Source organism: Ambystoma mexicanum, chromosome 1q (assembly GCF_040938575.1).
Source record: "Ambystoma mexicanum isolate Mex_15411 chromosome 1q, UKY_AmexF1_1, whole genome shotgun sequence".
Taxonomy (NCBI): domain Eukaryota; kingdom Metazoa; phylum Chordata; class Amphibia; order Caudata; family Ambystomatidae; genus Ambystoma; species Ambystoma mexicanum.
This window is the reverse complement of record NC_090922.1, coordinates 220,043,707-220,165,602: the sequence shown is the minus strand read 5'-3', so window position 1 is coordinate 220,165,602 and position 121,896 is coordinate 220,043,707. Positions and strand designations below refer to the sequence as shown.

General features: G+C 45.6%; 1 protein-coding gene and 1 pseudogene across 1 annotated transcript; both read right to left on the bottom strand.

Moving 5' to 3' along the window:
* Positions 1 to 20,275: 20,275 nt before the first annotated feature.
* Positions 20,276 to 72,909, bottom strand: LOC138526803 (thiosulfate:glutathione sulfurtransferase-like). Its single transcript, XM_069637502.1, has 4 exons — positions 72,773 to 72,909; positions 30,545 to 30,667; positions 21,347 to 21,506; positions 20,276 to 20,561 (listed from the first exon to the last, which is right to left on the bottom strand). Exons 1-4 carry the CDS (start codon positions 72,900 to 72,902, stop codon positions 20,507 to 20,509), a joined length of 468 nt encoding a protein of 155 aa, XP_069493603.1. The 5' UTR covers positions 72,903 to 72,909; the 3' UTR covers positions 20,276 to 20,506.
* LOC138521177 (large ribosomal subunit protein eL33-like) lies at positions 68,551 to 69,102 on the bottom strand (annotated as a pseudogene).
* Positions 72,910 to 121,896: the final 48,987 nt, after the last annotated feature.

Below are 121,896 nucleotides of genomic sequence, written 5' to 3'. Positions count from 1 at the left end.
TATTGTTTTGGACTAGCGATGGGCTCTGTGTGTAGGGTGCATGCCCAGTCTTCCACCAAAAACACTAAGATAGCCACCACCATGGGAAAGAGAAACTGGACTAAGTCGCTTTTTAGTTTGGGCTATAAGGTGGCGCTGAAAGCGCTACCTTTAAAAGCCGAAAGTCTTGTCATTAACATAAGAGCTTCAAATATGGGCTTTGAATTAGGGTCTGTATTGCTTTTCCATTGGAGACATTTGAGGTAGCGTACACAGTTGTAATCCCTCCCATTCCCTGCCCCTTGCCAATGTAATCCCTATCGCTAATCCCAGCACTTCCTGCCCATCTTGGAACTCTTTGATTTGGTGTGAGCGCTTACATGAAGGCAGCCATCTTGGATGACTGTCTCTATGAAAGCTCTCTGGAAACAAGCCTGGCATCTTTGAATGGGGAAAGATACCATGCATTGTCCAACTAAAATGATACATTGTTTACAATAGCTAAAGTAATTTGAAGCATAACAGAATATTGTACTTATTAGCATATTACCATATAATGCTCTGCATACAGACTGAAAAAACATATACCAATCATTATTTCTCATAATTAATTGATTTACTACATTCGTAGTATACTTACTCAAGCATCTGTTGTTTTTTTGCATTCCAATTAGAAATACTCTTTTATGCCGAACAAGGGATGGTTTACGGCCAGAGAGGTCAGAGATGAAAGCTCTCAGTCCTTTGTCTTTCATCAGCGGCTATATGTCTACTTAACAACATCGTAGGGGACTTTCCGGAAGTAGTAGGGCTTGGCAATTAATGGCCTCGAGGCGAGACTCGAACAACATCACAGTACTGCGTTTCCTCCGTGAGATGCATATCTACCACACAATGAATCCACAGTATGGGAGTAGTGGATTTCTGCACTGAGCTCCCCCAGCCTCACCACGTTCCTTTGCTGTCAATAGGGTTAATGTTTGGTTGTTTCACTCGTTCCTACAATGGCTACCAATGCCTCCTCCGCTCCTGCCACCCTGCTTTTCTGCCATCATCTGCTGCTCTGCAGCTGTTACTCACCACTCCGAAGTAGGCCGAAGATGCGAAGGAGTGACCTTGGAGATGATGGTGGTACAAGAATCGATATTCAGCCTTCCATCCCAGCTCCCCTGAGTACAAGACTCAGGCTTCCTCAAAGAGGGGCTCCTTTCTACAATGTACCTCTCTGCTGTTTCAGTTAGGACAGACAGAGGTGTCAATTGAATAAAAGAGCGGGGAGAACACACACCGCCAATACCAATGCTGCAAAGGAATACAAATATATTAGACAGTGTTGAAGTTAAGGCAAGTAATCAGAACAGTTGAATTTAATGGGAAACTACCTAGATAAGTATTGGAGTGGAGCTTCCCCGGGGTGGTTCTACAAGAAATAACACAAAATGAGTGGGAATGTTCTAAAGAGCCTTTTAAAGTATCAGTCCCAACTTATATATCGGATTGGTAACAACTAACCTGAATAAGGATATTTTGAGGAAAGGAATCCAGGAAACAGAAGACAACGAAAGGAGAAAATAACAAACAGGAATGTTACTATAGGGAAGTAACCCCGGACGGCACGAGGGTTGCACTAGTGCCGGGTTGGTGCAGTTTCAGCAGAGCGTTTATATGCACTTGAAGACAAATTCACAGGATAGTCACTCAATGTCCCAGAATCCAACAGGAGACAAATATCAAACAAGTCATGGAGAGAAAATAGTAGCAGAGACGGGATTTGCCAATTAAGTATGTACATGAGCACACATGCATCCAGAGTAGGTGTAGAAAAGTTCCGGATAGTTGACAGCTAGTCCTCTGCTTTGGTTTTGTGTGCAGAAGCGGCAACCTGGAATGAAGTACCGCAGGAGACAGAAGGGAGCCGGATCCAGTAACGTTCCGAGTCAAAAAACCAGACGAGCGCAACAGGAATAAGGGAGGAGGCAAGCCAAACCAGTAGTCAGGCAAGGGTCAAAACCAGGAGTTCAGATGAGGAATCGTGTGGAGAAGACACGAAGTAGTAACAGACGTAACCGCGTGTAGCTTGTAACGCTAATTAGCAGCAACAAGCCCCTTGAAAGACGGCGGTTTTATAGTCGTAAAGGGGCGTGTCTTGCCGTACATCTTCCACGTACAAGATGTGTCAGCTGACCCAGAGACGGTCGTAGTTTGTACAGGCGCCATGGCAGCCTGTATCTGGCCCACAGAGGAGCTTGTAAAGAAGTCGTATTCTGCAAGGAGGCCCGCGGGGAAGCCCGAAGTGTAACAGCAGCCTCACTGGAAATGTGTGGTTGGCTGGTCAGGTCTGGTGCGATCACAGAACTGATTGTGGTGTTCGGTGGTTGCAACAAAGGCATTGTGGACGAGTTGCATGTATACAATACAGGTAAGTGCAGTGTTTTTGATGCGGGGTAAGCATACCTGATTGTCAGATGGTTTTAAGGATTTAAGTTGTGGTATCTGAATGTTTGTGCTGGGTGTGTGTGCTCTGTTTGAGGGGGGGTAAGGGATGACAATCAGAATAACGCAGTGATGTAACTGTCAGTGCCATAGCTCATAATGTTACTGTCTGTCATGTATCGGAGGAAGTTGCATGTGCTCTGTTTGAGTGTTTCTGCATGCATTGTGCAGGTCCGGGATCTGGGCAGGCTTCTCCCAGCACGTGTGCGAGTGATGTGTACCATGCATTAGCGAGGTGAGATGTTCAGACTGGGTGGGAGAGATGTTACTCTATGCCGAGTTAGAACTGTGGTGTTCGTCTTTGAGGTGGGCAGCTGTTTGGTGAGAAGAGGGCACATTGCTACCTTCTTACATGTGCGTGCTGTGTGCGCGGTTGCTGTGCTGGGGGCAGCATTCATTTTGACATGTTTACAGCTATGCTACTTGTGTGCATGTTGTGCGGCACTTAGCCCTGCTGTGTTGATAGATGTGCTACGTGTGTGTTGGGGTGGGGGCAGCACTCAGCCACACCATGCTACAAGGATGTGCTGCTTTTGTGAGTGGTGGGGCCGCATAGTCTGTTCATGTTACTAGGGTGTGTTGCTTGTGTGAGTGTTGGTGGTGCCCACAACAATTGGTCTTGGCATTGTTACCAGGTGTGCATGCTTCTTGTGTGAGTACTGTGAAGGGGCGCCTAGTCCGTTCATGTAAGGTGTGCTGCTTGTGTGATTGTTAGGGTGGTGGGCACCAATCAATCCTGTTACCACGTGTGCTTCTTGTGTTAGTGTTGGGAGTTTTGTCATGTTAATAGTTAAGCTGCTTGTGTGAGTTTTGGGGATGAGGCCAACACACTGTCCTGCTAGACTAGTAGGTGTATATTGTAGGGAGGGGCTTTCAGTCTTGCCACATTACATGGGTGTGCTACTTGTGTGAGCATGTTGGGCGGTCCTTCATGTTATAATGGAGTGGTGCTTCTGAATGTGTTGGTGGGAGGCACATATGGGCAAATCATGGGTTGTACAGCACGTTTTAACGCCAGCCACAGGATTGTAGTCCCTGCCAAGATTAAGTTGTGTAGACGTGACCTGTCAATGTGTGTAGCCCGTATTGAACATATATTGGTCGGGGTTCCTCTGAGTATTCTTGCTACAGGTGAAGGCGCAATACAGATGTTCAACATTTGGAAAGTGGACTGTTTGGGAAGTGGTGCTCTTTACTTGTAAAGTAATGGATGCGCAATTGTCTTACCAGGAGAAGGGAGCCACGTGTATAACGTTCTGGAGGAGGGATGTCCTTTCTTCCGAGGACTCAGCAGGAATGTCTTCCAGGTGAAGTCCTAGCACCCCCTCACTCACTTCTGACTTGCTTCCGGCCCTTTTATCCTCTGAGCAGGCAAACTCTAACACCTCTCAGCCCCTCGTGTCTCCACACAGCATCATGAAAGAAAGGTCCATGGCAGGCAGGCTCAGGGCATTATGGTGTACCATCATTCCAGCAGGCAAGAGCAAGTAACAAACAGCATGCATGTAGGGCTGGAAGAATGCAGGCAAAAGAAAAACGGGGGTTCCTCAGTAGTCGGGCCAGAATTCCAAATGCTGACGGCCCGCCTCATCTACCAATCTCACTACCATTGCACCTTGGGTGCTCCCTTTAACTTGGAGTTGACACTTAATCGGCTCCTGCTGCTCTCGCCTATCTGCATATATGTGCCAGTTGATGCAGGACACTTGTCTAGGAACTGCAGCCAGCAGCAACATGTACAATTCTTGGAGCCACGCTGGGAGTGCACAACACAAACCGAATCTGGCAGCCTCAGAGATGAGTGGGCCAGAAATGTTCAACATTGCTACACTGAACATTTCCATGTTTCCTGGAGGTTATTCCCATCCAGTTCTTGCCTTCAAGGCCCAAAAACCCATCCACCTGTGATCTCTTTGAGCAAGCTTTATCAAGTCTTACCATCAAAAAGTTGCACTCCAAGCGTCTGCCAGTGTTTTTTCAAAGCAGTCTTCTGAGAGTTAATGACTTAATTGGAGTTGTCAACCCCCTACTTGAATAATAAAAATGTCTTAAATGTCTGCCTTCAGCCACTCAGTTTATAAGCACCTTGCCTGCCCTTTATTGAAGTTCTGTTAAAACAAGCATTGTCAAAGCCAACAGTTTTTCTGTGTGTATAAGTATTGGGCATTTTCCAGGCACTGCTAGTAGATGCCCAGGTACTCCTACTATTTTGCACCTTCTATCATAAATGGCCAGTAAATACCACTACGGCTGTGCCTAGCAAGTGCCTTTCCTATGCCTACAAAAAAGCCCAAACTGTTGGCATTGCCAATGCTTGTTATCAGGGCCAGTCTTACACCAGATTGCACCGCAGGTGGGAAGCATCGTTTGGCACCCTACCTCACACCCAAAAATGACAACTGAAACAGTGGTATGTTGCAAGTGTTGTAAATAGGGCACTCAAACAACTAGATGGAAATACAAATGCAAAAAAAATGCATACATTAGATACTAGGTGACAGTCTTAGTCTGTAGTATGTGTTCAAAAAGTAACGTAGAGTGCAGATATATGGACAGGCCAATAGACGATTCCAATGACCTCTAATTCCCAGAGGAGTAGGTGGAGAAAGAGCCTGTATGGGCAGATTGCTGCAGGGTCTCTCACAGGTGAAAATAAACCTTCGTTATTCCCATTGTGCAGTGAAGACCAAAGTACCACGCAGTAATACACAGGGCAGCTATCCAGGGTAAATGAACCAATAGCAGAAGGAGGTCTTCCTAGAGACCCTAGAAGTGAAAAGGAGAGGTCCTCATACCCCATTTTCAAAATGTGCACTTGCCACTAGTTCTAGGCCATTGACTCTCGAGGAGTAAGCAATGGGGTGCTGTGTGAAATAATAGTGCTCTGATAGATGTGCGGTTGAGCCCTTTTGTCCTGATAGGGTTTTACAAAAAAAGGCTTCCTCTCGACTCACAGACCTAAACCTTTTGGCTGTGCCAATGCATTTTTCCTGAGACGTCCCGCCTGTTGCCCTTTATATGCACAAGACGATATAATTACTCTGAAGCAATTAATTCAAATATGTTTTGATGTATTTTATGTATTAATATTGAGGTTTCATTGTTATGTTAACAGTGATATACGCGGGTACATATTTTTGGTATCACTTCACATTGAGATGTACTAACAATGCATTCATGAAGGTACAATTGCTATGCAAGAAAAGTGTAACATTTGGTCACGAGTAGAAAAGTACCAATTACTTTGTACCATTGCACATTAACTACTGGCCTTGAGATCCTTCTGTACAAGGAGTGATTCACCAGGGATTCTCCAGTGTAAAAGAGGGAACCCCCACATGGTTTGCACGAGGCCATATTAGAACCCCACTGATCCTTTGTGTGAGGATAATACATGGCTGTGTTTGGCACACACATGGTGCCTCTGTCACTTTTCACAGTTGGGAAACGATGTGAGGCTCACCTATGCCATAATGAGCTGCCTTTAGACCTTGGCAGAGATTTGCCCCTCCAGCATGCGGCGGCCAGGGGCAGGGGGGGGGCAGCAGCGCACTCACTCTGAAAGCTACATCGGTGCAGCGCATGAGGTCTCGCTGTGATGCAGAGCCTTGCTAACACTGCCCCTCCCCGCACAAGTCTGCCTCTTTGATAACCACTTCAGATGTGAACTGGCAGCAGACTGCTCTTCTCCCTGCTACACCCCCTACCACGCTGTTACCAGGCTGAGAGCCGGACATCCGGCCTCCTCGCCCACCTCGGAAATCGCTTTGCATTAGGGGACAGAGTCCTCAGCAACTCCCCGGTGAACGGGGCTGCAGGTGCAAGGTGGACTGGGCCTAGAAGGTTACATGTCCAGGGGTGAAAGGTCTCGAAGGGGCAGCTCTAGCACGGAGAGGACTGCAGAGGATAAGCCTTGAAGTGAAAGGCTTGACGAATGCGGGCCAGAAGGAGACACGCCTGTGTAAGAGGAGGAGAGTGGGGAGTGTGTGCTGCTATGTTTTTTGGGTAGAATACCCTAATTGGAGGGGGGCTAAGTGCAAGGTGATAAGGCCTACTAGCTGGCTGGCCAGTGCTTCCACTTCATGTGTGATAGATTTAGCCAGCCCTATTGTTTCGCTTTGGACTCTGGAACTTGTAGTTGAGTGCTTCAGGCTATACGCAAGGGCCTGCAAGTCTCAGCAGGCAATGTGGCAGCCTGGACGGATGCTAGATGTCACGCCTGGCCCGGGCCACATGCCAACTGCCTGGTTAGGTCAAAAGTGATGTGGCCCAGTGGCTTAGATGGAGGCGATATAGTCTAATGTACTGTGGAACCTGAGACCAAATTCTGATCTCTGCTTCCTCGCTGCCGGATCGTTTTCTTGTGATCCTTGGCAACTTAATTTATATCCAGGAACCACAGGGCTATCTGCTGACACTAGAACCTCTAAGAAACAGGATAAACTCATATGGTGCCCTAATTAAAGCACCGGGGGTTTGAATTACCTGGAAATGTACAAGATTTAACAGACACACAGAAAGGGGATCTTTGGGGGTCTCTGCAGTTTTCCTAGATGTAAATAGGTCAGATTCCCTCTTTAATACCAATGACCATTCCTTTAGTATGGAATGGCCCCAGAGCCAGTCGTGGTGCGTGTGTTACACAATAATTACCAATTCATTTGCATGACTAAAGTGTTGCTACACCTGTGTTTAATTAATTGCTCACTGGTAAACGGTTATGACACTAGAGTTGCACATTAATTATACATTCATGAAGGCAATGTGTGGCTCGGTTTCTTGAGCAGCATGGAGAATAATAAGTATGTGTTCTAATTCTGGCAATATGCTTTTTAGTGGGCGTGCGCAAGAAGCATATGGGAAAGACTGAACGACAGATTTATCTATCAGAAGCTGGCTCAGAGTGCCAAGCTATGACGTTTCACTCTGCATGGACCAAGTGCTTGCACACCTTTGGGACAATCGCCTCATTGTGAGAGCAGTCTGCTTCACAAACCCCAGACTACAGGATCAAACTCCTTTACACCCGCTTTGCTTGGAGCACTTTACGGTTTGTGCACATGTGAATTGCCACGCGGAGAGCATGCCTCTACAGTGCGATGTATTACAAATAATTTAGTTAATTTCACATGTATTAGGAAGCTACATAATCTCTTCTTTTAAATATATGAAGTAAAATTAATTAAGTCAAATTGTCTTACATTTTTATAAAAGCCATACTACCGTGCCATAAATTCAAGACATGACACCCCAAAACGGGCCTAACCAAGGAAAAGTCTCTTTGCCTTGGATAGATGGAACTTTTCCACATGAGGAAGGATATGGTCTTTACAGTGAGTTACTTACCAATTATAATAAAGGACCAGTTAACACTGTTTTGCTAATCTTGGCAGTAGCCGCCGGTCAGTGCAGCGCATGCGCTGAAGGAGGGCACGTGCACCCGGGCCTGGGGCCTGGGCTGGCTGGCTGGCGCCACCCGGGGAAGTGAAAGCAACAAATGGTGCCATTTGCTGCCCTGGGCATTAGGCTGCTTAGTGCTAGCTAGCTAGCAATGCATCATAAATCAACGTGGTACGGTGCACTGTGCTTTGTTTTGCAGGAGGCAAGAGCATCAAGCACGACAATATTGGAATGTAGAGACTGTCTGCATGCGCTCGGTCAGAGTGACCCGGGTCTGACTGGCGCAGTGTGCGTCAAATAATAAAACGTACACAACCACACGTGAAAGAAACAGTATTCATTTATTTTTTCACTCTAAGAGATACTGAACGGATTCTCTGAGCTCCTCCTAGAGGCTGACATGTCAGGCGGCCACCTGCACTGCCTGACACACAGACCGTCCCTGTGCACCGTCAGCCCACTTTCTCTGCCCATTCCCCATCCTACTAGCCCCCTTTCCCTCTCCCTTTGCCACACCACCATCCTCAATCCCCCCACCCAGAGTGCCATCAGCACCCTTTCTCTCTGCGCTACCCCGTCACCATCCAAAAAATACTGGTGCAACCACAGCCCCTTTTCTCACCCCAGCCTCTTTGACTCATTTTCTAGCCCCCTGTCCCTTTTAGTCACTGTTCTATTCCCCCCAGTCCCTACCAGCCTCTGTTCCTGCTCCAGTCACATTTCAACCCTTTCCACAGCCCCTTTTAGCCCATTTTCTTGGTCACAGCCCCTTTTAGGGCTTTTTAATTTTTAATTTTTATTGATATGATTGAATATTTCAAACTTTTAACATGTAGTGTATTCAAGTGTTAATTCAATGCAAGTAACTAAGATAAAAATAAATATGCTGTTACAAGATATACATTTATCACAAATAATATTATAAGAAAAATAGAGGAAAAGTGTAACAAAAATAAAATATCTCAAGCAATTAAAATACATAGAAATTGATAGTACAGGCTCAAATATTCGGAAGTGAACGGCCTTTAAGGGTGTCAAGTACTTATTTCCAATTGTAGTGAATCCAAAAAGTTCATTGCAGCAATGGTGACTGATCAACGTGTCCCTTGAAAAACACTATGGGCCTCATTACGGCTTTGGCGGTAGCCATGCCGCTACAGGCGGCATGGCTGTCCCCAAAACCGGGTCCGGGTTCCCTGAATGGGGAATTACCGGGCCATTCCGAGTTAGGAGGGCGCGCTAATTCCTCCCTCAGGGAACCCGGGCCCGGACCTTCCCCATTCCCATTCATGCCCCCATAGGGCTCAATGGGAATGGGTGCAGGGAGCTAACAACGGGCCAATTACGACCGGCCCGTTAGCTCCCTGGTTCCCTCACGGGACCCGGTAAGGATGCCTGGTTTTACCAGGCGTCGTTATCGGGTCCCGCGAGGGGACCTCGTAATCAGGCGGAATGGGAATAACCACTAACCGCATCCATTAGCGGACCCCGTTAACCCATTCCGCCTGACTCGTAATGAGGCCCTATGCCATAACATGTTGCAAGTGAGAAACTGACTGTTTTGGAACAAATGCTGTAAAAAGTATTTCCTCTTAGGTAGTAAATTCGGGCATGCAGTAAGGAGACGCTTTAATGTCTCTGGTTCTAAGATTTTTTACTGAATCTACACATTTGAAGCCTTTGTTCTTCTGCCAACCTCCTCACGCATCGGCCACAAAATAAACCTGAAACGTAGGAACATAGACCTATATTTCGGATCAGGAAACTTGATTAAATATAGCTCAGGATTGTTGATGCATTGATTTTGAAATTGCCACTTTTAAATATTTGGTACTGCGTGCATTGTAGGGTGGTCAAAATCCAATCATATAGCCACAATTTCCTTTTCGCACGATCAGGGTTGACTATCAACAAGGCTAAAGAGACATTTGCTGCACACAGAATATCAAGAATATGTTTCTTCAAACTTTGAGTCACAACGTCTGCAGAAGAGTTGAAATGAATGGCCATAGTCGATAATAGGGAACCCTGTTCAGGATTGCAAATTGATGTCCTATACAAGGGCATTTTCCAAGTGCAAACAGATGCAAGAGAAACCAAACCAAGTTGAGAAAGTGGCAGAGCTAGAACTCTTTTCCAAAATCAGGTTTGCAAAGGTAGCGGGCGCCCCTCTCTCGATAGAACAAGGCTTGATAACCTGTTCAGTGGTTATTAACCACTTGAGAGTTCGCAGCCACTGCTTTTTCTCACTGTGCCTTTCACAGATGGGAAATATCCATTTGCATATCATTCTTTGTCCTGCCCAGGGGCAGTCCAGCACCGAAATGCAATGGCAATTCCAACCTGAACGAGAGTACCACCAGCAACCCCATACACGTATTTCAACCTTGTTGGGGATCATCAGTGAGGTGAAGCTGATGCCTCTCTAAGCACAGTGAGAGGGAGACCATGTCTGGTTGCCCCCAGGAGACCTAGGGTTACCAATCCCAGGTTCCTTGAAATTTGGTTTGCAAAGGTAGCGGGCGCCCCTCTCTCGATAGAACAAGGCTTGATAACCTGTTCAGTGGTTATTAACCACTTGAGAGTTCGCACCCACTGCTTTTTCTCACTGTGCCTTTCACAGATGGGAAATATCCATTTGCAAATCAGTCTTTGTCCCGCCCAGGGGCAGTCCAGCACCGAAATGCAATGGCAATTCTAACCTGAACGAGAGTACCACCAGCAACCCCATACACGTATTTCACCCTTGTTGGGGATCATCAGTTAGGTGAAGCTGATGCCTCTCTAAGCACAGTTCTTTTCCAAAATCAGCCTTCAAGTCTAGTCCAATATACCATTTCTTTAAGAGCTCTGGTTTCAACTCCATACATAATTACTGGTACCACTTTTTGTTTATAAAATTGTATAACAGGATCCATAGTACATTTTCCATATTTTTATGGATAACCGTGGCTTGAGCAGCTGCTGTTTGGCGTTTTTCTCCTCTCTTCTTGATGATATGGTTCATCGGATGGATGGGTGTTGGTATTTAGTCTTATTACTTCTAAGCACGAGCCAGAGATTTGCCATGGGGTTTTGAGTTTTTTTTAATTTGATGTTTTGTTGCCCAGATAAGGATCTTAGTTTTATCTAGGTTCAAAACCAATTGATCATTTGTAGCATACAATTCCAAAGTTGATAACAGATTTTTTAAGCCTCTTCGTGTCTTGGAGAAAAGGACGAGATCATCCGCGTACAAAAGCCACGGTAGTCGAATGTTGCCAAATTTTGGAGATGCAGAAAGTACTGATTTAAAGTAGGACCCCATATCTGATATATAGAAGTTAAATAGCGAGGACGCAAAAATGCAGCCCTGCTTTAGGCCTTTGCAAGTAGATCTAGACTCTGATAAAGTTCCATCTACAGATAGACAGATTTGAGCAGATGTTTCCGTATGAAATTGAGAAACCTGTGCTCGTATATATGGTGGGCAATTTGTTTTTTTCAATTTATCAAATAGCAGTTCACCTGATATAGAGTCGAAGGCTGCCTTAAAATCTATAAATGCCATGTAAATCGGTTGCTTGGTTTGCAGCCCATGACTTTTGATGGCTGCGATAATATATAAGTTAATTGCTGTTACCAGACCTGGTACAAAATCTGTCTGGAAGAGATCGAAGACTTTGGCCTCTTTAACCCATGCAGAAAAATCTCTAAGTAAGAAGTAAGAGTTGTGCAAACATAATGCCAGGTATATCAAGGAGGGCAATTGGTTGATAATTCTTAGGGTGTTGTCAGTCTCCTTTTTTAAATATGGGTATTATAATAGATTTTCTCCATCAAGGTGGGATACGCCTGTGGTTGATTACTCTTGTAAAGATAACAAAAAGCACTGCTGCCCATTCTTCTGGATGGGCTCTAAGCATGAGATTTATTTCTGAGACATCTGGTCCTGGCGCTCTAGAATTTCTCAACCTTGTTATTTGATGTTGTATATCATCTTTATCAAATACCAGATTATCAGTCGTAGACCAGATCCTAGGAACATCAGTAAAGGTGTCTGTGTCACAGGCATTCAAATCGCTAAAATGCCGAACCCATGTTTCCTCCGACACCGAGTTGGCTTGCTATGGGATTTGTGTAAAATGATTAGCTGTATTTAAGAGACCCCAGAATTGAACCCTATTTTTAGAGGCTATGACCGTAATTATTGTGGTCTTTTTGATAGAGAATAGAACGATGGGTTTGAATCCAGTTTTTATAGTGCATTTTCAGAGTTCTGGTTGCACTAATTCTAAGTGTCATGGGTGAGTAAGACAAAGCTCATATCTTTCTGTAGCTTAGCTTTTCTGGCAACTACTTGCTAATCAGAGACATGCCGGCCTTTTGGTTCAGCAACGGCTGTAGCTTAAATAAATTAATGGCAGCTACATAGTGGCCATCTAAGTGTAGCAAGGCGGGATCAAGATTTCGATAATCGTCACCTAGAGAATGTTTTGACTTCAGCAATAACTCTGCTGACCATCGTAATCTATTGCGTCCCCCCCGTAAGCGGACTTGGGTTTTATAACGACTATGCTTTACGGGAGGGGCAACCCAATGCCATGTGAGGGCTAATATTGCATGGTCGCTATGTTGTTGCGGCAAAACGTTCATGAGATCAACCATATTTCTCTAAGCAAAGATGTAATCAATAATGGCTACTGAGTCGCCTCTCCTCCAAGTAGGTTTTGGTGGTACGTCTCCTTTAATTGCTCCATTGAGCATAAAATACTGCCCGTCATGCATTTATGTAAACCTTTTTCGGGCTATGTTGGACAGCCCACCAGCATTGTCCGATAGGCAGTGAATATTTAGATCCCCTGCTAAGATGAAAAAGGTAATAGTGGAGTCATGAAGGATTAGGTCAAACATTTGCTCCAAATGATAGAACAACTTTGACTCGGATTCCCGTGTGGTTGCAATATATGCTTAGTACTGCTAATCTATTAAATAGAGGTTTTCATCTTGACGAGTTGTATGAATCTGTTAGGAGTCACCCAGCGTTCCAAAATGAGCCCTGAATTGGCCTTTACTGCCACCATGATCCCTGCAGTGGGTCTGACCCGGTCTGAGGTTTTAGCCGGGAGGAGAGCCAATATATATCCAGGCGATATTGGGGACTCCGTACACCATGTCTCCTGCAACAATATCATACTGAATGCAACCAGAGGATTATGCTCAATCTGGAGCAAATGCTTGAACCCTTTTGTGTTCCAATTAGCCATCTTACAACAACTTTGATGTATAGATGTGTTTTTTATGTGTCCCATTTACAATCAGTGGGTTGGGAGTGTCCTGGTGTCCATGGTCGCTTTGGTCAGTGAAATGACGCAGATTCAACTTGTCTTGATGATCCAAAGGAACTGTGAGAACATGTGATCTTCAAGGCAGGTTTGGAATGAATCCAACTCCGTACGGGGGCATCCCTAGCTGCATTGTCAGTGACAGCATCTCGCACATGGTTAACATCTTGTTTCAGAATGAAACCCATCTGGAACCGTTCATGTTTGGCTTGCCATTTGATGTTTACAACAATGCCTGATGGAATCCATAATCTAACTTGGGTAAGATCCTGATCATTAACGAATTCCACTTGTGAGATGTCTGAGGAGGACTCTAAAGCCGGAACATCACTAAAAATGGCCAATATACTTGACCTACTTAGGGTATAAATTGGATACGGACTACTTCTGCAGTGTAACAATCAAGTGTGATTAGAGAGCACAAGACTGCGGAATGAGTTCTTTGTATAACATTTGGTTTCAATGCCGATGCATTGCCTCTGATGTCGATCTTGTTAATATCTTGTCCATTAGAAAATTGCTCGACTCTGTCCTTAGTTTTTTTTTTTTTAAAGGGCTTTTAATTTTGTGGCAACTCTCTGCAGAGTGCAATTGATTTAGGAATTTCATTCCTTCTCTATTCTAGCGTAAGTAATGAAAGGTCAATTAACAGGGGCTGCGTATTCTCACTATTTTCAGTATAGTTTCCAGTGCCATTTTTCTCAACGGTGGTTATTCCGTCATAGGCAAATTCTCCTGTTTATCAGCATGACAGGTTTGTGACTGTACTGCTTGAATTAAGTCATCAAGAGCTGGATAGTCCATGGGCGAGTCCGTTTGTACGGTGGATAATGGACTCATGTCAACCTTCTTAGTCTCTTTTTTCCCCCTGAAGCAATTTTGGCAAACCTTTTGGTTATCTGTTGTTTTTGTTCGGACACTGTTTGGTGGGTTATGTTATTGATTGCATGGAATTTCGCAATCTTGTTTGAGAACATTTAGGTGGAGGTTTGTGATTCTTTTTTATTTGGTTTTAGGCATGAATAGTCTTGTGCATTTTGAATGCCCATTTTTTGTAAGATGGCCAAATCATTATTGTTTTCTGTAGGTATATGTGAGCACTTCACATGAAACCCTTGCAAACGTAAGTTCTTATTGTCTTCATTTGACTATTGCCTCATATTTGTAGTATCATCATTTGACTGTTGCCTCATGTTTGTACTATTCATATTAAACACAACTGGAGCCATGTCAGCTCTGGCTCCCTCCTTTCTCCAAACCCCTTTGAGCAATAGATCTGCAAATAGTCATGGTTTCTTTGAATTTTGGCATCCATCACTTCGTAGAGTTTTGCTGGAGTTACAAGTGCTGTATTCATGGCTCATAAAGTTGCCTCGAGGAGTGGTGGAGCAGCTTATGGTGGAAGGGACACTCTTCTTGGAGTAGGGTTAGCATGAAACATAGATAATGGTGCGGAAGTCAACGTAGTGTAGTAGGGCAATTGTTGACCAAAGAGCATGTGCCCCCCTGCCTTCCTCAGAAGAAACGGAATTATAAAATCAGAAAGGACACATTTGAAACTGCAAATATAAGGGAAAGTATATGATTCAGGGGGATGGGTTGATGGAAATAATGGGATGCAAAGCAGAGGCAATAAGGACTCCACAGAGAGAAGTGATAAAAATGCAGACAGAGTGTGCAGTGAGTGCAACATTTTTAACATTGGTGGAAGATGAAGCAGGACCACTACCGATAACCAAACTACAAGCACCAACATTAGGCTTTAGAAATAATGGTTCAGTAAAGCTTGGTGACAATGAAGGGTGCAAACGCATTATGGATTTACCAGGTATGAAAGTTGGCACAGCTGTACTAATGGACCATTACTGGGCGGGCATGTGTTACAAGAGCTTATATGCAGCTTCCACCCAACTGGGTTGGCATATGTACAATAATGCTACTAAATGCACCAGCATTAGTAATACCACAAAGTGAGGTTGACATTGGGACGTTTCGCTTCAATGACACACAACAGGAAAAAAGATCCCTAGGCCTAAAAACGCACAAAAAAGAACTAACTATTTTTCCAAAGAAGCCAATGTTGCATTTCATGAAATCCCAGAGAGTCATAGGTTTTTTTGGTAAAACAACAACATTATTTACATTCTTCCTAATGCCTGGCCTGCAAGCCGCAGAAAATGCAGATAACTAGGTGGGAACTGTTCCAAACTAGTAATGCCACAATAAAAGACTTTAATGCCATCAAGGAGGAGTTAAGAGCGGTCAGACTGATGACCTTACAGAACAGGTGTTCTGGACCTCCTCACAGCCATGTGGGAAGGAGTGTGTTGTAAAGATAGGGCCAAGTTGCAGTATATATGTATCCGCACATGAGGAGAATGGGACCTTGACAGAGGCCACATACTCCCTGAAAGAGCTGCATGATAAAATGGAAGAGGAAGTGGATGACATGGTGGACGATAACTGGTTCAGGTATCTATTCTCCTAGATGCCTACCTGACTGACAGATGCATTCAAAGTTCTGTTGGCACAATTTTGGTACTGGTCCAAATGGCTTTTTGGATCTTGATAATAGCAATAAGCCAATGTAAAAAGACGGCAAGAAGGCACTCCAACTGACAGTAATGGTTAATGTGGCTGACACTGTACATCAGTACACTCAAACTGATGAAGTTTGTGGTCCCATGTACCCATTGCGGTGGCCAGCATTTTTTACATTACCAAAACATACCCATAACTACAGTGAGCACTGGATGAAATGTGACGACAGTGGAGAGTGCTGGCTCATGACATGCAGTCCAGCAGAATACATAGCACAAGGAGGTAGCGTGAGGGGGGGGTCACCAGAGTGTGGCTGCTCAAGGATAGCTATAACATAATGAGATTAAATGAAGGTGTGGTCGATGACTCAACCAGAGGGGGTATCCACAATAATAGAACCTAGTTTGCGGATCTGGAGCTCAAATCTTCCCTCGTATTGTATCACAGTTTGATTTGAATCAATTCTATTCAGGTATTACTTCTATTCGGCTTTTATGTGACCTGATTGGCAAAATTACGGATCAGAGATATCCCCGATTCAGGCCACACTAATCCCAACACCAAAAGGGATTGTGCATTTGAAACCCTAGGAACGGAGCTTACACGAAGGAATATATCTCCGAACCACACAAAAAATAGGAGTAGTCTTCGACTATCTTTGGTCCAACACTCCAAATAACACTTTTTAACAAATACTACTTGTGAAATAAACTCATGAGTTCTGCCTCTCGACTCATATAATCCTATTTTCAGCTGAGAGACATTAGATCAACACCTCTATTTTTAAAGGGTTGCATTCCAAAAAACAAAATAAATATTAATGTTTATTTGGGAAACAACATACAATGTGTGAAATCTTGAAGGATAAAACAAATCAGGAATTCAACGGTGTGGATTTAATCCTCAAAATAAGAAGTAATACCTGAATAGAATCGACTCAATCAAATCAACCGGAGGGGGGCAATGTTGACTAGAGAGCATGTGCTCCCTGCCTTCCTCAGAAGAAACTGAATTATAAATCAGAAAGGACACATTTGAAACTGCACTTATTGTCCTGGAAATGCAGCTGGCACAAAGAATAGTTAGTCTCGTCACACAAGTAGGGGACAGATAAGGCATTAGTTTGCACAATTAATGCGTTTTTAAAATCGACTACACTAGGTGATAGAGAGGCATGTACCCAAGATAGTGGCTCACTACACAAGTAGGGCAGCATGGCTATAGGTAGGATGGGGTTGCAGCTTACCCATCGGTAGTGATATCATGTGCCAGGCATGCACCAAAACTCGGGAGATAGAAAAATAAATGCAGAGCAAATGTGTCCTGCAGAGCAACATAACGTGACAAGCAGCTGTCATTTTAAAATTGCACCAGCAAGCAGGGAATTGTTTTTGCAGCTTTAAGAAAAAGCCCCAGTTAACCACGCTTGAACAAATACATTTAATTCAGGAAAATGCTGTAGCCAGCGAGATGGTAGCTGCCTCCAAAAGAATGTCAAACCCCAAGGCTTCATTGGGGAGTGTTACATGGAAGAACAAGATCCCATTGTGTGCATCTAGCGGTCAAGGTAAATTAAGTTACGATAACACGGCAGACCATTTCAAGTCTATGGGACATACTGAACACCCCAGTAAGCCATAGGTTGTTGGCAGATTAAGGCCTCTGCGATCATCTAGGCGTGACAGCAGATGAATGCGATGCAAATAAAAGACAACTAATTGCCGCAATGAAATCTTAACAGGGTGGAAGTAGCATGACTCACAAAATAGTTATTCATAAATGTGTCAAGAACAGGATGGTGTGGTCACTGTTGAGAGAATAGGTCGTTGAGACTCTGAGACGTCATGGCAGAAGATAACATGAGCCGTTTAATTTAATTAAAAATCAAAAGGCGATACTCTTCTCCTCTCGCTCCTCCCATCTACATAAAACATGTCAACATGCAGCCAGTTCATGGAGTGTACGACGGCCTGTTAACCAATGAGCACATGTCTTCTTCACCACAGAAGTAATTTAGGGCCTACCAATAATATTCAAGTATGAGGAGTAGCAATTTCTTATATGGGTGGGATCTTAGATAAGGATTGTCCAATCACTAGTTGTAGAATTATAAATGTAGCTTAGTAGAGGGAGCCAATGACCAGGAGCAATAGGTTTTTATAACTGACATCACAAAGCCTATAAAACATGCGGTTTCCTGTCAATATGTGGAGAATTCTTGAGTGTTAGCTTGGCATTTAATCTTGCTTTTCTCCCCAGACTATATTGTCATAAAGCTGGGTTACCTTGCATTTGGCATACCACAGTCACTCAGTGTTGGCTCTTGTTTTGGCAAATAACAGAGGGCTATTTGGCTTTTGACTTCTTATTTTTCAGCAGAGTAGGTAAACATGATGGGGGATTGGGATAAATTGGAGAGTGGTTGAAGTAGAGGTGGAGAATGAATGCAAGCAGACACCACTCAGGTGTTGATAGTATCTTTGATTGTCTTCGACACAAGCCTGACAGGTGGAGCAGAAGCAGGAGGAGTTGTAAGGGTACAACTTGCAGAGGGCAAGTTGTCTATGCAGATCACGCTATTGCATGTGGAAGGGGGAGGGGGAAGACTCTCTGCCTTGTCATTTCCCAATGCAATGAGATCTTGTGTCAGACGTCCTAGGATTAGTCGTTTGCTTGATGGTGTTCACGCTATTGCATGTGGGGAGGGCAGGGAAATGACCTACCTTTTCATATCCCAAGGCGAGATGGGAAGGATCGTCCGTTTGGTAGAGACTGAGTTTGTTGCGATTGCCAAGGGTTGTATAAACAGTGTGGCACAACTTGGTAAATGTGCTGTGAAGTTACCAAGTTCACTATGGGCAGATGCCAGATCTGCAGACTTTTGTTTTTGTAGATGTCGAGTCTCTAATGTCAGAGGTGAGGGATTGCGCTCTTTTGCGAGAGTGTGAACATAATGGACGATGAACCAACCTGTGGGGCTCCTCTCCCCAGTCATTGTCAGATGCTGGTACTGCTATCATGACTAAGATATATGTGTGAGGCATAGCTGTTTTTGAAGTCTAACCGCAACTCATTTGTAAGTTAACAAGGAGACACCAGAATACACTTTTCCACAATCCCAAACTAAGAGGAGAAATCTTTTAAGCACATTTAGCAAATGTCACCGCTCTCCAACATACACTGCTTGTGCGCAGTAAAAGAAAGACCCGTTAATCAAGTTCACCTCTCCTGTCCCTTGCCCAAGTGTGAAACTGTGCTTTGCAAATCTCAATGAAGTTACACGTCCCGTTGTTTGTAAAGTCACTCGGACTTAATGCAAAGCAGGACTGTCAAGCATTGTTTTCAACAGTGTTTACAAAGTGTTAGTCCAAAAGGCAGTGCACACCGCACTCAAGAGTCCACTGGGGTGCAGAGTACAGCGAGTTCAAGAAGGCTGTAGGCCAACAGTCACTCGTCCCAATTTACAGCTATCTGTAGCAAGTTCAAAGGCTCTAGTCCCGCAGTCATTCGCCCCGATTTGCAGCGATCCACTGCGAGTTCAAAGGCTCTAGGCCCGCAGTCATTCGCCCGAATCTATACACAAAAAAATGACTCTGTAGAAGATTGAAATGTGGAAACCAAACTATTTCAGAAATGAACTAAGGAGCCAGACGGGGAGATCAAAGGACAAGACAGCTCAACAGTCTCTTACCCGCCACCAGTCCAGTGCTACACCATTCCTTATTCTTAGTCGAGCATGGCAGTGTCAATATTAAATGTACACACTGAGTGGACGAAGGCGAATCAAGGCTCCCTGATCCACATATGTGAGAGACTCCGAATTATAAAGGGTGATGACGAGTCCACGGGCCTACAGTTGCGACTTGAGAAAGGAGGTGTCCAGATGACACTCCACACTCCCACTAAACACAAAACACTCCGACGCACTCTCCGCCATGCTCTGCTGGGTCAGGTGGTTTTAAAAGAGGGGCAGAGAGAGAGTGTAGACAGACTTTCCCGGCGAGTGTCCCCCTGTAGAGGAAATCACAACATGCAGCAGTAGTTTGTCAGGCAAACACACAAAAAACACTCTGACATTGGCCGTTTCTTGGACCCTGTTCCCTTTTATCACCTCTTGCCCACCAGCTCCTTTCAATCCCGTTTCTTGGCCCCTTTGGCCCCCTTTTCTTGCCTCACAGCATCCGTTAGCCCGTATCCCCCTTTAGCCTCTTTCCTTTCCCTAACCCCTTTTCTTGCTCCAGACCACTTTAGAACAAGAGAATTAGAAAGGGGGCAAAAAAGGGGGCTACTTTCTCAACCGCAATGCTCCCCAGCCCCTAAAACGGACCTGCTGTTTTGTGCGGCCATTCTCCTGGCTTGGCTAACATTTGGCTCTAAGAGACAGACCAGACCTCCTGGGACGACCTCCGTGGCTCTACCAACTCTACAGTTTATGCTAATGAGCTCTAGCCAGAGATCACCTGACCGATGGGTTTTCCGTCTCAGCAGAGGTGAGCAAGGGTCGACTTTGTCCCACCAAAGAAATAAAAGTTTTACAATTTGCGAATTACGTCATTTTTATTTACAGTACACGTGTAGTTTGAAACAAAAACGTTTAAAAAAATACTGCATCATGAATCTTCACTTCTAGTTCTCAATAAAAACACAATATTCATGTGGTCCTATGACGTGACTGCATAATGTACGGGACACATCCAGCCAGCTAGAGAGACCATAGCACGCTTCTATAGACGACGATTAGAAGGTTGCCAGCAAAGACTCATCCCAGGTCAATGCCCTCCTTTGTCCGACCATTCCTTGTAGCCACCGGCATAGTTCTGGACCCTGTGTATAAAAATAAAATTCAATAAATAGCGAGACTGCTTAGAATTACATACAATGAAGTTAGTACGCTGGGGATGAATTAAAATAGGAGGTTTAAATAGGAGAAAAAAACAAAACAAAAAAGAGAACCAAGATAAAAGGAGGGGGGGTCTGAAACACTGGGCAGAGACAAGAAGATAAGAGTTTTGATGCTACCCTGCAGTGTGGCAGGAGTGTGGCAGGGGAAGGAGATGGCAGAAGAAGAGGGGAGCACAGAATGGTAGAGCAAGAATATATATATGGTACCGGCCTGATAAACTGGACTAATACTTTGTACTAATACTTTCTTACGACATCTTTGCATGCATGTCGTAAACTGCTCCAGAAGGCTATTTCACTTTACCTACTGCTTTGCAATGGAGCGTACTGAAAACATTCCGTCCCTTTTGAGTGACCCTAACTCTGGGTGCATATGGAGCGTGGTGTGCAATTCGGGGTGGGATACAAGATGTATAATTACCTCGGGGTCACTGATGGTTACAGATCGGAGTGTGAGGAGGGAATATATAAAGGATGGAGAGGACCTGCAGAAGGGGGTATACCTGGGCAGATGAGGATTGGTTGGTAAATGTTCTCCTCTCACAGGCATGTAAGAGCCGAACGAGATTCCGAAGAATGGGAGTGTAGACCAACTATGCCTGTCTTCTAGGTGTCCGAAGACTTGGGTGTTCTCCATAAGTGAAGAGAAGCCATCAAACCTATGCATGGGAACGACAGCAGATGGTGCGGGATCCCCTAGGACTTACTTGGAATAGCCCTGACCCATCGCAATCTCTGCAGCCCGAGCGCCCCTTCTTCCCATCTGGCAGTGAACGATGAGGTTGTGCTCTGGCTTAGGTTTGTCTACTGAAAACTTCTTCTTAAAGTCTTCAGGGTTCATTTTCAGAGCTTGATCAAACTCATCAACTAGGAGAGAGGACACAGACAGTCATGATATGAGAGCAATGCAACAGTCTTTGTATTGCTATAGGTGGGAAATGTCTTTCTGGTGTAAACATTTGTGACTCCACGCAATCCCACCACAACACCAGTAATGGCCCCTATGAAAGTTCTGCCAGCCAATAAGTGAAGCGGGCATCCCTTCTTTTGATTACGTTTTCTTCTGGTTCAAAATACTAAAAGATATGCATTCATCCCAACATTCACTGTCACTCACCCTTAGGTTTCATTTCCCTACATGTTGTGAGTTACGTCTGCAAGTTTGCCTCTCCGACTTTCCCCACTCTCCTTGACCCCGTTTTCACCCCACAGACCCTGGCCTGGCTCCCAACCCGGGTGGGGTAAGAATTCACATCTACATTGAAAAGGCTCGGTGCTTCAAGACCTCTACAGTGGTGATGGGTGCACTATAACGCAGAAATAATGGTATTGGGGCAATAGACTTTTAAACGAATAAAAAACTTTACAAAGAAATCAAACTGTCAGCCCCTGTGATTCACACGAGTGCGGCACAGGCGCCTACAGCCACGGCAGGATCCAGAAGCAGTTGCGACGGAGAACGGGTAAGTTTGTGTGTGTGGTTGATATTTGTGTGTGTGTTTATTTTCAGGGATTGTGGGGGGATGGAGGGGATGCTGAGGGAGTAAGGTTTGGGGGATGAAGCCTCCTGATTTTGAACAGATCCCGTCGGGCAGTGTGGGGGCGAGGTAGGCAATATGAGTTTTTTTGCTTTTCGTAGGCTGCCCAAAAATCGGCAGGAACAAAAAAAAATCTGTCTTTTTGTTGGGCGACCTACAAAAAGCGAAATCACCACATAGATCCAAATCACATAACATCACATGCATCTCCAAGATATTTTCCAGAGCAGTTCAGTATTTGAGGGCACGGTGTCTGACGGAAACAATTCCAAGTGAAACCAAGGCTAATGTGACTGATCTGGCTGGCTGTATGACGCCCCCTGCAGAGTCCTACAGGGACTAGCAGGGTTTTGTGAATACAGCAGGATTGCATTCGGTTGCTAAACGTCCTTTTGGAGAAACATCTCTGTGCTGCAGGGTGTTCTCTAGTCATTTTGAATGGACCGATCAGATAATGAACAATGGGTAAGAGCATGGAATTAGCGAAAAATGGGTTGAAGGGTATCCAGGCAGATGACCATGCAAAGGAGCATGCTTGGCCATGTCACTGCCAGGGCTACTAAAGGCTTTACAAGACTTAGGAGGAAGGGAACTAATGTTGTACAAAACATTTGGCCATTTTATTGCAGGTGCAGATGCCAAATTAGTACTCAGAATCCTATCCCACACTTGTGGCGGAGCCAGCACGTTTGCATCTGCCCAGAGGAATAACTGCACTACATCACCAACCACATTCACTAGAGGTTTGCTGGAGTACAAAAACAGCTGCTGACTAGGCCATCATAACCATGCAACTATCAGAGGCTGTGCACATGAAGAATGTGTCTAAATACCTGCACATATATTAAACCATTGATGAAACAAACGACTCGCCTTCATACACGAGCACGAAACAACCTGAAGAAATAACTTTTATTTTTCTCTTCTGGGTGACTTTATGAAAGGGGTAAAGGGACCCGCATATTTTATGATGTGCCTGCAAGGCTTAGTACTCTGAATTGTGAAAAGGGCAATTCTCTTTCAAGTTAATAAACATTAAAAAAAGTACATTCAGCGTTCTATAATGCCCCTTTCCAGTAGAACATTCCCATTCACAGAATGTAGGAAATGACATGCACGTTTTAAATGAAAACACAGGAACATACATACAATAGCATTGCATATTTATGTATTATTAGCTGGGGTACCCAGTGTTGCCCGTGTCCTGATCAAGTGAGGTTTCATGTGGCCTGCAGGATGTTGCACTTGTCCGAATGTCAGCAGTCTTGCTTCAGTTTGCTCTGGCATCTCATTTGCCCTGGAGAAAGTTGATCTCGGCAAGTCGTGCTGCTGTTTTTTGTCATGTTTCAGAAGCTTTTGATATCGATTTGCATCAAGTGGAGCTTTTCCAAGTGATGTTTGTTTTTTGTGCGGCATGTTTCAGTCACTCAATGGCTTCAGCACATTTGAGAAAGTGTCCAGGAAAGATTGATTGATTGTGCTCTCTTCTCGTGAATGAATTTAAGTAAACTGTAACCTTGCCATTTCTCATTTTTGGAGCGGCGTGATAATTTTTCTTTTTTTATTCCCTTTAAAAATGCTTTAAACATTTTCAAACTGTATACAGTAGTAATACATTTCATAGGAATAACCAACACACGACCATTTTGCTTCAGACACTATTCCAAAGGTTTGCCTCCTTCTAGTACCTACTGTAGTGAATCGGGTGAGCATCAGTAAATGAGGGTGTCTACGGAGTACATTTTTTGCATCCAAGCAGACTAAAATCTTGCTCCAGACAAATGAGGAATCCATGCAGAATTTGGTAGAAGTGGGTTCAACAGTGTGAATTGTATAGCTGGACACACATTTTCTTTTCGTATATAAGATTTTTGCATCCAAAAGACTACGATCTTGCCCCAGACAAAAGAGGAATCCATGCAAAATTTGGTAGCAGTGGGTTCAATGGTGTGGATTTGTATAGCCAGACAAACATACACACACATACATTCTGCACTATATATATATATAAAGATAGAAGGCACAATCTAATCTTTTTGCAAGGCTATCAGGACCTGTACTGAGGAGTATTGTGTGACAATCTTGAAACAAGATATCAGGCTTGCAGACTAATGCATGAAGTGTTTATGTCATTTTGAATGGAACCATCATTAACTTTATTTTCCATAGGACATGCACAATTCATGAAAATCACTTGCAGCCAAAAGTCAAAACTACAGATGGTCAACATTTGCGGACCTGGGTCTATGATAAAACTTTGTGCAGGGTTAGCCAACTTGTGACACTGCAGATGTTTTGGTTTACAACTCCCATGATCCATGTAACAACAGTAGCCTGCCCAGTCCTGGAGGTGCCACATGATGTGGCCCTAAGAGCTGTACCGCCAGCCATGGCGTGATGCTGAGTGCAGAGGCAGTATATGGGGGAGCCCATGACAACCCCCCCATATCCCATCTCCATGGTAGGGAACTTTCACTGTGTGGACCCACCATGCATAGCACGTCCCTTTATGGGATGCCCCAGGAGGCATTGGGCAGCACTGTTCGGATGCCTGGCATGTTACTGTTAAGTATCCTGATCTACCTGGTGGAAGGAGGGAGAGCACAACACTTACTATGGCTTTGCAATTTGTTTGAGAGTTTGCCGAGCTGTATGGATGCCACCGGTGGCAAAGAACTGCACTAAAGATGTAAATTCCAAAACGACGGACAAGTGTTTTGAAGGTTCGTCAGTGATAAGCTGGGGCCCTGCATGCCAGTGCTTTCAGACCTGCACACAACCAAGTCCCACTAGTAAACCAGTAGCATCACACAATCATTACCACTCACAGGTGCATAGGTGCATCTGGTTAGAAGACACGCAGAGGGAGGACCAAAAGCACCATAAAAAATGCAATCCGCTTGGTCAGCGTGTAAAGCACGATTTGGTGAGAAAGGCATGGGTATCCAGAAGAGATAAACCGATGGCAAAAAGGCGGCAAAGGGCAGCAGGAGACTGGTGGTTGAAGGCTTGTTGAGGAAAGGACAAGAGGAAGGAGAGAGTCCCAGGAGGAAGGTTGACAGAGGCTGTGAGAACCAGGGTTTGGTGAAGGTGGTGAGAAGGAGGCGGGCAGAAGCTTTGAAGAGAAGGTCAGCAAGAGTCACAAGGAGGGTGATGGGAAAGGTAGAAGAGGCGAGGGGGAACGTTATATGGAGTGTTGAGGAGGAAACCAGAGAGCACGGCCGTCTTACTCCAGATTGCACCCAAGGCGGGACGCATCATTGGTGCCCCCAAACCCAAAAATGACAACTGAAACAATGGTATGTTACAAGTGTTGTAACTAGGGCACTCGATAAAGAACTAGATGAAAATACAAATGCAATAGAAAATGGATATATGAGATACTAGGTGACAGTCTTAGAATGTTACCTGTAGCATGTGTTCAAAAAGTAACAGAGTGCAGATATATAGACAGGCCAATAGACGATTCCAATGAACTCTAACTCCCAGAGGAGTAGGTGGAGAAAGAGCCTGTATGGGCAGATTGCTGCCGGGACTCTCGCAGGTGAAAATTAACCTTCGTTATTTCCATTGTGCAGTGAAGACCAATGTACCACGCAGTAATACACAGGGCAGCTAGCCAGGGTAAATGAACCACCAATAGCAGAAGGAGGTCTTGCTAGATACCCTAGAAGTCGAAAAGGAGAGGTCCTCATACCCCATTCTCAAAATGTGCACTTGCCACTATTTCTAGGCCATTGACTCTCGAGGAGTAAGCAATGGGGTGCTGTGTGAAATAATAGTGCTATGATACATGTGCGGTTGAGCTCTTTTGTCCTGATAGGGTTTTACAAAAAAAAATAAAAAGGCTTCCTCTATACACCCACAGACCTAGACCTTTTGGCTGTGCCAATGCATGTTTACTGAGACGTCCAGTCTGTTCCCCTTTATATGAACAAGATGATTCCCGAGGGCGTTCAACCTACCAGCGCCTTCAGACCATACCAAGGCGCTATATAAATGCAAAGTAACATAATTACTCTGAAGTAATTCATTCAAATATGTTTTGATGTCTTTCATGTATCAATATTGAGGTTTCATTGTTATGATAACAGGGATATACGTGGGTACATATTTTTGGTATCACTTCACATTGAGATGTGCTAACAATGCATTCATGAAGGTACAATTGCTATGCAAGAAAAATGTAAGATTTGGCCACGAGTAGCAAAGTACCAATCACTTTGTACCATGCACATAACTACTGGCCTTGGGTACTTCTGTACAAGGAGTGATTCACTGGGGATTCTCCAGTGTGAAAGAGGGAACCCCCCCACATGGTTTGCACGGAGGCCAAATTGGAGCCCCACTGATCCCCTTTGTGTGAGGATAATACATGGCTCTGTTTAGGTCACACATATGGTGCCTCTGTCACTTTTCACAGTTGGGAAATGGTGCAAGGCTCACCTATGCCACAATGAGCTGCCTTTAGACCTCTGCAGAGATTCGCACCCTCCAGCATGCGGCAGGGTGGGGGTGGGGCAGCAGCACACTCACACTCTGAAAGCTACATCCTGCGATGCAGACCCTTGCTAACACTGCCCCTCCCCGCACAAGTCTGCCTCTTTGATAACCACTTCAGATGTGAACAGGCAGCAGACTGCTCTCCTCGCTGCTATACCCCCTACCCCTACCACGCTGTTACCAGGCTGAGAGCAGGACATCCGGCCTCCTCGCCCACCTCGGAAATCGCTTTGCATTAGGGGACAGAGGCGTTAGCAACTCCCCGGTGAACGGGGCTGCAGGTGCAAGGTGGGCTGGGCCTAGAAGGTGACATATCCATGTCCAGGGATGAAATGTCTCGAAGGGGCAGCTCTAGCGCGGAGAGGACTGCAGAGGATAAACCTTGAAATGAAAGGCTTGATGAATGCAGGTCAGGAGGAGACAGGCCTGCGGAGGAGAGTGGGGAGGGGGTGGTGCCATGTTCACTGGGTAAAATACCCATAATTGGAGGGGGGCTAAGTGCAAGGTGATGTGGCCTAGTAGCTGGCTGGCCAGTGCTTCCACTTCATGTGTGATCGATTTAGCCAGCCCTATTGTTTCGCTTTGGACTCTGGAACTTGTAGTTGAGTGCTTCAGACTATACACAAGGGCCTGGAAGTCTCAGCATGCAATGTGGCAGCCAGGACGGATGTTAGATGTCACGCCTGGGTAGGGCTACATGCCAACTGATGTGGTCCAGTGGCTTAGATGGAGGAGATATAGTCTAATGTACTGTGGAACCTGAGACCAAATTCTGATCTCGGCTTCCCCACTACCGGATCATATTCTTGTGATCCTCGGCACCTCAGTTTATATCTAGGAACCGCAGGGCTATCTGCCGACACTAGAACCTCTAAGAAACAGGATAACCTCATATGGTGCCCTAATTAAAGCACCGGGGGTTTGAATTACCCAGAAATGTACACGATTTAAAAGACACACAGAAAGGGGATCCTTGGAGGTCTCTGCAGTTTCCCTAGACGTCAGTAATGTGTGTCAATTACATTTAAGAGGTCCACGATGTTAGTCCCCATTTCATAGGACTCCATGAGGGATTTCGGCAGAATTACTACAGTGGTAATTACACCGGAATTTGGCGGAAGAGTGACAGATTTACCTCCTGCTCAAGGCTGGAGATGAATCCTCCAACATTCTACTAAACTCATAGCTAGACGGTACGGTAATGAGGCAGTAATGGTATTACCACTGCATTTTTACTGCACCATACAACTCTTAATGAGGCCAAGCAGGTACCTGCAACTTCGAGACTGTCCCTCACACAAAGTTGTAATGATGGCCAAAGTTATCCTATTAGTTCCACCAAGACAGAGCAAAAATAATTGGAACCAAGATGGCACATGCTACATCGTCAGGCAGGCCCGTTCTTTCTTTTGTGAGGTACTTTTATACCAGCAAATCGGGACTTCTTGTGAAGAAAAGCACTTAGGGAGGAAACGCTCTGTTGCAGGTCCAGCATATAATATTTTTTGATAATGAACTATTATTGAAACAGATTTGTGAATTAGCGAAGGTGGCTTGTTATGTTTTATTAGTACTCTCTTACCTGGCTGCCCCTCCTTCCTCAATGAATGCAGCACCTCAGTGAAAATGGGTATGCTCAATGCACCCACCCTGAAAATAGGGGTCCTCCAATGATGCACCCTCCCTCCACAACCCCTTTGGCTCTTTAAATGTTACATTCAACCACTAGCTTGCTCGCTGTACACATTCTCGGCATTATTCCAAATAAACACGGGCCGATACATAAATGGCTTTCAATTTTACTAAAAAGAGAGAGCGGCAAACACATCCAATTGTCTCAGTGCTGTACTGGAGTGGATGTCCAGCAACCTGTGCCCGACTCAACCCGAATAAGTGTGACATTTTGTATATGAATGCACAACCACCTGCAGTCCACCCTTTCCAGTGGCCAGAGTCTTTAGGTTCTGGCCCTCCTCCGACTAACATGTATAGATAGGAACCCAGACATTACCATTAGTTAATCAATGCTCTTCACTTCTCAGATGGAGGAGGGGCCAGAAAAACACATTTGTAAATCCAAGAAAATTGTGCTAATATCTAGAAATTACACTACGCATGCACCTAGCAACTTTCTAACAGACCATTGTAAAAGTTTCCATGTAGGTTATCAACTTTGCCTGGAACAAATACATACAGCAAGACTGATTCAAGGCCTTAGTACACACAATCCCATCATGCCTGGCGCGGTGCACATTGCATACGCCATCCCTCCGAAAAGCCTCTAGGTGACTCATCGGCTCCTCTCCAGTACAGGGACATAGTACATTTCTTCCCTCCTGTCACTATAACCCACCACCGGAACCTTTAGATCGGTTACGGAGTACGTTCTCATACTACCAAAAGAGTGGAAACGGGAGAGGGGTAAAACCTTGGCGGTCAACACCACTAAAGCTTTATTCCCAGAAGATTACCTCACATTTACATAATCTCTTAAAACCCACTTCTTCACAAAAAGATTCCCCCAAAACCTCCTTGCCTTTCGCTTTACCTTCAGGGACATCGAGAGTATGATACTCCATGCTCTGTTCCCTCCTTATGTAACGGGGTACTAAATGCACGCTTACTCTCTTTCCCTGTTCTTATTCTGGTCTCCAGAATGAGCATTTTGCCCTTTACTTGTCCTCAGTCTTGGTCTCATATGCATGTAGCCCTTGAACGTGTTTGGCATTCCGTTGTAGGTGTTCGTTAGAGTCTAAGCCTGCACTTGATCATCTGTCCCCCTTGCCCTTTTTGCGGACTGCTTAACTGGGTACTACTGGCTGTGCTTAGCCTCAAACATTATGCAAGTGCACTCTGCGGTAAAGGGATCAAATCAGCCCTCATCTCACCCTCTCCACGCTTATGGTCTTTGACATAACTTCTTGTACTTGTGGGCGTCGCAAAACACTAATGAAATAAACAAAAAAGCGGTCCAACTCCAAGACAAAGATGTGTCAATCAAGAATAAAGGCCATTCAATGGACTCAACCGTCCCCAGGAAGGGTTGGCATTCCCCACTTTGCTAAGTCAACCATTTTGTCGAATTACATTTTGCCGCATTTTCTTTTTTTTTTTAAATCACAAAACAGATAGATGGTGGGTTTGGGTTAGGTGTATAGAAAGGGGAGGGGCTAAGGGAGTACATGAGGTAGGGTATCGCCACATTTTGCAGACAAACAATGCAGCAAAATGTAATGCAGCCAAACGAAAATTCATAGATCTGGAAAATTGATGACAGAAGTAAGGAAGGGGTGCTTTCAAAGAAGGAGGAACAGCCTAGGCACCACTTTAGATTGAGAATGCCATACTGGGTCGAGGGAAAGCTCAAACAGCCAGGCGTTTACATAGAGGCGTAGACAGGATACGGCCTGCGCGGACAAGGCCCACCTAAAATCTGTAATTGCCCAGTCAGCAGCACTGCGTGCGCATTTACTGATGTTAATGTGACTGTGGTGGGCCCAAATAAGTTAGCTTCAGGCCTCACTTGTTTGACAATCCTGGCTACGTCTCTGCGTTTACAGGTTATGCAGCGGGTGATTAGAGTCAGTGGATCCTTTCCTTCAGACAGTTCATGAGCTGCAAGGTTGTCTTACGCATAATATTCTAGAACACATTATCATCCATTGGTCGCTGTATTAGTCGTTTTATCAGACATATGGCAAGACTATATAACCCCCGCCCACACCGCTTATGACTGCTTGAAGTCCTGGCCGAATGCACTTCCAACAGCAAATCCTTGGAAATCATTGGCATTCCCTAGAAAGGAACGGAGGTTGGCAGAGATGGTCTATGCAGCCGGCAGCCAGCAGCGGGTTAAATCTTTACCTGGAATGTTGACAGAGGCGGGAATTTTCCCATTGGAGACTTCCTCTGGCGATCGTACATCCACAATGAGAACATCTCCAGTGGTTGTGACTTTCTTCAGATTGTCGTAAGAAATTTCTTTTACTGAAAGAAAAAGATTCACAAGTCAGTCTGTAGACGCACCTCAGACAGGTCTACAACGGATTCTGTCACAAAGAGCATCTGCAACGTTTGGATCACCAGATCTTATGGACTGCAGCTACCCTGCGCACTAGCAAGCACAGTCAATGTTGAATGACCATGGGAGTTATAGTACAAAACATATGGAGAGTAATTAGGAAGTAGAAATGGGATAACAAATATCCTACTGTGTGGTGCCTACATTAGTTTTGCACAATCCGTGTTATTATAACGTTTTTCCACTTTAAAATGCCTTTATTTATTGCACAGGAGAAAGGGGCAAAGATAAGGTGTTGGGCAGAGGTGCGCTACTCAGCCTAAAGCATTTCTGCCATTCAGGAAATTGTCCCACCCTAGAAACAGTGAGTGCACGGCAGACAAACAATGTTGCCAGGTCACTGCCTGACAGTGTTATCTGAACAAACTGGGAATAACTCCCCTCAATTATCCAGTACAAATTACAATTTTCAAATAATGCACCAAGAGCTAGAATTAGACCAGTTCCATACACTGTGCCAGGAGGTATAATTTCCCCCCCCCCACCCTTCCCCCATCGTTGATCTAGGGCTAGTTAATGCTCACCTAGTGAACCTCTCTTGGGGTTACCATCGACTGCAACCTTTCATTCTAAACACACACCACCAAGAGGGCCTAAGCAGCATGGTTCCAGCTCACGCTCCTCCACAAATTCACACCTTTAATTCCTGCAGGTTTCAGAACAGCGGCTTGCCCGAGCCCTGGTTATCCTACCGCAGGATGGTGGTAACAGTCTATTTGATGGAGTCCCAAATGCCAACACACCAGAGGAATCCACAAAATCACCAGACTGGAAATATAGAACTGCAAGAGGGAATTACTTGTAAACATGAATTGTCCGGCTATAAATCATGTGGATCAACATGTACCATTGTAGATCAGATGACCCCTCCCCCACCCCCCCCCCGCCCCATCCTACTCTTCCAAAAGGACCTGAAAGACCCTACTCTTTAAAACAATTTCACCAATCGGGTTTGCGCCCCTCCTTCTACCACACCCCCCCCCCCCACTCCGGCACCATATCTGTAAATCCCTAGGTGCGTTTTCCATGTACACAGCATTCGGTTTATTCACACCCATGTTGGCTCTCATCGAGATTCCATGGGTCCACTCTTGGCTTTGTAGCCAATAGCACTTTGCACGCTGGCACTTGCAATCATGCCTGCTTTTATTATGAATATGAGCAGACAAGTCCAAGTATGCAAAGTGTCGATTAGCATGCCCGAGTCAACCCAGGGATTGAAGGGCCACTGGAGCCCCACATGCCTCACACCAGTTCTGGTTGATGAAAAGGGGCCCGGCTGGCGTTCAATGTCCCGTAGAGGAAAGTAGGACAACCCCCTTCTAACTCACCTGGTCACAGACAGTGAGGCTGTATAGCCAGGTGAACTGGATGGTCCAATGGTACTCAAATGAGGGTAGTCTTTCGGGTTTCGAAATTGAATGCCTGGAAGTTACTGGGCACCCTACACGCCTTATGTGTATGGCTGGGGTGCTGGGGGAGACTAGTATCTTTTGGTTCTTCTTGCAGTCATAGTTCAGGATGTTCTGCCTTCCTCTCCCTGGATCAAAAGCAGCTGCTAAAGAAGTGCTCTTGGCGGTGGGAGGGGGAGCTAAGGGTGTGGATTATGTCAGATCATCCAGACATCTATTCTTTGCTGTAACGCTGGACAGTAAGCGTATGCCACTTTGAATATATGGGCTGGATGCAAGAACAAAGACATTTTGGGGCGCCCGATTTAAATGGAAGAGGGAAACGGCACAATAACACCGGGCCCCTGGTTACCCACCTGCATCACTCCTAAGACATACCCATTTAAACTGAGAACAGCTTTGGCGGCGAGCTGCGTCTTGGACTGAATCCTTCTACCTCATGAATGGGGAAGCTGAAATCAATTCGGCACCACTCACTGGTAGCAAAGGAAGATTCTGGCATGCAGGGGCGTGTTCTGCAATTTAACATGTGGCACTGTCAGGTGGACTAGGGGGACTGGTGGTGATCCTGGATAATCGGAGACAAGCCAAGTCCACTGGGGCCCCTGAGCACAGCCATCATCAACCAATAGTGCCGCAAGCATTCAGGATCTGGGTAGGTAGCCAATGAAATTGCTTTCTACCTAAAAAGCAATGCCATTTGCATGGGCTGGTAAAGGCCTGCAGAGGGTTGCAGGCATACTCTATGAGGAACGTTATAAACCTGTTGCACCCTCTCCTTGTGCTGCCACCTGGGTATCTGGTGGCAATGGCGCGGTACCTTTCCACTGTAAAGACTTTACTGGCAGCAGATGGGTATATTGAAGGCGTTAAATCACAGAAGACTCTAGCCACTTTACGTGAATGAGTCAGTGTCAAAACGTCAGCTGGCAGAATTAGATCCCAGTTACTTATTTACAGGTTCTTTCAGGTTCAGATGTTCAAGCATTTTGAAGTCTTAGAGTTCATTCCACTTATATGTACGTGTGAGTTTTTATATGGCTCGAACTTACATGGGAGGCAACCGAGCGCAGTGCAACAAGGGGATACCAAAGCGGATACTTACTTTATTTCGACAATATAGTCATAAAAGAAGTTCACAAAAAACCAATAAAACCACAACAGTTACAGCATCACAAACGCTTGGCTCATGATCACTTCCACTAAAATTACACAATCACCCCTTTTCCTTAAAAAAACAAATAAAAATAAAGTCAACATTATGCAAACAATGACAGCTCCTGCAGAAAGTTATCTTTACCCCGTAACACTGTTTAGCAACATAGCCTTCTTCATGTACATTTTTCTTGCCCAACTCAAATAACTTGTAGTGGCAAGCAGGAAAGTTGCCATAGCAACAACTAGGGACCTGCATCCACGGCTTAGTAACAGAGGCTTCAGAAAACACTTCCTCAAAGACATGGTGGCCGGGTAGACTAACAAATGTTGTTGTACCGTCTCCTCAGACTCACCACAGAGGATGCATGACACAGACACAACATTGCTCCATCTGTGCCGAAATACAGCAGTCGCGAAGATTCCAATACAGAACTTTAAGTATAGAGCTCTTTCCCACCTGGGTGAGACATAATCCAAGTATTCTTCGCAGCCCGCTTGCATCTTAATTAGAAGATATCAGGCCACCTGCTGAGAAGCCGTTGATCTTCCCAGGAAGTCCTCCTGAGCCTTTAGCCCTACTGCGCTCTTGATGGCTTCCAATAGTCCTCCAATGCCAGCAAGCCCAAATATCTTTTCACATGGGCAGCCCACTTTAAAGGAGCTCCTCGCCTGCTGGGTCAAAACATCTGTAACTCATATTTACAAAGATGAGAATTAGACCAGAGGCGAGCCCAGTAAAAAAAAAAAAAAAAAGGGCGTAATTTACAGATCAACTCAAGTCCCTCTAATCCGGTTTCCAAAGGTAATGGGATGGGGCTGCAGTGGGCAACCCAAGGATGTTCTTCAGAAATATTGTTTCAACCACTGCAAGGTGCTTGGTCTCCACATGACCCCAAAGTTCCACCCCATACAATGCTGCCTGGCATGCTTGTGCTCTGTAGGCCTCCAGTTAGACCCTCATTGCCCCATTCCCCCATGTTCATTGGTGAATCTAGTGAGGGCCCCACTATATCTCGCCAAGGTGAAATTAGCCTTCTTGACCTGCATTTTCCAACTGCATGATGCTGTAACTCTCAGACCTAAATAATCATAGGACTGGACCTGCTCAATTTGCAACCCCCTCCCCTCTACAAAGAGAGATGGGGGGGCTTCTGCTTCTTCTTAGGGTTAACACTGAAGATCATAGACTTGGTTTTTGTAATATTGAAAGAGCCCATTCCTCTTTGAAAAAGACACACATCTCCAATTGTTTGCGCACACCGGACGGTGTGAGAGCGGTGCACAGCATCATCTGCAAACAATGCAGGAAACATGTCGCCTGCTAACAAAGGAACGTCAGTCTGAGCAGCCAAAAGCCTCTTCAGACATGAAAATGCAGAACAGCATAGGGGCCAACACACATCCCTGCTGTACTCCCTTCTGTATAACAATAGTATGAGAAGTGCTTCCCTCTGGGCTCCAGCGGACTACTGCCGAGTTCTCTGTATAAAGTCTCTGAACTGCTAAAAGCAGAGCTGCAGAGATGCCGAGCTCCTCCAGGACCTTCCACAGATGTGCCCGTGGGACTGTATCGAAGGCCATGCAAAGGTCCACAAATACAGCATAGATTTTGACCTTTCTCAGGACAGAGTATTTTTCGCAGCTCAAACACATTCGGAGGCTTTGGCCCATCGTACCCAGGCCGTCACAAAACCCACTTGTCCGAGTGGAATAAGAGTGTCCTGGAAAACGTCTTCCCCACCCAGCATCCAACAATGAAATAGGTCTAAAATTAGCTGGGTCATCGTGCATTCCCTTTTCATGCAATGGGACAATTTTGGCCCCAGTCCAAGACCCCGACACATTGGTACTTGCCAGCACAGCATTGAATAACTTGGTCAAATAGGGCACCCATATTGAAGACTCATTCCTGTAAAGGTCTATCGGGACTCTGCCTGGGCCCAGAGCTTTCTCCAGCTTCTGGCATGCCAGCGCGCGCTCCACCTGTGCCCCACTGAGCGTCATGGGACAAAGGGGTGTTGCCAGAGCCCGTGCAGAGCAATCACCAACCATGCATAATTTCACCAAAGTCCTGTGGCCCTCCCGGTAGAGGGCACGTTAGTGGTCTGCCCATTATGTTTCTGAAATTAAACCGTGCAACTGGGTTTGGGTCCCCTGGTGTGCACCCTCCCACCCCCATCTTGGACCAAAAACCCCAGGAACCCCCAAGGGTAATTGCTTCCAGGAGATACACCCCCCCCCCATAACTCCTCATGCTAGCCCCTTTTCTTCTCGCTCAACATCGTGCAGTAATCAGATCTTGCCTGTCTGACCACAATGGATCTCAGGGGCCCTTTGCACTTGGAAGCAGCCACAAGCCGCCCCTTAGCTTCCCGACACTCCAATCAGGTGTGGATTTCTCCCGAGGTTTATGTGGATTCGTCGCAGGTTTAGAGCAATAGGCTCCTACTATCCCCAAGATTTCCACATGGAAATTAATCAAGGCCGCAGCATTTCTGGGATCCGACCTTTCAAAGGCCTCGAGAACAGGGCAGATTACCCCTTCCATGTTAGAGGATACAATAATAGGGACACAATTGGAGGAGAGAATATGAAGGGTCCAGTTAGAAGGGTATGCAGGGAGGTGATGCAAAGGGTTACAGGTGGGGGTAATGTTAAGTGAGGGGACGTCCAGGCATACCTGGAAATCCAAGGGTCTGCCGAGGTGCTCTCGTTGGAGGAAGATTTCTGAAAGTTTCTCCATGATCTTCATAATTGTAATGTTGAGCCTCCCCCCACCCCGATACCTAATGTTGAGTACCCTCCTCCCCCAAGAGTGTACATCAGCAATTCCCTACACCCCCAACCTCTTCTGCTATGATAGGTGTTCAGTTTTAATCCTCCAGAAGATCCAAATCATTAAGCAACTTATCCACATCTGTCGCAGCTTTTCCCATGGCAAACTTTTCCAGCCTTTCTAAAGCAATTCTGGATTCATCTTTCAGGATTCCTCTGCCCCCCCCCCCTCCCGAGGATTGCACACTTCTATTTATAGGCACTTACTTCCAATACACGTAAACGGGGTATGATATCCACTGAACACAGAAAAGCTGCACAACGACATTTAGAACCTGAGCAACAGCAGGGTGTTATTCGTGGTTTACGCCACTGCTCTCCCATGGTATTTTTAGTGTTATTTGGATGTTGGTGTAACTTGCAAGCTAGTTTGCATAGGGTTCCTGGAGCCCCATGCTTACGGGCACCGCACCGCAAAAGTTAGCCTCATTGCTATTACATTTTTCTCAGTGCTATTATGCGGCGACTCGACTGTCACAGGTAATCCACGGGAGGGGCCCCATGAGGCGTAAGCTCTTCTTCCCAATGCAGGGATCTTTGTCCTGAAACATATGGGTTCCGGGGACCCAGATATTAGTATACGGTTGGACCAAGAGGCTGAAGACAATGAGGACACTAGGGCATACGACACATACCCACCTCGGAGGCCTGAACCACGTTGAGCGTTGGTCTCCAGCCCCTATGGTCGCCCCACTCATCCTCCAGCCTCCTACATGGGACTCGTCAACTGCCTCTGTTGGAAATCATTAATACCTCAGGCCTCACAGGTTTCAACTAAATAGACGAATCCCAAATCATCTACAAGCTCACAAACAACTTTTCTTCATTTAAACCCGAGGTTAGTCATGGTTGCACGCAGATGACCATGGATTGAAAGACAACTCCATTAAAATGAAATTAATGATTTGCGGGACTACAGACTCGAACCTCCCACCAATCCCTGTGCCCCAAGAAATGGGAACCTGCCCAGATCCAAACGCAATAGTGAAAACCCTTGGCCGCCACACAGGTAACACATGCACACATGCACACATTAAAGCCATTGTAAAAAGTTACTTCTTTGAACTTAGACCAAAAAGAAGTCCCAGGAAACAACCCCAAGGTTCTGGTTGCACCCCTCTTGAACAAGAAACAGAAATTTAACTCCGTGGTTGTGGAACCTTTGTTTAGGAATTTACAATCTACACAGCAACCGGTTCTCAGATGTTGTGGCTAGCAAGAAGTACATATTATGTACACAGGAAGATGAACTATTTTCCGGTGCGTCTATAACATGTTTCGTGTGTAATTTGTACATTGCATTGCATAGACTGAAGATAGTTATGGAGAAGTCTACTGTATTAAACTTTGTATATACGCGACTGTCCCATGTTATGTTTGTTTTGAGATTTTACACCGGTTTCACGGCCGTTTGGTACTATGACATAATCATATCCCATACACGATATCACCACGTTACTACGTGCACACAAGTCCCAGCATTTTAGTAGGCAGAACTCCATTCCGCGTGCGAGACTGCTCGTATCTACATGGCTACTGGGAGCAACACAGTTGTTGGGTACGGATTACTTTGAGGTGAGAATTATAACTGTCTACACCATCAGTAACACTTAGTATTGTGATGTTAACACTAATTGTGAGGTTTCTTGTTATACACTTTATGACTTGACTCTATTGGTATTGCAGGAGGTCCGAACTCAACTGTACATGTTACACTTATTGTAGTTTGACGCCCTAAAGATGGACTTTTTGTCCAAAATGCATTGGCCAAGCACTGCGAGTCCCACTAATCATTTAAGTGATGTGAAGACATCAATAAAATAATGACATGGAAGGCGTGAAGCGTGCTTTTTGCCTTTGAGAGAAAAATACATATGAGGAGGAGTAGAACTTGTTCTCCGTGGGCACAACCAGAACCTTCAGGGGGAGTGGGGGTTCCGTGCGTCTTCTTTTGGTTGAGTGCTTTCCACTAACATGCATGGTGGATCTGGGGTGTGCCAAATTTCATTACTGTACACTGATAAAGGTAATAAAAGTTACATACTGGGGTGGTGCCCACCTTGCACCCCCCCTACAACCCCCCCCTTCATTCTCCCCATCCCATTTCGGTTCTTCCAACTTTGAACCATCCAGCACATCATGCTTTATTTGACCTACATGCACAGAAACATGGCAGTCACTGCCCTCCTAATTTTACGACCAGACTACACCACCAGCCTATGTTTAGGGCTCCTTGATTACTTGGTGAATAGACTAGAAACACTCCAATGTGGAGGCCAGACTCCTAAGACTTCAAAGACACAAACCCATCACCCGAGCTCTGCCAATTCTACATTCACTTCAGATCATGGAGAAAGTCATCAATTACAAAAACACCAGAATGGTACCGTCATAACCAGCCCTACAAATAAGGGGTGCATCAGACACTTTTACTCCCGGAAATAGGCAAATACTCCCAAAAGAAAAACTGGGAGTAAAAATACTCTGAACAAAAAAAAATAGGAAACAGGCACATAGGAGGCTGTCCCCTGCTTTCACCCACATTACCCCATGGGTAGGTTTGGACCAGCTGAGTATGCATAACCACAAGAATAATCTACTAACAATACTCCCATTGGGAATTGGGCTTCTGTTTTTACTCCCCAACAAAAAAAAACATTTTACTCCCAACTTTAAAAAAATAGGCAATAAAATACTCCCACTTCAACACTGTGGGCCTCATCACGAGTCTGGCGGTAACCCTTAAATCCGGCAGTAGCGCTGTTACCGCTTGATTTAAGGGTCCGCCAAATCAGGGCTTTGGCGGATTTCTCCCCAGCTCTGAGCTGGGGGGGGAAAATCCCCCGAAAATTTACGCTCATACCGCTGGCGGGAAATCCGCTGGCGGTATGAGCGTGAAATTTCCCCATTGAGCCCAACGGGGAATGGAGCATTCCCGAATGGGCTCAATGGGGAATGGGGATTTCCAATCCGCCAAACCCGTGATCCGGCGCGAATAGCGCTGGTGGGTTTGGCTGTAGGGCAGATAGCGCCAGCGTTACCGCCCAACTCATGATGAGGCCCAGTATCTGGAGCACTGCTAGTCATGCAGGTTTAGTAACTGTGCCAAGATTAATAACGCCATGGACCATCTTATTTTCTCCCACCCAAGCACTGGAGCTCCATCACAAAATGGCTCCACATATAGGAAAACTACCAAGACATCAGTAAATCTCTGAAAACCATTTATTCAAATGAGACTAGCATATACCACCATTAACGGAGCTACCAACCCGAAGCACAGCTCAGGCCAACTCCAGCAAACAGACCTCCGATTGCCAAAGACTTCATCCAGAGGGAAACGTTTTCTGTGACAAATACCACCGCTGAAGACCCAATGGGCCAGACAACGCTTCGGCCAAGGAATCAGGGAGACTGGACCTTCAGGACGGTCTCCCTTTACCCCTTAAAGTGAGCCAGAACAATACGAACTATTCACCCAGAGAAAAATAATGTAGATATTTCAAATGCAACTTGAAGAATTTAGAGCCACTAGCTTGATTTTCACAAACACAATCCCCAGTTCCCCCCCCACCCCACTTACCCGATTACATATTACTGTATTTAACTCCTCACAATAAACTCTCATAGATGGCAGCTAGTTGCCTACAAACATACCATACTAATGGAGAAAGACCATTATTCACTCCGCTAGTCCTGTCACTCACCATCACGAGAGCTATAAGTGTGTTGGGTCCAGCAAGAGTGGAGCCCCGCTAGTCTTCAACAACTAAGCAGGCCCCACCACTTTTCCCCCCCCCAAGCACACGTCAAGGGCCTCAAAGCACGCAACAGAGACTCATGCTGGCTTGTAATAGAACAGACTGTGAAGCACCCCCCTGCCCCCCCCCACCCCAAGAAAGGAATACATGCAGGAAAACTAGGACAGCCAACGCCTCACGCTCTACTATTATTTTATATATGTTTTACATTTATTTCAGTGCAGAAAGCCCTCAGACATCTAGATGCTAGTTACAGAAAGTGCCTGATACATAAACATATGCTTACAGACATACAGTGGTATGAATACATGGACTGGCAAACCCTCACCTCATGTTATGGGGGGCTACAACAGGCAGCATGAGAGCCGAGATGGGTAATGTTACATGGTCTGGCAAAGCCTCACCTCATGTTATGGGGGCTACATCAGGCAGCATGAGAGTTGGGTAGGTAGGATTACACTGTCTGGCAAAGCTTAACCTGGCGTTACAGGGGGCTAGGATCAGGCAGCATGAGAGTCGAGATAGGTATGATTACTCGGTCTGGCAAAGTCTCACCTCATTTTACGGTGGACTATAAGAGGTTGTGTGGGTGGAGGGTCTCAGCCCCCTGAATGGCAGTTAGGGGCACTCTAAGCAAAAGCAAAAGGCTTACAAAGATCACAGAACACCCATATTCAATTTTCTCACACAAGGCACTCTAAGCAAAAAAACAGAAGGGGAGAACACAGGCAACAGTAATAACAATAGAGATAGTGTCCAGACAAGGAGGATGGAACCTTGTGCATTAATGTTGGTTACCAGTGAGGATGAAACATCTAGTGAAGTCACGAATTTCGGGTGTCTCGTAAAAGATTTTGAGAGGAGCTCCTTCATGCTCAGACAGGGGCCTTGTGTGGGCCGGCACTCCTAATTGGCTCTAAAATGGGAGAGAGGGACAATCAAAGCGGGGGAAGGCAAGTAGAGGACAGGCACTCATGTGCCAGTTCACAGGGCAGCAATGTTGAAAGTGTGCTGGATAGCATCGTGGGTGCATGAGAGTGAGTGCCTCCAAGTTATGGAGGGCGCACCGAGTGCAGAGCAGGGAAGAACATGCTGCCCCAACGAAACAGCAAATTAGGTGGCAAATATGAGGCATCAAACGCGCTCGCCGCTCGGATGAGTGAAAAAGTGAAGCATGGCATCTGGGAATCACAGGGACATCTGGGCCTACCTCATGATAGCAGTGTGCTACTCCTGCAGTTCCGCTGACTCCGAGGTGGAAAGCGTGGCCGTGATGGACTCCTTGAGGAGCAAATGTAAAGAGCAGCATGGGAAGTGTGCCATATGCCCTCAGAAGGGTTGCAGGTTTTAATCAGGATCAGATAGATTTGTCAAATAGAAAAATTAGTTGTCATCCCAAAAAGTGCATTTTGATGCAAAGCAGCCAGTGGTTTATATTGGTCCCTCTCCCTTCTCATCAGCGATTTCAGGGCCGGCTGAAGATGCATAGAGGTCCATTTCAAAATGATGGTTGGTGCCGTAAACCCACCGCGAGTCAGATGTGAGGTGCAGAGATTATAATGTACAGGTTTCCTATGGCAAACTTCCATATTTTCCCTGGTTTTATCATAAGCCGCGCCTTGAACCTCCTCAATCTCCAAACATATTCACTGCTCCTCACCAAAGAGCTTTCAGGGTAAACATGTCTGATGAATTAACACTTTCTATAGGAGGTCTGTTTGTTGCCAGCAAATGCACATTTAAAAAGTGGCACAGCCTTTAGAGAATGTGTGCAGAACATCAGCCACGCTGTGGCTCCCACCAGAGACCCGGTCGCCTTCTCCTGTCCTGTTGCTGCAGCTATTGAAGTGGTGCCCTTCTGACATTGAGCCATTGGCCCAGATCACCCCATCTTCCTGGATACCTTGTCCTGGCTCTGGTACTCCTGGAGACGCTATTTGTATGGATAGCAGACCCAAAACTCAGATATCCATACCCAGTCCCCGAAGATATAAATAGCTATCAACCAGTGCTCTGTGGTCTACTTCCATTGCAGCCAGCTCCTTGAGAAGATACCCCAAGATCCTTAGGCCTCAATCAGTGGTCCTGTTGACCGGAGTCCCGTAGCTTGAGATGCAGGGTGGTTTCTCAGCCCTGCCTCAGGCGAGGTGTGTATTACACTAGTGACTGCAAGTCACACACTCCGTGACCATCGTTCTCCTCCCCTCCAGGTCCTGCACTGTGATCTGTGGGGTTCCACAAGACTCCCCAGCTGGGTGGTTGCCTTTTCCTCTGCATATAAAAGCCTATTGGGCATAAGCACAAATCACCCAACTTTATCCGATAACAGCTGGAGGCCTATTGGCTTGAGCCTGTCGATTGGAGGGCTCGATGAAGGTTACTTGGCCATACCTGAAAAATGTAACTGCCATTTTTCTGCCCAGTCCCCATTGGGGCCCCAAGAGTTTTCAGAACAATCTGTATTTGTAGAGGGTACTCACCATTTTCTATTACACTACATGCCACTTGCAATGTATCTACTACTGTAACTAAATGATGTGCAACTGTATCCAACTACTGAGTATGTGAGTGAAACGGGTCCTTCATGGACCTAGTATATTGTACAGGGGAGAAACCACTCTGGAAATATTGGGCGTGGGAGGACACCAATGTTGCCAGATGTACTTTTAGGACTGCAGCCTTCAAGTGGTGTAGCAGCATTATTATGCAAAACTACTGTGAAGTCATTGTTGCACTTACATTCTAGTTGTGTACATTGACAACATGGTTGCAGCCTGCCAGAAGGAACAAAGGGCTCAGTCTCCTACAGGAAGGATGGATTCAGTGACGAGTGCCTTTCACTGTCCAACTCAGCCCTTAACCAGTTTGAGGTCTAAAAATAAATACCATTAGCTTGGCTGAGAATAACACCCATTATCACAGGATTTCGAGGTGGGAGGAAACGGGCAGGACTTGCTACACAAAAACAGTGTTTCAAGTAGCAGAACCCCTCAAACAGTATAGGCCTCTGGAATTAACACACAGGTACTTAACCTCCAATCTCCCAGGCAGGAAGGTCCACAGTTCTGTCACAGGGATACAAATGCTCCCCCTCCAAGACAGGATGGGATGGGAAAGTTGTTAGCCCAGCTACAGAGACTTTCACTTGCAGTGCTGGATGGTCTCAATGGATCAGAGCAGGTATACACAGTTGTTAATCTCAAGTAGTGGATAGGTCCAATAAGGGTGGAAAGGGCCAAATGATTTAACACAGAAACAGAACTTCCTCTTGATGGATTCAAAACTGTGTCAAGGAAGATAGTTTGGGAAATTAGCACAGGAACCAAAATCCACATTAACATCACCCTAATTAAAACTGGATGCATTCATCAGAAAAGCATGGGGTGCCTCACACCCCGCCAGTTGCAAGGCTAATGAAAGAAAGGACTAGTCAATTGCTGCTTAGGCTCTTTTTTTTGAGACATGCCATTTAGTTTGCTGAGTTTACCTGATCATCCATTCTTTGACCTCTGTCTAAAAGCATGCACGTAGAGTAATTTTGCATGTTAGGCCAATGCAGAGTCAGACATCTTACTGCAAACACTCCCCTAGACAGGAGGAGTGGAGTATACCTGCACATTCATTCCTTGTTCGGTCACTGGAGACCTTTCATCCAAAGGTGAGTTGCACACTAGATGTCTTGATAAACTTGCACTTTTATCAAACCATGCCCATCAGGGGGACACTTGCCTCTGCCCCTTTTCCAACATCCTGTCTGCCTACTGCCTGCCCCTTCTCATGACCCCCTTCCTTTATAAAACACAGGGTTTCGAAATTGGTGAGAGCTATTTAACTCAAGCTTCTAGCTTAGGAGAGCCTGGTTAGCTTAAACCAACAGTTACCAGCATCTGAGTCCCCAGGGCAACTGGTGCCATACAAACATGCAATTTGTTATTGAGTCTATTAATAAAGGTGATTAAAGGACACATTTAAAGCAAACATGGAACATACATCATGGACACAAATTTAGAGTTCACATCTCATGCAAATGTTAGATTTGTGGCGCGCTGTGTACTAGCTCCTGGCTCTCACGAGACAGTTCCTACCTACCGAGCGAAGCCCAATACCCAGAACCTGCTTTTAGCTCCTGCTTGTCAAATCTCAATTTCGACCCCTGCTTCAGCATCACGTTCCATGTACTTCCCTCTGGGCTGTGACCATTTTATGAGCTATGGTTTGGTGTAATCCTGGGAAACAAATGTGAAATGAAAACAAATAAAAACCATACTATCGAAAGGAACATGGTCTCGCAAGAATCCCCACAGCATTTGTCTGTCACATCATTTCCTGGACACTTTCAGTGAGGGGCTGCTAGGCTCGGCGGTGTGGTGAAGGGTTCAGAATTTGGAACGATTTCCTTTCACCTCGAGGATGACTGGATGTTGGGCGGGCTGTGGCTTGGCCATCTTCTGCCTCACTCAATTTCACGCGGACACAGTCTCTCTGGCTTAGTGGACGAGACTGTGCTAGAAGACAGCATTTTGCACCCGCATGTCAGCAGACAGTGCTGGGCAATGCTGCATGGGCATCCCACAAGCGAGGCAGGGTAACTGCTGTTACCATCGGCAGCTGGGAGAGGGGCAGCCTCAACCTCCCCTTGCCTGCTCCTCTCCTCCCCCCAGCTACAGAGACACGCAGTCTCAGCAGCACAAAGCCACGGAAGGGTAAGGTGCGAACAGTCATCTCCCCCTTCCTCCAAACAGCAAGGTGCTAAGCACCATAAGGAAAATAACCGTCAGGCAGGGCCCAGGTTCAAAAGATCTGCCCCCACCAGGGGGTCAGACAGTCGGCTATCCGGCCGGGGGCTGCGACAACAGCAGCCCCCATCACATAAACAAAGACCCAGGGCCTCCCTGGGTCCTATAAATGAGAGCAGCATGCTCAGAGTAAACACAATCTGTTTGTGGACCCTGAATGGGGACCCAAGCAAACAGGAGGTTCACTGTTTACTCAGTGTCTTCCAAATCTTCTTGCTTCTTTAGCAAATCTTGAAGTTCTCTGTACATCGCAGCGTCCCTTTTCTTTCCTGAACATTGTACTGTTCAAAGTAATTGCATTGCAGCCTTAACGAAGGAAGAAGGAGCCGAACAGCCAGCACGCACGGCATCAATTTCAACGTATCGGCATAAAGGAAAAGCGAGCGTGTCCAGAACAAAACAAACAAAGATGCGTGCTGCGGGAATCGTCCTAATCCTGTGCGAACGAAGGAGAGAGAGGCACCCGAACAGCCCAGTGCAGACGGCGTCCGATTCAACAACTTACAGGTGAGCCACCGCGCTGGGACTATGAGGGAGGAAAAATAGACACTGGTGTCTGGGAAGAGATACAATTTGTTACAGTGGACCGGAGCCCCGGCATTACAAGGCACGCGGTGCAAGATAATGCTCGGGCAGAGTCACACCCAGCCTGGTAGCACAGCGAGCCGGGAGCTCGTTTTTCTTGACATCCACGCAGAGCCTGCGAACGCAATTTCAAGCTCGGCGGGCCCAAATACTGCAGACTAAAAAATATTTTGCACGGGCGCCCTCACAGCAAAATCAATTATTTAGATACCAGTAAAACAAGTCTGGGGGTTGCCCATTCATTAAAATAAACACAGCACAAGGTGGACACCAGGAGACAATTTTTTCTTTGAACCCTACATAGACTAACAAAAGGAGATCTATCTTTTAGCAAAAAGCTAACAGAAAACACAGGTCGCAACATGAAGTCACCAGCCAGCAGTTACCCAGCACGGGCAACAAATAGAACAGACTCAAAGAGCTCGCCGATAGCAACAGCTTTAACTCCTTGATAAAACATTTTTCCTTTTCCTATAACAGGCATTAAAAATTATGGGGCCCCAAACGGAAAGCACGGGCACCCGCAACACTGGTGCAAAAGCCCAAATCACCACAATTGTTAGCCATTGAAGCGGCAGAGCACTACGGATGGGCATGGGTTAGAGAAAAACATGTACGGCCTACCCAGGGTAGGAATTACCAGCCCGCTCAGCCAAGATGAGGGTTTTCTGCGCCACCAAAAAGGAGAAAAGTATCTGAAGCCGCCAAAAAAAAGGTAACAAAAATTGTCAAAACTATGCGAGAATGTAGCAGAATTACAGCAATTAATGGTAGAAGTAAGGGGGAAACAGACACCGCCCACAAGGGAACCAGGGGCCTCAAACCCTACCATTGCAGTAGAACCTACAATAACGGTTGTCAACCCACCCGCAACACTACCGACAGCAATCCCGCCACAACAAGTACGGCAGTTGCCAGCAGCACCCACATCTATAAATACAACAGCCCCCACAACTCCACCAACAGACTCAGCAGGTGCGCGAAAGGGTTTATAGTCATTTTTTCGAATGCAAAAATGTCGTCATTTTTTCGAAGAAAATAATGTCGAAAAAAAAATGTCAAATTTTTTTTTATACTTTTTTATTCGAAATGGGGGGGGGGGTTCCCCCAACCCTTCCTTTTTTAAAAAAAAATTTTTGTTTTACCCATTTTTTTTTTTACTCCCGGACCCCAAAATAAATATATAATTAAAAAACCAAAATTTGTTTTCGAAAAAATGACCCGACCACCGCGCTAAAGCATGGCCAACCCCCAGCGCAGACAACACGGGCATGACAGGGACACCCGGCAGCAATACAACTGATATTGTAACAATCTGTAATGCAGTTAGACCAAAAAATGAAATCTTTCCAAACAGAGATAGTAAATAGATACAAAAGATGCCTGGCATGGAACATTGATACCACAATCAAAGAAGCTATACGGGCCAAGGAATTTATAGAAATCTTTTCCTTAATAGAACGCAAAGGGAAAGACGCTTTCAGAGACCCCAAAAAGATAGAAGAAAAAGCTATTGCCAGAAACGCCCAGGTCAAACAAAACTGGGACAACTGGTTACAAGCCTTTGCCATTTTAGCAACAATATATGAAGAAAAATTCCCCATGGATGGTAGGAAGATCTGGGCATACGTGATAAAATAAGGGAAGTAAAAGTAACAGAGGGGGGAAGACATGGCTAGCATATGACATCAGATTTAGGAGGAGCATGTCAGAAAGGCCGGCCATTGAGTGGGATGAAGTCCAGAACGATTTATACACCCTCAACGCCGAACCTCCTCAGGAAGATGCCATGCATTCTTCTTTAAAAAAAAAGTAGCAAAAATTCACAAGGAAACAAATCCAATGACAATGAAATCCCAAAAACAAAAAAAAACAAAAAAAAACTAAACAAAAAAGGGGGGGGGGGGAGGGAGCACCCCTTTCGGAAGAACCAGCCTTGGGCGGCTAAAAATAATGCCCACAGACAGAACAAACAGCAGGCTGCCAAATCCAACATCCCATGCAGAAATTTTGGGAAAACCAGTGTCCATGGAGCAAAGAATGCTGGTACAAACACGCCTGCACAAACTGCAAACGGCGACCATGCAGCAAGCAACTGCACCAGGCTACCAGCAGGATACCATGGCAGGGTTTCACCAAAGGGTTTTTCCATCCCTTTTAAGGGCTCTGGGTCACACCATCCCGATGAACCTGAAGTCAGCCAGGGATAACCCTCAGATAGTATAAACCAAAATCAAGAAAGAACTGCAACAAGGCAGGATAGCATGTCCCTGGGACGGCATGCCTTTAAATAACTATTTAATATCTCCACTAGGCCTGGTCCCCAAAAATAGAACCCTGGAAAATGAGGCTTATACATCACCTCTCCTACCCCGAAGGCCAGTCTTTAAATGACGGCATCCCACACACAGAATCCGCTGCATCTTAGACACATTTCCAAGAGGCGGTAAGGCTCATACAAGAATGCGGCAGAAAACGAACTGATGGCCAAGCTGGACATCGAATCTGCTTTCAGACTTTTGCCAGTCCACCCAGATTCACAGCAGTGGCTAGGTTTCACTTTTAACAACACATTCTATGTAGATAGATGCCTCCCCATGGGGTGCGCAGTATCCTGTGCACTATTTGAGCAATTCAGTTCCTTTTTCAAATGGGCTTTCCTAAAAGCAGAGACCAGGGACAAAAATAGTGCATTACCGAGACGATTTCATGGTCATGGGGCCACCAAACTCCGGGGAATGCGGCAGGGCTACTTGAGCACATGGCCGCTCACTGGGGAATTCCTCTAGCGAAGGAAAAAACCCACCAAACCAGACAAACATAATTTCCCTGGACATCGAAATAGACACAGCAAAGGGGCTCTGCAGAATCCCCAAAATAAAAATAGCAGAACTTCTGTTTAAAATACAAAACCTGATAACGAAAGAAAAAGGGACAGTAAAGGAAATACAATCCTTAGCAGGCAGCCTCAATTTCGCATCCAGAATAATACCTCAAGGGAGGATATTTTCCAGAAACCCAGAGTTCAAAATCAAATCATTCACCAAACTACACTTGCATATCCGGCTAGGCAGAGAGGTGAAACAAGACCTGGAAACATGGGGAAAATTCTTCAGAGATTTTAACGGTTTTTTACTTTGGCGAACGCCTTTAAAAACCTGGCCAAACCGGGTCCTATACACCTACGCAGCCGGGAGCAAGGGGTTTGGAGCCATACTAGACTCCGAATGGGTGGCAGGATACTGGCCCAATTCATGGCAAACAGCAGGGTGGACAAAAAAACATCACCCTACTAGAAATATTTCCCATCTGGCTAACATTACACATCTGGGGCAGGCGACTAGCGAACACAGAACTTTTGATCTGGTGCGATAACATGGCTGTAGTGGGCTCCATAAACAGAAGGTCTACGAAATGCCTTTTAGTACTGAAAGTATTACGAGCCATTACAACATTCACACTACAAGAAAACGTTGTAGTCAAAGCGAAGCACATTTCAGGGGCAGATAATATTGCTGATGCCTTATCTCGCTTCCAGTGGACAATATTCCGAGAACTAGCGCCACACGCCCAAGAACAGATGACGCCAATACCAGCAGAATGCTGGGCAATAATGGGAAGACAAGAATAACGGCATCAACGCCAGAGAGCCCAGGCCGGGATGCCCAACAAGAATCAGGCACATCAACAACGGGTGCCAACAACATCACGTGCTTCCTAACGGAGATGGCAGAGAGGGCAGTGGCAAGCACTACTGCAACACAGTACAGTAAGTGTTTGCAAACAGTATTTAAGGCCACAGGTGTAAACCACGTAGAATTAATAACGATTAAAGATATAGAAGTATTTTTAAAATGGGCTTGGGAACAAGGTTTCAAAAGGGATTGGGCTAAAAGACACCTGGCGGCAATTTCATCTCTTATGCAATGAAGGGATGGGGCAGAATAGAGGGTGCCCAAGTGGACAACCGCCGACCCCTTGATTTCAGCAAACTGGCGCAGATAGCAAGCCTGCTGGAAGCCATATGTTGGCACCCATACGAGATAATGTTATTTAAACAGCCTTTTTCCCAGCCTACTCCGGGACTTTCTGGGTAGGAGAACTCATCGCTTCCAACACCAAGGCCACAAACGGCCTGGGTGTCATGGAAATCAGGGTGAGACAGGAGAGTGTTAACATAGAAATGCAACAGTCGAAAACGGGTGCAAAAAGAACCATCAACATTTGTTGCATTGAGGAAGCAACAAACTGCCCGGTTTGCATCACCAACCTCTATTACGCACAACGACCCAAAGTGGGGGGGAGTTTTTTAATCCACAAGGATGCATCGGCCCTAAGCCGCTACCAATTTAAAGGAGTGCTGATGAAAGAAATCAGCTAAGCAGGGTGGGATCCCAAACAGTTTGGCACTCATTCCTTCAGGATAGGTGCCGCCACTGCAGCATGGCAGGGAGGCTTAGCACCGCAACAACTAAAAAACATAGGGGGATGGAAGTCTATTCAGACCACAATTGATATAGCCATCCTCCCTAAAATGTTCTCTCTTTTCCCTCCCAACATCACAGAAACAACAGGGAATCGAGGACCACACTCCGATCAGCATGGATAGTTGGCCACTCATTCGTTTTCAGGACAGGCAGATGGGCAGAAGGGCCACCTTTCAGAAACACCATTACTTCATGGTGAGGATACAGAGGCCTACGTAGGGCCAACGTCCACGAATCACTAGCAGAATTGCTGGCATACAGGGACCCCCCCACAATTCCTGATCATTCATCTAGGGGGCAACATCCTAGTCAACACAGCTAGACGCATCCTATGCGAAGAAATCTGCTCCTCCCTAGCAGGCATTTCACACAACTGGAGGGGTACTGAAATATACTTCTCAGCCATCTTACCAAGAAAGAAATGGCTAGAGGCCAACTGCTACAAATCTATAGACATATCCAGAAGAAAATTGAATAGGACGATAGAGAGATCCTGTATGACAACAGGACTGGGTTTCATAAAACACCCAGCCATTACACTAGGCAACCAAGACCTCTTTCGCCACGACGGCACCCATTTGTCTAGCCAGGGCATGGAGTATTTCTTTCAGGAAATCAATGCAACACTTGCTCACAGGGGCTGTCTCTAGGGCATACTCTTGGGGGAACACGGTCAGCCGGCAACCTGCCCGTGTGTGGCGGCACAGGTCCGAGGGGGTAACCTCAGGACCCGGTGCCCAAAAGTATGATACCATCATGATATGTGATATTGTTATTGCCATAACTCATCTGTACAATAAAATCCTACAGCCTTTTATTGCCAACACTTGATACAAGTTGTGAGCCTATCATTACGGGAGAGGGTTTGGGGTTCGGCCAATACTAATGCATGCATATGGGTTCAGCAGTTATGGACAAGTCAGCCCAGCTCACAAACATTCACATCAATTTTACACAGGCCGAGTCCCTGCGCAGCATGCTGGGAGTTGTGTAAAGCAGCAGTGAGCTGCGGCAATCGAAACCCAAGTAGTACAACACAGACATTTGATGATTGTAACACAAAATCTGTGGTGGGGCTATAAGTCTTGCCGAGGGGTCCCCATGCTCCTTTAAGAAGTGGATGCTGCACCATAGCCAGCCTTTGATATCATGAATGCATAGTCCTGCTTCCACAGGGGCATGCCATGCACTAAAGTATACGTTTGTTTTTTAATCAGATGTTACATATTTTACCTAGCGTAGAAAAAGGGGGGGCTGCACCTGACGCTCAGCCTCGAAACATTCCAGGCACCAGTTTACACAGCCAGTAACTTTATTACGTGTCAGAAGCCGCTTTTGTGGCAGGGAGTGGGGGATGGGTTCACCTGAAGCGGCTTTGACATTGTAAAGGATTTAAGTTCAATGGCGCCAAGTGAATATTCTAGGAGCATTAACATTTCCCAAGAGTTAGCTGACTGAGCGTAGTGAGGAAGCACCGAGTAATGCAGGGAGATTACCCAGAGAAAGATTTTAAAATAATGTGCCGAAAGGGTGCATTCAACATTGACGGAAAGGGGGTAAAAAGCCGTACATACACACAACCTACAGTTGGTTCTCTCTGGCAACACATGTAAAAATCAAACAGATGTGAAGGTGAGGGGGCTCCACCAAGGGGTGTGGTCTAAAGGAAGATGGGTGCTGCTGCCTAAAAGGAGGTCTGCATCCTCCGAAGCAATAATTTATGAGACCCTGCAAGCATGTATTTTGGGTCACTCTGCATCGTCTCAGGTGGTCTACTGTGCATCCAGACTGAATACTGGCCCAATATGTAAATAAATCGCTGCTGTAAAATAACGATCAGTCCGGCCCGTTTTGCTAAATGAGGTAATTGCATTCAAGTAACTACAAAATGTTATGTGCTGTTGGGTCACCTACATACAATTTTCCATTTAAAAGAAATGCATTGCAAAAAGAGTAAAGGAAAAATCCCTGTCACTCTGTCATTTCATTTCCCATTGTGTACAATGGCACTTGCAGATTATATGTACAATAGATTCTTATTGGATCCACCGGCTTCTAGCGGGTGTTAAAACAGACAGATTCCATAGGAATCCATTAGTTATACGCCTGCATGAAAAAATGTTATGATGGCTTAGAACTAGGGGTTTTTGCGGGTGGGTCCCCAAGTGTAAAGAAAAGCATATGCTTTTTAAAGTCTTAGTTTGACACTTTTTACGGTCCCCACAGCTTTTAAAAAGGAGCCCAGGCAAGTCAATTACCATAATTATGTAAATAAATCATGCATGAGAAAGGGGAGAGGAACAAATAGAACTGGCGCTTTTACATTCAATGTGCATTTTGGGATTATCAGTAAGACCTCATGTTTTGTATATTTGTCAAACAGGTTGTGACAGTGGAGCACAAAATGGACAAAGTGTTGGAGCACACTTTATCACAAAACTTGTCCCACCAATAAATTGCAAACTATGGGACATATATATTCTTTTGGACAGGCTTTGTTCTAGTTCAAATATTTGGGCTGTCCTGATTAAGCCACAGACAGCATTCCCTCTCCTGCAAGCACCCGAACATAGTGTGGAACTAAGGGCAAATGGTACAACGTAAAGGGGTTGAGCGGTGGAGGGGTGGGGAGAGGCTCGATGGAGGCGGGGGGACTGTGGAGAATCCTGATCCCCCACTAGAAACCTGCCTAAAGTCTCCTCCCAGGTGGCCAGGAGAGGGCAGACGCTTCCTGATCCAAACCTGGGGGTGGTGTACTGCGGGTGGAGACCAGACCCAGGGAAGTGGGAAGATTTCGAAGGGTGAGATTCAGTACTTTTCTTGGGTGAAGAATACTTGTAACCCAGACTTAGAGTAGGAATTGGCTTATTGCCATTTTGATACATCTCAAGTCTAAAAGGGTACAATCTAGAGAGATACTTCAATCTAGTGTCAAGCCTAAAGAACCTGATGTTTATACCCCTACAAATCCGTATCCTACACAACTCCAAAAGTATGCCAACAGGAACAGCAAGCAAATCTGTGACTTTTTCTGCCCTATCTCTCTAAAACACTGATTATAATAATATCAAGGGAGGAAAATCTCTACTTAACCTTTTCAAAGATGTAGAGAAATTGAAACTTTCTACAATGGACTGTATGTCCCAGAATCCCTCAGGTACTGTGTAGGGCTAAAGAGACATTCAGGAGCTCAGGCCAGGCAACCCTAATTGCTTTTGGCAGGGTCAGGTAATTAATTCTAAGGACCTGTACCTGAAACCAATTAACCCACCTGAGGGTCATAAAAGGCAGCTGGAGGAAGGGGCAGTACAAAGAAGCTGACGCAGGACCTGGAAGGTCAGCAGTAGCACAAGTAGAGCACGAGGCTGGCAGTTCAGAAGGAAGTATGTCCAAAGAAGGGACAAAAGCAGAAGAGCAGATTTCACTTGCAAGCTCCGAGTTGGTCCTGTGCTCACAAACCCAGAGGGGTGACAAAGGTTATCCAAAGCTGAATGAGTGGCACTGCAGCTTTGAGATAACCACTGGCGAAACAGTGTCATTGAAGTTGGGGGAGGGAGCCGAGTACTTGTAAAACCCATAGAGGTCGAAGAAATCTTGTTGAAGTTGCCTAATATTGTTGAAGTTGTAGTAGTAGCAGCATAACTGTGGTTGGTAGCTACAAGGCAGAAGGAAAAGGCGAAGAGGCTGCCCTCCCTTGCCAAACAAGAGAAGAGTGCCTTGCCAACCTGTAGAGGTTGAAGAAGTCTTGTGGAAGTTGCCCAAGCCTATATGTTGCAGTAGCAGCAGCGGTACTGTGGTCCCCAATACAATTGTCCGAACTGTAGTAGTTGAATGTAGCAGAAGTAGATGTCAACTGTGGGGCAATGCAGCCTGCACACAGTTTCATTAGTAGAAGGAGTTGCTGGATAGAGCAAATCCCGATTAGAAGCATCCTGACAAGACTGTACATAAAACACACTGCAGGAGTTGCAAGTAGAAGCGTTAAGCAGAAGTGGTACTTTTGTCTTCAACTTTGTTCATTCTTTTCCTGGAAGGAGGCTGTCCGGGAATCGTGTTGGTGCCGTTATTTTCTTTGTGGAACTGGAAAGGGGAATCTTTTCATCAAGTGAAGAAGAACTGTTACCAGTGGATTTTTATTTCTTTGAACTTTTGAAGACTTCTTTTCCTTGGGCAAGCCCAAAACAATTAGAAGTCAAAGACACTGGTTGTTTGGTAACCTTATTTATGTTTTGTTCATGTTTATTTAAATGTTTATGTTGTTTAGCATTGTGAATGCTAGGAGCGTTTCGCGAATACTATCTAATAGTGTCAAGAACCTTGACTTCTTGGCCATTACAGAATCCTGGCTTCATGCCGCTGCAGGACCTGCCATCATGTTAGCAATCCCTAATGGTTACACCATCCTAAGGTCAGACAGAAGCGAAGCTTGTGGAGGCGGTATAGCCCTTATTGCCAAATCTAACTTATCTGCCAGGCTAGCCCCATCTAACGGCACTAAATCCTGTGAACAGCTAAACTAGTTAACAAATCACAAACCCTCACCATCCACTTGATTTATAGACCTCCAGGCCCTATTGGAACCTTTGAGGAGGACATTTCTTCCATGCTATCCCATAACCTAAAAAACTCATCACAGGTTATCCTTTTAGGGGACGTTAACCTGGGTTTCAATGACCAAAACGATTCACTTGCAAGCAGAGTGGCTAACATACTTTCTGAACTAGGCTTCTCACAAAGAGTACTTCACCCTACCCACAACAAAGGTAGAATACTCGATTGGGTGCCAGACCATAAATGTAACGCCTCTATCCTATCGATCTCCCCCCAAATTTGGACAGACTAACACCTTATAACATTTGCTCTAAAAACTGATAGACCCACTCCCACCTTAGCACAGCCAGCCCCGTCCATCCCGACAAGGAATAAGAAAAACATCACCCCAGATAACCTACTCTCTCTCATCCTCCCTACACTTAATTCACTACCAGATAACCTGGACCCTGAAACTCTAGTGAATGAGTATAATAAAATCATGTCCTCTGCATTGGACTCAATTGCTCCGCTTAAAATGAGACAAAGCAAACTCAAATCCCACCTCAACTCCTGGTACACCCCCTACCTGAAAAACACTTTTGCACCCAAAAAAAAAAAAAAACAAAAAAAAAAACAAAAAAAGACGTGAGGTTGCATGGAAACTACAACCCTCTGAAGAAAAGCGCTCCGAGGGATATATCTGCCCTTTACAAAAAGGAAATACTGTCAGCTCATCATCCTAAAGGAAATAGAATCTCCCATCCCAGTACCAGACAACTGTGTCAAAGACAAACTATGGTGCACCAATATTCAGCAAGCCCTAGCTAACAAAGTGGCAACTCTCTAAACCAAAATTGCCAAGAAAAAAATCCTGACTCAGTCTGGACACTCAGACCAAAATGACTAGTACCCTTCCTAAAAATAGTACTGAGACTCCTCGCTTCAAGTTCTCCAAAGTATCTATCATTGAGACTGAAAAAAAATCATACTATCACTCAAACCATCTAACTGCCAGGGGGACCAATGTCCAGCCCAACTGATAAGGAAGCAGCCAGAGACCTGGCTCCCTTTATCTCAAAGCTCATTAATGCCTCATTCGCAACACGGTCTATACCTAGCAACCTAAAAGAATCCTGGGTACTCCCACTGCTTAAAAAACAGACGCTAGACCCAGCCATACCCACAAATTACCGCCCAATCACCACCGTGCCATTCCTCCTAAAAATCACAGATGAAGTGGCATACTCAACACCTTGATGTCAACAACCTGATAGGAGTACGGCAATCCGACTTCCGTCCACAGCACGGGACCGAAACAGCCCTCTTAGACCTAAAAGCACAAAATGACGAGCTAAGGGATCAAGGAAAACCAGCCTTACTCCTCCTTCTGGACTTATCAGCTGCATTTGACCTTGTTGACCACAAGGTCCTCTGTAGGCACTTGGACATGGCTGCGCATTTCTCTGTAGAAGCTACTAATTGGATCCAATCATTCCTCAATGATAGGACCATGAGAGGCTTCTCCACCACGGCGGCAGCAGACCCCATCCTTATCACATGTGGCGTGCCCCAAGGATCATGCGTTTCTCCTAAACTCTACAACATCTTCACGAAGCCCCTTTTTGATGATCTGGACCTTCTTGGTATCACCTATACTAACTATGTAGATGATACCCAGATTCTCCTACCACTTACTGGTGATTATGACAAGGATTTGGCCTTGGTGAACAGGGTGTATCTCATCATCCAGGCATGAATGGCCACTCACGGACTATGCCTGAATGATGACAAAAGTGAAATCATCATCCTTGGCACACCCTCTAAGCTCAAAAAACTGGGCCCCACCTATTCCTCTTTCAACATTGATAATAATCAAATCACTACCGCTCATGCAGTAAAGACTCTGGGTTTCTACCTGGACTCCACCCTCACATTCAACAAGCAGGTCAACGCGATGGCTTCGGCCACCGCATGCACCTATAAATTGATAAGAGCAGGCAAACCCTTCCTATCCAACAACAGCTGTATCACACTTGCAAAAGCGCTTGTGTTATCGAAATTGGACTATTGCAACTCGCTCTACATTGGGGCCAATAAGGAAGTTATCAAAAAATTCAAATCTTGCAGAATAACGCGCTCAGAGCAGCACTAGGTATTCCCAGGAGAGCCCACATCACCGAATTTAGAAGAGCCAATAACTGGCTCTCCACTCAGGAGAAAATCCATCTAAAAGTAGCCTCACTTGTTTACAAATGCCTAAACAATGCTGCACCACGCTACCGCTCTGCGAGATTCTTGAGAACTAAACCAACAAGACTCACCAGATCTGCCAACTCGAACAACATCTTTACACCTAGATTCAAACTGTCCAGAGTCGGTGGTTGTAGCTTTCAGGTTAAAGCAGCGCAACTTTGGAACTCCCTACCATACACCCCGAGGACTGATCAACCATGTAACCTCACTAGATGGATCAAAGACGCAGACAAATAACAGACCTCTAATTTGCCTGGACCTAGCCTACATGTTCCTCCACCTCCTGCATTTTTGCACACACCTACCTCCCAGTAGCTCCTGCCTGTCCGAGTAGGACTAAATACGTGTACCAGTACTTCTGACTCTTGTGTATATTCTATGTATATTTCTTGTTCTCGTTTTTTTTTACCATGTGATTGTAACTAAACTGTAAATTGTCTTAAAAATGCGCCCGGTTACCCTTGGGTCTGGTGCGCAATACAAGTAATAAAACAAACAAAAGAAGCGCTGTAACAGAGGTTTCTGGGTGTGTGATATATGCCAGTGTGTCATCTGCAAACAAAGATCTTGTATTCTCTATGGTGCGTCATCAGTTTCTGTATCTGTTTGTTCCAACGGATAACCCATGCCAATGGCTCCAATACCAGCATGACAATCAGGGGTGGAGGGGTGGGGATGGAGTATCCTTGTTTGATACCACGGGTGAGAGAAAACCTAACTGAGGCCCCACCATTAACGTTCACTTTGGCCCCTAGACCCCTATACAGGTTAAGAGCTCCAGCTAAGCATCTAGGCCAATTCACACTTCCTGTAGAACTGCCTCCATGAAGGGCCACTCTAACAGATCAAATGCTTTCTCAGCATCTATTGAGAGTAAAATAGGCTCCAATCCTGGAATCAAGTATAGCGTTTTCTAGCCATTGCCTGTTCCTTGCTGACCCCTTATAAAGCCCCCTATCAGCATGTACTAATTAGGCAATATTTGGCCAGTCTTTCAACAAGCACACTTGTAAATATCTTTGTGTCGACATTGAACAGAGAAATTGGTCGATATAACCCACAGTCTGCATTTTCTTTGCCTTCTTTTGGGAGCACCACTATACTGGACTGTGTAAAGTATCAGGAGCTATTCCTGTGTCCATAATCCCATTGAAGAGTTGGTCAGGAATGGGGTAATGAGCGTTCTATGTGCCTTAGTAAAAGCGGAGGTGTATCCGTCCTGCCCAGGTGTAGTTCTGGATTTCAATTTGGCAATTTCACTCAAGCTCTCAGTGCCTTCCATCAGAGCATTCAGCGATGTCCTGTCTTCTAACATAGGCATGGGAGAGGGGGGCCTTTGAAAGGTATTCCTTGAGCTGCTAAACTGTCGCCCATCCCTTCTGTGGATTGCAGGGTTTAATAATATTGGCCACATTTGTGTGCAATTCCTAGCAGCTGGCTTTGGAGAACCCCCTCTATCATTTCTGATTTTAAAAACTGTATGGTCAGCCCTTTGGCCTATCAAGCGAGCCGCTAACAGTGTGTGGGCTTTATTGCTGTGTTCTTAATATTTCTGCTTTAGAAAACGGGGTTGCTACAGCCCTTAGCCCTTATTGAGTAATTTCCTGAAGCCTATCCACACTGGGTTGACGCCCTCACATTAGTCTCCTGTTTCAATTTACCTCCCTACAATAGTCGCTCCCTCTTCTTTGCACCCCCTTCGAAATTAGCAAACCACGAATTGTGACCTTTGCCACTTCCCAGGATGTACTACACGACACTTCACCAGTTTCATGCCTCTAGAAAAAATCCCTAATCTCGTTGCAGAGGATTTCCCGAAAGACCAGGTCACGATATAAAGTATCATTGCATATCCATCAGCTATCAAGAGGAGTCTTGCAGACAATATCCAACCATACAGAGCACGTCGTCAGCCGACCACATGGATATCTGCGGCAATCATCAAGTGTTCTTGGGTTGCTTCCAGCAAAATATAATAGATTCTTAAATAGGTCTGGTGTGGAGTAGAAAGTGAACTTCCACCCTTGTGGCTACAGCGTTCTCCATGTGTCAATAAGATAGAGTATTTAGGTTGCGGCTCCCCTGTATTGTCACTGGTAGTGCTCCCACCCTAGATGAGAACCAGTCACTTTTCGGATCTAATGGATGCGATATCTCCCCCGCAAATAAGCAACCCCATTTTACAAGTGTTCAAGAAAGACATTACTTGGGAACAGAATGAAAACGGATGCCAATCAGGAGATTATGACGAACATAGTGTCCCTGCCAACTAGCCCAGCCTACCACCAACTGTCAGTAATCGACCCTCCATTCACCTATATACCTGCGTGATTGTAAGGACCAGTGATTTTAGATACAGCATTCCACAAGCTGCTTTTTTGTGGGGCCACAGGACCACAGGGCGTCCCCCAATTCTCCAGTTCTAACAGTATATTCCTCGCCCTTTTATATTTGGTTTCTTTCGCAAAGAGAATATCGACCTTTGACAATTTATATTTTCTCAAAACCATTGACCTTGTGTGTGGGGAATTCAAGCCCTTATATTCTGAGACCCCATTAGGGTCCCACTAATGCTCATATATCAAATATAGTGCGCAATGTATGAAACCCAGACAGCCCAATAAAAGTAAATCTTCATCCAAACCTCCTCTCAAGTTATGACTCACCCTTCACAGCCCAATGACCCCCATTCTTTACCATTGAAAACATTGCTCTCTAATAGATACCATCAAATCCTCCGTCTCCTTGTTCCCACCCAGGTACTCCCTCAGGAGCATCTCCGCTCTGAGAGAGAAGTCCTATTAGAAGTAGGGCCAACAAGAGGAAACCTCTTGCCCACCATTTCAACAATATTATATAGGCACAATCCCGTGATCCCTCCCATGCCCGTTAAACAATACAACTAAGAATAAGAAGAAATGGTAAGAGGATCAGTGAGCATCTTGCTTCCACTGCCTCTGATGCATTAAAGGCCTTAAATTACTAACAATAAACCACAAAGCACAGCGTCTCCAAAGTAGCCAGTCCCCCCAGATGTCATAACATTAACGAAGAAGGCAGCCATTCTTCATCGGGCGTTGAACCTGTGGAATTTCCTTGAGCCTGTGGAGTGTCCTCTTAACTGCGATTTCTGGATTTCACCCTCGGGACCGTTCTCCGTGTCACTGCTCCCAGGTCGGCACCACGATCTTCAAGGTTCAACCTTCTCAGTACTCCTTCCTCTTCTTCTCCTGAAACTACTCGATATTCCTCACCTGTGTACTCAAAGTTCAGTGACAAAGGAAAGCCCCCGCAGTACCATTCATCCTATTACTGTAACCAATGATTTAGGGAGCGGCAGTCTTTTCTTTTTGTTAAGATCATGGCAGAGAAGTCCTGATAGATATGGACCGTTTAGACATCGAAGTCTATTTGCCCATTCTCTCTGGCTTTCTAAACAATGTCCACCTTCTGTTTGTAGTTATAACATTTGGCCAGGACAGACCTCGGGCCATTAGTGGGGGACACCCCCTCCTCCGTCAACTCTGTCACATGTAACTGCTGGAACAGGGGGCTCATAAAAACAGGTTCCAACATGCGTTTTTCCAATGCGATGGCCTACTCCCCCCTTGGTTTACTTCAGGCCCAGGATGCGAACAATGGAACGTTGTTCACGATTTTCCAAATGATCCAATTTTGGCTGCAAATTCCAGTTCTTGTGGCCCCAGGTCTAAAAATCAGACATGTACTTCATATGTCTAAGATCGACAGACTGTTTTTTGAGGGCCTCTAGTTTATCTTCAACCTTGTCCATCCTAGATTTGAGATCAGTAAGAGCTGTGGTGAACTCAACCAAATGTCTGCTTTAGCGAACGAATATTGGTCTGCTCCAGGAATATCCATGTCACCTTCTTCCTGCATAATTGGAGATGTTGACGCATGACGGTATGACGGTAATAAGGCTGCTGTATGGGGGGTCCAGATTACCTGTATCGCTTGGAGCTCGCTACAGTCAGCTTTAGGCCCAGTCGACCAAGGAGCATCCAATTCCCTCAGGTTCAGTACCACAATCCCAAACTTTTAAATTGACCACTCACTGTATGTCCCACCAGTTGTTTCAAGACATCTGAGCCGTTCCAGGAGACAACAGTGCTAAAGCTGCTTCACAGTGCAAATATATCTCCCTGATGAACAGACCAGTATGGCCGTGGGGGGGCGGGGGGGGGTCGCAGTGCTGTTTTACACCCGAGGGCACTGTGCATGAAAGCTTCTGCATACGACAGCGCGGTTTATGCTGGCACCCGGCACCTGTGGGCAAATCCTACCTCTTAAACACTAATTGGAACTCTGCTCCTACACCATGATAGAGGCGCTCTCACCCCTTTGTCTCGGTTTATTTGTCCCTGCAATGTCCATGCCAATGGGAACATCAAGATTTCCCGTGGGGGCACCATGTTCCCTTGATGACCACTTCCTGCTCTGTTGCTCAAAAGCTCCAACGCATACGGTTGTGTGGTGCATGCCATTTCTGTGCTGTGGTCTCCGTTATCACGATTTTCCTAGGCTGTTAGGTGTTGGATTGGGCACCGTTTTGCACGTGAATCCACTGCTGTGCTCGCTACCTGGTGCCAAGAGGGCCGCTCCCTTCACTTGACCGCCGCACTTCGGATCACTATCGCCGGTGCCTGCCGAGGCATAGATCAGCGCAGCTTCGACGGGCTCCCAGTCACCTCACCTTGGGCGTCTAATGCTCTTGTGGGTTATGTGTCACCATTACATGTCAGTGGGAAAGGGAGACAACAAATCATGCTGCCATGTCATTTGCACCCTCTGGTGGTCTTCGTGAAAGATATTGAGTGATAAGTGCCCCCTTGGTTCACCTGTAATCCCTTTTGTACAAAAGAACATAAGAATATTGTGGGTTTTATTTGCCTTTCACCACTGATTCACTATCCAGAATCCTGCATCTTGCTATTGTCACAACACTCTGTTTAAGACCTACTTGTTTGGTCTTCTGCAAAAATCCTGAACACAATCCCAGAGAATGGGGAATAACATGGCAGCTGTGTCAGGACTACATAGGGTGAGCAAGCTAGGTGACAACAAACGATAGGAGGTTTGAGGAGCACATTTGAATAAAAGGATTTTAATAGAATATATCTTTTTAATTAATTGATAAAGTTTATTATGTTATGTTATTATTTCTAATGTTTGTAGACTGTTTCTTTGGTTTAACCTTAACTCGTATTTTTTTCCAAAATACTTTCAACTTTTTGTATGGTTACGTGATTGTTTTGATTTGTAATGTACACACTCTCCATGTCCGTGTGCAAAGTGTACAAAAGTTGTACATTTACTCTGGGTGTGTGCAATGCACATACTCTACATGTCCATATACATTTTGTATAGAAGCTGTATATTCCTTCGAGCATGTGTAATGTACATAGTCTACAAATGAGTTGTAATAGTGTGGGTTGTCGGACCACGCGGCATAGGCGTGTGTGTTGTAGGAGTGTGTAGTAAGAGGGTGTATCATAGGAGCACATGTTGTAAACGGATGCGACAGGAGTATGTTGCATACAAGTGCATGTGTCAGGAGAATGTCTTAGATGTCTGTGTGTCATAGGAGGATGTGTTGTAATAGGATGTGTCCTAAGAGCACATGTGGTAAATACATGTGTCATATGAGTATTTCTCATTAGAGTACGCATCATAGAACTGTGAGTAGTAAGGGGTGTTAGTGTATATATATATATATTTTGTTCTCTCACACGGGTAATGTTTTAATATAAAATGTCCATTTATTTTGCTCATGCATTGTAGGCCTCCTATATGTATGAAAGCTCACATTTAAAAAAAAAAAACATTTTAAAAAATCATACTTTGATGTCCATTTTCAACACGTGCAAGACGGGTATATGACTTTTACACAAGTTAAATCTACCGAAAAACGACAGTCAGCCCTGACTTGAATGTGAATTTTCAAGAGATGTAATGGTGTACTTATGCACTATGAAAACTCATACACTTTTACTAGTTTGTATAAAAGATGCACATTCGTTCGGGGCATGTGCCAAATATAGATACATCTTAAATATCTCGAAAATGTCTGCTCAATTGTTTTTTCAGTGCATCGCTTCCTGATGAAATCTACGTGCATGTCAAAAATTGAAGTGGCACATTTTAAGCTATTTAGGCAAACATATGTATTTTCCTATGGTAATGCACCATGTCAAAAAGCTGTTCAAAATGCGATTAAAGTAACATTCTTTTTAAATCATGAAGCCGTGCATAAACAAACGTGCATGCACAGGCAGCTACCTCGGCTAAAACTCCAAAGAGACTACGTCTTGACCTGAACTATGCCATGCCCTAGAATTATATAGATAGATATAAATCACAACACATCATGGCATGTGTTCATGAGCAAATAGCATGGCAGGGGATTGATATACCAACATATGCCAAGCGATCAGTGTAGCCAAAATATAGTAAGAAATGAATGTACCCAGACTATCACAAGATGGAGTTCGCCCATACGGTACTGTCCTCGGGAACAATTCTTAAGGCAGTCACACTCAACAGCATTTCATAGGAATGTTGAATTTCTTGATTTGCCCCTTTGTTTTCAAGCAGTTATTCATTATTTTCCATTTTAGCCGAAATGCAGTACTCTATCCAGACCCTACTTCCCTTATCCCGTGTACTAAAATGTTCAGTCTCCAAGTCATCGCAAAGTTAGCCAAAACGTCTACAACAAGCATGTTAAGTACCACAAGCAGCAGACCTAGACTGATCCTTACACTTCCCTAAAATATTCTAACATGCAGAATGAGGAGCCCATAGCTCTAGATTGTAAAGCTATTAAGATCTGCGCAACAGCAAGTTTGAATGTTTTAGATAATTCCTAGGCGACCTTTAATGGTCTTATAATATACGGAAACCAAAAATGTGTGCAAAAGCATTCAGGCAACATTCTTATTACAGGCCTAGATCTGTAATAAGAATCTTACTACAGGTCAGTTGTGACGTCTTGGGCCACATTATTTTACATTTACACCAGTGATAAGAAATTAGGCAAATGCGCGATACACACTCTCTGCATCATCTATAAAAAGGTTTGCACTAGGGCAAAATAAAATAATAATAATAAAAAATAAAAAATCAGAATCGGACCGATGTCTTGCAATAGGCTTGCTGTGTAACATTACAAGGAATGTGTTTACTCCATTTCCTTTCATGTTATGGGAGCAAGCATAGGAAACAAAACAGCCTGCTTAATCGTTGCCCTCGTGACAACATGCTCAAACAATACAGATTGGGGCCTTATCGGTTTGCCCATTTTATATTTTCTAAGCAGCAGAGTTCCTTTGCTCATTTCAAACACTTGTGTATAGGTGCGTCTTAAATGCCATATCATATCATTTATATTTTGCACATGGGCCAAACTTGGATAACCCGCCCACTGCCTAGGTGCTCCGAGCACACTGCACGAAAGCCAGCTCTCAGCAGAACTTCCACTGCTAATAAAAACACCTGATTAAGTCCATGGGCCTCATTCCGAGTATGGAGGTAGTCATGGCGCTATTTACGCCATGACTACCTCCCATGTTGGTACCGTGTCCGGTTTGGTGAGATGGGGACTTACCGGTCCAGTCTGACCTTGGCGGGACCGGTAAGTCCCCATTCACCAAACCATTCCCCATTCCAATTTGAGCCCCATAAGGCTCAATGGAAAGGGTGGGGAAGTAGCTAATAACGGTACCGCAATTTGCGGTACCGTTATTAGCTCTGATTTCCCTTAGCGGGTCCCTTCCTTAACTCCTGGTAAAACCAGGCGCTAAGGAAGGTACCCGCTAAGGGAACTCGTAGTAGGGCGCAAAGGGATTAGCGGCACCGATGTCCTTAACGGTGCCCGGTATCCCCTTTGCGACCATCTCAGAATGTGGCCCATGATACGCTTTTCAGGTTCCTTTCGTGTGACTACATGTTTTGCCAGGTCAAAGTCATTAGTACATAACTATGCAGACATGTATGTAGTATGTGTAATGTTCGTCTTGGCTCCACCACAGGAAAGCAGGAATGTATCTGGACAATACCACTAATTGAAAACTACAAGGCTGGATTTTAAATTCATTTGCTATTAAACTGCTTGAAACATGCGTTTGTAACACGCTACAAGCCATGCATTGGTGTGTTTTCCAACTCTTCGGGTTCTACATGTATGCAGCATATGAACTCGAACATTCTTGTATCAGACCGATTAAGAGTCCAGGTACTAAAGGAAATGATTTAAAGACCATGTATAATAAAGAATAAGTACCGCCTGCTGTACACTGGAAGGGTATGGCAAGTCATGTCACCTCAGAATTCTGGGACCGTATAAAGAACTTGCCCTTTGACCTCGTTCCCCTATTTGTTCCTAGAATGCCTTGGAGACCTAAAATATCCTTATAATGTACAGTGGGTGTGGCACTATATATTACAGGTCAATGGTGACATAAGAAAGACATCACTTATTACATTCCAGTTGACTCGTGATGCCATGATGCCTGTGCCACTGTGTGAAAGGCAGCTCTGGCAGAAGTATTCAAACTAATGACTACATTTCCAGATTCCCTTTTGTTGTTTAGCAAATTATTCAAGTCACAGGGCCTCATTCCGAGATTGGAGGTAGTCATGGCGCTATTTGCGCCATGACTGCCTCCAATAACGGCAGCGGTCTCATTCAATGGGGACTTACCGGTCTAGTCCGACCTTTGTGCGACCGGTAAGGTCCCATTGAAAAAGCCATTCCCCATTCCCATTGAGCCCCCATAGGGCTCAATGGGAATGGGGAAGTAGCTAATAACGGTACCGTTATTAGCTCTGAAGTCCCTTAGCGGGTCCCGTCTGGTAAAACCAGGCATTGAAGGAGGGACCCGCTTAGGGAACTCATAGTAGGGCGGTAAGGGATTACCGGTACCGGTCTCCTCAACGGTAACCGGTATCTCTTAAAGCCCTACTCGTAATGAGACCCACAGTCATTAGTTGAGAAACCGGTAACCATAAAGATCTCCTTAATTATTAGTTTTGGCCGTTAGGTGGCGATGTAAGAGATCGGTCAAAATGATGATTGACATAGGAAGTGAAGTTAGGAGAGGAAATCGATGAGGCATACACATCTTGTGGGTGCAGTTGGGATTTAATTTACCCCTTCAGTCCATGGTCGTTCCTTTGGTCATTCCAACTCACTACATGCCCTAAATACTCCCTCCCCTTCTCCCTCCCGGACCCAGATATATTTGAGCAAGGTCCATGCTGTAAAGGGAATGCTATATATAAGCAGTCTACTGAAAGGTAATTACTTAATTGCAGCTCTAAACCAGCACATCCTGTAATAAAAATGACTTAAGTGTGAGAAATATGCGTTTCCTTACATCTGTCCCTTGCACTGAATTCCTCTTAAAACAAGCATCAGCATTTTTGACTCTGGTATAGGCATTTCCTCAAGCACTGCCATAGTACACCTGGATATAAATACAATTTGCTAGCCTTCTTTGCCTTCTTGCGTGCAGGATGTAAAGTTATGGAGCACCTGAAAAAGCCCTAGCCAATACCTACACAAAAGCCAAAATGCTGGGATTTGCCAATGTTTTAGTAACCAGCTGGGATTTTGTACAGGAGAGCAGGTATCATTGATCAGTTTAACACTTATTCTAAACCGCAATGCTGGTTATTACATGGATGTGTGTTAAACTGCTTGCAACACATACCAATATATCATTATGAACTTTCCAACCAAGCAGATACTGCATTTATTCCACAGAACAAAAAATGGAAGATCTTTTGAATCAGAGAGCAAAAGATCAAGTATTATAAGGGATGATAATGCTACCATCCATTATAAAGCCTCACTCCTCTCTTTGGGCACAGAGCTCCTTGGGGACTTGCAGTGGCCGCATACCATACAGTAGGGGGAACTTTCTCCCATATATAATGTACTATTTGGGGATACTTTATATTTTAAAGAATAGTCACACAATGTTATCTATTCTGTGATTATCCAAAGCAACAATGCAGTGGGCATGAATTTCAATGTAAAGCTTTATATAAAGCAGCATTCTATTTAGTTCCCAATGTGTGACACTACTGTGTCACAGGGATTGGTTTTGGGAGTAAGGTGGGCCTTGAAGTGGGCTTGGATTTTAGGCCAGTGACGTGCCTCAAGGCGAAGATGAAACTTGTGTCCCTAGAAGTGGGATTGGTCCGCGGGCCAGGGAGGCCCATGAAGAGGGCATGAGCAACAGCGAAGGGATGGGCCTCGGGTACATAAGAGCTCAAGGCTGGGCATAGGCCTTGGGCAATGAGTAGGAAGGATCTGTGTGGTGCAGCAACCGGCCACAGAAGGAGGGATGTGCAGTTAACTTTGGCTGGAGAGAGCAGTGAGCCGGTGTCTCTCGGGTACAATCTTATGCGGTCACCATTGGCGGGTTTATCATCGGTTAGGAGGTAATTACTACCGGGTTAGATTAGTCTGAACTGTAAATTATTATGTTCACTTTGCAATTAAAATGTCTTCTTTAATGCTCATTACCAGTGCTCATGTCATCTGCCGACTCAAGAATGATTAAAGACTGGGTTAGACCTGTCGCAGGGTTTGAAACTGAGGGGAGCTGGGAGCTATTTATCTCCTGCTTCTAGCATAGAAGAGCCTGCTTAGCTTGAAACCAGCAGCAGCTACTTTTGGCTTCTCGGGCCAACTGGTGCCTCCCAAAAGTGTAACCGTGACATTATCTGCTGAGTATTTGAGAATGTTAATAAAGAAGAATTAGAACACATTGAATACCCATTTAAAGACAATGGTTTATACAAAAAGGGCAAAACGTTAAGAGCATCTCTGGTAGCGCCTGGTACCCCTGCAGTAGCTCCTGATTACCGGGTGAAGCCCGACACACAGGAGCAGGTTTTAGCACCTGTTCATCAAATCTCAAATTTCCAGCCCAGCTGTCGTTTGTAAACAAACCTCGGCAGTACAGTCATTAGAGTACCTTGCCGTTTTAGGACCCATGAGCCTAAACTAAAGTAGCTGTCATGTATCTCGTTTTTCCAGAACCGCAAGCATTCCTCCGAATGAAATGGAATGCGCGGTATAAGCCGATCCAGTTTTCTCCACCATCCGGTCTAACTGGCATCTAGTGACATCACATGAGAGCTAGCGAGGTCCACTCTGCTAATCTTTAAGGCCCAGGCTAGCTCAGTGCCTGCTGAAAGTTGTAGGCCAATCCTCGCAACCGTAAAAAAAAGCACAAAGTGCTTGCGCAGAAGCCAAAGTGCTATTGGCTGAAAGAGCTTCGACGCCTCAAGTTGATCCTTATGACATTGGGCCAGCTGGCAGATGCGTACTCCAAGTTACAGATGCCTCACCCCTCTTAAGGTCTGCTTTGACAACAGACATGGATAACATCAGCCCCGGAGCGCAAAGGTGGAGACACCTAGCAGATATCGGACAAGCCGCTGTAGGACACAGAGGGCTGGCAGGCGATGCTGACTTGGTATTGCTGAGTTGTATAGTCACTTTGCAGAATATATGATGTCAGCTGTTTTGTGCCCGGTGGTCAAGTCCTGTAAAAGGCTTCCAGGTGAACCCATTCAACGGCCCGCTCCAACCCTACCAAAAGCAATTACCCATAGACACTTTTGCCTTTTACATTTCGAGTTGGTGCCTGGAAGTTCAAGCCTTCTAAAGGAGGTCTGAAAAGACAGGACTGGCTGGAGTTGTGGCATGGCATGAAGCGGCTCCTAGCTAGAGTCTGAAAAAGAAGGCCGGAGGGATTGGATTGCCTTGTAACTCACTTCAGAACAAGGCACATCCTGAGTTAAAGGTCATCCGGTTTTCACAGATCTCAAGGTGCTCCGTGTTCAGGGGTGGACTGGCCTATAGGGAACTCTGGAGATTTCCCGGTAGGTCTCTGCACCCTGGGCTTCTTTTGTTTTATTTATTTTACATTTTATAGTAAGATTTATTTCTAGTGACGATTTAGATCCTCGATAGATACAGCATCACACGAATTGTGTGCCCCATGGCATTGGCGGGAAGGTTGCTACGGAACTTAGTGCGGACCATGGGCACATGTTACCTTCCCCCATATTTAATTTAATTTGCATTTTTTAAAGCGCTCACACAGCCTGGGAGCATCGAGGCGCTGTTACAATATATGTCTTAGTTGCGTATTTATAACGCGCTTAATACGCAGGAGGTTTCTAAGCGCGGACCCAGGGATCGCACCTGTGTTGCTTCCTGTCGTCTTGTTTCCAAGGCGAGCACGTTGCCGCTGAGCTATGTTCCCGCTGTGCTATCACACGGGTCTTATTGGGTTTGCCACCAGGAGTCACTGTGTTGTTCTTGGCTGTGTACATGTAGGTGCATCCTTGCCCAGGTAGAAGTCGGTCTCATCTCGTGCAAAGACTCCTTCATTTTTAAAAGGGCTGTGTGCTCTCTGGTTTCGGAGTCCCCGTTTGTAGCCAGCAAAAATTAGCTTGATCCACAACCTTCCAGACATTTTAATGGATTATGGTCAGGCTGTTAGCAGGACTAAAGAGGAATCCAAGATGGAGCGAACAACCTGGGCTTCTTTCGTGAGGTAACCTATTTTATTTTCAAACGTTCTCATCAGAAAAGGATTGCGCCTGCTGAAAATGTGTAATATGGAGACATTTCGAAAATGATTTCCAAACCCTATTTTGGTTTCCAATCCACCACGGTCCATGTTAGCTTTCAGCAATTGATCCAGAACTGTTTTTCTCTGAATTGCGGCACATCTGGTCCTGCTTTTGTCATGGAGGAAGCATAACTGCAAGTCCTCTGCAACAAGAGTTAACAAGAACTAGCCCCCAATCTGAGCTTGCCTGAGAGATGTGTTAACAGATGTGATAAGTAAACAGTCGACAATCTCAACCACACGCTATCTTTGCTGCAATCCCTCTGAAGACCAGTGCTTTAAAAGGCATGATGGCTGCATAAAATGGGGGGGGGGGCAATGCACAAGCGACCGAGTTCTTAGCAGGAAGCCACGAGACCTTTAGCCTTGCACCGAAATTCTCTTTTTATGTATAACAATCTTCATTATTCCGAATCCCACCTGCCGCCACCCCTTCATCACTCACTTGAGATGCCCATATCATCCAAGAGGAAAACAACTCTTCCTACTCGAGTGCCCTTTTCCGGTACCCAACATCATTTTCCAATCACACCTAAGCAACAGAGCTGGGGCTCCAAGGACAACCTCCAGGATGAAGGGAAGGGCATAATGGGAGAGGGACCAATGGGACTTGCAGTCATTAGCATACAGCTGTGTCTGTTCCATCACGGATCTTACATGTGAGGCACAGCCGGTCCTTTTAAGATCAACTGAGAGCAACAGAGCGACCCCTGATACACTCGTTTCTATTTCTAAAAGAATGGATTTGCTCCACACCTTATCAAGGGGGGGGGGCGGAGGGGTTAATAACTGACCTCCCCTCTTTCCAATGTTATATGCATCTGTCCCAGTCAGCACGTTGGGGTCACCCTTAGCGGGAAATGGACTAAAGACAAACAAGGAGGAGATAGTTCAGGAGAAACCTGCTTGTCTAGGGAACAGATTTATGCTGTACAATGTGGGTTTGATTCCTCGTCAAACTCTTAGAAGGGGACAAATCCGACAGGAAGTGCGAGATAAATAACCAATGATAAAATATATATATATATTTTTTTTATGTGCATACATGTGTTTTGAATGCATGCTTAGCTGCATAGCGGTGGCAGGAATCCTTGTCCCAGTGTGGGTGATGCTAGGACGCTGGGCATCCACATGCTCTGCAGTTTAGTGGGCGACGTGCCCCTAGGTAGCAGGACTAGCTCCAAATGTTAATTTGTGGTAGTGCAGAGCATGCCCAATAGCTCTTTCTTCCACCAAAGACAACCACACATCTAAAGTGTAATAGCTCGATCACGAACGACCTTGGTGGTATCTAGCGGTAAATCTGCCTGTATGCCACCATGGCAAATTGCGTTACTGTAAATCGATCCGTTGCCATTAGCACCGGATCCCGAGTTGTGGGGGAGGGGGGGTCACTAAGTCCCCATTTCCCATTGGACCCAATGGGACATTCTGGGAACTGTGATAGAACCGCAAATGAGTGAAAAGGGGCAAGATTTACTTCCAGAAAAAAGCTGGAAGTAAATCTCCCACTTTCCTCCCAAACTCGGCTGAAGCTGTAATGCGGTTGTAATAGCGTTACCGTGACATTTTTGCAGCTCTGCCCAACCCATGATGACCACCTGAGCCTGCAGTACGGCAGCTATGTAGGGCTAAGTTAACCCACTCGAGATTTGAATTCATGAAGTGCAGGCTGGCATATATAAGAGTGAAGTGCTTAACTTGCTGAGCTATCCACTCGCACTACAGTATGTGATTTTATCAACTTTGCAGTAAAAACAAACATTTATTATGATACATAGGACCTTGGTCATTGGGTAGCGTACCTATCTAGAAGTTTAAAAGACATGGGCCCACATAACTCCTGCGGTAGCCGTGCCGGTAAAAACAGCAGGCTGTCGCCGGAGTTGTGTTTTTTTTCCGGCGCCTGGCTTTAGGGAATCACCGAGCCATTACAGTCCCGGCGATCCATGAAGCCAGGCGCCAAAAAATTTAACTCCCCATTCCAGTCCAATTGGACTCAATGGGAATGGGGAGGACGGAAGCACCAGAATCGTGTGCAACAGTGCCGGGGCTTCCATCAAAGTCTGCGAGTGGGTGCTGTCCTGCTGGCCAGGTCAGACCTGGTGGGCGGGAGGGCATCTGGCTTGCAAACTTGTACTCTGCCAGTCCGGTAACAACGGTGCCGGTGAGCCTACCGGCACCGTTGTTACCGGACCGGTAGGGTCGCAATGAGGCACATGGTCTACCCTCTGAGATGACTTTAGTCAACCATGACACACTTGTGGCACCCCGAGCACATCTCGGTCCCCTACTCACCCAGACTTAACATATATACTTGTAATACAGAAATCGCTCCACTCTTCTACCGCCCGCTTACTCCACTTCTCCTTCAATACATTTGTTCTCTGCTTTACTATTGCATCATTTTCCAGTCATTCATTGTGGGAGGGACTCTATGCACCTTCACCCAGATAATAATAACATGCTTTGAGACTACTACAGTAATGAGCTGATGCGGTATTAAAAAACATTTCTAAATGTCAAACAAAAACATAACTGCCCACAACCTTTAACTTTCCCTTTTCCCCTTCCTGTCCCTTTTCAATACAAAATGTGACGTTAATATTATCACGTGTATTAGGTTCATGTCATGACATACCCCTCCTGCTTCTACACACCGGAACAGTAGGTGTTATATTAATAAGAAATGTAACCCTGAGAGTCAAAGCATTACCCAATGCTGTGCGTAGGCACACGTGAGGAAAAAGCCCAAAATGCTAGCATTGCAATTTCCAAGCAAAGGTTCTGAATTACGTTGCTTCAAGTCCGACGCTGTGATTCTTATTCAACTTCAGGAGCGCTTTTTAAAAAATCCCATCCCCAAGCAGCTTCTTGAGAAAAGTGTGAATCGCATGTTATGCTGCCTGGCCTGCAGATGAAGGTCCCTGGATTATGACTCGGGCGACAATGAGATGACAGCACTTTCAGGCAACTTGGTTGGAACACAAATCAGAATGTTACCAATCTATGCATGGTTTTTACACATATATTGCAAATAGAAAAGAGAAAGGGTGCTCTTTTCTACCGCCAACTATATGTGCCGGCCCCCCGGACTTGTTATTTATTACCCCCACCCCCCATTTCCTTCTGTCACTTGCAGCATAGCAATGCAGAAACACCCACCCGGTGATAGGCTGGACCACCCTGGTTGGCTAAAAGTCCCTTGTTGCCCTTTCTGGACGGACAGTCGCCTTGTAAATGAAGGCAGTAAATGCGCCCCAGGCACGCTTCTGACTCGGAGACTGAGCTCAGCCAAGCCCCCTGCTGAGGGCCCCCCCTCCAAGCCCCCTGCTGAGAGCCGACCCTCGGGTAAGCCGCGGCTAAGCAGTGCCTGCAGTTTGCGGGCGAGCACAGAACCCGGGCGCTCTGCTGACACGGCCCTCCCTCCCTTGCCGCTGGCGGATTACTATCACTTCACTTCCGCCCCGGTGAGTCTGGCAGCTCGCGCGGGACGTCGCAGGCAGCTTACCTTTGCTCATGATGTCAGCTGTGGAGAGCCGTCCTTGCGTCCTGCCAACTCCGAAAGACTGAAGCAATCTCCTCAAGTGAAACATCCCGCAAGCCCTTTTCACAAGCTGCAAACAGGAAACAGTAGCCATATAAGGGCAAGGCACCGTCAACAAATACCTATCTCGCTTTCAATCTACAGGCTTCAGAGACCGCAAGTGACTCGGCGTATTTCTGCCTCACTCACATTAAGCAATGCGCTATTGAGGGACTTCTAGCCAAACAACAACACTTTCCATACACAATAAATTGTAAAAAAAAAAAAAAAACAAGCATTGGCAATGCCAATAGTTTGGGCGCGTACTGTAGTTCTTTGCATTTTGCATTTAAAGGCACCAGAGTGGAGAGTGCACATTTTCAAAGAAGGGTGTGATAAAGGGTGCATGTGTGCAACAGAATGAGAAGGCAAATAGAGCAAAGGAGGAAGCCATTGATGGTGGGTGCTGTTGATTATGAGCAAGAGGAAATATGAGCGAGAAAGGGTGAGGGTGGGAGTGAGGCTGGTTGGGGTAGAGAGAGTTGGTAGGCTGGGTGGGCTGGGGTAGAGAGAGATAGGTATTTAAAGAGAGTTGGGTGGGGTGGGGTAGGGTTGGGAGGGGGAGAGATGGTGGAGTAGGGGGGATAGGGTACAGATAGTCGGGTAGTATAGGTGGATAGGGTGGAGAGAGTGGGGAAGCACGGTTGGGGTACAGAGCGGGGGTAGGGTGTGTGGGGTTAGAGATAGGAGGTTGGGTGGGGTGTAGAGAGGGGGTAGGATTTGTGGGGGTAGAGAGAGTGGGGAGAATGGGTGGTGGGGTTAGAGAGAGAGTGGGGGCAGGATGGGTGGTGGGGTAGAGAGCGTGGGAGGGGGTTAAGTGCGGTAGGGAGAGTGGGGGTTGGGGTGGGTGAGGATGTAGGGAATGGGGATTCAGAGAGTCGGGAAGGGTGGGTGATGGGATAGAGAGAGTGGGGTAGGGCGGGGGTACATAGAGTGGGGTTAGGGTGGGTGAGTTGGGGTACAGAGAGTATGGAAGGATGGGAGTAGAGAGAGTTTGTAGGATGTGGGGCTAGAGGGCTGGGGTAGGATGGGTGAGGTTATAGTGAGGGGGGTGTGGTGGGTTGGGGTAGAGAGAGTGGGGGTAGGATTGGTGGGTGTAGGGTGGGTGGGGGTAGAGGGAGTGGGGATAGGGTGGGTGTGGGTAGAGCGAGTCGGGGTCGGGTGGGTGGGGTAGGGGGAGTGGGAATAGGGTGGGTGAGGGGAGAGAGTGGGGTTAGGGTGGGTGGGCGTAGAGATAGTGGGGGTAGGGTGGGTGGGCGTAGAGAGAGTGGGGGTAGGGTGTGTGGAGAGAGAGTGGGAGTAGGGTGCAGGGGGGTAAAGAGAGTAGGGGTTGGGTGAGTGTGGGTAGAGAGGGTGGGTGGGGGTAGAGAGCGTGTGTGGGGATAGAGTGGTTAGGAGTAAAGAGGGTGGGTGGGGTAGAGAGGGTGGGTGGGTTGGATGGAGGGATTAGGGTAGGATGGGTGGGCGATAGAGAGAGTGGGGGTAGGTTGGGTGGGTGCGTAGAGAGAGTGGGGAGTAGGGTGGGGGTAGAGAGTGGGGCTAGGGGAAGCGGGGGCCAGAGGGAGTGGGGGTAGGGTGGGTGGGGGCTAGAGGGATTAGGGTAGGATGGGTGGGCGATAGAGAGAGTGGGGGTAGGGTGGGTGGGTGCGTAGAGAGAATGTGGGTAGAGAGTGTTCTAGTGGGGTAAAGAGTGGAGAGGGTGGGTGTGGTCAAGAGAGTTGGGATAGGGTGGGTGAGATTTTTAGAGAGAGTGCAGGTTGGTTGGGTGGGGTAGAGAGAGTGGGGATACAGTGGTGGTAGAACGGGTTATTTCAGAGCTTGGACTTTTGCAGAATTCCACATCAAAATACATCTGAACTGCAGGTTAATCCTATGCAATGACAACATTACGTTTGAATGTTTTGCAGGTAAAAACATTTCATCATGTATACAGCAGGAGGAGGTGTGTGGTATCTGCAAGAATTTATGTCCGCAGCGGTAGTGAGCAGCGACTTAACAAAAATCAAAGGGATATTGTGTGACTGTACCGCCCTTTGTGATAGTTTACAGAGCACAGTGCACATCCTTTGCAAACTCTGCCTAATGTGTTTGTGGGGGCGGGGGAACTGATGCAGGAGCAATTTAAATGTTAAACTAAGTTATTAAAATGTTATCATTTCTCATGTGTTTGTGACATCTGGATGTGTCAGGATGACTAGAGCTTTTCAGATGCTGCTTGCCAGCAAAACAGTTCTCATTTGTTTCCATTGAAGTCTATTTTCAGGAAAACAGCAATAGACACTTTTCAAGAATGCCTTTTTGTTACTACAGATTAATCTAAAGACCCACGCTGTGGTCAGTATGCATCCGTGGTCAGTAGGGCTCCAGCAAGTGGCACATGTTAGGTAAAGAGCCGAGTGGTAAGATCGGAAGAGAGGGAGTGCCAGTCAGATCTTAGATTCGCCCAGCACCACTCATTTTGTTCAAGTGTGGAACGTGCTCTTGCCCTCCATCTGCTCATCCCTTTCAAAATCGCACGCTCTTGCAGAATCATCTCTCTTCTTTCATCCACTCCTTTGTCTCCTTCCATAAACCCCCACTATTTTCACATTCATTCCCTTCTCTCCTCACCTTCCACCCATTCTACCGACCCCCTTAAGGAAAACTGATTGCACGTCATGAGCGAAAGTCTGAGAGTTGAATCCCAATTAATCAAGGCCTAAGAATAAAAGTTGAGTACCTTTTATTCAACAAACATGCATTAACTTATCTATATAAAAACAGTACAAACCCAGAGTAAAATAGGTGCAAGTAAAACAGTGTGACAACATCAATCTACCAATCTTTACTTCCTGTCTGATCGCCTCTTTTTATTCCATTCACTCTCTTTTCACCTCCCAGTTGCCATCCCTCTGCTCCCATCTGCCACCATTCCTGTTTACCACCACCCCATGCACCGTCATCATATCTTCTTGGCCGGGCTGGGAGAATCAAGGATCATGCCTTCAGTCTGAGGGCTGGGCAACGAGGCCACCAGCCCTTATTCCATCTCAATTTCTCAGTACGCCCCAACAATCCCTCCCTGATCACAATGACTAATCCCAGCAGGTCGCAGCGGTGGGGATCCGGGCCCCGGCATCTTGTGGCAAAAGACTGACCTCCCCCAGAGAACTGTAGCATGGAATGGGGGTATTTTATGGCTTCAAATTATATTTTTTTGTGGAATTGTTACAGCACATTTTTTATTGAGTTTAGGGAGCGAGGGATGCTAGTATGCACGAAAAATAACCAAGGTGCAACAGCAACTGGAAATGCAACCAACATTCTCAGGGTGAAATACACATTTGTAACATCTGCTACTTTGTAAGGTGAATATGAAGGGTCGCTACTATTTTATATTCAGCACCACTTCAAGGGGCACCTCATTGTGGCACAGTGAGACTTCATGATTTGCCCAGCACCACACCCGTTAGTCAAGGGGTGAAGCTGGAATTTGAGCCTGATTTGGAATGTAGCTGATTGACCAAATATCTTCTCAGCTCAGGTTGGTATGTATATGATAATGTTTGGGGTTTTAAAATCTAAACCTAAACTCCATTTTATACAGATGACTTTAAAACTACACAACATACGTGATAAACCAAATTGACAATGTGAATACATCATTGTAGAAACATTTAGATCTACATCAGTATGGAGGGCATTTTGTTTTGAAACCTAAATTGGGGAGATCACCTCTGCTTGAACTTTTGTGCGAAAGGTCTCCTCTATGCAATTTTAATTCTTTCCACCACGTAGTGAAAAAGTAAAGAGTAAAACACAGACAAAATCACCTTTACTCTTCACTTTTCCACCAAAAAGTGTCTGGAAAAGTGTAAATGTCCCCTGGAATCTTCCTGCTTTTACCAGGTATGAAAGTCAGGCCAGTTTCATAGGAAACCGTTGTTTTTTCCGCCATCATAAATACACATGCTGTTGGAAAACCTAAGCGTATTTGACATACGGACCTGGAGAAACAGGCAAAGTGTTAAATACAGTCTCCTCTCCAACCTCCCCTGCCAAATCATACAAAATCCCAAGGATCATACAAAGTGTCAGTGTACTACTGTACCCACTTTTTCCACTATGCATGGCTTGAAAATTAGCTCCTATGATTGTCGCTTTATTTTACACATCCTTATAATGGACCCTCCAAAAAACCTCCTAGAGTTACAAAGTAAAATGAAAGGCATGACAAGGCCAATTGATTGATTTTGATTTGGTTATGATTTTATAGCACTTTACACCAAACCGCTGAACAGATCAATATCAGTACAATAAATTAAAACAAAGTGGGTGAATAAGAACATCACAACTAAGATCAAAGAAAATGTTCCTTTATGCACATTTTGAACAAAGGAAAAAAGACACAGATAGAATGAAGAGACAGAGGGAGATCTTTCCAGATGTTTGGAGTGTGTAAGGAAAAGGGACGAAAGCGGAGAGGCGCACATGGGGAGGCGGGGAACAGAAAGAACCATTGAAACTGAGACCTAAGAGAGACAAGAGAGGAAAGATAAGGAGGAGCAAGACCATAGTGATATTTAAAGACAATGCAAAGAAAATGATAAATCAATCGGAAATCAAAGGAAAGCCAACAGAGAGAAAGTAGAACAGGGGCGATAGAGTAACACAGAGTAAATAGAGAAGACAACTGATTGAAGAGTTGAAGTTTGAACAAATAGGAGCAAGTCTGTATGTAAGCAGGAAGACCAAGAAGTAGAGAAGAACAGTAGAACATTGAGGAGAAAACAAGAGAAGTGAGTAAAGACTTGGAGGCTTGGGTAGTAAGAAATGGATGAGTCTTACAAATATCATATAGCGAATAGCCACAGCGCTGAGCAATACTAGAGATGTATGCAGTGAAAGGCAGGCAGGCGTCAAAGATCAGGTTCCTTCACCCACTGCCCAGGTTACGGACAGTGGGTGAAGGAACAATACAACCAAAACTTTGCTATTTGATACTCATATGTAGAAATGCTTAACATATAAAGCCCCTGAAGAAGAGAATGTGAATCTCGAAAAGCGTTGGGCAATAGGAATAAAATGCCTCAAATGAAAAAATTAACTTGTTATTATTTTGGGAAAGTATATGAGAGTAAAATATTTTTGTAAACAATCTATTTTGAACTAAGAGTACCAAAGCTGCCCACTGGTTGGGTCAGCTCTTCTCAGAAAGTGTGGCTTGTCTACTGAGCCACAAACAGTGGTCAGGGGACGCAAGTTCCCCAAATTTGGGAACTTCCATGTTAGCTTCTCTTAGTTACAACCCATATGCCAGGGTTGTCGTTTTCTCTTCTGCACCTGAAAAACAATTGATACATTAATTTCAAATCCATTATAACATCCCAAACCTTCTTTAAATTGATAACAGATCTAATACGAGTGCAGGAAACCCTAGACAAAAAGGTTAGGTGATGGTCAAAAGGACGAGGAAGGATATAAAGAATTGAAAGCATCAAGAAAGGCAGAAGAAAGGGAGGAATAAGCAGCATCTGGTGAGAAAGACGAAAAGGTGTCAAATGAGGGAAGAAGTGAGGTAAGAGCAGAGATAAAGGAAACCGGGTCAAATAATCATAGGTCTCGTCATTGAAAAGATGTGGAAAGAGGAGGGGAGACTTGAGAGGAGGAAACAGCAAAGAGAAAGTAAGAAAATGGGCAGAAGAAGGAAGCGGAGGGACAGATACAGAGGAAGAAAATGGCAATGAAGAAATGATTAACTCAAGCAAGGAACCTGAAATATGAGGAGGAGAAGTAGAAATGTGAGGAAGATGATAAGAGTAAAGGATGGAAGAGGAATATTAGAGTGATTAGATGCAAGGTAGAGATTAAATCTACCAATGAGAATCAGATGTCAGTGAAGAGGAAGAAGAGAAGACGAGAGGATAAAGATCATCGTAGAATGAAACAAGTGGTCTAAGGGGGTGATGTGTAATGAGAAAAGCAAGAGGGTGAGGAATGTTAGGCAGAATCACACGCAGTACGCTTTGGGAACACTAAACACAATTAAAACTACAAGTGTCAATACAATTTCACCTTTGGTACAAGCCTGTAGGACACAGTAATGTGGTAGCAGAGGCTGAGCAGCCAGACTTATCTCAAGAGTAAAGTGAGCAGTACAACAGGTAACACAAAGGACAAGCAATCACAGTGGTTCAAACAAACACTACTCAAGGTTTCTTGGTAAAGAATATACATTTATTTACACAGTCCATTGGAAAACATTCCACTAGCAAGAGCAGCTCAATATCACACACTAGAATACTACAATACACAACCAATAAGTTACTGAACAAATGGTACTTCAGTTACTTTTAAAAAGGGGTAAAAAGACAAGGTTATAAGAAATGAATCACAAATACTTTCATAGACAGGGCAAAGGGTTTCAGTTAACTGCAACCAGCAATTCAATTCATAGGCCTGGGCCAAAGTCAATGGTTCAGAGTCTTTGTATAGGATAGCACAGTTCTGGTAGTAAACGGTTAATCCTTGCCATAGCTTTTAGAAGAATTTGATCAGACGAAAAGTCAGATGTTTAGGGAAGGACAAGCCTTCAAAGATGGGAAAGTTTCGCAAACTTTCACCGCGGCCAAAAGGATTTCCTGACCGCATCTGCACAGTACCTTTAAAGTGAAGAAGAGCTGTAGCTGAGGCAGTTGTTCCTGGCAGTTCGAGCAGATCTTGCTGTTCCTGAGCTTCAGTCATGGGGACAAGAAGGAGGACGTTGGGAGGTTCCTACACTGCCCAGGGAAGAGGCCACAAGCTTGGCAAAACATTGGTTTAAGGTGTGAGTTCCTTAAAGACCACAAACTGGTAACCTTCGCACTGGCTGTCCGGTTTTCCACAGCACTCTGCAGAAAATTCGACCAGGAGGGGACGGTGTCCATGCGGCTTGCGAGTAGGTTGTTCCCATCAAACTCAAGGGAAGAAGTTAACCTTGAAGGGTTTCTCTGTCGATGGAGGTCAGGCAATTCGGACTTGCAGCAGGGCTTCACCGGTCATCCACAAGTTTCAGCAGTCGTCTTCCTTCAGCTCGTCTTCAATTCTTTCATTCCAGTGGTCGACTCTGCTTTCCAAGTCCCATAGACCTGCTTTTAAACAGTTTTCCCTCATTCATTCCAGCCTGGCTGTCACTCGCACAGCAGGGTGGCAGTCCTTGCCGGACAGCCAGCTGGTCAATCACGCCAGAGTGCATTCAGGTCTCCTAGGAGACTAAGCACAGAAAGTTTCGGGCACTTCCCTTGCATCCTGCTCACCCCAGACACTCAGGCGCCAGAGGAGGGCTTCAGCACTGAAGCCCGCCAAAGGCCAACGAACAAAGGGACCAAACCTGGTTTGGGTGCAGAGTTAAACACAAGAAGGACCTTTCCAAAAAGAAACTGCAAAAAAAGTTGACCGGAGCCTGTTTTTACAGATAGGTCGTGGACGCTATATTGAAAAACATAGCTGACACGATTTTTAGCTACCATTGGTCGCGGTTGGAAAAAATCATGGTAGTTTCATCTAAACCACGGCCACCAGCCATTTAAAGTAGGAAAGGGTAACATTTGACAGTTACATGAGTGTTTTGACTCAGGAGATGATAGGCAACTCCTCCAGCACTCTATAGGAAGATAGTGTGTGCTGGGTCTGTAAATTTAAAGAGACTAGCAAAGTCAATTTAACTATACCTGCTCTGGGAGACAGTAGTCAGTACAAGAGAAGGTAATTAAACCTTGGGGGGTCTGAAAGACACCCCTGTGCCACTGCACTGAAGGTGATGTGTGACACATAAGAAAAAGATGATGCCTATGGAGTTGTGTGAAAAATCCATAACCAAAAAACACAAAAGTAAAACACGCATCAAAATACATGGAAGAGTGGGAAAAAAGGCTCACACTCTTCCCAGGTAAAAAAATTGAAATCCAGCAAACTTGCTGGGAGTCTCAAAAGGTAAGGGAAATAAGCAAATTCTTGAGAATTCTCCCTAACAAGGAATAGAGAAGGAAACAGAGATATTTGAAAGTTACCATTGCAGGTAAATGAGGAGGAACGGGGGCTGCCGTAAAGAGCTGAGGAAAGAATGCCACCACCCCTACCACGTTCAGACGTGAAGGTGGCATGGGAAAAGGAAGAAGAGGAAGAGGAAAGAGGAGCATGAGTAGTAGCATTAAAAGGGGTCAGCCAGGTGTCAGTCGAACGCAAAACATGAAGATGAAGAAACATAACCAAAACAGAATGGACTTTCTTACATAACGACCGGCATTCAAAGGGCAACATTGATAGTAAGAGAAAGATCAGATAACGCAGCATAAGACAACTTGTTTGGATTACGAAATTGGCAGCGGGCAACAAAAGGACGATTAGAACACTGAGAAGGAATGAGGTTAGATATAGTCAGTACGGAACAAGGAGAAAGGGCAGGCGTGGACTGGAAACCAAAAAAGGCCCTGGAAATAATTTTCAAAGTGGCCCTATGGTACATATTTTCAACAAGCCCAACCCTTATCCTATGGGAACATTTGAAATTACCATTCAAAAGAGGCCCAGGGTGCAGAGGCCTACCGGGAAATCTCCAGAGTTCCCCATAGTCCAGTCCAACCCTGAGAAAGGGTAGAAAAAATGAGGCTTAAGAAGAAGCAAACGGCGAAGAATGATAAGCTGCGCCATAGGCTTAAGAACAAGCGAGAACTCCATGCAGAATGCTGGACATGGCGCAAAGGATAGGTATGAAAAGGGGTCAACCCGAGCGTCAGATCAAAGGAAGGCAAAAATAGAGCCTTTGTTTGGCACTGCCTGTTCTGTACCCCCATCATTTGTAATCACCCAACAATCCCACTTAAATAGATTATTACAATCTTGTATAATTGTAATAAACTCAAATTGCCAGAGCCTGGCCCCAGCCAGTTACCATTTCCCATTGCTAATCACTTCTTGTTGTAAAGGATCTACTTCTGAGACATGTTAAAAAGATAAGATCTCACTGGGACCCCGCTGTGTGCGTGCAACCCTTGCTGTTCCTCTTTGAGGTGACCAAGGAAGAGCGGGAGTGGGGGAGCGTTGGAGGATGGGTGATTTGTCTCTTGTCCGACTGTTAAACCCACCTCTCCAGAGAGGGCCCAAAGTGGGCAGGGTTTAGAGTGGGTGCTGTAGGATGGTTTTAGTTGCAACAACGGTGCATTTAAGGGTCCGATGGTTTGTTGCTTCTCTTTTATTTTATGGTAGGAATTGAGTGGAGGTCCAGCTGTTTGGCGAGTACCCCCATTTTCTCCTCATAGTGCTGTACATGGCTAGCACCATCTGCCCATCAACTTTTCAAATAATGATGGCTCTACAGATTTCCATATTCATAGCTCAAGTCATAGAAAGAAAATATTGATCACTAAGGTCAGGTCTAGTACAAACTGCAGCCAACATTGCTGAACGCTAACCTTCTAAGGACCTCATAGAGACTCGAAAAAACAAGTGTTGCCATGGCACACGGGCGCGAGCGCGCACACACACATGTCTTGGGGGCACTCACTAAACCACTTTTTTGGACGTCTGAGTGGCAAAAGGTAGATGCGATAGATGGGTTATGAAGAATGGAACTGATTTGGTTGGTGGTGTACAATGTGTTTTGTTCTCCTCTTTTCGTTGTGCCTCGAGCTTCAACCAGGTTTGAAAACAGCCGTTTACAGACTATTTTTTAGAAGAATTTCAATTTTCAGCCCATGGACTCCCAGGTTTAGAGTTTCTGTGGAACAGGCCAGACCCTGACAGGCCAGACACTGGTGTTTATTTTCATTAATCTCAAACTTAATATCTTTTGGTACACATAGTGCGTTGGTGATTTTGCACACAGTGAGATTGCAATTTGCACTTTAAAAGTGAAACGAGAAATTAGATTGATTGTAACTAGGGATGGCCGTTGCTGAAGAGAGCCAGTGCTCCCTAGAATTCATTGTTATGGGACCCAAGGACATAGAGAACAGTGAGTACACATGTGTAAGTACACATAGCGGGCCTTTGGAATACAAGTGCCATGAACCACTGCTGTATGTGAGGCGTGTCTCACAAGTATGTGTTTGGAGGGTCCTTGCACTATGTTTAATATCGCTGTCTTTCATGTTTCAAAGGATTGGGGTTTACAGGAGGGAGGGAAGGAAAGGGGAGCGGGTGGAGTTGGAAGAGAAATCAGTGGGGGTGGCAGTGAGTGAGCACTCGTGAAAGCCCCGCGAGATGGGCGCAAGGAGAGTGGGATCCCAGGCCGGCAGTTCTCACCCTCTTCCAAGGGACCATTGAATTCATGAACTGAGAAGCCATTCAGCTTACAGAGTGCTCTGAATACATGACTAGCAAATGTGGAGGGTCATCAAAGACCAGGGTGCGAATGACCAAGTTGTAAACTACTAGCCACGCCTAAAAGTCACTTTCATTTGTGAAGCAAAGACAGTCCATGAGGCTAGCGCACATGCACCAATATTTCAGCAAAAAAGGACTAGATGATGCAATGTATTTTGTGTAAAATGTTTTGCTGTAGGCCATCGAGTGGCAATGCAGGATTTCTGACATCACCGGAATCCTATGATCCTGGGCATATCACCCCGTCTCTTTTTCTCTTAGTCTGCTAATGTGGCTACATTGGAGATGCTTAAAACGGTCACCGTTATGGGATGGAAGTGCTGTACAAAAACAACAAAAAAGTGCCCATTGTCTTCTGTCTAGTAGTGTTTGCTGCTAAATTGCAACAGTTTAACAGGAAACCTAGGCTTAATCGCAGCATCCCCTTGTGACCAAATTGTGTGCTCCTGGGCAAATAACTATCTCATTGTGCCTTATTTTCCTTGGCTGCCGCAAATGGGCATACATGGACCTTCGCAGTCTTGGGCCATCCTTAAAGCTTCTCGTTTATTGGGAGGCTTACTTCGTGTAAACAAAGTATGGATTTTAGTTGGATCCGGAATCAGCTGCAAGCCTGGGATCGCATGATCACAAAGCTTACCAAAAACAGACTGGTTTTAATGATGCCGTAATGTCCCCTCAAATTAATTGTAGGGCGGGGTTTACGCGCCCAAGCTTGTCCTCATAGCTCATCCCACTTCAAGCATTTCTTAGACACCAGGAAAAGTAACAACACGATTTGTGCCAGTGCGTGACTAGCAACTGGACAGACGGGAAATACAGCCCAGGTGGCTTGTCAAGAAAAACTGTAATGCGATGCCGATTTAGCATGTCTTTCATCTGCCCGCTGCTTGTGCAGACCACGATTTCACAAAACATGGTGTTTGACGTGTTTCAGTGGACTAGACAATGGCAACGGTTTCACATCCGCACCCAGACACACCACACACTCCAACATGCGGTGTCCTGACCACGCTCGTTCACAGCCGCCTAATGATGCACGTGACAGACTGGCAGAGAAAGCTGGCATCAGATTTTGAAACTAAGAACTCCTTTGTCGCTTCTAAACCAGTCACATCAGGTTTTCACGGATTAGAGGCTGACTGGCCCCAGCAGGGGGCGCTAGAGGGACAGCCTACATAGTGGGCTGTCCCCTCTGGCCACCCCCTTCCGGGGGTAGGGCCAGCCTCTGCTCTTCCTCCTCTGTCCAGGCAGAAGAGGCGTCCCCTGGCCCTGACTTCCGGTAGGGTTCCCGGGGGACGCTTATAAGGCAGGAGCTGCAGACAATCAGTCTCTTTGTCCAGCAGCTCCGGCCGGGTTTGTTGATCCCCACCCACCCACACCAGATACTATTGGTAGGAAAAGGGCCACATGGAAAAGGGTCTTATAGCATTGAAGTGGTGCATGAAGCAGTATAAGTAATGTTAATATGAATACAAGAGTCTAGAAGGATCATGGTGAGGCATTCGTATCACTGGTAGAGATCATAGTAATAACATAATTTGACGTGTGAGTTGTTTCTAATTTTCTTCTTTTTGTTACAGGCAGAGTATCGGGGCGGTCCTAGCCAATGAAGGACTTTCACGCTGCAGCTTCGGCGGCAGCGGCTCAGGATCGGCCGGGCTCGAGCCGATCCCTCGACGGGCATTGACTTCCCTTCTTTAGGGCACTAGGCCAACAACCTCCTTGTCAGTGCCCCTAAGTGTCCTGCTGGTAGTAACCAGCCTCAGCTGGTAGTAACCAGAAGCTTGTCAGTTTTTGCCGGTGGCAAATATGATGATATGGTTGACCCACACCTGACTGTAATGATATATGTGGCTGGGACCGTTCCAAGTTTATTGTCTTACTCCAAATAAACTGTAACCTTATACATTCCAAAGAACCTAACAAAGTTGCCTGTGGTTATTTCTTCTTATGTTTGTTGTAATGGCCAAGGGAGGTGGGGGTGTCCAATGGGGATCTCCCCGTTATGAATGTGAAGCACAACAAGGGTTGAAGAGGTCCTGAAGACACAATCCTTCTTTGTGGGAGGTGAACCAAGCTGTCGGGAGAAGCACGGGTGTCTGACAATGAACCCCTTGATAGGAGCAAAATTGAGTCGCGACCTACTCAACTAGAGCGCATTTCACCAGTTGCAGTGCGTGGCCTTGGGATCGAAAGGAGCAGCGCTGCAAAACATCGGCGGGTACAGTTTGCGCGATTTGCAAACAAAATGCAACTTAAACGTGATTTTGTTCTCCTCAATATTTAAGGCAACAACTAAATGACGCAACAGTTTCCTGACGAGTGAAATGAAGACTGCCAGATAGTGAGTCGTGCAGGTGCAGCTGGTACAGACCTTTGCATTGTGATGCAGCCCGGGTCACAGGATGTCAACATTTCAGGCAGCTTTTTTCCTGGTATCCTGGGTCTTGTAGTCAGAGGTGAAAGTGGGAGGGAACTAAAGGGTACGACGTTCCCTTAATTGTCAGGAAAACTCTGTCATGGTTCCCTTACTTTATGTGACCTGGAGTACCGTTCCAGGACGTTAGGAAAGGCCACTTTTAATAATGTTCCACAAGCTTGGGATTTTAACCTACTGTTCTGCCTGTAACAATCCTGTGTCAAACTGCTTTCTGCTATCTCACAAGCATTGACAAATCTTTGTTTATTTCAATGGAATGCTCGGGCATGAAACCCATTGCCTAGCAGTCAGGCAGCAATATGGGAATTGCAATAGGCGCAGAGGTGCTTGCCTTGGCACAGACAGGGACGTCATTTCCCTAAAATGTCAAGGGTAGCAGAAGTGACATTGCAGGATCCTTGGTATCTGATGACATCAGAGGAAGTGATGTCATTTGACCCTGCCTCCAAGTGACATCACAGGAAGTGATGGCAAACAACTTTTCGCCCTTTGATAAAACAGGAAGTGGCATTACATAGTTGTTCAGTTTCTCAGTACACTAAGACAAATATGGTTACAATATCGCTGTTATATGATATACATTTCATACAAGAATGGAACACCATATGTACTGTTAATATCAGCTGATATTACCAAATTACTGTAGATGTAAGCAGACGTCCAGCACAACAACCTGGACTATTTTACATCACTCGGGCTACACTGTTAACAGACAGAGCATCTCGAAGAGGCCTAAACCCCAAAGTGCAGACATCCAGTGCCTGGCCAAGTGTCTGCCCACAGACTGGAAACACCAACTGACCAACACAAGTCCACCAGAAGACAAACAGAGGATTGCACCACTTCATGCTTTTATACTTGGACAATACACACAGGGAGTTTCTTGTCAATAGTGCACTTTGAACCATTGCACAGCAACCCACTGCCACCAGTCATCCAAAGCCTGAATATGCCCGAATCATTTTCACCATGGGCACTCCACCATCCACTGAGAGTCACAAAGGGCCCTCTGTGAATAGCTTTAAATGTCTGACACCCACTTCCGCCCTCCAACACGTACACCTACAATGCCTTGCTCCAACACCATCATGTTTGCACAGTGCCACCCTTCAGCAACTTATGTCTCCAGCATTCTCCAACACCACCAACCTCAAGCAAACTAGCAACTTAAGTCTCCAGGACCCTCCTTCAACGCCCCAACACTGTGAGTCTCAATTACCCTCCTCAAACATCCTCTACCTGCATTAAATGCATTTCAACTTTCTTACAACACATCTATCCCAAACACTCTTTCCCAACATCTGTAAGTCCCTTGTACATCTTAAGTCACCAGTACCAGCCTCCATAGCATTGAGGCTCAAGCATACACCTCAAACCCTTCTTAAAACTCAACACCCCAACACTGGGAGTCTCTGTTGACTGCCCCAAACATCTTACATCTCTTGCACCCTCTTCAACATCTAGAGCCTCAAGCATCTTAAATCGTCAGCCCTCTCCCACAACACATTTAGTCTTAATGATTTTTGACCAATATCTCTCTCAAGTACCCTCCTCCAACAGCTTGAGCCTCAAGCACATCCAACACTTTGTTAAGACTCCAGCACCCCCAACACTTTTTGTATCAAGCACAATCTCCAACATCATAGGTCTCCATCGACCCTTAAATGCCTTAAATCTCATGCACACTTGTTTTAAAAGTCCGAAGTCCTCTGCACACTTCTGCCATACCTTAAGTCTGCGGTACCATCCGCCAACATCTTCAACTTTTCAGACCAGTGCCCCTCCAACCTCTTAAGCCTTGTGCACTCTCCGTCAAGCTATAAATCTCACGCACTCTTCTCCAACATCCCAAGAGTCCTGTTTTTTTTGTTAGATGGGAGATAAAGTGGAAGGATGTGTTGCAGGTCACAATAATTGCAGTTTTTTTTAAATGTAAACATCAGCAGCAGCTCCATGACATCACCCCTCGAAAAGGCCAATTTGATCATTTCTCTGGTCCTTCATATCTTGCTTAATGCCAGCCTCCTCCAGCTTCTAAGCACTCGAACAGGAACTGTACTCATGCTGTACTGCATCCTCCTGTTCCCAAAGCAAGTGTGTTGCCCCTGTGCTATTAGGCCATGGGTATATGTTTTTTGCTTGCGAAAGCAACAGATGCTTATATCACCCTGTGTCTATCTATAGTGTGCCTGTGATGCAAGTCTGGCAGGTCTAGGCCAGGTCACACAGTGCCCAGGCATGATTGGTGGCAGAAACCAATGGGCCACACTCCTCTGATCACAGGCCCAGTGGCTCAATGGACGTGCAAAGCAGATACTGGGAAACACTGATGAGATGTGCCTTCATGATGTGCTGTCGCAGAGTATTGCAGGCTGCTCTTACCCATTCCCAGCTAGTGAGACCTAATCCCCTTACCCCTCCTTTTGCTACAGTACTGGGGTTGAGCTGCACAGATGGCCCCACCTCTGAACCTAACCATTCAGGCATTCTTCACTAATGGACTGTCAACTTATTAGTGATGGCGGCATCCTGGTTTTTCCTGCTTCCCTGTTATTTCTCCAGCTAACGAGTTCTAGAATCCAGGTGGAAAAAAGCTGCAGCACATTTAGCTGCGTTTACCATTGCCTTTTTCAGGTGCAACACAGATATCTGCTCTTGGCACTGCCTCTTTGTCCATTGGCCCAGGGGTTGCAAGGACAGGTTTAGGGGTAGCAGAGGGGCAGCCAGTGGTAGCAACTGCTACCCCTAGCAATCCACCAATGACGTCCCTGGTCACAGAGGTGGTGTGTCAGTGGCCTATAGTCCTGGGCATGTCTTTTGAGAGGTGCAAATGGTGGGCGACTGGAAGGGGAGCCTGCATAAAGCTGCATGCTGAGGGGGGACAATGATTCACAAATAGTAGTCATTTAAATTCATATTGATTTCTTCAGTCTTGCAAGAACTGGTTTAAAAAACAGCGTGGTGTATGGTCGAGTGGTGAAAAGGAGGACCAAGTTTGGGGTTTTGAATTTGCTGGGAGGGGAATGATGGGTGGGTATTTGGGAGCGAATGGAGCAGAAAAGGGGGTGGGGCAAGGGGACGGGGCCGAGAGAACGTCGTTCCACTACTTTTTATTGTACACTTCGACCACCGCTTGTAGTCCGAGTTTTATAATGGTAAAAGTGGAACTACAAGTGCCAGAATGCAAAGAGAAAAACAGGACTGGATAAGCACCTAAATATTGGAATGCATCATGTTGGCAACTACCATACGCAGAGGGCTTTGTTACCCATGTTTTCTGAAATACATGCAAAAAAGACACAATTTGAACCCATTTAAAAAAAAAAATGTCACCCCTCCCTGAACGTCACTAAATGGTTCCGAAGCATTTGCTGTACTTCAGGGGTGCACAAATGGTTAATCTGGGAGGCTGTATGTACGGTACTATACAAGTTTCCTAGAAGGGGATACCGGCTGGCCGGGCGAGTGATGAGGTGTTGGTGAGCGAATATGAGCAATAAACAATGGGTTTTGATGTGTACTTAATATTTATTGCTCTACTTTATAACTTTTGACTTCTGTAATGCAATGCTTTTTAATGGCACTAACACCTTGATTTACTTTTATTATGCGACTGAAATCAGGTTTTAAAACTGCACGTATCGGAATACAAAGAGAACAACTGAACCACAGAGGCTGCGACTACCTGAGATGACAGAGAAAAAGAGCGCTCAAGAGAGCTAGGGAGAGCGACACAGTGAGAAAAGAAGAGTGAGAGTGGGCAGGGAGAGTGCAGGGGAGAGAGGGAGTCGGAGGCAAAGAGAAAGAGAGGAAGAAAGAAAGACCAAAAAAGAGAGAGAGGGAGGGAGGATGCTTTAGTCCAGGCTGCACGTCACATAAAACGCATGTGACCACGGGCGCCATAAATATAGTCCAGAAGGACCTCATGTGACTTGCGGGGTATATGTTGTGTTCCGCTGCTGTACTTGTTTGGGTCAATTCAGCAAAATATATATGCTTCTCTACTTGAAAAATACACCAATCGTCAATGCTTCTGCCAGTCCGTCTCTCGCGCGACCTCGAGGTGCCATAGCTACAGCATCCTGCTAGAATACCTACCTTGCATCTATAAATGGGAGCCCTTATACCCCTAACAGAGCAACCACATTCAAAAGCCCTATTGTAGCAAACTAAAGTATCAACATATTCGAACCAGGACTGGAGTGACTGTTCCCAAACCGCTTAAGATATGTGGCTCGTCAATAACCTTTTCTCGTCAACGCCTTTACACCAGAAAGGTCTGGCGAAGGCTGCCTCAGAGAAATGGCAATTAACTTGGAAGATTTGAACATGAAAGGGACAGACGTAGTTTCCTGCCTTATGAAGAACCAGGGCATACAACAATGGTTTACTGAAAGAATTTTTACAAAGGTAGCGGGCGCCCCTCTCTCGCAAGAACAGACATGATAACCTGTTCAGTGGTTATTAACCACTTGAGAGTTCGCAGCCACTGCTTTTACTCACTGTGCCTTTCACAGATGGGTAATATCCATTTGCATATCAGTCTTTGTCCTGCCCAGGGGCAGTCCAGCACCGAAATACAATGGCAATTCCAATCTGAACGAGAGTACCACCAGCAACCCCATACACGTGTTTCACCCTTGTTGGGGATCATCAGTGAGGTGAAGCTGATGCCTCTCTAAGCACAGTGAGAGGGAGACCACGTCTGGTTGCCCCCAGGAGACCTAGGGTTACCAATCCCAGGTTCCTTAAACATTTTTACAAAGGTAGCGGGCGCCCCTCTCTCGCAAGAACAGACATGATAACCTGTTCAGTGGTTATTAACCACTTGAGAGTTCGCAGCCACTGCTTTTACTCACTGTGCCTTTCACAGATGGGTAATATCCATTTGCATATCAGTCTTTGTCCTGCCCAGGGGCAGTCCAGCACCGAAATACAATGGCAATTCCAATCTGAACGAGAGTACCACCAGCAACCCCATACACGTGTTTCACCCTTGTTGGGGATCATCAGTGAGGTGAAGCTGATGCCTCTCTAAGCACAGTGAGAGGGAGACCACGTCTGGTTGCCCCCAGGAGACCTAGGGTTACCAATCCCAGGTTCCTTAAACATTTTTACAAAGGTAGCGGGCGCCCCTCTCTCGCAAGAACAGACATGATAACCTGTTCAGTGGTTATTAACCACTTGAGAGTTCGCAGCCACTGCTTTTACTCACTGTGCCTTTCACAGATGGGTAAATATCCATTTGCACTCCATTTGCACTGTGCTTAGAGAGGCATCAGCTTCACCTCACTGATGATCCCCAACAAGGGTGAAACACGTGTATGGGGTTGCTGGTGGTACTCTCGTTCAGATTGGAATTGCCATTGTATTTCGGTGCTGGACTGCCCCTGGGCAGGACAAAGACTGATATGCAAATGGATATTTCCCATCTGTGAAAGGCACAGTGAGTAAAAGCAGTGGCTGCGAACTCTCAGGTGGTTAATAACCACTGAACAGGTTATCATGTCTGTTCTTGCGAGAGAGGGGCGCCCGCTACCTTTGTAAAACTATTTGTTAAGGAACCTGGGATTGGTAACCCTGGGTCTCCTGGGGGCAACCAGACGTGGTCTCCCTCTCACTGTGCTTAGAGAGGCATCAGCTTCACCTCACTGATGATCCCCAACAAGGGTGAAACACGTGTATGGGGTTGCTGGTGGTACTCTCGTTCAGATTGGAATTGCCATTGTATTTCGGTGCTGGACTGCCCCTGGGCAGGACAAAGACTGATATGCAAATGGATATTTCCCATCTGTGAAAGGCACAGTGAGTAAAAGCAGTGGCTGCGAACTCTCAGGTGGTTAATAACCACTGAACAGGTTATCATGTCTGTTCTTGCGAGAGAGGGGCGCCCGCTACCTTTGTAAAACTATTTGTTAAGGAACCTGGGATTGGTAACCCTGGGTCTCCTGGGGGCAACCAGACGTGGTCTCCCTCTCACTGTGCTTAGAGAGGCATCAGCTTCACCTCACTGATGATCCCCAACAAGGGTGAAACACGTGTATGGGGTTGCTGGTGGTACTCTCGTTCAGATTGGAATTGCCATTGTATTTCGGTGCTGGACTGCCCCTGGGCAGGACAAAGACTGATATGCAAATGGATATTTCCCATCTGTGAAAGGCACAGTGAGTAAAAGCAGTGGCTGCGAACTCTCAGGTGGTTAATAACCACTGAACAGGTTATCATGTCTGTTCTTGCGAGAGAGGGGCGCCCGCTACCTTTGTAAAACTATTTGTTAAGGAACCTGGGATTGGTAACCCTGGGTCTCCTGGGGGCAACCAGACGTGGTCTCCCTCTCACTGTGCTTAGAGAGGCATCAGCTTCACCTCACTGATGATCCCCAACAAGGGTGAAACACGTGTATGGGGTTGCTGGTGGTACTCTCGTTCAGATTGGAATTGCCATTGTATTTCGGTGCTGGACTGCCCCTGGGCAGGACAAAGACTGATATGCAAATGGATATTTCCCATCTGTGAAAGGCACAGTGAGTAAAAGCAGTGGCTGCGAACTCTCAGGTGGTTAATAACCACTGAACAGGTTATCATGTCTGTTCTTGCGAGAGAGGGGCGCCCGCTACCTTTGTAAAACTATTTGTTAAGGAACCTGGGATTGGTAACCCTGGGTCTCCTGGGGGCAACCAGACGTGGTCTCCCTCTCACTGTGCTTAGAGAGGCATCAGCTTCACCTCACTGATGATCCCCAACAAGGGTGAAACACGTGTATGGGGTTGCTGGTGGTACTCTCGTTCAGATTGGAATTGCCATTGTATTTCGGTGCTGGACTGCCCCTGGGCAGGACAAAGACTGATATGCAAATGGATATTTCCCATCTGTGAAAGTCACAGTGAGTAAAAGCAGTGGCTGCGAACTCTCAGGTGGTTAATAACCACTGAACAGGTTATCATGTCTGTTCTTGCGAGAGAGGGGCGCCCGCTACCTTTGTAAAACTATTTGTTAAGGAACCTGGGATTGGTAACCCTGGGTCTCCTGGGGGCAACCAGACGTGGTCTCCCTCTCACTGTGCTTAGAGAGGCATCAGCTTCACCTCACTGATGATCCCCAACAAGGGTGAAACACGTGTATGGGGTTGCTGGTGGTACTCTCGTTCAGATTGGAATTGCCATTGTATTTCGGTGCTGGACTGCCCCTGGGCAGGACAAAGACTGATATGCAAATGGATATTTCCCATCTGTGAAAGGCACAGTGAGTAAAAGCAGTGGCTGCGAACTCTCAGGTGGTTAATAACCAGTGAACAGGTTATCATGTCTGTTCTTGCGAGAGAGGGGCGCCCGCTACCTTTGTAAAACTATTTGTTAAGGAACCTGGGATTGGTAACCCTGGGTCTCCTGGGGGCAACCAGACGTGGTCTCCCTCTCACTGTGCTTAGAGAGGCATCAGCTTCACCTCACTGATGATCCCCAACAAGGGTGAAACACGTGTATGGGGTTGCTGGTGGTACTCTCGTTCAGATTGGAATTGCCATTGTATTTCGGTGCTGGACTGCCCCTGGGCAGGACAAAGACTGATATGCAAATGGATATTTCCCATCTGTGAAAGGCACAGTGAGTAAAAGCAGTGGCTGCGAACTCTCAGGTGGTTAATAACCACTGAACAGGTTATCATGTCTGTTCTTGCGAGAGAGGGGCGCCCGCTACCTTTGTAAAACTATTTGTTAAGGAACCTGGGATTGGTAACCCTGGGTCTCCTGGGGGCAACCAGACGTGGTCTCCCTCTCACTGTGCTTAGAGAGGCATCAGCTTCACCTCACTGATGATCCCCAACAAGGGTGAAACACGTGTATGGGGTTGCTGGTGGTACTCTCGTTCAGATTGGAATTGCCATTGTATTTCGGTGCTGGACTGCCCCTGGGCAGGACAAAGACTGATATGCAAATGGATATTTCCCATCTGTGAAAGGCACAGTGAGTAAAAGCAGTGGCTGCGAACTCTCAGGTGGTTAATAACCACTGAACAGGTTATCATGTCTGTTCTTGCGAGAGAGGGGCGCCCGCTACCTTTGTAAAACTATTTGTTAAGGAACCTGGGATTGGTAACCCTGGGTCTCCTGGGGGCAACCAGACGTGGTCTCCCTCTCACTGTGCTTAGAGAGGCATCAGCTTCACCTCACTGATGATCCCCAACAAGGGTGAAACACGTGTATGGGGTTGCTGGTGGTACTCTCGTTCAGATTGGAATTGCCATTGTATTTCGGTGCTGGACTGCCCCTGGGCAGGACAAAGACTGATATGCAAATGGATATTTCCCATCTGTGAAAGGCACAGTGAGTAAAAGCAGTGGCTGCGAACTCTCAGGTGGTTAATAACCACTGAACAGGTTATCATGTCTGTTCTTGCGAGAGAGGGGCGCCCGCTACCTTTGTAAAACTATTTGTTAAGGAACCTGGGATTGGTAACCCTGGGTCTCCTGGGGGCAACCAGACGTGGTCTCCCTCTCACTGTGCTTAGAGAGGCATCAGCTTCACCTCACTGATGATCCCCAACAAGGGTGAAACACGTGTATGGGGTTGCTGGTGGTACTCTCGTTCAGATTGGAATTGCCATTGTATTTCGGTGCTGGACTGCCCCTGGGCAGGACAAAGACTGATATGCAAATGGATATTTCCCATCTGTGAAAGGCACAGTGAGTAAAAGCAGTGGCTGCGAACTCTCAGGTGGTTAATAACCAGTGAACAGGTTATCATGTCTGTTCTTGCGAGAGAGGGGCGCCCGCTACCTTTGTAAAACTATTTGTTAAGGAACCTGGGATTGGTAACCCTGGGTCTCCTGGGGGCAACCAGACGTGGTCTCCCTCTCACTGTGCTTAGAGAGGCATCAGCTTCACCTCACTGATGATCCCCAACAAGGGTGAAACACGTGTATGGGGTTGCTGGTGGTACTCTCGTTCAGATTGGAATTGCCATTGTATTTCGGTGCTGGACTGCCCCTGGGCAGGACAAAGACTGATATGCAAATGGATATTTCCCATCTGTGAAAGGCACAGTGAGTAAAAGCAGTGGCTGCGAACTCTCAGGTGGTTAATAACCACTGAACAGGTTATCATGTCTGTTCTTGCGAGAGAGGGGCGCCCGCTACCTTTGTAAAACTATTTGTTAAGGAACCTGGGATTGGTAACCCTGGGTCTCCTGGGGGCAACCAGACGTGGTCTCCCTCTCACTGTGCTTAGAGAGGCATCAGCTTCACCTCACTGATGATCCCCAACAAGGGTGAAACACGTGTATGGGGTTGCTGGTGGTACTCTCGTTCAGATTGGAATTGCCATTGTATTTCGGTGCTGGACTGCCCCTGGGCAGGACAAAGACTGATATGCAAATGGATATTTCCCATCTGTGAAAGGCACAGTGAGTAAAAGCAGTGGCTGCGAACTCTCAGGTGGTTAATAACCACTGAACAGGTTATCATGTCTGTTCTTGCGAGAGAGGGGCGCCCGCTACCTTTGTAAAACTATTTGTTAAGGAACCTGGGATTGGTAACCCTGGGTCTCCTGGGGGCAACCAGACGTGGTCTCCCTCTCACTGTGCTTAGAGAGGCATCAGCTTCACCTCACTGATGATCCCCAACAAGGGTGAAACACGTGTATGGGGTTGCTGGTGGTACTCTCGTTCAGATTGGAATTGCCATTGTATTTCGGTGCTGGACTGCCCCTGGGCAGGACAAAGACTGATATGCAAATGGATATTTCCCATCTGTGAAAGGCACAGTGAGTAAAAGCAGTGGCTGCGAACTCTCAGGTGGTTAATAACCACTGAACAGGTTATCATGTCTGTTCTTGCGAGAGAGGGGCGCCCGCTACCTTTGTAAAACTGTTTACTGAAAGAAGTTACCGAATGGTGAAGGGGAAGATAGAAGATATATTAAGAGAGGCGGAGCTAGAAAGTAAATTAGCGGAACATCAAAAGGAGGAAGATGGCGAGAAGAGAGTTAGAAAGAATATATGAGGTTTGAGAACAGCGAACCAAGTGGAGAGAGGAGGCCGGAGAGGAGAGAGTGATGGCGAGAGTGGATGAGACCAAAGGAAAAAGATTGATACAGATGAGGCGGGCAGAGAATTGCAGAAACAATATTGAAGGAGGACGAGGAAAATAAGAAGATCAAGGCAAGGGAATATCAAGTGGAAAGAGAGACGGAATACTTGGAGAATGGGAAGGAGGTCCAGAAAAAGAAGGATGAGAAAAGAGTAAGAAAGCTACAGGGCAAAATAAAGAGGGCCCATGTTTAGATGGATTTCTAAACTCTGACTAGGTGGGCAGAAGTTTAGAAGGCCACCCTAGTTTAGTGGAACAGGGGAACCTTCTGGACAAAACCAGACCAATCTTACGGTAGCTTGGCAGGCGGTCAAGACTAAGTCTCAGGAGGGGTGAGAATGATCGGAACGCCACAACTCCACGTATTACTCTTAGACAGATGTATATAAAAAATACTTTTATTATAGGCCTTTATAATCAAAACACAATTAAACCACAGTTATGAAGAAATAATACCATACACGATCATTCACTATCTAACATATATACAATAACGTGATTAGCCTAAGGCGGATGATGGGGGGAGAAAATAACCACAACCTGTAACAGTCAGGGGTTAAATCACCACCGATATCAGTATCGGCAGTCCTTCATCAACAATCCCTAGCTTATGTAGCCCAGCCCTATGAAGAGAGGAGCCTAGCGCTCAAAGTACAGTTGTGCATTAACAAAGCAACGGTCATGCATAAATGAAAACGCGGGTTCTCTTCAGTGGGTTGTAGCTGCTCAGGAAGGGGCTTGAGGCGATGAAGAAGAAGTTCCTCTTCCTAGAAGAAGGTCTACCCTTGCGATTGAGTGACTTTTGGAGTTCGGGAATAGCTGGGGAGCACAGGCTATCCCAGCCAAGGTGAGTATCTTTTGAGGGACACTTGTGTGGCAAAATGAATGGATGTGGCAGGGGGCCACCAGTAAGTTAGGAAAGTACTCACTGAACCTCAACACAGTCTGGACCAAACTTTGGCAGTCTCGCCCACTTCACCTGTAGGGTGTTAATCCTGCAGTTTCAGGAAGCCCCGGCTCTCAGCGGCTGAGATACAGGACTATCGTCTGTGGTGGGTTGCTTGCTTTTCCCAGCCCTTGAAGGAAGATGAAGGATAGTTCCAGTGAAGCACATCTCAGGACATGGTAGGCAAGAATTGCAGGCCTTTTCAGCGATGGTCAGCACAATGGGGCGATGCAAGAACCACAAATGCTTGCGGTGTGGCGCACTCTCGTAAATAGAGACCCAGAGGAGCTAGGACAACTAGTTTTGGCAGGAGTGGGCCCAGGACCACAAACTGGCGATTCCCAGAGTCTGGAGTCTCAACTTGGGACGGCAGTGTTCCTGTGTGATACCCTGGGATTGAGCTGGTCAGTTCACTGGATGACGTATGAACACTTCCGAAGGTGCTATTTTTGAGGATAATTAGGAGAAGCCGAGAGTAGTTGTTCCCACTACTCTAAATGGGCAAAGCGCCCTTGAAGGCATTCTTGCTACAATGAAGAAACAGGTTCTGACAGGACAACACTGGGGTCAGTGTGCCAAACCTTCCAAGCACATCATCGGCGGTTCCTCAAGTCTGCTTCTTTATTAAGGATACTTGGCTCGTAATGAGGTTCGATGTGAACCTCAGTAGATCGACCTGGAATGGATGCAGAGCTCCTTCTCTTATCCAAGATTCGGTTTGCGCACAAATCTTAGATAGCCAATGGAACATCTGCTCTCTTGCATGCACGCCAGACGTTGGCCAATCTTGGCCCACAGTGGTTCCAGTCATTCATGGCTACTAGGCATACTGGCACCAGTAGTGTGAAGTGGGACCAGACAGTCCAAAGTAAACCCTCTGCCTGGGCACTAGCACACGTGACATGCAGGAGCCTGCAAAAGTTGCTATTTTTGCAGGAGGTTCCATGTCCAAATAAGGAATACCCGGGTCTCTTGACCTGGGGGAAGGCAAAGCGGCAAAATGGCCAAAGGACAGAACAAAAGACTTTGTGGCATGACCATTTTCGGCACTGGCCACGGTCTTGGGCCAAATGCAGTAAACGCGGTATGGTCCATAAAAACAATGTAAAAATACTGTAAAAGTAAACTGATGTCACAAGTTCGTCCTAGGCACAATTGTACAAACACCAAAACATCCTTAGAGGGTGGCTAGTGCCATAAAACAGAAGGACCCCTATGCGCGGTACTGTAAGGTACTTGGCACATAGATAAAATGTTACCAAGAAATGGCAACAAAGTCAAAGACTAAGGGAAACATAGTTTCCCCAGTACTGACAGCATGAAGGACGTGTCAGTTTCCCCATAACAAATGAGCGAAAGCCCAGAGGAGTGGAGCTGAAGGCTGTGCTCCACTGGACAAAGCCAGGTTAGGTAAACCGAACAAAGCAAAACGTTTGGGGAGTTCACAAATGGAGGTAAAATTGCACCTAAGGGAAATCTTTCTTAGCACCATGGAACAGAGACAGGGAGGCGGCGGAAGCAGAAGTGGTGTTTTGCCCCATCTCTCTGCCATAAGAATTTGATGAGAATAGGGAGCAGCGTGAATTGAAAGCGTAAAAAGTCTGTTTATGCTTTCAATTCATGGTACACAGTGCTGTAGATTAGCCCCAAAGTGCCTTTGTGGGTAGCCATTGAGACTGCGACGGATCCAGTGTCTGCTCTCAATGGCCCCTCCAGAGGCTGAGATCCATTACTGGCTTGACTGCCTCCAGGCTTCTATGCACTATTTTCCTCATGATGAAGATGGCAATCCTGTGGTGATTGGAGCACGCTGGTAACTACCGCACCAGGAATTGTCTTGCCTCAAGTTATACGCACTGTTCCTGCTACCGTTTAATTTCTCCTGGCTCTGCGGAATGGATCACGGGGGGCACTTACTAGTATCACACGCACATTTATTAATCAGTGCAAACTTCCATTGTTGTGCTGTCCTGCAGGGCTTATGGATGTGACCATTAAGGTGGCATTTGCGCTTTCATATTTGGGCAGGATGGAAGCTCTTTGGGCTAACCCGCTCCTCAAAAAGGATGATGCTTTATTTTACGATTTCCACGCCCTTACGGCAGAAATGGCCTGTACATGTAATACATGTAACATAGGTCAAGCAACAGATTTCGTTTCTAGAACTCAAACAGGGACATAAGAAACTCATGTCATACGTGACCCACTGTTGGATGAAACTCCCCACCAAGTGGTAGGATAATGGAGTGGAGTACAACAGGACAATCTTGATGCGATCCTGTCCTGCAACCGCAGAGGAGAGATAAAGAACCAGAGTGCATTATATAGACATTCTCCTGGGTTTGATAACTCATTGATTGCCCCTGAGAATAATGTGTCTGGTACTGCGAGGTTTAAACTTGGAAGATGTGGAATTCTTAAATGCCAAGATCCAATCCAGGCTCAATGAAAGATTGTTCCACTTTTCACAGGTCAGGGGTGCACAAATCAGAACAAATGACTAATCAAAGTGCTAGCTAAGTGTCAGTGCCCTGCGGTATACAGCAGTGGATATGGCTGCTATTCGTAAGTTGAACACGTTGTTGCTGCTTTTTTTCCCCAAAGAAAAATCCGGTTACTGCACCTTTAAGGTTTGGAGTGCATCGGACTGCAGAGGCCCGTCCGACCCACCAAGAAGAACTTTAAAAGCACTTCCACCACGCAAAGCGCACACAAAGTGCTTGCTAAATGTCACTGTCTGTTCCTTATCAGTTAGCCGCAGTGAGTAGCTTTTGGACCTCTATCTTAAACATCCTTTTCTTTTTAGGGGTGTTGTCAGCAGTCAGAGCGCAATTTCTTGCTATTGACCGTGGTGCAATTAAATTGTACAATTTAAGAAGTAATCCTTTGATGGCTAAGGACAGCTACGCCGTTGTAGAGAGTCCTTATGTGCCCTAGAAACTTTGTCACAAGTTCACAACTCCGGATAATGGGACTGAGAGGAATGATGGGATTACTGCCAGCACGTCTGGGTTTTTACCATCCAGACATGCGAATTCTGATGCTTTGAACTGCAATCAGGGAAAGCTTCTGGGAAAAAATGGCACTGTTGAAACTTATTCCGTGACAGCCTCGACCTCAGCCTCAGCAGAGCCCTTAGGTGGTGGCCTGCCTATTCTAAATGATTGATAACAGTAATGTCATGCTAGACCAAATAGCCCAGGTAAGTCCCTGGTATTCTAGCTCATGGGTCTGTGTGTGTGGTTCAGACATGGGTCCCGGGAAGGAATGTATCGCCTTCACCTGTTCTTGGCGGACTTGGAGAAGGTGTGGGCCCTGTAATTGAGTGTCTTGATGCCCAAAATGCTCTGCATACTGGGTTTTCCTTGGGTGTCTGAAGCAATTCCACTTGCTAGGTCAAGTGTATACGATCTTGTCTGATGTACATAGTGGTTGCCTCTGTGTCATCCTCTCATTCAGTCTTTACTTCTAACAACCAAGTTGCCCTATGCGAGGATTTGTTATGCCTAAATCAGCAAAATGGGGCAGCCCTCTCTTGTGGGGGTACCCGAGGTGGTCTGTCATACTCCAGTTAGACCTCAAGCGCTGCGTCCCCAGGCAACTAAATGGAGGAGTACAAAGAAATCTGCCAATAAGAAAAAAAAAAACACACACATACACGCGCGCGCGCTGGCCCATCAAAGGAATTAGAAGCTCCAAAAACATTTTTGAGAAACTGGGTATACTTCCAAGCACGGAAATAAGACCTCCTGCCAAGTCACGAACTGACAATTGTGTGTGTCACAATTCCTGCAATGTCATAAGTGATCAAAGTCTATCGGAAATGGAGTTGCAGGATGATCAGGAGCAACGTGAAGCCCTGGGTGTGCCTGAATGAGTGGACTTTGAAGTGACGAACTTGGCATCCTTTTTAACAGAGCACCCTACCAGTCTGAGTAGCCCCCCAGCTGGTGGCCGCAGAGTTGTCTGATCAAGCTCTCCACTATACACCGAGAGATGTGGACACACAAATTAGACTACCTGCTCCAGTGATTTCCGCATTTCGTCTCTCGAGGATAATATTCGGCTAGAACTTGATACACACACTCTTCAATTCAGCGATTTAAAAATGTATTTGGAATCCATTCACAAATCCCGGAAGTGACATGACAATTTATGTAGCGCATAAGACACAGCCCGCAGGCATAGTAGCGCTAACATAACACACAACAAGAAAATACAAAAAATACAAAAACAAATAACAGATATAAAAGGGCATCAAAATAAAACAGAACTATCTACAAAAAAACAACCATATACAATTAACAACTCCGGCCCTAGCCATCATGCCTAAAAGGAAAGTCCTATACTAGATCAACTATCAATCTTACATTGGCCCTTGCGGGAAATGCTGCACAGCTCAGTGATGTGAATACTAATATGAATCACTGCTTAAATCTGTGAAAGATATGGCTCTTGATGTGGAAGTGCTCTCTAAAAATAAAGATTTAAAGGGCCCTGTTATGCAGGCTAGTGCCCAATCAACAGCGTATGGGTCGGAGCAGTGGAAAGGTCATCAAAGAAAGAAGAAAGGAAATAGAAAGGTGCAGAAGAATTTAAAATCAAGTTCTAGGAATTGAAAAATAGAAGGAATTTCCATCTGTCTGAGGAGGCAGCGGTAACAGCGGCCTCAGTGGAGGCACCTGGTGTTGTATGAGCAGCAACTGGGGCTCAGGGCAGAGTTCTGGAGATTAGCGGCATGTCAGAGACCTCATTGGACACCAGAAAGGTGCATTCCGATAAGCAAAAAGGTCAAATACCTCCTCTATTTGCTCCCCTTGTTTGGGGAATATATAGTGCGGCCCTCCATATGCTAAGCTGGGGTCCATAACAATGTAAGGAACGATACAAGATCTCATGGCCCTTCTAGCCCTGCAAGACCGGGCAGAAATGGGCTCTTCATAAGAATCGCAAACTGATGAACCGTCTGCTGTCCCAGGACCGTCTGGCTTACATTTGGAGCTGAACGCAAGAGAAGTGAATGCGATTTTCAGCATTGGTCAGGAGGGGTACTCAACCTCAATCGCTGGTTAATGTATTTGGCCAACAATTCCCTTTACACCAAGAGGCAGCTGCAATACCGGAATCTGATGTTACTGGTCTACAGCTCGACGTAAGGGCAAGAAAGAACACACAAGGGGTCAATAATGGCAGAGACCCTTCTTCGATAAAGGAGACAACCTGCAGCAAAGAATGTCTGACCAAAGAAGTGAGCCTGCAGTGTTCTTTAGGTCTGGACACAGTAAATGTTCACCTCCACTGAGGACTCTGCTGTTGTGTAGATCGATGCATGATGCCCTGGTTGGATCATGGCGCAATACTTGTGCTCAAAGTCACCAGGACTAATAAACCCTGTGGTTGAGGGTGTTGCCTTAAAGTTTCTATGGGTTGCCAGACCAATGACACTATAGTACGTCAGGATGTTGATCCAGTAGTATATGTTTGTGACCCTAAAATCTATCTGCCGAGGAGCCAACCCATTATGAAAGTTGAGATGCAAATGACAAGGGGAATCAGACTCATGTGATCTGCTCTTGTCCTAAAGATGGAATATTTACAAGTCAAGGAACATGTACAATTCAACAGCATATTCCATCTCAATCAAGGGCTGTTCCTGGTAGGATGAGGTGTCTTGATAAGATGACAACAAGGTGTATTTTTGAGAGACTAGAGCCTGGCTTCAATGATATTACATTGAATAGAACTAATGTCATCAATCTCTTCCTTGAGATCCCACAGTTGTGCTTATTGGACACTAAATATATTGAGTGAGTGCACTTTCTATCTGGTGATAGGACAGACTTTGTGCAGTTGGATGTTAGGACTACTAATGCAGCTAACATGATTCTTGCTGAAATAGATTCACCAAGGGCAATGGGGTATGATTTGGTTTCCGGAGTTGCTCGGTGATAACGACCTGCATGATAATTGGTGGGCTGACTGTGACTCTGATTATGATTATTTGAGGGTAATACACAAGCCCAGAACAATTACCTGCGTATCAGGTCAAAAGAAGATGAGGGTGGTGGAGTTTTCTGATGATGAAGAGAAAATCATCAGAAATGTTTCTATTGATTGGCAATGGCTCCCTGAATCCCCGGCCCATCCAAATAAAAGTTAGGTGAACATGGTGCTGGACTTTAGCAGCGGTCCCGCTCTCCAAGAATCTGACAATAATACGTTACAATAGTCAGGGTTTCAACAGTTTTATGGGTACCCTGGAAAGAACAGCGACTTTGTGTGACTTTGACCTGATAGACCTGCAAGAGTGTGGCAAACACATACAATTGTGCTGGATGGTCACACTCTAATACAACAAATGGCATTGCTGAGTTTGGGTGTGCGCCCGTTGGATGGCTTAGTTACGGCCATTAACACTATAATCCTAATCCATATATTCAGATCATGCACCTTCACATGACTCATAAAATCAACCACGAAAAGGTGATATTGTTAAATGTATACTGGAGACCTAACTCAAGCGCCACATGTAATTTCCTACACATCCTGTGCAAGGAAATAGATCACATTTCTACAATCTGGCCAGGTGCATTAATGATTATTTGTGGTGATTTCAACATTCATCTTCTTGATAATTAGGGCCTCCCCCAAAGAAGAAAGGACCTATCGGGGAATGCGCTTAACTGGTCTCAGCAAGTCTATGCAAGAGACCTACATATGCTTAACGGAGACACTGCTGGCGATATACCTGGTCATACCACATGGGGAAGAGGAGAGAAGAGATACTGCTTAGACTACTTCTTTGTATCAGGTAACCTAAAAGGAAGAATTCAGTGCCTGGAGGTTAAACCACAACCCTCAAGCGATCATAACCTAATTGTGATAGCCCTAGAAGTCGTCGGCTCTCCAATTCTTCGAAACCGTATGGGTCCTGTTCAGGTATCTTGAGGTAAAAATAGATGAAAAATTAACAAAAATTATATATCAACGATTGGACAAACATTCAAACAAGCCCTATGCGAAGATATAAATCAAGCAGACTACACATGGATATTGAGAGATTTTCTAAAGCCATGTAAAAGCCATGCGATGCCCCCAAAGAATCACTACGTCCCAATGGTCCACAAAGCGAAGAAAAAACATTGTGCTGATATCCGAAAAATTAAAAGAATAGATTGTTGGAGTGGAGAGAAACGATCCGCCGGAGGAAACAGAAGTTTAACAACTGGCTAATCACAACCAAATCTCAACGCCTCCAATCTAAGGCGGAACATATTTTAAAAGCGATTGCCAAATAAAACACCTGTGAACTCTGAGACTTGTTACATAATGGAGGGTCGTTTAGATCGGAGAAATTGCTTACACAAATCAGCGAAGCGAGATGGTGCACACATTACACAGACTTATTCTCAGCTTCAGAACTCTCTCTTCCTGACCCCTCCACCACTTCACAACATGGGTGGTACATCGAATTAGATATAGATGACATTGAAATAATAATAAAGAAATTGAGCTCTTCAAGAGCTGCAGGCCCTGATGGGATATCAAACCACCTTCTTAAACAAAATCCAGAGGCATGGAGCAAGATCCTATTTCAAATTTTCACACAGGTTCTACAAACTAAACAGGTGCTGGCTTCTTGGGGTGAAGCAATCATAGTCCCGATCCACAAAAAAGGGCGATAGGAAAGATCCTTTCAACTATCGACCCATTGCGCTGTTAGACTCCATGGGGAAGTTGTTCGCCACATTACTGCTGAGAGACCTTACAAAATGGGCGAAAAACACTAAAGTCCTAGATCAACATCAAACAGGAGCCATCAAAGGTGTTGGCACTTTGTTAAAAATCTTTATTCTAGGAATATTTAAAACCAAAGCCCTTGAAACTAAAACTAGAATCTACATGGCCTTCTTAGATTTAGAAAACACATTTGATTCTGTCAATCGCACAAAATTATGTATCAAATTAGAAAAGTGGAACTGTCCTAGAGACCTGATTGCAGCTATTCGTGCCCTATACTCAAACACCTTGGTAAAAATTAGACTTTCAAACTCAGGCTCCCTTTCGTCGAACATTGCAACTCAAAGAGGTTGAAACAAGGGTGTGCGCTGGCCGCATTCCCCTTTAGTCTCTACAGTGCAGATATGAAAGAGTCTGAAACAGATTTAAGATCTTTTCCACCTAAAATAAATGGTAACCCATCACCATGCATACTCTACGCTGATGATATTTTTTCTATGCACTTGACCCCAGTGGGCCTGCAAAGGAGGCTTGACTGCTTCCATCAATATTTGAAAATGAATGACATGACAATCAATGTCAATAAATCAAAAATCATACAGATGTCATCTACTCTAATGTCGAATCTAAAAAATCAACACTGGTGGATAAATGGAACGAAACTAGAAATTGCCGATTCAATGCCCTGTCTAGGCGTATTGATTAACAAAAACTGCGATGGAAACGCTCATTGTCAGATCCTCCGCTTTAAAACCAAACGTCTAGCAGTGCAAGGATCTAAGATCCTTCAAAAATATGGAAAATACTCATTGGCGCTGCTTATATTATTCTATCGACAACAAGTTGCAGCTATATTGACATATGGAAAAACTTGTGTGAAGAAGATCTAATCGTCAACCCCATGAGTATCAAAAAAATAATAATGGAGCAAGATTGGATAGAAACAGTGATGCTGAGAAATCAAGATCCCTAAAGACCCTCTAACACAAAGGAAAAGAAAGGATTAAATAACCTGCCACTATATTTAAAAAAATGTCCATCTTCAATCTATCGAGATCTACTGCTACGTGTGAGATTTAATATCTTACATACCAATGAAATAGCTCTGGAGAGGAAACACATTTCTCGAGGTGAAGCGAACAGCAGATATTGAAGGACCGAAGAGACCTTAGAAACACTAGTACATTGGGTGACCATTTGTCCTAAATTAACCACCTTACGACCAACATTTTTGAAGAAATCGTATGCAATGTCGTACATGGACCTCAGTCTAAATTGGTGGGAGTGTATGATCATGGGGGAAAGTACTAGTCTATACCTTGAAATGCTCACATTTATGAAAGCTATCTTTTTAAAGATAAAACCGGAGTCTAACCAGTGTTGAAAATGACTATTACCAGCTAACCTGTTGCTTAGAACTTGCCATTTCTCTTGAATTCCTACTTTTCCTTTCTCTCTCTAACCCTTAGCAGACTGGTAACGTTGAGAATATTTTCCTTATTTCTTCTTCATGATTGGATGTAATGGATATGGACTAATGTAAATGGTTAACTTAGATTTGTTCAGCCAATGGTAGGCTTGTTCATTTTATCTTGTTTTAAACCAGTAAACATTAAAACAAATTATAATTAGCAATGTAGTTTAAAAGAATTATGAAGTGGTGTCATATAATATCTATGGCATTTTAGCGGTGAAGGTACGTATCAGAAAGATTAACACAAGGTTTTGTCGTTTTTCTATTTGCCCATTAATCCGTTTTTATAAAATGAAGGTTATTCCAGCATTACTATATGGTATGGATCTTGGCGCTGTAACTTATTCACACAAGGGTCGAAAGTAGAGTATAGAAAAGGGCCCTAAACCGGCCAGATTGTGTGCCAATGGAGGCATTGCGATTTGACTTAGATGTAACATCACTATGTTTTCATTTGAATTGGAAGATTTTAACTGAGTATCGTAAATCGCTGGATCACCCGGCTAATTCCATTTATGTTGATTTGTCTGACACAATGATGTGGGTGCCCAATGGCCCCCTCAAGGATTTTCAAAATGTGCGGAATTGGTTTTGAATTAATGTGAGCAATCTGTTAGTAATTTGATATGTGACCGTTGCATAGTTAAAAAAAAAAGATGGTTTGAATATGATTGGAATAGGTAGAATAAGGGTGTCAAAATTGTATAGGAGGTTGTCACCATTTGATAAACCTCTAGAAGTTATCCCAGCATATCTTGGGACATTTTGGACCACCTAATGGTGTTAACAATTTTGAAGGTTCAGGTTGAATCTACTCCCGATGGGTGAGATACGTCGGGTGAGAACAATATTAAGTAACGAAACAGAAGGGTTTTGTAATAATTGTAAGTTGGTGGGGGTATAACAGACAAGAGAGCATATTATAATGAGCTGCGAGACTACAAACACTGAGAATGTTGCTGTTGGGGGCATATCTACATGATCCTATGTACTCTAATTCTAATGACCTGTTTCTTAGGCTAACAAGCAGTGAAGAAACCTCTTTGACAATTGCGACAGTTAAATTGTTAAACTGTGCAGGTGTTGTGAGAATTAGATGGTGAACATATTGTGTCCTCTATTATACTATAACTCATCTGTTGCCTATTCAATTTAATTCTGATAGGTTTGTATCTATTTTGTATGAACTATGATTTATTTGGTTATATTTGAATAATGTTAAACTGTGTCTCTTTTGTGTAAGGATACCTTGTGCACCTGATGACACAATAAACAAAACAAAAATGACTAAGAATCCCGCCCTAAGATCTTTCTTCAGACCCATACCCCTTCCAGTGAACCAAGTACTCTAATGATCATTATATTTTTAGTCTCATTTTTCTGGATTTTATACTCTTCCTGGGGGTCATCTGCAGGCAGGCAGGCAGTGCTATGTGATCAGGGTATAATGCAGAGGATGTGACTGGTTTTAGAAGCGAGACATTTAAAAACATATTTTTATTGGGTATTTTTAATGTTCCCATACACAAAGTGCCTCATCACGAGCTGGGCGGTAATGCCGGCGCTATTAGCGCTAATAGCCCTACCGCCAAACCCCCCAGCGCTATTAGCGCAGGATCACAGGTTTGGCAGAAGGGTTATTGCCCATTCCCCATTGGGCCCATTCGGGAATTCCTCATTCCCCATTGGGCTCAATGGGGAACATTCACGCTATAATCCTGCCGAATATCAGCAATTTTGCCGCAGATTTCCCCCCAGCTCAGAGCTGGAGGAAAATCCGCCAAACCCATGATATGGCGGACCCTTAAATGCAGCGGTAATAGCGCTACTGCCGCATTTAAGGGTTACCGCCACACTCGTGATGAGGCCCAAAGTGTTTCGAGGCGCAACAAGAAAAGGAGGGAGGACAAAAACAAAAATGGCCCTACTAGACCTTGTGACTTTCAGATCATGCAAATACAGTAACCAGAAGTGCAGGGGAGAGAGAGGGAGTGACAGTTAGGGCAGCAGGGCCTGTGAGAACAAAGCAAGTGCCAGGGGAGGACAGGTGGACAGAGCCAGGAGAATGCAGAGAGTGCAGAGGAAGGAAGGTCCACAATCTAATTGCGAGTTAGGGGCTGGAAGGGCTCAAGGGTGCAGGCCCAGCCAGGCCAGTATTGGGGGAGGGGCCCAGAAGGGCAAATGCAGGTTGAGGGGGGGTGGGCAGGGGAGACCAAGTGCATGGTAAGACTGGACAAGGTGGTCCCGGTGCCCTGTAAGCATCTAAAGGATCTAGTCAGCCAGTCAACAGGCATACAGGGACATTAGCAGGGGAGAGGGAGAGGGAAGGAGGAAGAGAAAAGGAAGGTCTTTAGAAGCTTCCGGGAAATTAAGGAGATCCAGCTCAGGTCTGAGAGGGGCAGGGAGGCCATTTCAGAGGGAGGCACCAGCCGAGGAGAAATACCTGTCTCCCACTCTCTGTTTCAAAAAGCATTTGATCTGCAGAGAGTTAGAACTAGAAGACCAAAAGGCTCTAGCAGGGAGGTATTTAGGGAGAGAGAGCTGGATGTAGTGAGGTCCCAGGCCCCAGAAAGCCTTGCGGATGATGCAGTGGGTCTTGAACTTGATCCTTGCAGCAACCGGGAGCCAGTGGAGAGATTTTAGGGCTGGAGATATGCGGTCCCTGGGCTTGAGGCCAAGGATAAGTCTCATAAAACTGGATGAACTCAATAGGTATGCAGGCCACTGGTTCAATGATTCTAGAAATAGAGCAAGGGCTAATGTATCATTGCTTGATATTATGACTACAGGATGGTAGGTGTATGTGAGAGGTCGATAACTAAATCTCATCTTGCATGTACTAGGGGTGGTTGTCTGTGTTTATCTCTCTTTGACTTAAAAACTGCTTTTATATTGTATACTGGTTCTGTAGCTACAGGATATAAAGATGGTGTGCAGAAGGTGACAAGAAGGTAAGTAGGATGAATTCCCTTGAATACGTGGAAAGAAGTCTCAGCAATTGTTATATGATATGAATCACATGCAAACTCTGCCAGAAGTAACAAGGTAACCTAATTGTGTTCTTGCTATGGGGAATACCACCTGAGGTATTGGCCACTTGTCTGATTAGCCCTCTTCTTATGGCCATCATTTTGGGGAAGTTAGGCGTAAGTAACATTCAGTTTAGTGCCTAGGATTCAGCTAACTTCCAGAAGGTGGATACAAATTGAGATCCTTGGTTAGTGATAATACTTTTGGAGAGACCATGAAGCCAGAAGATGTGTTTCATGAAGAAACGGCTAGAATGGGGGCTGATGGCACTGAAGGAAGGGACATGAAGTGAGCAATTTTAATGAAGGACACACTTTGGTCCAAGTAACTGTTTATCTGTGCACTCTAGGGATGTCTGTACTTTTGACAAAATGACGACTGCTCTTCAGCAGTACAGGTATGAGCAGTGAATACAACTCCTACTCAGCCCCACATTACTATTGAACCACCAGTGATCCTAATAATAATGGTGAAACAGGCACAGACCCACAGGGCCTTCCTTTGCCTCTTATGGTGGCGCAGGTCAAGGGCAGGCTATATACTGTGAGCTAACACAGAAGCAGATCAAATAACAACATTACTGTGCTACCAAAATAAAAGCGTGTCCAACCAAGGTTCTATAGAAAAGGGTACTTTAATTTAACTAACAATACATGCAAACTCATCAAAAACACTATAACCCATCCCTTCAAGTAAAACACAAAGAATACAGATTTAGGAATAAAGGCGGAGCTCTGGATTTGAAAACCAGACTGCACAGGGAATTATTTTAGCAACAACTGTTAAAGATCAAGCGTTAGATGTTATAAGTCACTAAGGCCTTTTAAATGAAGCTAGGGAGGCAGAACCTTTATCAGTACCTTTATTCTTGATTTGCAGGCTTTAGGCACTGAGCCACGTTGAGTTGGGGGGTTGTGTCAATGGGATCCAGCGACATGGTGTGGTTTGGCAGTGGCGACGGTTTGCAGGCCAAAGAACCTGGGACATGGCAGGTGATGTTAGATAAATGAAACTGGAAGATTCAGCAGTCTCAGATGCAGAAAAGCAAAGAGTTGCCTTTGGATATGAGCTGACTAAACAGGTTAAATACAGCATCATGATACTGCAGTGGCGACGGCTTGGGTGCCAAAGAAGCTGGCAACCAGTCATACAGCATTGAGTTAGGGTTTCTAGAAGACGTGGCTGGTCTCAGATGCACCTACAGCAGAGCTTCGAGGTAGGAATCAAGCAAAACTCAGAGATGTGTGAGTAGGTGAACATCAAAATGATATTGGACTCAAGAAGTTCCGTTTTAGTGACTTGGACAGCATAGAAGGTGTCCACACTGGTGTTGAAGGAGCTTGGAGTTGCAGGGTGAGCCAGGGGTCACTTCTTTGGTTCTTTGGTTGCTGGGGGACCCTCTGTAGGGTCTCCACAGTGAAGGTAATCATAGTAAATCTTTTCTTCTGCATCTTCCAACCAGGAAGCTCTTAAAGAGCACATGCAGAGGGTACTGTCAATTCCAATGAGTAGGTTCCATGGTACCAGTCAACAGATCACCCCAAATATTCTCTTAGTGTTACTCACCAGTTGCTGAACTGGTCGGGGCGTTGCTCGACCTTGGGATAACCGAAGAGGGAGCAGCTCCGGAAAGTATTCAGTCTAAGCTGGAGTGTACAAAGGTACGATCCAGAACCAGACCTCCTCAACTCGAGGACCTCTTTAAGGCAATGTACCCCTCTGCTGAATAACAAACAGTCAGAGGAATCGATTAACCAAAAGAGCGGGGAGAACCACACCGCCAAACCCAGGCTGTAAGAAACAAAAGCACAATATTACGTCACTGACTTGGAGACAACTGTGTACATTCAATATCAGACCAACAAACAATACCTGATAAAGGTTTGATAGGACTCTAAGGCAATATAGGATGGGTAGTCGGGAAACAAGAAGACTGAAAATAAGGAGAGACAGGTAAGAATGGTAGTCTAATGATTATCAAGAAAACAAACCAAATAACTAAAGGCTTACCCAATAGGTGTTTTTCGGATAGCGAAAGTACTAACCAATGGGAGGAGAAAATAACAAACTGGAAGGTTAGTGTAGGAAAACTACCCCGAATGGCACCAGGGTCGCAAACTAGATCCGGGATGGTGCACTACAGGAAAGCGTTCAGAAAGTGCACAGTTGCTGATTGAAAAGTTCCAAACGCAGAAGTTCACACAATGGTTCCAGGAAGGTAGGAGTTGGTCAAAAAGGACTGTTCATGTGTTCATACATTCCCCATAAACAGTGACTACTAAAACGTGGAATGTTGTAGGCTGAGTGGTGGTCGGTTGAAGGGAAGCGGGCCAGCAATAAGGCTTACCTTATGAATGAAGGCAGCGTGAGGTAGACGGAACAGCTGCTGAGGAGACCGCTACAAGGAGCAGTGCGCCGGCAGAATGACTTGCCTGAAGGAACGAAGGCAGCGAGGAGTATCGGCAAACAGGAGGAACCGCTGCCGAAAAAGCTGCTGCAAGGATGCGGCAAGCCAGGATGGTACGTCAAATCCAAGGGGTAATCCAATAGAAAGGTCAAAAAACGTTCCGAGTTCAGTTGAGGAAGAGATTTCTGGATCGAAGGAATTGAAGTAATAACGCTAATTAGAAGTAGCGTTTACTCCTTTGGCACTCGTATTTGAAGAGGAAAAGGAGGCGTCACTGTGCGCGTATTGCGCGTAAACGTTGTGTCACGTGACTACCCGAAACACGGGCAGCGGAAAAGCCACGTCTCCATGGTAATCTCCAGCGTAGCCAGATCGGAGATGCCTGGAGACGGGGAACGCGACGGTGGTTCATAACACTTAGGATGGTTAGGGGGAAAAGCTTGCCTTTTCCTTGGAAATCTTGGTTTTCACCTCTATGGCAGATGGCTCTGGAGCATATGTACTTCCAACTAGGTTATAGATTAATTCTTCAACTATGCAAAGATTAATCAACTAAGGAAAAACCTTTACTGCCGATTGGCTCTCTTCTATCCTTCTTCAAAGAGTCCAAACGAGGCTGCTGTTTCAGAATGTTTTGCCTGGTCTTGTGATACCCAGAGTGCTTTGTAGCAAATGGGGAAGTGAACAGGACATTTCTGGGCCTCAGGATAATCCAAGATGGTGAAACCGTCCGCTATCTGGAAAGTCGGCTTCTCTGTCTGTCTAAATCAAACCGTTTCTGTTCATTAACACCCAGGAGGTGACAAACCTTTCTCAGGGACGCCGAAGGCGTTTGCTGGGACCCATGCAAACCGGTTTGTTTTGGTTAAAGTGAATGTACATGAGCCCTGAATGTCATCACACGTTACCAGGTTGATAATACAATGACTACAATAGTTTTTGACCAATATAATTGTATTAGAGATCAACATGTCATAAGCAGACTTAGCTTGTTTTTATATTGTTCTATCCATCACCAGACACGGGAGTCCAGAATTGTTTTCATGCTAAGGATTGCCCACAAATGCAGATTCGGACAAATTGGACATTTGGTTTCAACATCACGTAGTACCCTTCAGACCTACATTTTCCCCAGAGAGGTGGTTCTCACTTCAAAATGCTATGCCCATCATCTTGGCGCCATGACCGACACTAACGGGTTGTATGGAATCCCCTCATTGGAAGTCTACGCTGGTTCAGGAATGCACCTGACACTTCATGACTGCCATGTTGTCAAACCACAGGACAGCAACTGAGAGGTGTCAGTGGACAAGATCAGCAAAGTCACATGCGCTGACTAGGCTCTTGTGGCATGGAGCATTATGAAAGGGGGGTCCGATAAGCAGATATCACTTTCAGAGACAGTGCTTCCCGCCATTTTTTATTTCTAAAATCCCAAAAGGCCCCACTGATTTTGCCCTCACAAATGGCATTCTGTCGCAATACCTGCCATTGTTTCTCAGGGCTAGAAAGAGGGTATAACAATTCTAATGGTTTCCTTCTGGGAGTTTCTTTTTTTTGTAAATATATTTTTATTGTGATCAACATCAGGTAAAAACAATTACAAAGCAGTAATTTTTCATATCATTATCAATGAGCGTGATCAACAAGAGTACGTTTTAACTGTTTCATAAACAACCAAACCCCCACCCTCCCCCTCGCTGGTTCCCTCCCTGGTTCCCTCCCTCCTCCCCCCAGGGTCCATTCGATTCGTATGATCGGTAAACAATGCTCGGGGCTAGGGACTGCTTCATTGTCTCTACCACAAACAGGTCTGCAGCAGAACAGTTCCGGCGTCAGAGAGGGATCAACAGAGTGACAACTGAGAGTAGAGGTAATAGAGACAGAGCCTATACTGATGGGCATTAGTGAAGTTGAGTTCACCTGAGTGCCAGTTCATGGCGTAGGGGACGTTTCTCTTAGAAATTCAAGAACAAGTACCCATTGAACATCTATGTGTTTATGGGATTCCATAAGCAAGCGTGTAAGACTCTACATGTCATAAATTCCTCTGTCTTTTTGCAGCCAGTCTGGTTAAGTCGGGAGGGTATTTGCTTTACATTTTATGGTGACGCAAACACAAGCCGCTAAGAGGAGGTTTCTGGGCATGTGAGGGAGGATTTGATACTGTTCTTCGACCTTCTCCACTCCGAATAGAACTGTGTGGAGGGTAAGCTCTCTATGGATACCCTCAATCTGGTAAATCCACCCAGGGATCTCTTTGCAAAACAGTTGGATTCTAGGATATTCCCATCACTGATGCCAATAAGTGCTAACTACGGTACAATCTCTCCAATAATACAGAGAGATGCTTGCATACATTTTGGCCAAGCATTGGGGGGTTAGGTGCCATTGTAACAGGATCCTGCAATTGTGCATTTTGTATTGTGTTGCAAGGTGTTAGGACACCACCTTCGCTTACCGGTGGGAGGTCCTTGAGGGGCTGCTTTGGTGCCAGGCGCCGCTGGGGATTGTATCCCCGCTACCGTTGGTGGGGGCCGCAGGGATATGGGGCATCTTCTCCTCGCCGGCCCCCGACTGGTGCGCATGCGCAGTCGAGCGACGGTGCGAGGCTTGCGTTGCGGGCCTTGCTTCCGGCTTCCGCGCATGCGCAGTCGGGTGACGGCGCGAGGCTTGCGTTGCAAGCCTCGCTTTCGCACTGGGGGCACGCTCCAGGAGGCGTTGCCTGTCTGGCCTCGCTTTCGCGAGGACTTCCTCATTAGCGGTCGGGAGCCAGTCGTGTCTCAACGCGGCTTGGTTCCCGACCCACCGCTTCGCTCCTGAAGTTTCTGCTCCGTCAGAACCTTGTCTCTCCCTGTCAGCCTGTTCGTGCCCTTCCCTGTAGCCCACTGGGAAGGTCCTGTTCTGCCTCTGGACCTCCCTGCCTTGATCTGCCTTGTTCCTCCTGTCCCTGCCTCCCCTCTGCCCAGCTCCTCTTGCTTGGTTTCTCCCTTTTGTTTCCCTGCCTGGATCCTGTTCCCTCCTCTGTTTACCACCCAAGGGGCCTCCGTTTTCACTGCCTGATCCCGTCTGCTCCTCCTGGCCAGAACCTTCCCTGGTTGGATCCCTCGTCCTTCCTGTTGACAGCATCAGTTTTCCTCCTACAACTGCATCTGAAGATGGACCAACTCCTACCTGCTCAAGTGGACATTTGGACGGTCTTCCCTGTCAGTGCTTGCACTGTTCTGGCGCCACATTAGTCTCCAGGGAAGTGCCTTGACTGTGGGGTCAGGAGTTAGTTCCCCTTCAACCCTGTGCCAGTAGGGCGGGAGTGGGGCTGGCTTCTGGCGTTACCATTCTTCGGACCATCATCAACTGACAGCCTGGCATCTCCACAGCGCGCATCCTCTGGAAAATCAGGTACGCCACGTCCCAGGGAGGCACATCTTGACACAATGGATTATTTCCATTCCGCTCTGTATATTGCCTTCCAGCACTCCTGGTTGTCCCCCCACCCTAGGGCAGCATCCCAGTTTGCTTTTGTGCGTGGTGGAGGCAGATGGCCTCTGTCTAATAGCGCTTGGTACATTCTCAATATTAGGCCTTTTGTGCTTAATTGAGTATCTAATATGTTTTCAAAGGGAGTGAGCTTGCGCTGTAGCTGTCCCTTCCATTTCCCATCCGTGAGGACCCCTTTCAGTTGTAGGAATGGAACGGGTCTAATGTTTAAGCCCTGCTGTACCGTCTCTAACTCCTGCTTGGTCAAAAAAAACCTGTCCCTCCACATCTGGCCCTTTCCCACCAGCCCTTGTTCGTATTGTGCTTGGAAGCGATTTGGATCCACTATGAGGTCTCTAATGGGGGAGCCCAGATACAGCTAAGGAGGGAAGGCCAAGTTGTGACCCCAGCCAGATTTGCTTTTGTCGGGTACCATACAGACCACAGCACCTTCAAAACCGGAAGTTCTCAAGCTTTTCGCGGGCTCGATCTGGCAGGGGCCTGAAGCCACTCTGTTAGGGTGACCAGGGTGAAGAGGCCGTTCTCTAGATGGACACACTGTTTAGTTGTTGACTCTCAAATGTGGTCTACCAATATGCGCAATTGTGCTGCTCTATAATATACCAGGAGATCGCGGTATACTAAGCCCCCCTTCTCTTTCGGGAGAATCAGTGTATTGTATGCAATTCTGGGTTTTTTCTGATCCCAAAGAAATGCCAACTCCGCTACGCCGCCGCCAAAGCTGGATCTCACCACGGCGCTCTTGTAGGCCGCTTCGCTAGGGGACTTCTCCTTGCTGTTCCTACTGCTCCACTGCCCTCCGGTGCCGTGGGGGAACTCCTCCCTTGTGTTGCACCGCCCTCGCTGGCATTGACACGGCCGTTACTTCACTTTTTCGTGGCCTGGCTGTGGGCCGTGACTTCGTGCTGCGAGGGATGCGAGTCGGGGCCTCCACTTCTCTCGCTCCGAATTCAGCTTTGCCAGCTCCGATTTTTCTTCAGAGTTGGCTTCTCCTTTCCCCACACTTTGTTGTGACTGCTTACAGGCTGGGCAAGTGGTTGTTTCTTGCAGTTTTCTGGGGGTTCCAGCTGAGCCGAGTGCTCAGGCAGCCAATTCACCTGCGCCTCCGGGTGGTCTCCACTTCTGGGAGTTTTGGCAGTTGCACAGGCACTACATCCTATAAAGTAGTCCCTAGTAACAATCTCATGGTTTTCCAGCAGGCATATCATTTCAGTTTTCAGAAGCTTTTTAGGACTCCAAAATGACCACCTTCAGAAATTGCATGACAACAATGTGGCATGGTGTGTTGGCCCTCCCTTGTGGGAAGTCACAGCTTGTCCTTGTGAAGTATCAGTCCTTGCTTTTTCTGGTGTGAGGTATCATCCGCTACAACTGTTCTCACTTCTTGGGGACTGTAGGTCTTCTGAATAACCTCCTCTTAAGGAAACAAAAGAGAAGTGGTGAATGAAATGATCTTCTCTGGGAAGGAAATAATTACACACAGGTTTTACTGCTTCATCCTGACAATTTTGGGAAAATTCTTCCACCTTGGTATTTTCCAGCCCGGGTTTAATGGTAACAACAACATCCAAATGAGAGAACAAATGGATTCAGCGAATCTGCATTTGGTTCACTTCTATTTTAAGGAATCCAAGAGTAATATGATCTGCGATGATGTGTCTTGGTGACAAGCTTCTTCAAGTTGATGGCTCCAAGTAGCAAAAGCTTCTAATGGTCAATAACTCTTCATCAAAGATGCTAAAAGTCCTTTCAGAAGTAGAAACAAGTTTGCAAGGGGACGAGGCTTTAAAGTTCATGGATCCTTTTAAGGTTCGCCTATTGCATGACTAGATACATCGCCTTCAACATATAGAGCAAGGTGGGGTCTAGAAGACACAATATGGGGGCTGCAGTAAAAAAAAAAAAATATTTTTTAAAGGCTGTCTCTGATTTGATAGTCAATTCAAAGATAACACTTTTTTTCAAGGGTCTCGTTAGAGGTAGAAGAGTCCTGGAATACTCTGGGATAAAGCATCAGTAAGAATGAGTGAATCCAAGAAATTGCTGACGTTCATTTACTGAATGAGGTTCGGGCCATTCTATGATAGCAGACATATTATGAGGCTACATCTCAATTCCTTGAGGTGTCAGCATGTATCCTACATAAGGTACCCTTTCCAGATAGAAGAGGCCTTTGGATGGTCTTGTATATAGTCGATTGGCTCTTAGTCTCCGTAATTTCTGGACATGAGCACATGGGTGACATAAGACGAGGAAAACAACCAGATATCTACCAAATAAATCACTACATGCACATGTAGTATATCTCTGAATATATGTCATGAGGGCCAGCGTGTGGAAGTATTGGACACGGTGGAAACTCCACCATTAACGTTCCACTTTAGTTCAGGTTAACAGTCTAGTCTTTCCATTGTAGTTCCTATATCACCACCTTGGCCCCATCCCCCCTGTGCGTTGCAACTCTAGGAAATTCTTTGTTCCGCTCTGCTTGCTTCGCTTTGCTCCGGTGAAACGTTTGATCTACTCCTTTGTCTTTTTCCATTCAATTCGTCCTGACTTTCCCCCTTGTGCTTTCTTTATTTCTGTCTGCCTGTTCCGCCTCGGTTGAGCAGCCTCACACATCTGCGTGTTCTGCTCTGTCCTGTTCGTCCTTTCTTTTTCTTGCTATTTCTCTGTCTTTGTATTTCGGGCTTTTCCACCTTCGCCTCACTTGGACCACCCTACCTGTGCTCTGTGACCTCTCCTCCTAAGTACGCTGCTGGGTGCACTTGCTGTTTCTCCGGTAAGCGGGTTTCACTGTTTTCTTTTCTGTCTTTGTTTACACTTGCGTTCCGCACTGAGCAGTCCCTTCGGTCTGTTCAGTGTTTTAGCTACGTGGTTCGCTTCCTTTCTTTCCTTTGAACTTTTCCGCTCCGCCTTTGCGGGTTTCACATGTCTGGTGGATACGTGTGGTCCTTATTTCTATTATTGATACTGTCTATGGTTCTTTACCGCTTTGCTACGTCTTTTCTTTCTTCTTATCCTTTATTACACTCAGCCATCGATGGGTGCCTTCTACAGCTCCCGGACCGCCTCCCAGGGCGGTGTTGTTTACACAGGGGTTCTGTGTCATCTCCCTACTCCCTCCAGTGGTTCTTTTCATGGTGAGGATTGAAGGATCACCATTGGAGCTATCCTTCACAGGACATATTCCAAGTTGTATGCTCTTTAAACTGGACTTCAACTACTGCCCTAACCAAGACTTTCAGAAAGAACGTTTTTTTGTGCCTTTTGGCTTTTTCCCCATTCGGGCTGCGCCGGCGGAGCGCACTTTGTGTTGGCGCTGTTTCACAGTCCAACAAAAGTGGCAAGCTCCCAGAACAGACCCTACCTCTTCAAGAAGAAGGGATCCCAAGAAGAAGAAGAGACTCTGGGCCTCATCACAATTTTGGAGATAGCCATGCCCTTAATAAGGGCATGGCTACTCCCAAACCCGGGCCCGGGTCCGGGTTCCCTGAATGGGGAAATACCGGGCCATTCCAACCCTGGAGACCCGGTATTTCCCCATTCAGGGAACCCGGAACCGGTCCATCCCCATTCCCATTTGAGCCCCCATAGGGCTCAATGGGAATGGGGAGCATGCTAACAACGGGCTTGTTAATGACGGGCCCATTGTTAGCATTCTGGGCTGCTCGCGGGACCCGCTAAGGACGTCTGGTAAAAGCGGACCTCATATTGTGGCGGTAATGGATTAACGGCTCCGGCACCTTTACCAGCGCCGTTAACCCCTTACCGTCCTCCTCGTAATGAGGCCCTCTGTTCCTAACCGATTCCGAGATCTTCTCCAGTGACAACGAAGAATAGATCCAGGTGGGACCTACAATTGATGACAATATATCATTCAGGAAGAATTGAAAAGTGGCACATGCATTACACACAGGCAAAAAGGCATTACCATGGATTTGTAATGGCCATATCTTGTATGGAAGGCTGTTTTCTACAGTTGTATACAAATTGTTCGAACTACAATTGTTCGAATTACAATTGACCTTTGCACAATTGACCGAATTGTGAAGGTCAATTGTTACATATATGCGGGGGAAACCCCCTGCAACCCTCCATTATATGTATATATATATATATATATATATATATATATATATATATATATATATATATATATATATATAAACCAAACCAATATATATATATATATAAATATATATATATGCGGTCAATTGTGCAAAGGTCAATTCGGACCCTTGACTTTCGGTCAATTAGGTAATTCAAACATTTGTGTTCGAACAATTTGGGTAATACCGTTTTCCACTTATCTCCTGGAGCCATTCAAATTAAGCGATAAGCACAGTTCAAATCCAATTAAAATCCAATTTGATATAGATCTTACTGCTTCTTCTTTGATCAATCAGGATTTGAATTGGGGGCAGTGGGATAATGTTTCTTGTTGGTAATGGCTTTGAGTTGCCTATGCCCACACATGGTCTGAATTCTATATCATCCTTTTTTAGTAGGACATATATCAGGGTTGCGCTTGGAGATGCAGAATGGTAGTTGTATCCTTTTTCAAGATTTTCATCAATATATGTCTTGATGATGATGTTTTCTTGCTCACATAAGGCATACATTTTTCTCTAGGTGATTTGACTTTTGGGTATTAAATTGGTTAGGAAATCATAGTCCTTGTGGGTTGGAAGTCTATCTGCCTTGCTCAGATTGAAGACAGCAGCAAGGCCATCAAAGTAGCGAAAGATTTGTTCTTGCAATAGAAGAATCCTGGCGGATGATGTCTCTGTTGGTAATTGGTCCTTTGTTTCAGTAGGAATCTCCAACTTGTAGGTCTGAGAACAGGAAGGTGGACAAAGAGCTCCTTGGAATGTAAGTTTAACAACGGTCAAGTCTTTTGCCTGGTTGCAGTATCCTAATCAAGGAATACCCAAGATGATCTGAAAGGGTGGACCAGAGATAGGATCTAAAACAATACACATACCATTCTCAAAGGGATAGCATGAAAGGATATTTGACAGGATATAAGAGTTGAAACATCAAAAGGCTGTATGGTTTCTATTTTCTTCTTTCTTTTTTAACTTTATATTGGCAAATTGCCATCAAAGTTATCACAATAGTTTAAAAAAATGCATAAATAACAATTAAATCTATAAATACAAGTGAATCCAATATGGCTGTTATCATCAAATATTTCAGTTACTTTATTAAGGACATATTCAGGCCTCTAGCCCCCAGATCGTGGGCAGGTGGCCATCTCCACAAAACCTGGTTGTCCAATACCTGTAAGGATAAGAAAAGACTGCTCAGTGTGCATTAAAAAGAACGGCCGTGGATATCAATGAAATTCTGCTAAGGCGCAAAGAATAGACATCTGTATTATCAGACAGGAGAAAAGGAATTGCCATTTCTAACTGTGAAGCTTTCTGCGTGGCTTCAGAAAGTTCAGACTCCAAGGCATTCTGGAGCTTTGTGTCCAGGAGCACTGGAGGTCTGGACATGGGGTGCCTTCAAATCCCAGAGGCACATATAGTGGAGGAGATCTGGCTAAAGCATTATAAGGAGTTGTTTGGTATCATGGACAAGGCTCAGAATACTACAAGTGGTTACACTATAGGGCGGGTTGAAATGGAAGGGTGTGTAGATCTAGTGACACTGAAGGGGTTTGTTTCCGTTTTCAAAAGATAAAAAACTTTCAAATCTCCAGGGATTGATGGTGTCCAAAATGATCTATTCTGCTCCCTGCTGGGTGTGCGGGTGTCTTCCCTGAAACGGATATTTATTTATATTATTTTATTACAAATCCCTGACAGCCTGAAAATTAGAATTATCGTTCCGGTAATCAAAAAGGGTAATAAAAGTCTTCCCATTTCATATAAACCTATGTCAGATGAGCCATCTAAGCTGTTCTCCGTCATTATTCTGTAGCAGCCAGAAGGATTGGCTAACAGAAAATAGCATCTTGTCAGACACACAATCTGCTTTTCGCCTCTCCTATCTACATGGTCTTTATGGACCTCAGTTCATCCTTTGACCTCATGAACAGGAAAATACTGTGGAAATCTTTGCACAATATAAGAGAACCGGGCCTTTAATCCAGCTGCTACAGTGACTCCACGAGAATACAATGGTATGTGTACGTTAGGGTCAGGGTGGAGGATATACAACAGCTTTGTTCTAAAGAAGGGGGCCACCAAGTCTGTGGGCCTCATTACGAGTTTGGCGGTAGCCATGGTGCTACTAGCACCATGGCCACCCCCTTACTGTATACTGGGTCCGGGTTCTCAGAATGGGTATTTACCAGGTCATTCCGACCTTGGAGGACCCGGTAAATCCCCATTCCGAAAACCGTTCCCCATTCCCATTCGAGCCCCCATATGGCTCAATGGGAATGGGGAAGGAGCTAATAACGGGCCCGCAAATAGCAGGCCCGTTATTAGCTCCCTGATCCTTCAGCGGCTCCGCTAAGGGCGCCTGGTAAAACCAGGCTCCCACTAAGGGACCTCGTAATAGGGCGGTAAGGGGTTAACGGCAACGGCACCCTTGCCGTTGCCGTTAACCCCTTACCGCCGACCTCATAATAAGGCCCTGTGTCCTTGCCCCCATCGCTTTCAATTTATATGCAAACAATCTTGCCTGCCTCCTATCTAGGGTCTTTCACCAACATTGATGTTCCTTAGTGTGGTGCTAGGAGACTGCCAGTCATCAACTATGCTGATGATGCTGTTCTCCTGGCAAATACCCCTAGATCACTGCAGGTTTTGATGACTGAGTATGCCAAATACATGAGGGACTGGGGGCTTCAGATTAATAGTGGCTAATGTTTTAATATGTGTGTCTCCAAGAAGCCTAAAACGACACCCACAAATGTTCCTAGAGGGAAAAACGGTGGATTGGTGTTCATCCTTTGACTACCTAGAGTTAAGGTTCAACAACAGACTGAAGTGGGACGATCATAGCACTAAGTTAAGTGTCAGGATAAGTCAAACCACTGGGGGATTCTTTAGATTAGCTAAGAATCTAAAATACTCCTCTGTGGAACATATGATCAAGGTCTATGAAGGGAAGGCCATACTCTCTGGCACCTT

Bases quoted from the DNA above. Each gene is read 5' to 3' on its own strand.
- LOC138526803 (XM_069637502.1), bottom strand. From the start codon at position 72,902: ATGGCTACTGTTTCCTGTTTGCAGCTTGTGAAAAGGGCTTGCGGGATG. The intron at 30,668-72,772 runs GTAAGCTGCCTG...TTTTTCTTTCAG, and splicing joins AGCTGACATCATGAGCAAAG to TAAAAGAAATTTCTTACGAC. The intron at 21,507-30,544 runs GTAAAGATTTAA...CCTCTCTCCTAG, and splicing joins CGCCTCTGTCAACATTCCAG to TTGATGAGTTTGATCAAGCT.